At 44.4% G+C, this 144,179-nt stretch overlaps 1 long non-coding RNA gene across 1 annotated transcript; it reads left to right on the top strand.

Annotated features, from left to right (window-relative positions):
• The first annotated feature begins 24,059 nt into the window (after positions 1-24,059).
• On the top strand, positions 24,060-127,932 carry LOC138657666 (uncharacterized). The gene is made up of 3 exons (XR_011317121.1): positions 24,060-24,169; positions 126,645-126,714; positions 127,732-127,932. It is a non-coding gene; the product is annotated as an uncharacterized lncRNA (long non-coding RNA).
• Positions 127,933-144,179: the final 16,247 nt, after the last annotated feature.

Here is a 144,179-nt window from a genome sequence, read left to right as displayed (position 1 = left end):
CAAAAATCTTAAACTTCCTCTGAGCCTCCCCAATATTCTTCTGGACCTCCCACCATAAATTCTCCAACTGCTTTACAGCTAAATCAGCCCCCGGCAACCAGAGTCCAGACGAGAAAACTCCCCAAAGTGTGGATTAAACCCATAATTACAGAATAAAAGGGAGGTACCGGTAGATTGGTTAACACGGTTATTGAACGCAATCTCTGCTAAAGGCAAGGCATCGGACCAATCATCTTGACTGGAAGTGGAAAGACAGCGCAAAATTTGCTCTAATGACTGATTGGTCCATTCGGTCTGACCATTGGACTCCGGATGGTATGCAGACGAAAAGGACAACTCAATACCCAATCTTTTACAAAATGTCCTCCAAAACCTGGACACAAATTGCACACCATGGTCAGACACTACATTCAAGGGTACACCATGCAAACGAACCACATGTTGAATGAACAACCTAGACAAAGTTTCAGCAGTGCCACCAAGAGTGCTGTAACGCCGCTGGGTTTATATCTTTTTCTTTGGCGTTACTTTTGCATGTCTCTGCTTTAACCCTTGCTCCTCTCCCCCTAACTTACAGGGATACTGTAGTCTGTTACCTGTATGGATGCTGCTCAGTTCCCTGTCACCGCTGCGTAGCTGTACATGTGCTGTGATGTCTTTGCTCTGCTGCATGGCCACTCGCATGTGCTGTCCCTGGCTGTCACTGGTGAAGCTAGACACGGCTTGCGAGGTCCTCTGCAGTTGGTGCATGACTTTCCACGTGTGTGCAGGCTAGCAGTCGCTGCCAGGTGCCCTAAGCCACAGTTCCTGAGCTGACTGTGCAGTAATGGTTTCTGTTTGAGCTTAGGGTGCGTCGGCCACACCTACCCTGCTTTTATTAGGGTTTGAGTGTGCACCTGTGTTGCTTCCTCAGCCTATTGCTGAAGAGCAGCTTCTATATAAACTCCCTCTTTCCTATTGGGCGTTGCCAGAGCATTGCATTGTGTTTCTGTGTCTTGCCTTGTGAGGTATCCAGCTCCCGTTCTGTCTGCAGTATGTTCTGGGAGAACTGATACCTGTCTTCCGCCTGTTCTGGGGGCAGAGTACCCAGATCCACCTATCCTGGAGGCTGCATATCCAGATCTGTTTGTGTTTCGTTTTTCCGCCTGTTCTGGGGGCAGTGTACCAAGATCCGCCTATCCTGGAGGCTGCATATCCAGATCCGTTTGTGTTTCGTTTTTCCACCTAATCTGGGGGCAGAGTACCCAGACCTGCCTATCCTGAAGGCTGCATATCCAGTACCTGTTCCTGTCTGAACTGTGTCCGTTGTGCTATGTTCCTGAAGTCCTTTTGTGTCTGACACCCCGCACCCAGTGACTGAACTTTCAGGGCTCATCTTTTAAAGATGGAGTCCAATGTTCTTGCTGAGCTCTTTCTATTCTGTGCTCAGCCTTCCATGCGGTGCTAACCCCGTCTGGCTCAGTTCCAGTCCGGCGGTGCTTGCACCATTACGCTTGAGTTCCTTCCTAGGTCTGATGCCCGGAGCCTGACGGCCGTAGCTAGGAACCTGATGTCCACCGCTACCTGGTTCTGTGCCTTCCGTGTCCCAGCCGATGACCTGGGCTGCCACGCCAGTGTCCCAGATGTCTATCCTGTGTTCCTGATATCCAGCCTGTGTCTGATGTCCTGATGTTCTTCCTGTGTCCGATGACCTGATGCCCTGGGCTGCCACGCTAGTGTCCCAGCCGATGACCTGGGCTGCCACGCCAGTGTCCCAGATATCTATCCGGTATTCCTGTTTCCGATGTTCCGATTCCCTGGGCTGCCACACCAGTGTCCCAGCCGATGACCTGGGCTGCCACGCCAGTGTCCCAGATGTCCTGATGTCCTGCCTGTGTCCGATGTCCTGATGTCCTGCCTGTGTCCGATGTCCTGATGTCCTGCCTGTCTCCGATGTCCTGTTGTCCTGCCTGTCTCTGATGTCCTGCCTGTGTCCGATGTCCTGATGTCCTGCCTGTGTCCGATGTCCTGATGTCCTGCCTGTGTCCGATGTCCTGCCTGTGACCCGATGTTCCACCGGTTCCTTGGGGTCCACCCTGTGATGACGTCTGTCCTGGGTCTGTGTCTGATGTTCTTCTGCTGTGCCTGTGCTGTTCCGGTGGCCTGAGAGAGAGGCTGTCCTAGTAAGCCCGTGCCAGATGTCCCTGGACTGCATCAACCCGTGATGACCATTGCCATTGTCAGAGGTCCGTCTGAGGTCGGTGTCTGATGTTCTCCTGCTGAGCCTGTGCTGAGCCTGAGGCCTGAGAGAGAGGCCGTCCTAGCATGCCCGTGCCAGATAACCCTGGACTTCATCAAACCGTGATGTCCTCCTGCCTTCGTCTGTTACCCTGAGAGGTGTACCCTACTCTGATGTGTGGAATCGGGATCCTGACATCATTATGTTCTGTTATGTACTGTGTTATCATTTAAGTAAACTTTGTTTCTTCATACCTGAAGTTGTGCGGTGTAGTCTAGTTCTGCATATCGTCATCTTGTTCACATGCTCAGCTGCCACAGACCCTGCTCACTGCCCTTCCCTAGTCTGGGTAGGTCCATGTAACTCTATGTGGTCCAGTGGGTCCACATTGCGTTCCTTTTTGGGACGCTCGCCCCACATCGCTATGTCTGGCGATGTGGAGGCGTCGGCTCGGCCGTGTTTGCGGTCGCAGCCGTAATAGGTGCAAAGTGTGCTTGCTTAGTAAACCTGTCCACCACCACACAGATGACAGTATTACCTTTGGAAGAAGGAAGATTGGTGATAAAATCCATGGACAAATGTGTCTATGGTCTATCAGGAACTGGCAAAGGCACCAATTACCCGTCCAGCCGGTTATGAGATCTCTTAGGGATGCCCACCACAAAACTCTCACGATGGCCTCACAAGTAGCCGAAATCCCAGGATGTCCACTCAGCGCCGAATCATGGAGCTCCTGGAGGACTTCAAATCAAAATTGAATAGGAACAAACAGCCTCAGACTGGGCTTCCCGAATCTCCTGTTCCAAGCCTGATGACACCACCCCGGAATGAAGAATGGAGGATGGAGGCTCTGGGGGAGACACTGGATCCAGACTCTGAGAAAAGGCATCGGCTTTCACATTCTTGGATCCCGAACGATAAGTAATCGTGAACTGGAACCAGGAAAAAAGTGACCATCTAGCTTGCCTAGGTGTCAACCTTTATGCAGACTCAATATATGCCAGGTTCTTGTGATCAGTAACTACAGTAATGGGATGAACTGCCCCCTCCAAAAAATGCCTCCATTCTTCAAAGGCCAACTTAACTGCAAGAAGTTCCCGATTACCCACATCATAATTTCTTTCTGCCTTTGGGGAACTTCTTGGAGAAGAAGACGCATGGTCTAAGATTGGTCAAAGTGGTGGGCCCCTGGGGCAACACCGCCCCCATCCTCACCTCTGAGGCATCAACCTCAACCACAAAGGGTTCAGATGGATCTGGTTGAACCAGAACCGGGGCAGTCAGGAAGCATTTTTTCAGGGTTAGAAGCACCGCTACCACTGAGGCAGACCAGTTCTTAACATCAGCCCCCTTCTGCGTCAAGTTGGTGAGGGGTTTGACCACCTGAGAGAACCCTTTAAACCTCTAGTAATAATTGGCGAATCCCAAAAAGTGCCAAAGGCCTTTCAGGTCCCAGGGCTGCACCCAATCCACAATGGCCTGCACCTTTTTGGGATTTATATGAAACCCCTCACTAGAGACACTAGAGACAATGAACCCCAAGAATGGCAGTTCCTGGACAAAAAATGAGCATTTCTCTAGCTTAGCGAAAAGTTGGTTCTCCCTGAGTCTTTGAAGAACCGCCTGAAGGTGACCAATATGTGTCTGCTTATCAAATGAATAAACCAGAATGTCATCTAAGTATATAACCACAAACCGCCCAATAAAATCAGAGAACACATGATTGATGAAGTTTTGGAAGACCGCAGGAGCATTGGTCAAACCAAACGGCTGAACAACCACAAACCGAGTATACGGAAGTATCACTGACACCAAACCCAGGAACTACCAACATTAAATAGCCGCCCCAGATCCAAAGATAGGCAGACAAGAATTAACCCTGACCTGAACATGATGAAGGTGGAACCATCCTGTCAGAGACATGACAATATCATTCTAAAGCTGCCACTACTCTGAAATTGTAGCTATCTGGAGAAAATAAACTGTATTTACTCATAAACTGCATTTAGTCATGCAGTTCATTTTCTTCCCTTCAGTCATTGTTCCAGGGCGTGCTTACAGACACAGCTCGCTGTATACTGAAAAAAACAAAGGCAGAAACATAATGATTAAATAATAATCAAGAGAATGCCAAGAGTGTGCAAAGAAGTCATCACAGCAAAAGGTGGCTACATTGAAGAACCTAGAATATAAGACATAATTTCAGTTGTTTCACACTTTTTTTGTTAAATATATAATTCCACATGTGTTAATTCATAGTTTTGATGCCTTCAGTGTGAATGTACAATTTTCATAGTCATGAAAATACAGAAAAATCTTTAAATGAGAAGGTGTGTCCAAGCTTTTGGTCTGTACTGTGTATTTTTTAAAAATTGCATAGGGATTTATATTTATAGCAGAGATATATAATAGCTAAGTTTAAGTGTAGCACCCCAGGAGTTCGGGTACCACAGTAGTGCTGCCTTCCTCTCGGGGAGGGTAGTGCTATGCCTGGAAACAAGAGGGATCCTTTTGGCAGGTAGTCTCACACACAACACCTTCTAACTCCAGGCCAGGAGGGGGAGCTCTTAACCCTGTTTTAGGTGAACTTCCCTGAATAAAGATCCTGGTCTGGAAGAGGAGTCAGTTGAGTCTAGTTCAGTGTAGTATGGAGAGAGACAGGAAAGGAGCAGAGGAGAGATTAGAAGCTCAGGGAGGCTGCAATAGAGCCTCCTGTGAGCCAGCGTGCAGAAACCAGGCACCGTGAACACGAGGTCTTGAGAGGCTATAAGTCGCACGACAGAACCGGAGGGCAGAGGACTATACGTAAATTGCCCATATTAAGCCTGTAGTACAGCAGAATTCTGGACCCTGGAGTCAGCGTGCAGAGACCCCAGAAGGAACGGCTCAAGCTGCCTACCATATAGGTACTGTCCCAGGACAGGAAAAAACGAGGACCTTGTTGTGATACTTCAGGCAGCAAGGGACTAATAGTGAGCGCAAAGTGGAAGGCTCCCAACCTGACCTGCCAAGGAGACTTCTTGTTTCCGGGCTGCCTGGACTCCTTCTGTACCTGTTGCCTGTGCCCAGGACTGTGGCCTTCTACAACACCAGTAAACCAGGTAAAGAATACAACCCTGAGTCCTCAGTTATTTACCGGCAACACATCATCCCTTCCATATACCTTGGGAGCCAGGGCCAGTGTCAGCACCCGGCGCACCCGAGCAAATGCTGGGGCCCTGAGCAGGCAGGGGGCCCACTCGCCGTCATGGACACTGGTGCGCTATAGTGCCAGCCCCCGTGAGTAGACCCCCCGCCTGCTCCGGGCCCCGGCACTTTTGATACCTTTCCCGGTTCCAGCGCTGCAGTGTCTTCCATCCTCTGACTGTGACGTTCAGGTCAGAGGGCGCCCTCTGCCTGAGCAAAAACAGCACAGAGAGCTGGAAGACGCCGACGCTGAGGAGTCCAGAGCAGAGCAGCGTCAAGCAACGAGAGATGAGTATTTCATTTTTTTAAATATTTGGAGCAATATATGGGGACCATCAGAAGGGGCCCATATATGGAGCAATAGGGGCTACTTCTATATGGAGTATCCTATGGGGCCAATAATATAGGGAGCATTTTATGGGGCCAATTCTATAGGGAGCATTATATGGGTCCAATTTAATATGGAGCCAATTTAATATGGAGCATCTTATGGGGACAATTACATATGGAGAAGTATATGGGGACAATTACATATGGAGCAGTATATGGGGACAATAATATATGAAGCATCTTATGGGACTAATATATGGAGCATTATATGGGGCCCATTATACATGGAGCATCTTATGGGGCCAATTATTTTTGGAGCATTATATGGGACCCATTCTGTAAGGAGTATTATATTGGGCCCATTCTGTATGGAGCATCATATGGGGCCCATTCTGTATGGAGCAATATATGGGACTCAGTATACTGTATGGGGCCGATCATATACTGTATGGAACCATTATATGAGGCCCATTATATATGGAGCAATAGATGGGGCCCATCATATACTATATGGAGAACTATATGGGGCTCACTATACTGTATGGAGCATTATATGGGGTCAATTCCGTATGGAGCAATATATGGGACTCAATATACTGTATGGGGCCAATCATATACTGCATGGATCATTATATGAGGCCCATTCTGTAAGGAGTATTATATGGGGCTCATTCTGTATGGAGCATTATATGGGTCCCATTCTGTATGGAGCATCATATGGGGCCCATTCTGTATGGATCAATATATGGGACTCAGTATACTGTATGGGGCCAATCATATACAGTACTGTATGGAACATTATATGAGGCCCATTATATATGGAGCAATAGATGGGGCCCATCATATTCTGTATAGAGAATTATATGTGGCTCACTATACGGTATGGAGCATTATATGGGGTCAATTCCGTATGGAGCAATATATGCGGCTCATTCTATATGGAGCACTCTGTGGCGCCCATTATACTGTATGGAGCATTATATGAGGCTCATTATTCTGTATGGAGCATAATATTCGGCTCATTATTCTGTTTGGAGCAATATATGGGGCTCATTATTCTGTATAGAGGACTATGTGGCACCAATTATACTGTATGGAGCACTATATGGGGCTCATTATTCTGTTTGGAGCAATATATGGGGCTCATTATTCTGTATAGAGGACTATACTGTCCGGTTTCTGAGCTAATGTAGAATGTACAATAGATATCACTCATGTAATGTAAGTAGTAAGTGAAATCTTTGGCATTGTACTATACCTATATTTCTCTGCCGTATCGGTGCATTATGAATTGTGGTATGTGTTAAAGGGGCCCACTGGGACTCTTTCGTACAGGGCCCATGAAAACCTGGAGCCGGCCCTGTTGAGAGCCCTGGGGACCCCGCTTCATCTGTGGGAAGCGTCACTATCCATCCACCATACCATCACCCCAGAGGACCCCTTTAAGAGGCATCAGTTCCTACCGACCGAGAACCACAGGTGGCATCACGAAAATAGACTTTCACAATACCCCTTAAAAGACCATTCCACTTTAATTGAGTCCCAGGGCCACGGACTGGGTCGCAGCCACTGTGACATCGCCCTGGTGGGTGACTCATTTTTTTGCGTCACGAACAGGATTTTGTGCCCTGGCATTGCAAGGTACTGTGTGCCAGAGACTGTGACAGTTTTGTTTACAAACCACCATTGCCATGCCGTGTAGAGCGCGATGGGAAGAAGGAAGCTTACCTTAGTGGGCGGAGCAGGCCAAAAAGGGCGTGAAGAAGGAAAAACGGGTGCCGCTCTGCGAGAGGAACGCCGCAAGTGAAGCCGGAAGTGGAGAAGCTGTGCAGAGGCCCTGGATGGAGGACCTTGAGAAGCGCCCGACCGCACGCAGAGGAACCACTGCAGACTGCACACTGGAGGAACCGCTACAGACTCCGGAGGAGAGACACTGGCCTCTACCAGGTTAGCACGGGTGAGAAGTCATGTCCGACCCGGGAGGAGAATTGGCAGCGTCGCAGCCACCGGCCCCATGATGCCCCCAAACCCCACGGTAGATGCAGCTGCAGGCTCCAAGGTACCCCCAGGCCCCGCCGTGGACACAGCTGCGGGCTCCATACCACTACCAGGCCCTGCAGTGCCTGCAGCTCCAATAAGCCGGCCGGACCCCGCCGCAGCTACAGCGTCCAAAATGCCGCTGTCCATGCCATATATACCTGGAACAGCCTGACTTCCATAGTATTTCGGGGAGTTCCATACATTAAGGGACTTTAACCCTGCTGTTCTGTTAGGTCAAAAATGACCGTTTTTGAAATTCTATAATGTTATAAAAATTCAGCGTGTGATTCTGAGACTTGAGGCTCCCTGACTTTTCGTTATTAAGGGGGTACTCTCTGTGGTAATTTTTTTTTTTTTTTTTTTGTTTACTTTATTTGATACAATTTTTTTTACACTTGTACTGTTCGGTCAAAAATGACCGATAGGCCTTTATTCAGCTCTCCAGACAATTTTTGACAAAAATAAAGGTGCTATCACCTCATTTTGAACTATATATTGCATCTACTACTATTTATCAATGTATCTGACTACTTTTGGTCAGAAAAGATTTACACATACCAACATTTTCAAGTTGCGATACAGCTGACGGATTCGCTTCCAGTATAGCTATGCGCAATTTATTTCACTGGTTTTTATTTACCCTGCTGTTCATATAGATCTAGTTCCATTCAGTTGTCAACATTTCATATTGTAAATCATGATTTTCTGATTTTCCATGTGTTTGCTGGTTGTACAGTATTACACTGTGCAATGCTGTCCTAAGCAGAATTCACCTAAAGTGTTGTACTGTGAGCTTTTTCCTGCTGCAGGGTGGTGTCTGCTCTGATCTTATCTGTAGACAGATAACATAGCAGTGTAGAGTTTCAGTTCAGCTGGAGACAACACAGAGTGAGCAGAGGTTCAGACGTCAGAGCTCTGAAGTCCCATTTTTACAGGTATGTTACAGATAAATTATTCTTTTATTCTAAAATTATTCAATATTCTCACTGCTGTGATAAAATGGATGATAGGGGGTTAGCATTAGGGTTGTGTAGACTCAATGTCTGCTTATGAGTACATATTCTCACTGCTGTGATAGAATGGATGATAGGGGGTTAGCATTAGGGTTGTGTAGACTCAATGTCTGCTTATGAGTACATATTCTCACTGCTGTGATAGAATGAGTGCATGCCTCATTTTTGTTTGCGACGCTCCAGCACCATAATCACAGGGCATATCTCAATGTGTGACGGGACGTTATTGTGTGTATTGTTGCGAAATTGTTTTGATTTTTTTTTTCATTCATTGTTTATGGATATATTTTATTTTTTCATTCAACAGTGATGCCTTACAGCATGAGAAGAAGACACTTCACCCAAGCTGAATTGGAGGAGTTTATAAACGACTCCGATACAGACGAGGATGTCCCACCTGAAAATGTCTCAGAAGAGGAGGACAACATTAGTGAGGATGAAGATATTGCCGAGAACTCGGATTCTGAGGGTGAATCTGATGTGGAAACCCCGACAACCGGTCTGACGCAAGAAATCAATTCAAAAAACAAAGATGTCGTTTGGAAATTGCAGCCTCCTGCTCCGACTGGTAGAAGGTCTTCATCAAATGTCATCACAGATACTCCAGGTCCCACTAGATATGCAATTGCTAGAATTGATGACATTCAATCGGCATTCCTATTATTCATAAATATAGCCATGCAAAATATACTTATCCAAATGACAAACATTGAGGGAAAAAAGGTTTATGGCGATAAATGGAAGAACTTCGATGTGACGGCTATGAATGCTTACATCGGGTTACTTCTATTAGCTGGAGTATACAAATCATATGCAGAGTCCACTAAAAGTTTGTGGAATTCGGAAACGGGGCGCCATATATTTAGGGCCACCATGTCTTTAGAAAGATTCCACGAAATTTCCAGAGTTCTACGGTTTGATGACAAAACGGATAGATCTGAAAGAAGAAGCACAGATAAACTTGCCCCAATTAGGGATTTGTGGAGTAAATGGGTCGAGATACTCCCAAAATGTTATAATACCGTAGAAAATGTCACTGTTGATGAGCAGCTGGTGTCATTTAGAGGCAGGTGCCCATTCAGGCAATACATTCCAAGTAAACTAGCAAAATACGGTATAAAAATCTGGACTCTGTGTGACAGTAAAACATCATATGCTGCAAATGTTCAAGTATATATTGGAAAAAACCCTCTAGAAAGACCTGAAAAAAACCAAGGCATGAGGGTAGTTTTGGACTTGACCCATGGACTCAAAGGGAGAAACGTTACCTGTGACAATTTCTTCACATCCTACCAATTGGGGCAGATGTTACAAAAAAACAATATAACTATGCTGGGTACTGTACGAAAAAATAAACCTGAACTTCCACAGGGTATCCTCAATAAGAGAGACGTACACAGTTCAATGTTTTATTTTACAAAGGACACTACGGTAGTGTCGTACGTTCCCAAAAAAAATAAACAAGTTATCCTCATGAGCACCATGCACCATGATGCAAAAATAAGTGAGAGAGATGACAGAAAGCCAGACATGATTCTTCACTATAACGCCACTAAAGGTGCTGTTGACACATTAGACCAGCTTGTAGGCACGTATACATGTAAAAGAAAAACAAATAGGTGGCCTATGATTCTCTTTTACAACCTGATCGATGTATCTGCCTATAATGCCTTTGTATTGTGGCGGGAAATAAACCCCAAATGGCAAGAAAAAAAATTACACAAACGACGGCTTTTTATTGAGGAATTGGGGAAGTCTCTCACTAATCCATATGTAAAAACACGGCCACGAAATCCAAGAAATGAGAGTGCAGAAAAAGTGGCCCGACAAATTCGAGAGCATGGTGGAGACGGCGAGCCAACAGCTTCGACCACCACTGATACTGAAACGGCTTCCACCATCGCAACCAGCTGCAAGCGAAAAAGATGCTCATTCTGTCCAACGTCCAGTAACCATAAATCTAATATTATGTGTTGCAAATGTGCAAAATACTTGTGCAAGCGTCATGTAAATTATACATGTGATCAATGCAAGTAATACATTGATCGCATTTATCATTTGTTTTTGACAAAAAAACTTTTTTTTTTTAAAAGTTTGTATATAGTTTAGAATAAAGAAAAGTTTTTATGTGCAATATGAAGCAAATATTGCAAAAAATGTTAATTTATTTGATTCAAAAAATAAAAGTTTTTTATTTAATTTTTCATCTGATTATTGAAAACCATGTTCACATACAGTAAAACAATGCAACAGGTAATCAAATAACACTTGAATTAGGTACAAATCACAACTTTGTTAGGTCCGGTCAAAAATGACCGGGAACAATATAAGTGTATAAAAAACAACGTTTTTTGCCATTTTATAGAGAAAAAAGCTTTTTTTGCCTTTGAAAAAAGTATATCTACATAATGTTTGATATTATTACTTATAGTTAACATTTAGATCAAGATTTTTTTTTTATCTGCAAAAATAATCAATTTTTACAAAAATCGAAAAAATACCATGTTCCCTTTTGGATATAAAAAAATATAAAACAAGCTTTGTATTTATTTTTTTTTCTGGTATTTGAACAACCATCTTCACAAGCAATATAATAGTGCAAAAACTGTTTAAAAAAACCACTTAGATTAGCTAAAAATGATTATTTTATAAGGACGGTCAAAAATTACCGGGAACAGTACAAGTGTATGTGAAATCTAAACAGAACAGCAGGGTTAAGGAAAGACTCTGCAGCCTATTTGAGGTATATTCCCTGACCGAGCATCAAAAGGTCAGCATCTTAACTGGCCAACTGATTGGCACGGCCCTAAGAAAGGTAAAATCCTGGCCAGATACTGAAAAAGGAACTGTGCAGCAGATATTTACCAAACTTAAAATCACCTTTGACACCCGCTCCTCTGTAGAAATCAAAATGAAGTTTTTCGGGTGCAAGCAAGGAACACAGAATAGCATATGGGACTATGCCCTTAATCTGCAAGAGGCACTCCAGGCCATCAAACAGGTTGACCCTAACAGCGTAGAGGACGGGGATAAGCTCTTAAAGGAACAGTTCATTGAAGGGCTCTTGTCCGACACCCACAGGACTCAGCTACACATCCTGGCCTTGCAAAACCCTGACCTGGACTTTGCACAATTTAAGGACAGGGCAATCCGGGTGCTGCATGAACCTCAGCCCAGCTCCACAGTGCCCCCTAGGCATCCAGCCCTCATGTACCACCAAGTGGTGGAACCCTGCCATCAAGACCCTGTTGAGGCCGACACACAGATTCTGGATGATGACCCCTCCACAGGACTGCGCCTCCAGGTGCAGGAACTGACTAAAAGCATAGCTGCACTAGCCCGGACTGTGCAGTCCCTACAGGAATCCCCATAGGAGAAGATTCGAGTGGCTTCCAGACCGGAGGATGTCCCCTAGCGATGACAGAAGGGGATCCCATCAACCAGAGGAAGATACGATGACCGCTATCATCAGGACGGATGACCCATCTACCGCCACTGCAACCAGGCAGAACACATCGCAAGGTACTGTCATTTAAATGAGCGAACCCTGGGGCAGAGGGCCAACCCCCAGGAATAGGATGACCAGGCTCACAAAACTGACGAGCCAAGTACGTCGGAGGACGACCTGTTCTCCCCATTGTGATCGATAGCATCCCGATGAACGCTTTGTTGGACACTGGTTCTCAGGTGACGACTATGCCTTACATTCTCTATAAACATTATTGGGCTGACACAGACATTACTCGTGGCCCAGATAGTGATTTAACAATAGTAGCCAGTAATGGTCAGCCTTTGCCACAGATGGGGTACAAGGAGGTCACCATTAAGGTGGGGCGGATAGAGTTGAAGGCCCAAGGAATGGTGATTGTTGATATTGGCCGATGTGAATGAAACCCCATAATGACCATTGGTACTAATGTCATTGAAAATTGTCTTGCAGAGGTTATTGTCTTATTGCAACAAGTGTCCGAAACTGCTGGTTCCAGTGAGCAGAGAGTCCTGCAAAAAGAAATCAGAGCCCTGGTGCAGAGACAACAGGTAGAATTGTCTGGTGGAGAAATTGGAGGTGTCACAGTGAGTAATCTGATTCCCATTGCAATACCCCCAGGAGTGAAATGTTAATATGGTGTCGGGCAGCAATAGGCCTCAGAGGTAAAGACTACCAGGCCCTGGTAGAACCTGTGTATTCAGATAGTAGGCCCACAATCTTGACAGCCAGAGGGGTGGTTGAAGTCCGCAAGGGGAGGGTACCAGTACGTGTCCTTAACTGTGGAGACAAAGAGGTCCACCTAACCAGATATGCCACACTTGCCAAACTGTTTACTGTTAATAATAATGCAATGCAGGCAACAGAACCCTTGGTCCCGTCCAACCAGTCAGAGGACAATGGCTCTGCGGACAAATGGAGGATTGGTGTCAGAAATTAAACGTGGGCACTGACTCTACCCCATCACACCAAAACAAGGGGCCTACTGGGTGGTCCATGAGTATGAGCGGGTATTCAGCAAGCACCTACTAGATTTTGGGCAGGTAAAAGGGGTTCAGCATCAATATCCACATGGGAAGTCATCCACCAATTAAAGAGAGGTACCGGCCAGTACCACCAGCTCACTACCAGTGTGCCAAAAGTATGTTACGAGAGATGAAGGAGGCTGGGGTGATCAGAGATAGTTGTAGCCCCTGGGCCGCTCCACTAGTCTTCGTCAGGAAAAAGGATGGCACAATGAGAATGTATGTTGATTATAGGCAGATAAACCGCATTACACACAAAGATGCAAACCCGTTGCCCAGGATTGAAGAGTCATAGGCTGCTTTAAAATCTGCTAACTACTTTTCCACCTTGGATCTCACCATTGGGTACTGGCAGATTCCCGTGGCAGAGGCAGATAAAGAAAAGACAGCTTTCACAACACCGATGCGTCTCTCTGAATTCAACTACATGCTGTTCGGACTGTGCAACGCACCCGGAACATTTCAGAGGATGATGGAGTGCTGTCTTGGGCACAATAATTTTGAAACCGTCTTGTTGCACCTGGTCGATGTCATCGTCTTCTCTAAGACATATGAAGACCACCTGAAGCACCTGGCCGAGGTGTTTGAAGCGCTCTCCAGCTTTGGCCTGAAGGCAAAACCTTCCAAATGCCACCTGTTAAAGCCCAAAGTGCAGTACCTGGGCCATGTGGTAAGCGCCCAAGGAGTGGCACCAGACCCTGGCAAGGTCACAATGATCAGGAACTGGCCGAAACCCAGCAACATCCACAGAGTCCGGCAGTTCCTCGGGTTGGTAGGCTACTACCGAAGGTTCATTAAAGACTTCACTAAGATAGCCGCACCACTTCAAGACCTGTTAGTGGGCCAGTCCAAGAAGACCAAGAGTAAGAATACTCTGTTTGAATGGAACGACAGGCTGGAAGGATCCTTCACCCGGTTGAAGTTGGCTCTCACGGGAGATGAGGTACTGGCCTACCCTGAATATGACCAACTGTTTGTGCTCTATACGGACGCCAGCATCATGGGATTGGGAGCAGTGTTGTTCCAGGTGCAGAAAGGCAAAGAAAGATTAATTGCCTACACCAGCAGGAAGCTTCGTCCCACTGAGAGGAACCCCAAAAACTACAGTTCCTTCAAGCTGGAGTTCCTCGCCATAGTCTGGGCGGTAACCGAGCGCTTCAAACACTACCTGGCCTCAGCAAGATTCACAGTTTTCACAGACAACAATCCGCTGACACACCAGGAGACGGCAAAACTAGGTGCCTTGGAGCAGCGATGGATGGCCCGGATGTCCAACTATGAATTCACCATCAAGTACCGTGCAGGGCACAAGAATGCAAATGCCGTCCAGGATGCCCAACTTACCAGAGGTGGGAGAAGATCCGGAAGCATTCGAACAGATTGAGTTACCAGCTTTCCATCGCCCCCATTATGTGAGAAACAAGCGCAATAACAAGCAAAAAGCCAAGCTGAACCCATTGCCCCTCCATGGATGGGCAGAGACGCAGGACAGTGACCCCACAGTCTGTTTGGTCAAAGAGCTGCTGACACAAGCATAATTACACCCTGGTCCAGATGCTCCACACGACACTCATTAGTTGTGGAAGGAGAAGGGCAAATTGTTTATCTACAACGGTAAGCTCTGTCAGAGGAATATCTACCTATGCACTCATGAGTTAGTCTGGCAGATAGTGGTCCCAAGAGAGGATGCGCCAATGGTTCTGGAAGCGTACCATGATGGAGCAGGACACTTCAGATGGAAGAAGTTAGAGATCCTACTCCGCAGAAGGTTCTACTGGATTGGCATGAAAAAAAGCCATTGAAAAGTGGTGCCGAGAATGTGGCCCATGCAACCTGCACAGAAAGGACCGTGACAGCCAGAGGGCTCCCCTACAGCCCATAGTCACCAAACAGCCACTTGAACCGGTGGCCTTAGACCATGTGAGGCTAACTCCAAGCCGGTCAGGCTATGTCTATGCTTTTACCATTGTGGACCATTACTCCAGATTCCTGTTAGTAGTACTTGTCAAGGTCAAGACAGCAAAGATGGCAGCCAAAGCCTTCCAACAACACTTTTGTTGACCACACAGTTATCCTGAGAGGGTACTTACTGGCCAAGGACCAGCCTTTGAAGCGTAAGTGTTCCAGGAGTTCTGCAACCTGTACGGATGTAAGAAGATAAGAACAACACCGTACCACCCACAAACAAATGGTATGCGTGAAAAGATGAATCAAATAGTAATTGACTTACTGAAAACCTTGCCTTTGCACGAAAGAAGCTTGGTAGATCTGTACAATCACATCCCAGTGAATTCCACCAACTGCACTCCAGCATACCTGATGAGAGGAAGATCTAGCAAATTGCCTGTTGATCTTGAAATGGGAGTCCTCACACCAGAAACAACCTCACCAGATGCAGATTGGGATAATGAGCGACAACAGAAATACTGCCAAGTACAAGAGTGTGTAGAAAGAAGCTTGACCCAGGCAAGACAAAAACAAGAGAGAAACTACAATCGACGTGCCCCTGCAATTCCCTTATCACCAGGTGAACAAGTGTTAAAGCGTAAAAGGAGAATGCACAAACTCGATGACCAGTGGGAAGCAGAACCATATACCATTTTACCATCAAACTTTGACAATACAAAAGTGTGCCTTATAAGTAAAGATGGAGGAGAAACTTCAACTGCGGTATCAAGGGATCATGTCAAAGTGTGCCCTGATAAACTGAGAGACAAAGAAAAAGATTCAAGTACTACTCAACCCACGGTAGAAGAAGAAAAGAAAATTCATACTGTTCTTGGAGATTTTCCCCAGTCTTGGACTCAAGTACATCAAGCTATAGTGAAACCTGTCTTGACTATTCCCCAGTTGGAAATACCAATGCAAAATGAGACTCTGGACCAGCAGGCTCAAGCAACAGATGTCACACCAGCAGTGGAACCAGAGAATCCACCCACTGCTATTGGTGAATCTGTCAGACCTATGGTGTATCTAAGAAGTCACAGACAATTACCCAGTTTGCTTACACAATGCAGGCCTACAAGTAGCACAGACACTAGTGGGTACACATCAGTAACAGCAAACATATCAGTCCAGGAACTACGTAGGTCTACTCGTAGCACCAAAGGTCAAGTCCCAGCCCGTAACAGGGACTAAAAATGACAATAATTGGTGTTACCTGATTGAAATGTTTGCATATATTTGTTACAGATTTAAAATGAACAATGGGGTAATGGAAAGTGAATTACTCCAAAACTGTCTTTGTACATAGTTGGCACCCACAAGGTGCACCCTGGTTCTACCCACTTTGGCGGCGTGGGTAGGGCCTTGTTTCTTCAGATCTGAAGCTAAAACTGTCTGGCGTGGCGAACACCGGGTTTGCATGTGCCTTTTAGCCCGCTCAAGCCTACGTTGGTGGTTTCTGACGGGTCCCTCGAATTGGTACTGTTTTATATGAACAAAGACACCCTGGTATAATACCAGTTGTACATTTATAAAATGTTTATTTGCAACATTCAAGCCAAAAGTGCCTCCCGTAAGGGAAGAAAAAGGTCATGTACCTGTCACGCCGCAAGCGGCGTTAAAGGGGCAGGACGGCGTACTGGAACCCGCACCTGTCCCTACCACTAAATGGGGTCCTGGCTTTCCCTTATCTCAGGGGTACTTATGATGGTTAGGAGGCCCGAGCCGCCAGCGTATCCCTGTCTCCTGTGCAGGCCCTAGAAGTGGCCCCTCTCCCCCCAGGGAGGAGGACTGCACCAGTGTATAACACAACAATAAACAGGGTATATAGACAAGGTAACTAAAAGTCTCAAACTCACCAAATACTCACACAACCACAGAGGGTACACATAGAAAGGAAGAGAAGGAGAAAACTAGGAAGGAAAACAGGTTTAACAAGCACCCAAACCGCAGACACCAATCTCTGTAATAAACCTCCAGCTCCAAATATCAATCTCCTTCAACCTCCAAGCCAGGCAGCAGAACTGATCACTGACACTAGCTGAAGTCAGGATTGGGTTTATATAGAGGAGGAGATTACAAAAATCCACTTCAGCTGAGATACCCAGCTCACAGCAACTTAGCAAATAAGGTTAACTCCTGCACTGCTGGAACAAAAGCAGCCAGGTCAAAATACAGGAGAAGAGCTTCTGTTCACTGTGTGTGAACAAGACGCAGAGCTCTGCGGTTCTCTGGAACCTCTCTGTCACGGTAGCCCCGTGACAGTACCCTGTTTAATGTTGTTCAAAATGTTTTTGCACCTTGTAACCTGTTATGTTTATGTTTCCTTTTCCCAGTCCAGGAGTACTGGATTTAACGGTGGGGCACCCCAGGAGTTCGGGTACCACACTAGTGCTGCCTTCCTACCTTGTTAGGATACTGCAGGCAACAAGGAACTAATAGTGAGCGCGAAGTGGAAGGCTCCCAACCTGACCTGCCAAGGGGACTTCTTCTTGTTTCCAGGCTGCCTGGACTCCTTCTGTACCTGTTGTCGGTGCCCTGGACTGTGGCCTGCTACAACACCAGTAAGCCAGATAAAGACTACAACCCTGAGTCCTCAGTTATTTACCGGCAACACATCATCCATGCCATATACCTTGGGAGCCCTGGGGACCCCGCTTCACCTGTGGGAAGCGTCACCATCCAGCCACCACACCATCACCCCAGAGGACCCCTTTATGTGGTGTCAGTTCCTACTGACCGAGAACCACAGGTGGCGTCACGAAATTAGACTTTCACAATACCCCTTAAAAGACCATTCTCCTTTAATTGAGTCCCAGGTCCACAGACCGGGTGGCAGCCACTGTGACATCCCCTTTAAGAGTGACCGGACCCGGTACCGAGTACCCCACTGCCCTGGTGGGTGACTCATAAGCATGAGTATCAAGGCAAGACCAGAAATGAAGTATTCTGGTTTTGACAAATCTTACACAGTAATTGAAAGTTATTTTATCATGTATTGAAAGATGGTACAACAAGCAAGGATATAGTAAAGTGCTAGTGCCTTATCAGATACCAAGTATGATAACCAACAAATTTAAATATGTAGTATATATTCCCTCAATTAAGGTTAACAAGATAAATTAAATAAAATGACAGCTGGTAAAAAAATATTACAATCATTATATTGTAAAAGTACTTAGGCTAGGTTCACATTGTGTTATGTGAACCCGTTAAACGGACTACGTTACACCACAGCATAACACGGTGTAACGTAGTCCGTTAACGCCACCATTGCTTGTAATGGTGAACACATCGCTAGCGCACGCCCACATTGGGCGTGCGCTAGCGATGTGCCGTCATTTGAGTGACGGACCTCGAACGCTGCTTGCAGCGTTCGCGGTCCGTTCCTCACTAGCGCAGATTGGACACCTGCGCTAGCGGGATCGGCATACGCGATTCGTTTTGGGACATTGCGTTAGCGCAGTCCATAGCGCTATGCGCTAAACGGACTGCCCTAACGCAATGTGACACTAGCCTTACATTAGGTAAAGTGCCGCAGCTTTATATACCTCACCGCTGCCATTCGGTAAGTCAGTCTAATAATTATTCATCTAAAAAATATCTCATTACAAAACGATATTAAAGGGAACTTGTTCTATGATTCATGCTGTCTGAATCAACAGGCATCAAGAATCTGAGTCTGACTGCACTTCTCTTTTTAGAGAAAGCATATAGCAGGGACTGTGGCTGTCCATCAAGGTGGGCGATGTTGTTAATATCAGGGCTATACAGTCATTCTGACATGGATTTACACAGTAAATACACCAGGCTCATCAGGTCTAGAAGACCTGTATGCAGTTTGCATTGTGAAGTCTCTTGAGAGATCTACTTCACTGTATAGCAGTAATATGTAGATATTGTATAGCACAGGTATCAGATTACTTTATTTATAAACCTTTTCACGATATTTTGCCATCATTTAAGCATTGTATAGTGGTATTTACACTGGGGAAAAAAGTATTTAGTCAGCCACCAATTGTGCATGTTCTCCCACTTAGAAAGATGAGAGAGGCCTGTAATTGACATCATAGGTAGACCACAACTATGAGAATCAAAATGAGAAAAGAAATCCAGAAAATCACCTTGTCTGATTTGGCAAGATTTATTTTTCAAATTATGGCGGAAAATAAGTATTTAGTCATTAACAAAAGTTTCTCTCAATATTTTGTTATATATCCTTTCTGGAAATGACAGAGGTCAAACGTTTTCTGTAAGTCTTCACAAGGCTAAGGCCACTCCAGGACCTTCACATGCTTCTTATGAAGCCACTCATTTGCTGCCCTGGCGGTGTGCTTGGAATCATTAGCATACTGAAAGACCCATCCATGTTTTATCTTCAATGCCCTTGCTGATGGAAGGAGGTTTGCACTTAAAATCTCACGATACATGGCCCCATTCATTCTTTCATTTACACGGATCAGTCATCCTGGTCCCTTTGCAGGGAAACAGCCCCAAAGCATGATGTTGCCATCCTTATGCTTCACAGTAGGTATAGTGTTCTTTGGATGCAACTCAGCATTCGGTCTCCTCCAAACATGGCAAGTTTTGTTTCTGCCAAACAGTTCTACTTTGGTTTCATCAGACCATATGACAATCTACCAATGCTCTTCTGGATAATCCAAAAACTCTCTAGCAAACTTCAGACGTGCCCAGACAATTACTGTCTTAAGCAGAGGGACACGTCTGGCACTGCAGGATCTGAATTCCTGGTGGTGTAGTGTGTTACTGATGGTAGCCTTTGTTATGGTGGTCCCAGCTCTATGCAGGTCATTCACTAGGTCACCCTGTGTGGTTCTGGGATTTTTGCTCACCGTTCTTGTGATAATTTTGACCCCACGAGGTGAGATCTTGCGTGGAGCCCCAGATTGAGTGAGATTATCAGTGGCCTTCTATGTCTTCCATTTTCTTATTATTGCTCCCACAGTTGATTTCATCACACCAAGCTGCTTGCCTATTCCAGAATCTGTCTTTACAGCCTGATTCAGGGCGATAATTTTGTTTCTGGTGTCCTTTGACAGCGCTTTGGTCTCCACCATAGTGGAGTTTGGAGTGTGACTGTTTGAGGTTGTGGACAGGTGTCTTTTATACTGATAACAAGTTCAAACAGGTGTCATTACTGCAGGTAATGGGTGGAGGACAGAGGAGCCTCTTAAAGAAGTTACAGGCCTGCAAGACCCAGAAATCTTGCATGTTTTTAGGTGACCAAATACTTATTTTCCACCATAAAATGCAAAATAAATCTTGCCAAATCAGACAAGTCATAGTCTATATACAAATCAGACAAGGTTATTTTCCGGATTTGTTTTCTCAGGTTTGACTCTCATAGTTGTGGTCTACCTATGATCTCAATTACAGGCCTCTCTCATTTTTTTAAGTGGGAGAATTGCACAATTGGTGGATGACTAAATACGTTTTTTCCCCACTGTATGAAGGCACAGTATGGCACTACTGCTCATTCAGTGTACTGTTTTTGAAATATATATTTACTACACAGAACTTGTAATTTACACCCTGTATGGTATGCGTATAACAGTACAGAATAATGAGTTTGGGCACCAGCTAATTGCATGACTCAGATCATTAGCCAATAAATCACCAGCCTTGTGTATGAATGTTTCTTGTATCTGTATGTATAACGGCAAATGGCAACTGTACTGCCAAATCTGTTGGAAGCAGAGTCTTAATGTTATCCTAATGGCACATTTAAATGAATGACTATAATCTGTTTTTTGTTGTTGCTGTTTTGCTTTTATGTTCTTTTAGAACTTATATTATAGCTAGATTTTAACATTTCTTACAGTAACCAGAGTAGTCTGGCACTCACATCTGCAGGCAAATCCATGGAGGATCTTCCTATAAATACACTGATTGCTTTCTAAATTATGCTGATAATTTCAGTATATTCTGCTGTGCAAATATTTATTTCCCAGGTGAACCTGCACCTCTTTCCCTGGCAAGTCAATATGATGTGATATTCACTGACAGCTCACATGTACATTGAACCTGAGGGAGGAGAGATCGCCAACCAAGTCATGCACCATCTGCTCATATTCTAAATCTAGACTTCTCGTCAGACAGAAGAGAAGGGACTCATTACGTATAAATTGTACAAAAAGATGCCAAAAAAATGTTTCCATCTGTTAAAGTGTGAGTGCATCTACCTTACCTGATGCCCGTAGAGTGGCTTATCAGGCAAATCTAGTAAGTAAAGCAAGTTACTGTACGTAATAGCAAAGCATTATGAAACCTCTCATCGCAGAAACAGCAGGAGAGCGGAGGACGCAGCAATAGAGATAAAATGAATAATTAAATAAATAAATGGAGCGGTAAGATTGTAAAGGAAGCCGAGTATAATAAACCTGCAACTATTAAATTATTCTGACATTAATCTGAAGTGAATGTGCTCTGGGAAGAATTGTAACTGCTGCAGCCGATGTATGCTTCACCACTGGATAACAGTGCACAGTAAATGTGAATATATTATTTGCCCAAAAGGTTAAAGAAGCTGTCCGCTCTTTCTCATTCCCCACATTTGGCCGCAATAAAATAAAAAAGCTCATACTCACCTCCCATGACAGCGCCGGCACTCGCTCTCCCTAGGGCTCCGTGCTGTTGAGTGACACGTCCACACAGTCTCCCCAGCATTGTGCTCCTGCGCAGGCATAATTCTCTGCCCTGACCAGGGCAGAGTAAACTACTGCAGTGCGCATGTGCCAAGGCGCTTTGACCTTTCCCTGCACATGCGCACTGGAGTATTTTCCTCTGCTCTCAACAGCATAGCAAAGAACTAATTGTTGATTTTGCCAGAGTTCCTTTACAGGATGGACCAGTAAAACATTTAGTTATACTATAGGCTTTAAATTCACATTTTTATGTTTTAAATAAATTGATTAAAATCTACAGTAAGTTTCAGAATTTCCATTTTGAGCACATTGCTGTTCTGATTTAGATCAGCGCTAACTTAAATCTCAACAATAGCTTAGATCCTGACTAAGATGGAATGGTTTACTCTCACTACTGATTTATACTAACGATACCTATCACACTCGCTACAATACAATTCACATGACACGCTACTATATATACAAAAGACGCAAAACATAATACACAATAGTTATGCAATTGGTGTCTTCAGGGGTAGGAACGCGACAGCACAGTCCACCACCCTTACATTAAAATCTGGTCACAATTTGTAGGCCTAATGTTTTGAAGTTTCTACAGTTTATGAAATCAATTTGTCCTCACCACTAGTGTTGAGCATTCCGATACCGCAAGTATCGGGTATCGGCCGATACTTGCGGTATCGGAATTCCGATACCGAGATCCGATACTTTTGTGGTATCGGGTATCGGTATCGGATCCATAGTGAGGTGTAAAATAAAGAATTAAAATAAAAAATATTGATATATTCACCTCTCCGGCGGCCCCTGGACATCACTGCGGGTAACCGGCAGGCTTCTTTGTTTAAAATGAGCACGTTTAGGACCTGAGAATGACGTCGCGGCTTCTGATTGGTCGCGTGCCGCCCATGTGCCCGCCATGCGACCAATCAGAAGCCGTGACGTCATTGTCAGGCACTAAACTCCTCATTCTAGGAATTTAGGACCTGAGGAATGACGTCGCGGCTTCTGATTGGTCGCGTGGCGATCACATGGGTGGCACGCGACCAATCAGAAGCCGCGACGTCATTCTCAGGTCCTAAACGCCCTCATTTTAAACAAAGAAGCCTGCCGCTTACCTGCGGTGATGTCCAGGGGCCGCCGGAGGGGTGAATATATCAATATTTTTTATTTTAATTCTTTATTTTACACATTAATATGGATCCCAGGGCCTGAAGGAGAGTTTCCTCTCCTTCAGACCCTGTGAACCATCAGGATACCTTCCGATACTTGGTGTCCCATTGACTTGTATTGGTATCGGATATCGGTATCGGCGATATCCGATACTTTTCGGGTATCGGCCGATACTATCCGATACCGATACTTTCAAGTATCGGACGGTATCGCTCAACACTACTCACCACACATGACCATTGTAATGCTACTGAAAGCCAAGTGTGGGCACTACATTTCTTGATTTTTATTACAATTAAAATGCTATAGTTTACAGCTGGGTTGTGCAAACTTTTTTCTGTTCTAAGAGCCACATTTTCATATTGACCTACTCTCAAGGGATGCAAAATAAAAAACTGTTGTAAGTATCGAAAGTATATATTCTTACTGTCTAATAGGTGTAGGTTTTACTACTAGAAAGGTCCACATATTGGTTGAGCATGTGAAGGGTTAAACTAAGATCAAAACTAAAGGCTCTATTTTGGGCTTGTGACTCCATCTTGTTGTTTACGAGATAAATTCTGTTACTTAACTAGGCTATAGTTTATGGCTGCTGTGGGGCCAGATTGTTCCAGTGTGAACAAGATAGGAGACCCGGGGGTGTATTGCTGTGTAAGACTCTGACGCATATGCTGTTATATTTTTTTCTATGCCACGTAGACACGGTCATATATGTAGTTTCCGGTTTTCCTGCATTTTTATATGTTAAGTGCTGCAAGGGTGTTTTTATACTATTGGTTGAAGTATAACTTGCTAAATACTACAAAAGAAGTGACATAATAAACGGGGTTAGAGATCTACTTTGATCCTCCCAAACAGAGACACCTCTCCATCTGGTCATTCTCAGTTGCTGGCAACGCCCTGTGGATTAATTTTGAAATCACTTGGTCAACCCTGAAGGGTCACTCCAGATCCTTCCCCAACAGCTTGGCACCCAAATGTGGGGCCCCCAAATAGGGATGCCTCTGCCCCCTGGAGGACAAGACAAAGGAAACTCGGACTGGACACAGGCACTGGAAAATTGGGACTGATCATCCCCCACGACAACCACGGTAAGTTGACAATTATACTGTTCAGACTGACCGTTTGGTGTGGTTTTCCTGTGTTTGTTGCTGCAAAGAGAATCTGAGGTTGTCCACGATGGTGGGGTGATTCTTGGGTGGAATCATATAGAGGTGTAGTTCCGTTGGGGGCCCAGTGTTTGAACCGTACCTAATAAGGGACGGACACACCGGATTGACCAGTGATTGTAACTTTCTTTTTAGTCAAAATATCCTGAAATCCTGATCATTGTTAGAATCAGGCGTGGTGAAGTGATCGAAGATTGGGTAGGATACATAACTCAGTAATATATAGATAGACATATATATATATATATAACCAGAGGTGTCCGGAGGGATAGTCTAAGACACCCTTCTCCTTTCACTAAGTACCGCGTTGGAATTTTGGGTTGTCCCAGCGGGGATAGACCCGGAGGAACAGACTGTACAGCCGCTCCAGTACTGTGCACAACTGAAGTAAGGATATTTAGTTCTAAAAGAGAATCATGTTTCTGTGGAAGAAAAAGAAGAGTTTGAATTTGTGTGATGGATCTGATACTGTTAGCCTTATGGTTCAAAGGCGGGGAAAGAAATCTGTCAGGAATGCAGGGAAAATATTCTCAATCATGGGTTTTCCTAAGGGCGGGAGGCTGCAACCTACATTACGGGACGAAGGAATCAGAAAGAATAAGGGGAGGTTGATTGATGATGGTTTGCTTAAAGACGCTGAAGAATTCCGTAGTTTAGCACATGAATTGTTTGATGAAGGTTATGTAGAAGTAGAAGAGCAAGTGAATTCTGATTGTTTCTGTTATTGTTACGTTGAAAAAGGAAAGTTGTCTACTACTATGACAAAGACTGGATGTTTTGTGGTGCAAGAAGGAACTGAGAAAGTGACTGAGATCAATGTGTCGGGGAAGCAAGTAACTAAAAATGATGATCTGGAACAAGGGATCTCCCTGCTAGATAATTAGGTCCCTCCCCAGGAAATCAAGCCTCTCCTCCTGACTGTAAGCCCTGTGCCCCTCAACCCCAGGGCACCAATATATCCTGGGTTGCCAAAATCCAGTGCGCCCCCACCCTATGATCCTGCTGGGTGGATTTGTGACGTATGCGGAGTTACTAATCCTCAGTGGAGAGAGGTCTGTTGCAATTTTGGAGCAAGGAGACCCGGAGTCGTAGCCCCCACCTTTCCCTTGCTAAACGCTGACGGCACTTATTATCAGCCACCGCCAGCACCAGTCCCAGCCTCTGTTCCTAAGAATGCAGTGAGTGAAGGACCTTCGATGACATCACGATCACGTGAGCGGTCAGGTGAGCGGTCACCTGACCACGACGTCATCGAAGGTCCTTCACTCACTGCATTCTTAGGAACAGAGGCAGACGCTTGCAGCGGTGACTGTTATGATCAGGTGGCCTTGGAGCAGCATGAAAACTTTCACTGGAGTAGGTGGTAACTATACTGACCGCAAATCCTGATCTTAACACCACAACTAGAAGTAGCCGTGGGGTGTACCTAACAAACCCTAGATACCTCATCACAGCCGGAGGACTAAATACCCCTATAGATGGAAATAGGAATACTATCTTGCCTCAGAGCAGAACCCCAAAGGATAGGCAGCCCCCCACAAATATTGACTGTGAGTAGTAGAGGAAAAGACACACGCAGGCAGAAAACAGGATTTAGCAAATGAGGCCTGTAAGACTCATGCTGGTGTGGTAGTTGGAGGCAGGTATATCTCGCCCAGGTGTTTGTCCTATGTGAATTAGGCCACTCAGTATCTTCAGGGTGCTAATGGGTTAATGATTGCAGGAATAAAAGATGACCAGCTGGGGGTTTCCAGTGTCTGCCTGGGGCACACAGATTGCCTGTCTGTGTGAGACAAACGTGAGTGAGAGCTCTGCTCAAGAATTGTGTGATGTTAGCTGGGTGGGAGAAGCCCCCCCAGTTGTTAAGTGAGCAACGTGTTTGTTTAGTTAGTGCCGGACAGGCTAGGATTTATTTTTATGTTTGGTTTTTCTGTGTTGCTTTCACTTTAATAAATCTGACCTGAGGTCAGCCTACTTGGAAACCTGCTGTACGCCTCAGAAATTCAATGCACAAACCACGTGACCTTTGACCCCAGCAAAGGCGATCTCGGAGTGTTTTGTCACATTGTGGTGGAGAACGCGGGCATACCGTGGCACAGGCGACAGCATGGAAGACGTGGTGAAAGCCTTAGTACAGTCCACTGCCGTACAGCAGCAGGCCACTGCCGCACAGCATGAAGCTAATCGCTTGATGACCGCACAGCTGAAGGAGTTAGTGGACATGACGGTTGCAGACCGCCAACTTCTCCAACAGGTGGCGCAGTGCCTGGTGAGCATGCCTGACGCTGACCCGGAAGCAGAGTCCAGAAGGATCCATGTGAGTCGATACTGGCAAAAGCTGACTGCAGAAGATGACGTCGAGGCATACCTGACAACGTTTGAGCGGACGGCATTGAGAGAGAAGTGGCCGAAGGCACGATGGGCCGATTTGATTGCCCCGTTTCTCTCCGGCGAGGCCCAAAAAGCTTACCATGATTTGGACCCGGAGGTCGCTCAGGACTTTGAGAAACTGAAAGCTGAGATCCTGGCCCGGCTGGGTGTGACGACGGCTGTTCGGGCACAGAGGGTACATCAGTGGACATACCAGCAAGATAAACCGGCGCGGTCTCAGATGTTCGACCTGATCTACTTAACAAAGAAATGGCTGCAACCCGAGGTACTGACAATACCCGAAATAATCCAGCAGGTTGTCCTGGACAAGTACCTGAGAGTACTACCCCCAGCGCTGAAAAGGTGGGTAAGCCAAGGAAATCCCACGACAGCGGATCAACTTGTGGAGTTGGTCGAGCGTTATTCCGTGGCAGAAGGACTTCCCGACGACACCGCCAACCCCCGGTCTGTGCCTCCTCCTCGTGGAACCGGTAAGACTGTTCCAGGGACCACGGGTGAAGGAAAATCGCTTAAAACTGTGGGGGAGGAGTCCGGGACTGCTCGCACTCCGAGACCAAGAGTATTGGACGGTGGTCTCAGTAGGGGACCTGTTAGGTGTTTCCGCTGCCATGAGAAGGGTCATGTTTCTGCGAACTGTCCTGTTACCGCTGAACCCATGCAGTGCAATGTTATAGACTCTAGAAAACGCATGTCTTTGGTTACACAGCTAGTGAGTGTGAATGCGGGTCAAAATGATACAGCGAAACACCTGTGTGAATTATCTGTTGATGGGAAAAATGTTGTGGCATTACTAGACTCTGGAAGTGTGGTGACTCTGGTGAAAGCTAGTCTGGTGGCACTTCCGTCTGGTCCGTCTGACAAGTTTTCTGTGACGTGTGTGCATGGTGACACCCGCTCGTACTTAACAGCGGTCATATGGATTTCTACTCCCTATGGGTCAGTGCAGCACAAAGTGGGACTCGTTCCCGCATTGTTACAGGATGTAATCCTGGGCAGGGATTTTCCCTATTTCTGGCAGTTGTGGGAGAATCAGTTGCTCCTTCACGGTAGCTGTACCCGTGAATCTTCTCCCATGCCATCTGGAGGTCCCGAGTCCCTAGAGAAGACCCCACAGGAAGATGTTGCTGGGGAGGTTAGTGAATCTAACTTTCAGTACCCCTTCTCGGTCATGGCAGGGGAAACAGAGGGAACTGAGGAACCTCAGCGAGAGGCGGAGGCAGACAGCCATCCGGCACCCTGCCTGCCAGATTTGGGAGTCCAGGTGGATGACTTCCACAGCGAGCAAATGAAAGACCCTACCCTGACTCCGGCTAGGAAAAATGTAAAAATGATAGATGGGGTACCCGTAGAACCTGACACTAGGCTAGCGTACCCGTATATGGTTCTTGAAAATGATTTGCTCTACCAGGTAGAAAAAAAAGGGGAAGATACAGTGCAACGGTTAGTGGTACCCAAACCTTATCGGCGGAAGGTACTGGATTTGGCCCACGGACATATAATGGGGGGACATCTGGGGGTACAGAAAACCACAGAAAGGATATTGCATTGTTTTGTGTGGCCTGGAATACATTATGATGTGCGTAACTATTGTGAGTCCTGTCCAGAGTGCCAAATCGCGGCCCCTAAATCTCAGTTCCGTAGCCCTTTGGTACCCCTTCCTATCATTGGGGTCCCTTTTGAGAGAATTGGGATGGATTTGGTTGGGCCACTTCCCCGATCCGCACGTGGGCACCAACATATCCTCGTCATCGTGGACTATGCCACTCGTTACCCGGAAGCCGTCCCTTTGCGTAACACAGCTACCAAGACAATCGCCAAGGAATTGGTACAAGTGTTTAGTCGGGTGGGAATTCCAAAACAGATACTCACCGACCAGGGGACTCCCTTTATGTCGAGGGTAATGAAGGAGCTCTGCAGGCTCTTACAAATAGACCCGTTGCGTACGTCTGTCTATCACCCTCAAACAGATGGCCTGGTTGAGCGCTTCAACAAAACCTTAAAACAGATGCTCCGGAAGGCGATAGACAAAGGTGGGAAGAACTGGGATTACTTGTTACCCTATTTGCTGTTTGCCATTAGGGAAGTTCCCCAGTTTCCACAGGGTTTTCGCCTTTCGAACTGTTGTACGCCCGTCGTCCCCGGGGACTGCTGGACGTCGCAAAAGAAACCTGGGAAGGTCAAGTCACTCCCTTTAAAACGGTGATCGACCATGTAACACAAATGCAGGATCGTATTGCCGCTGTCATGCCCATTGTTAGGGACCATATGTTTCAGGCCCAGGGAGCTCAGAGGCAAAGTTATGATAGAGGCGCTAAGGTCCGTACATTTGCACCCGGCGATAGGGTGTTGGTCCTAATCCCTACGGTGGATAGTAAATTCCTGGCGAAATGGCAGGGCCCATTTGAGGTCCGAGAAAGAGTTGGTGAAGTGAACTATAAAGTGTACCAGCCGGGTAAGAGAAAACCGGAACAGATTTATCATGTGAATCTGATAAAATCCTGGAAAGACCACTCTGCCCTAACGGCGGATCTGCCCCGTCCGGTTTGTTCACCTACTGTACCGGAGGTGCAGGTTGCCGAGACTCTCTCAGAACGACAGAGATCTGAGGTTAAGCAATTTGTGTTACAGAACCGACAGTTTTTCTCCGAAAAACCTGGCCGGACTAAGTTGGTGAAACATGAGATTGTCACAGAGCCTGGCGTCACTGTTCATGTGAAGCCCTACCGGATTCCGGAAGCCCGCCATGAAGCCGTCTCCCGGGAAGTGATGGCAATGTTGGACTTAGGAGTCATTGAAGAGTCGCACAGCGCCTGGTCCAGTCCAATTGTGTTGATACCTAAACCGGATGGCTCCATCCGGTTTTGTAATGACTTTAGGAAACTGAATGCAGTTTCTAAATTTGATGCGTACCCTATGCCCCGGGTCGATGAGTTGATCGACCGGCTTGGTAAAGCCCGATACATTACGACCCTGGATTTAACAAAGGGGTACTGGCAGATTCCTCTGGCCGAGGCGGCCAGAGAGAAGACGGCATTTGCTACACCGGAAGGTCTGTTCCAGTATGTCTATATGCCGTTTGGACTTCATGGAGCTCCCGCAACGTTCCAGAGATTGATGGATCGAGTCTTGAGGCCTCACAGACAGTACGCTTCTGCCTACCTGGATGACATCGTAATTTACAGCATGGACTGGGAAACTCATCTCCAGAAGGTACAAGCGGTGATTGATGACCTGCGAGATGCAGGTTTCACGGCAAACCCCAAGAAATGCCACATCAGGCTTGAAGAAGCCCGATACTTGGGCTACGTGATTGGCCGAGGAGTGGTTAAACCCCAGATCGACAAAAATACAGGCAATTCAGGGCTGGCCACAACCAGTGGACAAAAAACAAGTACAGGCTTTCCTGGGGATTGCCAGCTATTATCACCGGTTCATACCCAATTTTGCAGCCATGGCTACTCCCTTGACGGATCTTACTAGGGGGAAGGGTTCCGTCATGGTAAAATGGACCTCAGCTGCTGAAGAGGCCTTCCACAGCCTGAAACGGGCTTTGTGCTCTCAGCCCGTACTAGTGACTCCAGATTTCAGCAGCGAGTTTGTGGTACAAACTGATGCCTCTGATACTGGTGTCGGAGCTGTACTTTCCCAGGTGAGGGACGGAGTCGAACACCCGGTCCTCTATCTCAGTCGGAAACTGAATGTACATGAGCAGAGGTATGCGGTGGTTGAAAAAGAGTGCCTAGCCATTAAATGGACTCTCGACTCCCTCAAGTATTACCTGGCCGGTAGGAAGTTTAGGCTGGTCACAGACCATGCCCCTCTCAAGTGGATGCACCTCCACAAAGACCGTAATAGTCGGGTAACCCGGTGGTTCCTTGCCCTGCAGGCTTACTCTTTTACGGTGGAGCACCGACCTGGGGTGCAGATGGGGAACGCCGATGCCCTATCCCGAGTGCACTGTTTCAAGAGTGTTCTTGCTCGACCGGAGTGGTCTGAGCAAGGGGGGGGGATATATAAGACTCATGCTGGTGTGGTAGTTGGAGGCAGGTATATCTCGCCCAGGTGTTTGTCCTATGTGAATTAGGCCACTCAGTATCTTCAGGGTGCTAATGGGTTAATGATTGCAGGAATAAAAGATGACCAGCTGGGGGTTTCCAGTGTCTGCCTGGGGCACACAGATTGCCTGTCTGTGTGAGACAAACGTGAGTGAGAGCTCTGCTCAAGAATTGTGTGATGTTAGCTGGGTGGGAGAAGCCCCCCCAGATGTTAAGTTAGCAACGTGTTTGTTTAGTTAGTGCCGGACAGGCTAGGATTTATTTTTATGTTTTGTTTTTCTGTGTTGCTTTCACTTTAATAAATCTGACCTGAGGTCAGCCTACTTGGAAACCTGCTGTACGCCTCAGAAATTCAATGCACAAACCACGTGACCTTTGACCCCAGCAAAGGCGATCCCGGAGTGTTTTGTCACAGGCCACACTAGCTAAACAGGAAAGGATAGGACAGGATACTAAGCGGTCAGTATTAAAAATCCTTCCAAAAATATCCACAGCAGAAAATACGAAAACTCCACCATCTAACTAAAGATGTGGAGCATATATCTGCAACTCCAGAGAATCCAACAAGACTGAGAAAACACTGACACAGTCTAAGCTGGACAAGAGAAAAACAAATCAATTGCACAGAATATAAGCACACTGCATGTGTGCCACAGAAAAAGAAACAGACACTTATCTGTGCTGAATTGGTAGCTAAGCAGGAGATGCCAGAAAGAAACATTGACAACTGGCAAGGACTAAAGAATCCTGCACACCTAAATATCCCAGTCAGAACTGCAATCAGCAGATACACCTGGCCAGGACTGCGACTCAGAGACAACTGCATTCCCACCTACAACCACTGGAGGGAACCCAAAAGCAGAATTCACAACAGGTGACAGCCAGGGTCCTTCGGAAGGGTGAGTATATCCATATTTTTTATTTTTATTCTTTATTTTTTACATGAATATGGATCCCAGGGCCTGAAGGAGAGTCTCCTCTCCTCCAGACCCTGGGAACCATCCAGGATCGCTCCGTGCAGCCGTACCCGGCGTATAAGACGACCCCTGACTTTTGGGACAATTTTTAGGGGTTAAAAAGTCGTCTTATACGCTGGAAAATACGGTACTTACCGATGCCGTCCAGAGCGCAATCATGTATGCCTCCTCTGTCCCCCCGGTACGATGTCTCAACGTACAATGGCCATACCATTAATCTCTGCCGGTATCTTTCAATATGCCAGAAAGGATACCGCCATGGTCATAGTATCAGCAATAGAGCGTTGTATACAGGAAAACCCCATAAAATTGGAGGAGGTCTGATTTGTTCGACAGCCGCCTAACAGCCCATCAGGCAATCTCTAACTGTAACAGAGCCTTCTGCCCAGCTTCCGCAGCAGATGCCTCTTGTGCCCATACTACCACCACCTCCTCCCGCCCCGAGTCAGTAATATCCGAATTTGAAGAGGATGATGTGGAAACTACTCCTGACAGGCCAAAGTATACCCCCTTTTCCCCATCTCAAATAAACACCCTTTGCAACCAGTTACCCGATCCAGAATCCTCCCCCATGGTCTTCTATAGGCAAATGGCAGCGAATCAAGAAATTTTTTCCACTCACCGAAGAGATCTATTACACTTACTTTGAGTAAAAGCTGGGGAGGGGTATTTTCCAATTATTGAGGGTGGCATAACATATAATGTGAACCTGGATCGGGGAACCTATGAGAGTTGTGTTGATTTCTGCAATGCTTTAAAGGTTTGAGCACAAGATAGACTAGCGGACCAAGCTACCTCTCTCACAGATGTCACACAGGACAAGGGGGAGACTGCCGAGAAGTTCTATGGGCGTCTTATTGTAGTATTTAAAGATCTGGGATTCTGATTGTATAATAAAGCCCATTCACACCTTTTTGTGGCAGCTTTGATGTCCGGCGTTAAACCTGAATTGAAAGAGGCAATAATGTCAGTTAGACCTGATATTGAGAATTCCACTCCGGACAATGCATTAAAAGTAATAAAAAGTTTTCAGAAGAATTTAGCCCGCTCTGCATCAGCAGGGAAATCAAAGAGTAAATCAGCAGCTGCAGCAGTTCCAACTCCTTCTCCAACCCCAGCCCCCACCTCGTCTGCAATGCTGGCGCTGCGGCCGACCCGGTTACTTTCAGAGAGATTGTCACACCCCTGCTGACAGATGCTACCTTCAAGTTCCCTCTTCCACTCGTAACCCGAATGCTGGGAACCCTTGGGGATACACTGGTTATGGACAACCTCAAAATCCTGATAACCGCCCATACTGAAGGGGTGGCCAACCAGGGTCTGCCATCACAATGTCCTCCCCCAAACCCGAGGCATGCTCATCTGTCACGCTTCCTATCGGGGACACCCTTGTTAAGTTCATGGTAGACACTGGGGTGGCCAATTCCATAATCAGATAATCAGGTGCACAGATATCCCTATTCAATTCTCAGACCAAGAGCTTGTTTTAATCGGAGTAGATGGCAGACCCAATAAACATACTCTTACAAAACCCATCCCTGTGGGACCTTTCCCTGAAGTTACTGCTCAGTTCGTAATCTCTCCCAAATGTCTAATAAATTTACTGGGGGCAGATTTATTATCACAGTTCCTCTCCAGAATACAATTCCAAGATGATGGTCAGATGGTTCTTTCGTTACATAACCCTTATGCAGATGAGGACAGCGAGGAAATCTGTATTCTACATGCCCTTCCTACAGTTATGATGGCCCTGAAAGGCTTAGACCCTCCCCCGATGGTGCCTGAGGATCAACGACTTGTCCCATATCTCTCAGAGATACCATCTAAACTTTGGTCAAAGGGGCCAGATGATATAGGGAAAATGCCTGTAGAACCAGTAAAAGTGTTTCTAAAACCTGGTGCCCCTTTTCCCAAAGTCCATCAATTACCTTTGAAACATGATTAGGAGCGGGGCCTAAAGCGGCAAATACAAACGTTACTCGATAAAGGTGCTCTGGTACCCTGTGTTTCCACATGTAACACGCCCTTGTTTCCCGTTAAGAAAAAGACCCCACCCAGCCAACCCCGTGTACAGGCTGGTACAAGATCTACGGGTAGTTAATGCAACTACTGTTTTGGAAACTCCGTTGGTGCCTAATCCACATACTTTTTTGTCCCAGATACAGTGGGGCAAAAAAGTATTTAGTCAGTCAGCAATAGTGCAAGTTCCACCACTTAAAAAGATGAGAGGCGTCTGTAATTTACATCATAGGTAGACCTCAACTATGGGAGACAAACTGAGAAAAAAAAATCCAGAAAATCACATTGTCTGTTTTTTTAACATTTTATTTGCATATTATGGTGGAAAATAAGTATTTGGTCAGAAACAAACAATCAAGATTTCTGGCTCTCACAGACCTGTAACTTCTTCTTTAAGAGTCTTCTCTTTCCTCCACTCATTACCTGTAGTAATGGCACCTGTTTAAACTTGTTATCAGTATAAAAAGACACCTGTGCACACCCTCAAACAGTCTGACTCCAAACTCCACTATGCTGAAGACCAAAGAGCTGTCAAAGGACACCAGAAACAAAATTGTAGCCCTGCACCAGGCTGGGAAGACTGAATCTGCAATAGCCAACCAGCTTGGAGTGAAGAAATCAACAGTGGGAGCAATAATTAGAAAATGGAAGACATACAAGACCACTGATAATCTCCCTCGATCTGAGGCTCCATGCAAAATCCCACCCCGTGGGGTCAGAATGATCACAAGAAAGGTGAGCAAAAATCCCAGAACCACGCGGGGGGACCTAGTGAATGAACTGCAGAGAGCTGGGATCAATGTAACAAGGCCTACCATAAGTAACACACTACGCCACCATGGACTCAGATCCTGCAGTGCCAGACGTGTCCCACTGCTTAAGCCAGTACATGTCCGGGCCCGTCTGAAGTTTGCTAGAGAGCATTTGGATGATCCAGAGGAGTTTTGGGAGAATGTTCTATGGTCTGATGAAACCAAACTGGAACTGTTTGGTAGAAACACAACTTGTCGTGTTTGGAGGAAAAAGAATACTGAGTTGCATCCATCAAACACCATACCTACTGTAAAGCATGGTGGTGGAAACATCATGCTTTGGGGCTGTTTCTCTGCAAAGGGGCCAGGACGACTGATCCAGGTACATGAAAGAATGAATGGGGCCATGTATCGTGAGATTTTGAGTGCAAACCTCCTTCCATCAGCAAGGGCATTGAAGATGAAACGTGGCTTGGTCTTTCAACATGACAATGGTCCAAAGCACACCGCCAGGGCAACGAAGGAGTGGCTTCGTAAGAAGCATTTCAAGGTCCTGGAGTGGCCTAGCCAGTCTCCAGATCTCAACCCTATAGAAAACCTTTGGAGGGAGTTGAAAGTCCGTGTTGCCAAGCGAAAAGCCAAAAACATCACTTCTCTAGAGGAGATCTGCATGGAGGAATGGGCCAACATACCAACAACAGTGTGTCGCAACCTTGTGAAGACTTACAGAAAACGTTTGACCTCTGTCATTGCCAACAAAGGATATATTACAAAGTATTGAGATGAAATTTTGTTTCTGACCAAATACTTATTTTCCACCATAATATGCAAATAAATTGTTAAAAAAACAGACAATGTGATTTTCTGGATTTTTTTTTCTCAGTTTGTCTCCCATAGTTGAGGTCTACCTATGATGTAAATTACAGACGCCTCTCATCTTTTTAAGTGGTGGAACTTGCACTATTGCTGACTGACTAAATACTTTTTTGCCCCACTGTACCTCAGGATGCTGCTTGGTTCACAGTCATTGACCTTGCCAATGCCTTCTTCAGCATTCCATTACACCCAGATTGCCAGTTTCTGTTTGCATTCACTTATCAGGAATGACAATTAACATGGACAGTTATGCCACAAGGGGCCCAAAACAGTCCCAATCAGTTTGCAAAAAATATGGCGAGTGTCTTTTACCCTGGCAATTGGACCACCCCCATGTCACGCTGCTCCTGTATGTGGATGATCTTTTGTTGTGTGTACGGACAGAGCAGGAAGCCATTGCTGCCACTGTTAGTCTCCTCAAGTACCTGGCAGATCTGAACTGTCGGGTTTCAGCCTCAAAACTTCAGTTCTGCCTTGGTCAAGTGATTATCAGGATCCGGTTAGCACCAGCGGGCTGCCACGGCTGAGCAGGGTGACTCACCCACACTGCGGGAGAGCCCGGGGTCAGATGCCATGGGGAAAGCTCAGGCAGACGGGTCCTGAGCAGCATGCTGAAGATAGCAGAAAACAGAAGGACCTACAATCATGTGACCACAGGGGGCGGGGCTTAGCGTCCTGCTACTGGAGATAAGTGCAGGATTCTACAGGCACCCTGAAGTAGAGGAGAGGAAAACTCAAGTCGTACAAACGGGGGTCATACACGGAGAGGGAGGCGCGATACAGAAGGGGCAAGCAGAGAATAGTCAGAGCGTAGGCAAGGAGTCATACACGGAGACAGCAGCGCAGTACAAAAGGGACAGACCGAACTCTAAACGGGGACAGAACCAGATCAGAACCAGACAAGCATAAAGTAGCACAGGCACAAAGCATAGGCACGAAGCACAGGCACAACAGGGTCACACACACTCGGCCAAGGGTCAAAGTATAAACGACAGAGAATGGCCCCACAATGGGGCTATAAGAAGCCTCCCAGAATCCCACAGTGAGGCCATCCAGGTTCTATTGTGAGAACCTAAAAGCTGATAACATGCTGCACGAACCACAGGCAGCATGTATCAAATATTGGCTGCATTATTTCAGCCATATGCAGTCGTAGTGAAATGTGTTGGCACAGTTGAAATTGTTGCAGCAAATGAAATATTTATCCCAGAGAAGTATTGCAATTAGACATGTTTTGTTATACACATGATTATTTCATTTGTGTGTAAAAAACATAAAGATAAAAGGCAATTTGGGCATAATTTCACACAAAACCCCAAAAATGGCCAGGATAAAATTGTTGGCCACTTCAGAACTTTCCAGTGCTTTGTTTCCATCCATTTCTGGGTGTTTCTTGAAGTATGTTTGGCTTCATTGTCCTGCTTGGAAGGCCATGACCGAGGACACAAACTCAGTGTCATGACTCTGGGCTAGATGATCCAGGCTCCTTCCTGGTCAGGTCAGGGTTAACATTAGCTGCCTCTCTCGGGTTCTGGGGTTGCTATTTAAAGCTGATGGTTCCTGGATCAGGTGTCGGTGATACTTCCGTGTACTCAGTTAGTGGTTGCTGACCCAGGTTACTCATCTGTAAGCATTGTGCCTCTGTGCGTGTGAGCTTTGCTGTGTATGACCCAGTTCTGTCCCCTGACTTCTGCCTCTTTTTTCTGCTCGGTACTTATCTGTCTTTCCTGGTACTCTGACCCCTTGGCTCATCTTGGTTTACTCTTCTGTCTTGTCCCTGGCAACTCGCTCTCATCCTGCTCTTGACCCTCGGCTCCCCACTGACTATTTTATTGTTCTCTGCCCTGTGCTTTGCGCTCTTGGCTTATTCCCTGCCCTCTCGTGTGGTGGCTCCACCCCTCTGCAATCATGTGACTGTCTAGTCTCAGGGCCTGTGCATACTGCATGTCTTAGTCTCAGGTCAAGTACGCACTGCGTGTCCTGCTCCTTTCACACCCAGCTCTCAGTCCCATGATCCCTGCTTGAGCCATCTACGCTTTCCACAGTGACACTCTCAGTGTAATTATACCCACCTTTCTGACACTGGGCACTACATTGTGAGTGTGACTCAAAACTATTTGATAATCTTCAGATTTCATGATGCCTGGCACACAGTCAAGGAACCCTGTACCAGAAGCAGTAAAACAACCCCAAAACATATTTGAACTTCCACCATATTTGACTGTATGTACTGTTCTTTTCTTTGTAGGCCTCATTCCGTTTTCGGCAAACAGTAGAATGATGTGATTTACTAAAATTCTCTATCTTGGTCTCATCTGTCCTCAAGACCAGGGATGTCAAACTGCATTCCTCGATGGCCGCATACCATGCGTGTTTTCAAGATTTCCTTAGCTTTGCACAAGGTGCTGTAATCATTATGTGTGTAGGTGATTAAATTATCACATGTGCAGTACAAGGAAATCATGAAAACATGACCTGTTTGCAGCCCTTGAGGAATGCAGTTTGACACTCCTGCTCAAGACGCTTTCCCAGAAGTATTTTGGCTTAGGATGGTTTCACATTTGCATCTCTGTTCTTATCATCTGCACAGATCCACATGCGTCATGCATACCTATCTTTAACATGGCATACGCAGGGAAATGAGTCGTTTCTCGGTGTGTGGCTGGGTCCGGCGAATGCAACATGTTGCATTTTTTGAAGCGTCAATAATCCATAAAATATGCGATAAGTGCGCTAAAAAACGCATTACTGTCTATGAGAACGCATTCATTCGATGCGTTTGCTTACTTCGGAATGCGTATGTCCAGGAACTGATTGAGACACGCCCATTGAGACACACCCTCAGTGGAAATATCCTCCTGGAAATATCGAATGCAGGCTCATAAACAATGCAAACGTGGGCAAAAATCGCATACAAAAGCATGCTCTGGGGTGATATTATGGCAGCTAGATGGTATAACTACCCACAGGTAAAGTATATTCCCAGGGCTCCCGGTGTGTAGATGGAAGATGGTGAATGGCGCAGTAAAGAATGAGGGCACAGGTTTGCAGTCTCTTTACCTGGTTTACTGAAGACTTCAGGCAGCCACAGTACAGGGTACTAGATTACAGGATAGGCAGAGTCCAGCCGGCTTGGAAGCGAATCCAGAGTCTCCTTTACCAGGTGGAGTTAAAAGCCTTCCTCAAAGTGCAGTGGTGTTGTAGTCCCTTACTGCCTATGGCTTCTGATAAGGTCCTCACAGTTCTTCTCTCTGTCCCTCATGTAGTATAGAACAATACCTGAATGACAGGTAACTCGAGCCTTTTTACAGGGAATCTATCACGAGCCGGGCTCTATGTGTTACTGTGTCTTCAGGTGTGTGTGGCGGACAGGTAACTTGCAGTTCAGATGTCCTGCCGGTCTCTGCTGTAAGTCTTACAACCTTGGTGTTCCGGCTACCGGTTATCTGCGCTTCAGAGTGAGGCAGCTTGCTCGCAGCTGGTCTCCCCTGATATCACTCTCCCGTGCTTCGCTCTCCATCACGCTCACTGAACGATGTCCTTTCCTTCTTTATCTCTGTCCAGGATTCTTCCTGCCTCAGACTGCTCCAGTCTGCTTCCTGGCACTTTCTGACTAACTTTTCCTCCAAACCACAATATATATATAGGGGTGTCACCTAAAAATAGGATCAAGAGCTCCCCTTGTGACCTGGAATGTGAACATGTTGTGTGTATTGTGATTACCTGATAAAAGATATCCTTCATTGCTTCCAAACGTAACATCACTCTCCCCATGAGGAAAGCAATGCCACTGTGACAACCAGGACCCTGAGACACCACACTCCCCCCTGTTAAATCCAGTACTCCCGGACTGGGAAAAGAAGAACAACAATTTTTTCAAGCAGAAGATTGAGAACATCAGAGACAGTTTTGGTCAACAACCCCCAGAGCCCTTCCTCCTGACTTCCCAGCCCTCCGCCTCCAAAACCAACTTCTCCACCATTACAGAAGATCAACTCTCCACTCTACTCTCAAGATCGCATCTCACCACCTGTGCACTTGACCGGCTCCCATCCCACTTCATCCCAAACCTCACCACAGTCTTCATTCCAACCCTAACCCATCTCTTCAACCTATCACTAACAACTGGTGCTTTCCCCTCAAGCTTTAAACATGCCTCCATCACACCTATCCTCAAAAAGCCTTCTCTTGGCCCAACCTCTGTATCTAGCTATCGCCCTATATCACTTCTCCCCTATGCCTCCAATCTACTGGAACAACACATCTACCTTGAACTGTCCTCCCATCTCTCTTCTTGCTCCCACTTTGACCGCTTACAATCTGGCTTCTGGTCACACCATTCCACTGAAACTGCCCTAACTAAGGTCACCAATGACCTGTTAGCCGCCAAAAGCAAGCGACACTACTCTGTCCTCTTCCTCCTAGACCTGTCGGCTGCCTTTGACACAGTGGACCATTCCCTATTATTTCAGACCCTCTCATCCCTTGGCATCACAGACTTGGCCCTATCCTGGATCTCATCATACCTAACAGACCGGACATTCAGCATCTCCTACTCGCACACCACCTCCTCACCTCGCCCACAATCTGGCGGAGTCCCACAAGGTTCAGCCCTAGGGCCCCTCCTCTTCTCCATTTACACCTTTGGCCTCGGACAGCTCATAGAATCTCATGGCTTTCAGTATCACCTCTATGCTGATGACACACAGATCTACATCTCTGGACCAGATATCACCTCCCTACTAACCAGAATCCCTCAATGTCTGTCCACTATTTCATCCTTCTTCTCCGCTAGATTTTTGAAACTTAACATGGACAAAACAGAATTCATCATCTTCCCCCATCTCACGCGACCCCCCCAATGAACCTATCCATTACAGTAAATGGCTGCCCACTCTCCCCAGTCCCACAAGCTCGCTGCCTCGGGGTAATCCTTGACGCTGATCTCTCCTTCAAACCACATATCCAAGCCCTTTCCACTTCCTGCCGACTTCAACTCAAAAACATTTCACGAATCCGTACATTCCTCAACCAAGAATCTTCAAAAACCCTAGTGCATGCCCTCATCATCTCTCGCCTTGACTACTGCAACCTCCTGCTCTGTGGCCTCCCCTCTAACACTCTCGCACCCCTCCAATCTATTCTAAACTCTGCTGCCTGACTAATCCACCTGTCCCCCCGCTATTCCCCGGCCTCTCCCCTCTGTCAATCCCTTCACTGGCTCCCCATTGCCCAGAGACTCCAGTACAAAACCCTAACCATGACGTACAACGCCATCCACAACCTGTCTCCTCCATACATCTGTGACCTCGTCTCCCGGTACTTACCTACATGCAACCTCCGATCCTCACAAGATCTCCTTCTCTACTCCCCTCTTATCTCCTCTTCCCACAATCGTATACAAGATTTCTCTCGCGTATCACCCCTACTCTGGAACCCTCTACCACAACACATCAGACTCTCGCCTACCATCGAAACCTTCAAAAAGAGCCTGAAGACCCACCTCTTCCGACAAGCCTACAACCTGCAGTAACCACCGATCGACCAAACTGCTGCATGACCAGCTCTATCCTCGCCTACTGTATTTTCGTCCATCCCTTGTAGATTGTGAGCCTTCGCGGGCAGGGTCCTCTCTCCTCCTGTACCAGTTATGACTTGTATTGTTTAAGACTATTGTGCTTGTTTTTATTATGTATACCCCTCTTCACATGTAAAGCGCCATGAAATAAATGGCGCTATAACAATAAATAATAATAATAACAATACATATTAGCAAAAAGCTTGAAGACACAAAAGAGTACAGTGAGGTCAAAAATACTCTGTTGTAAAAAAATCATAGTAATAAACAAGTGCTAGTCAAAAGATGGAAAAAAACAGGGTACCGTATATACTCGAGTATAAGCCGAGATTTTCAGCCCAAAATTTTTGGCTGAAAGTGCCCCTCTCAGCTTATACTCGAGTCACGGTAGCGGTGGGGTCGGCGGGTGAGGGGGAGAGGGCGCTGAGGTATACTTACCTAGTCCCAGCGATCCTGACGCTCCCCCTGCCGTCCCACGGTCTTCTGTGCTGCAGCTTCTTCCCCTCTTCAGCGGTCACGTGGGACCGCTCATTAGAAAAATGAATAGGCGGCTCCACCTCCCATAGGGGTGGAGCCGCCTATTCATTTCTCTAATCAGCGGTAATGGTGACCGCTGATAGAGAAAGAGGCTGCGGCACCGAAGACCAGCTGTGACAGGCAGAGGGAGCGTCAGGATCGCTGGGACCAGGTAAGTATGTAATATTCACCTGTCCACGTTCCAGCCACCGGGCGTCGCTCCATCTTCCCGGCGTCGCTCCGCTCTGACTGTTCAGGTCAGAGGGCGTGATGACGCATATAGTGTGCGCGGCGCCCTCTGCCTGATCAGTCAGTGCGCAGAGACGCCGGGACCGGACGCAGAGGAGCTGCAAGCAAGAAATGTGAGTGGCGTTTTTTTTTTATTGCAGCAGCAGCAGCAATGGCAGAGCTTTCTATGGCACAGCTATGGGGCAGTACTGAACGGCACACAGCAGTATATGGCAGCTATGGGGCAGTACTGAATGGCACACAGCACTATATGGCAGCTATGGGGCAGTACTGAACGGCACACAGCAGTATATGGCAGCTATGGGGCAGTACTGAACGGCACACAGCACTATATGGCAGCTATGGGGCAGTACTGAACGGCACACAGCACTATATGGCAGCTATGGGGCAGTACTGAACGGCACACAGCACTATATGGCAGCTATGGGGCAGTACTGAACGGCACACAGCACTATATGGCAGCTATGGGGCAGTACTGAACGGCACACAGCACTATATGGCAGCTATGGGGCAGTACTGAACGGCACACAGCACTATATGGGAGCTATGGGGCAGTACTGAACGGCACACAGCACTACATGGCAGCTATGGGGCAGTACTGAACGGCACACAGCACTATATTGCAGCTATGGGGCAATAATGAACGGTGCAGAGCACTATATGGCAGAGCTTTCTATGGCACATCTATGGGGCAATAATGAACAGTATGGAGCATTATATACGGCACAGCTTTATATGGCGCATCTTATGGGGCAATAATGAACGGTATAGAGCATCTATTTTTATTTTTGAAATTTACCAGTAGCTGCTGCATTTCCTACCCTAGGCTTATACTCGAGTCAATAAGTTTTCCCAGTTTTTTGTGGCAAAATTAGGGGGGTCGGCTTATACTCGGGTCAGCTTATACTCGAGTATATACGGTATTTAGTTGATACTTTTTTTGCAAAAAAATGTATACTAAGCTGCTCCACCAATCGTCAAGGTATACCCATATAGAGCAGTCCTAACTAATGTATATAATCCCTATCTGATGTATTTAAAAACCTGATCATCTGTATAGTACCTGTATAAGCAGGGTTCAGAGAGGGAATATCCATGTGGACCTGCTAGATGGAACAGCTTTAGTGCAAATGACCCACAAAGGAGTGGTGGACTCCCCAGTCTTGTAGAAACAAGAGAACAATTATAGAACCAGAAACACATGGGCTACTTGCACATTGAACAAGTCTGTAGGAACATGTTCACACCACCAAGAAACTTGAAGGCACAAAAGAGCACAGTGAGGTCAAAAATATTCTGTTGTAAAAAAATCATAGTAATAAGCAAGTGCTAGTCAAAAGATGGAAAAACAGGGTATTTAGTTGATACTTTTTTTGCAAAAAAAATTATACTAAGCTGCTCCACCAATCGTCAAGGTATACCCATATAGAGCAGCTCACTGTGCTCTTTTGTGTCTTCAAGTTTCTTGGTGGTGTGAACATGTTCCTACAGACTTGTTCAATGTGCAAGTAGCCCATGTGTTTCTGGTTCTATAATTGTTCTCTTGTTTCTACAAGACTTTGGAGTCCACCACTCCTTTGTGGGTCATTTGCACTAAAGCTGTTCCATCTAGCAGGTCCACATGGATATTCCCTCTCTGAACCCTGCTTATACAGGTACTATACAGATGATCAGGTTTTTAAATACATCAGATAGGGATTATATACATTAGTGAGGACTGCTCTATATGGGTATACCTTGACGATTGGTGGAGCAGCTTAGTATACATTTTTTTGTAAAAAAAACGTATTAACTAAATACCCTGTTTTTTTTCCATCTTTTGACTAGCACTTGTTTATTACTATGATTTTTTTTTACAACAGACTATTTTTGACCTCACTGTGCTCGTTTGTGTCTTCAAGCTTTTTGCTAATATGTATTGTTATTATTATTATTTATTGTTATAGCACCATTTATTCCATGGCGCTTTACATGTAAGGAGGGGTATACATAATAAAAACAAGTACAATAGTCTTAAACAATACAAGTCATAACTGGTACAGGAGGAGAGAGGACCCCCCCCCCCCGCGAAGGCTCACAATCTACAAGGGATGGGTGAAAATACAGTAGGCGAGGATAGAGCTGGCCATGCAGCGGATTGGTCGATCGGTGGTTACTGCAGGTACACAGAACACTATCTGGCATATAACATACAGTTCTAACTAGCTTCTTTGACAATATCAAATACTATCATTTTATTAAAGTGCAGCAAATCAACATTCCCTTTTAAGGGTGCAAACGTTTTTCAAGTCTTTCAGTACAGAGGTAGTGCAATTAATTGTGTAATTAATACTCAAGTCAATTACTAACTTTATAACAGCTGCGACAATGCGAGGGACCCGTCATGAACCCTCAACGTAGGGTTTGGGTGGGCTTCAAGTGTCCTCCCTGTCCAGCTTCACTACTCTTAGGATTTCCCCTGCCCACGTAGTAAGCTGCCACATGTTAGAGCCACCTGCGTTCCTGTGCTGCTGTAATATTCCAGTACTCAGGCTCTGGACGGCTGGACTCTTATCTTGTGAAAGTTGTGGGGTCACTGTGCTGTCCCGGATTCCCCTACAGGACTGTCCAGGCTCCCTGCCCCTACTGGGCTCTCTGGCTCTACTGGCCTATCTGGGCCCTCTGACCCTACTGAACTCCAACAACGAAATACTCCTATCTTAACCACAGTAGACACCTCCTACGTAAACTATGTACGCTGATGTACCCCCATCTAGTGTCCACCTTGAGGTACTGCACTTACCCTAAACTACAACATAATATCATACAATACACTATATGCACTTATATATATTGCACATTAATACAGAGGGGTGGGGTACACGTCAGTCTTGGTGCACCCCTTACATTATCAAAGTATGAAAGCAGCGCCAGAAGACAAAGGCTCAATAATAATAATCTTTATTTTTATATAGCGTAAACATATTCCCCAGTTCTTTACAGTTTGCACACATTATTATCGCTGTCCCCGATGGGGCTCACAATCTAGATTCCCTATCAGTATGTCTTTTGAATGTGGGAGGAAACCGGAGAACCCGAAGGAAACCCAGGGGGAACATGCAAACTCCTTGCAGATATTGTCATTGGTGGGATTTGAACCCAGGACTACAGAGCTGCAAGGCTTCAGTGCTAAGCACTGAGCCACCGTGCTGCCCTCAATCTATTAGGAAGGGAACTATAGCAGTGTACAATCCAATAATTGTCAGCTGACAGGGCGAAGTATGTCTTTTTTTCATTGGTGGCTGACTACCTCTAGGTGTTGGTTGACCATCAGGACCTATATTACTATGTTTTGATAGATTAGTATTAATTCATGCCACCCATCAGGAAAAGTGTGAACGATCTCCGTCCAGACAAGCTGATGACAAAAGATAATATCTGATTAATTAGTTTGTAGTACTACGAAGGTCTGTAGTAGGTACATACAGTAGGATCTACCACTAGGGAGAACTATATCCAGGAGGTCCATTAGACATAATATTATAAAGGCATAAATCTAAAAAAGCTCAAAAACATTAAAATTATGCCTCACTGTTGGCTGGCGGTCTTAATTAAAACAACAGAAATAAAACCGCAGTCTTCTCTTATTTATATATATTTTGACAATGCGTTTTTACTTCACAGCAAAAGGTTTATTGTGTTTCTTTGTGTATTACACCAGAATAATATTTTTACTCATTTTAGCATAGAGAACTCTAGAAAACATAGAAGAGCATTGTAATGATAGGTAGGATGACAACTGTCTACACGATAACATGGTGAGTTTAAGAGATTATTCAGTAATACATATTTTTTCTCCACATATCTTCTATCTGATCATATTATCAATTAATCTTATCTGTAAACTAAATTTATGGAGTTTGCATTCAGTTCTAGTTACCTTTCCAAACCAATAAATATTACTGGTGTCTTGAAGAATTGATCTGTTAGCAAGGAATGAGCCGCACTGTCATATTTAGGTTCATATTCCTATAGCACTAATCAATGAATATTCGTAAATCTGCTCACTACATTTTAGGCACATAAAATATATAGCGGTGCTAGTAAATATTGAAGGGTGAGCAAGTCAGCATTTCTGAACCTTTTCAAGTAGATCAATTAATACTGTTCACTGCTTTCATTGGTGGCTGTGCAGAAAGCCTAGGAAGCATAAAAGACTAAAGCAAAATGAATAGACCCCAGATCAAAGCCAACACTAGCATGGTTGCTCAAAGCTGAAGTATGCTTTTTTGACTATTGAGGAGGCTCTGAATTTTGGCATATGCGGTATTCTCTAACAGCAGGTGGTTGAGGGTGGACTATGATGGATAAAGGGTTTCCTATTTCCATTGTAAATTGGGGAACAGGCAGGTAAAGCTTTAGCCCCTTAACAACCGCTGATATGCCTTTTAACGACGTAGTTAAGGGTACTTAAACCACAGCGCCATTAATTAATTAATGGAAAAAGTGTATAGCACCCCCCAGAGTCGGATTTTCTCCGGGGTCTCGACTGCCGGGGGGTAGTCGAGACCCCAGAGAACATGATTCGGGTCGGTTTTTACCGACCCCGGTTTTGTGATTGCAAAGAAAAAAAAGTCTGATGTGCCATTTAATGTCTCTCTTCTCTTATGTGATCACACATCATAGGAGAGAGAAATAGGGTCCCCCAATCCCCCCCGGTACCTCCTGGTGCTCCTCGGAGCTCCTGCCTCCCCCCCATGGGCGCACCCATCTTTGCCAGAAAAAAATGGTGGGTGCATGCGTAGTGCGCCTGCCGAGATCTACCGGCTTTTACCTGGCAGATCTTGGGGTCTTGGGTATGTTTTTACCGACCCCGGATTTGTGATCGCTGCTACTAACTGTGTAGCGGCAGCTGCAAAAAAAAAGTCAGATGTGCCATTTCATTTCCTTCTCCTCTGATGTGATCCCACATCAGAGGAGAGAGAAATAGGGTCCCCAATCTCCCCCCGATACTTACCAGTGTCTACCGGTGCTCCTCGGCCCTCCTGCTTCTTCCGGTGGGTTCCGCTATCTGCATCCGGGAAAAAAAAGGCTGGCACCCGGCAACAATAGGAAGATTTTTCCTATTGGTTCATTTTGGTCACTGTGATAAACCCTATCACTGTGATCAAAATGAAAAAATTGTAAATAAGCCCCCCCTTTATCACCCACTTAGTTAGGGAAAAATGATAAACTAAAGAAAATGTATTTATTTCCATTTTCCAATTAGGGATAGAGTTCGGCTAAAGTTACGGTTAGGGTTGGGGCTAAAATTAGGATTAGGGTTGGGGCTAAAATTAGGGTTAGGGCTAGGGTTGGGGTAAAGCTTCTTTTACACTTACCATAGTTTTGCGGCCTGTTTTTGCGGTCCCAATAGATTTCTATGGGGTCGCAAAAATGGGCGGCAATAATTCCATGGAGCGCCGTACACCATATGGCCGTGAGGGTCGTATTTACAGCTATGAAAAAATATCGACCCTGCTCGATATTTTTCACGGCTTACAGGTACGGCCCCCTTTTGTAATTTAATGTGGCCACAAAAACAATGGAAGGTTTTTTTTGTGGTGCACCGTGACTTCCGATTTTGCGGACAGCCATTTTTTTCCAATACTTTTGCCATAGTATTGCAAATCCAAAAAACTGTGATCTGCAAGTTTTTTTGGGCAGACCGTGAAAATTGCGGCAATGCAGCCTGCAAAAATGGCCCGTAATAACGGGCAGTAAAAAACTCGGTAAGTGTTAAAGAAGCCTTAGGTTTGGGATTAGGGTTAGGTTTGGGATTAGGGTTATGGTTAGGGATGGGGTTAGGGTTAGGGTTGGGGTTAGGACTAGGGTTTGGATTAGGATTAGATTTGGGATTAGGGTTAGGTTTGGGATTAGGGTTATGGTTAGGGTTGGGATTAGGGTTATGGGTGTGTTGGGATTAGGGTTAGGTTTGTGGTTAGGGTTATGGTTAGGGTTGGGATTAGGGTTAGGGGTGTGTTGGGGTTAGGGTTGTGATTAGGGTTAGTGTTGGGATTAGGATTAGGGGTGTGTTGGGGTTAGGGTTGTGATTAGGATTATGGTTAGGGTTGGGATTAGGGTTAGGGGTGTTTTGGGGTTAGGGTTGGAGTTAGAATTGGGGGTTTCCACTGTTTAGGTACATCAGGGGGTCTCCAAACGCGACATGGCTCCACCATTGATTTCAGACAATTTTGCGTTGAAAAAGTCAAATGGTGCTCCCTACCTTCTGGGCTCTGCCCTGCACCCAAACAGTAGTTTACCCCCACATATGGGGCTTCAGCGCACTCAGGACAAATTGAACAACAACTTTTGGGGTCCAGTTTCACCTGCTACCCTTGGGAAAATAAAAAAATTGGGGGCTAAATAATCATTTTGTGGAAAAAAATATATATTTTTTGCGGCTCTGCGTTATAAACTTCTGTGAAGCACTTGGGCGTTCAAAGTGCTCACCACACATCTAGATAAGCTTCTTGTGGGGTCTAGTTTCCAAAATGGGGTCCCTTGTGGGGGTTTTCTACTGTTTAGGCACATCAGGGGCTCTGCAAATGCAACATGACACCTGCAGACCATTCTATCAAAGTGTGCATTCCAAAACGGTGCTCCTTCCCTTCCGAGCTCTGCCATGCGCCCAAACAGTGGTCTCCCCCACATATGGGGTATCAACGTACTCAGGACAAATTGCACAACAACTTTTATGGTCCAATTTCTCCTGTTACCATTGTGAAAGTAAAAATTTGGTGGTGAAAAAATCATTTTTGTGGAAAAAATATGATTTGTTATTTTCACGGCTCTACGTTATAAACTTCTGTGAAGCACTTGGGGGTTCATAGTGCTCACCACACATCTAGATAAGATCCTTGTGGGGTCTAGTTTCCAAAATGGGGTCACTTGTGGGGGGTTTCCATTGTTTAGGTACATCAGGGGCTCTCCAAACACAACATGGCGTCCGATCCCAATTCCAGCCAATTCTGCGTTGAAAAATTAAAACGCACTCCTTCTCTTCCAAGCTCTGACGTGTGCCCAAATAGTAGTTTACCCCCACATGTGGGGTATCGGCGTACTCAGAAAAAATTGCACAACATCTTTGGTGGTCTAATTTCTCCTATTACAATTGTGAAAAAAACATTTGGGGCGAAAAGTTCATTTTTGTGGAAATGATACCATTTTTTATTTTCATGGCTCTACGTTATAAAGTTCTGTGAAGCACTTGGGGGTTCAAAGTGCTCACCACTCATCTATTTAAGTTCCTTAAGGGGTCTAGTTTCCAAAATAGTGTCACTTGTGGGGGGTTTTCACTGGTTAGGCACATCAGGGGCTCTCTAAGCACAGCATGGCGTCCAATCTCAATTCCAGCCAATTCTGCATTGAAAAAGTCAAACGGCGCTCCTTCTCTTCCAAGCTCTGCCGTGTGCCCAAACAGTGGTTTACCCCCACATATGGGGTATCGTCATATTCAGGAGAAATTGCACAACAAATTTTGTGGTTCATTTTCTTTTTTAAGACTTGAGAAAATAAAAAAAATTGGTTCTGAACTAAAATGTTTGTAAAAAAAATTAAATGTTAATTTTTTCCTTCCACATTGCTTCACTTCCTGCGAAGCACGTAAAGGGTTAATAAAATTCTTGCATGTGGTTTTGAGCACCTTGAGGGGTGTAGTTTTTAGAATGGTGTCACTTTTGGGTATTTTCTGTCATGAACACCCCTCAAAGTGACTTTAAATGTGAGATGGTCCCTAAAAAAAATGATTTTGTTGTAGAAATGAGAAATCGTTGGACAACTTTTAACTCTTATAACTTCCTAACATAAAAAAAAATTGTTTCCAAAATTGTGCTGATGTAAAATAGGCCTGTGGAAAATGTTATTTATTAGCTATTTTGTATGAATTTTTATGCCCTTAAATCAGAGAGATATGTCAAAGTTTGAAAATTGCAAAATTTTCATAAATAAACGCAAGTAATATCAAAGAAATTTTACCACTAACATGAAGTACAATATGTCACAAAAACACAGTCTGAGAATCAGCAAGATTTGTTAAAGCGTTGCAGAGTTATAACCTCATAAAGTGACACTGGTCAGGATTGTAAAAATTGGCTTGGTAATTAAGTACCAAATTGACTGATATGAGCTGTGATATACAGTGGTTGGTAATAAAGGATAGGGTTGACTGGAATGTGGCATGACTGGGATGGTATGTATGGCAATATAATTTTTGGAGCAACTAAAACCTATCATTAACTTTTAGTCCAGAATTGAGAGCAGCCCAGGAGTGGGGATAGTAACTGTGGCAGCAGGATTACACTGTTATGGTTCTGGGATGGTGAGTTTACATTGAGAAGGTGAAGAGGATCATGACATACCAAAACCAAATATGTCCAAATGGCAAAATCTGCAGGGATGATTTATGGCTGGAAAAAAAATCATGGTGATCTGGACTGCATGGAGACACGGAAGAAAAAGAACACCCACAAGCATAGAAGACTGCATGAAATTGTTGTGCACAGATTGTTCTCCTGTATGGTCTTTAGTACTGAGTTTCATTTAAAAATGTCTCCATATAGAGATACAGGAAAGATATATATCTTGGTACCGTGTTAGCCAGTGGATAGAAAAATATTTAGAAATGAGAGTTCTCAGTGGTTGATACCTTTTAATGGCTAACTGAAAAGATGGTAACAAATTGCAAGCTTTCGAGAATTTGTATTAGTCTATGCCTAATGAAGAGACCTGAGTAGTCACGAAAGCTTGCAATTTGTTACCATCTTTTCAGTCCTCCATATAGGGACATTTTCTTAGCGCTAAGCTCTACTACAATTCTGTCCATAATTACACTATTTCTTCCATGGTCCTGTCAGAATTGGGTACTAAGACCCTCCCAAACTGCAATAGACGTTCTCCACCTTTTTGACGTTCACACCCCTGCTTTAAAAGGTCAGTCTGGTACTAAAGTACTTTGCTTGAATTACTTATTGGTGCTGATCGGAAGGCATTGGAGAGTATTGAAGGAGAAATAGATACAGTAAAAAATAAGTTCCAGGATGCACTGACAACAGAAGAGTGTGCTGGTTTTGACAAGGAATTAGACTCAGACCTAATCAAGTGGGAAAAGGAAATACAGGCGACTAAGGTCCGCAAATTTCAGCGTGACCTGCAAGACTATTCATCTAACAAGATCTATAGGTGGCAATATAAAAAACAGGACCCTAAAACAGTGTCACGTTCTTCATCAGTTGCGTCATCAGTGTCTGAAGAATCATGTGGAGAACCTTTTTTAGGAAAACGGAGTGGTGTAGGAGAGGGAAGCAATATAGATCAACTATCCCACAGGTCCATGACTCCTCTCCCTCCAGTACGCACACGCAACTATTACAAAAAGATGAACAAACAGATACGCTAAATCTTAAGGTAATTAACTTGTCAAATATTCCTTTAACCCAGACACATTAAAGTGTTGGAAAAGGGTCTTACTTTCTCCCCCTCAGCTAAATTTGATTATTTTACTGTGGTTAAGGATATTGAGCTGGTTGATAGGAAGTTGACGTTTAAAAAATTCTTTGTCAATCAATCTAGAAATGAATTTCCTACGAATGTTGAACAACAGGCCCTGGCGGATCTTGAGGCATTATTGGCTGAACAGGCTGCAACGGATGATGATTGGTTCCCAACACATCTACATGACAGGTCACAACATTTCCCCCCTTCAGGTATTTGCAGCAACGTTTAAATATTTACTAAATTAATTAAACGTGATCTATCTAAGCTGCCTGAAGATAAAGCCTCATTTAACTTAACGTATGCTGAGAATAAAGCCATTCAAGAACTTCGAAATATGAAACAGGTGGTTATTAAACCAGCTGATAAGGGGGAAATGTTGTGATCTGGCCGTGTGATATGTACGAAAGAGAGGCACTGTTACAGAAAATTGGAGACTAATCCACTTGCAGCGTTTAAATTTAAATTGGATTTTATGTTGCAAGGAGCCTGGGATCAGGGGTTAATCACAAATAGAATGTTGGAAGGCCTAACTAATCAATTTCCAGTGATCCCAACATTCAATTTGACACCAAAAATTCACAAAGACATGAACAACCCACCGGGTCGCCCCATTGTGTCTGGAATTGATGGATTGAATGAACAAATATGTAGATTTATTGACTTCTATTTGCAACGTTGTGTAGAAACCCTGCCATCTTTTATTAAGGACACAACCGATATTTTGACTAGACTTAACAATATCCAGTTGGAACAGGATATGTTCCTGGTTACCTGTGACGTCGAGTCACTTTATACATCGATCTGTCATGACCATGGGATCACGGCATCTAGATTCTTTCTACAGATGACAGATTTGGATGATGAATTTATACAACTTATCATCGATCTTTTGAAATTTATATTAACTCAATTTTTTTTTACTTTTAAAGACAGATTTTTCCTACAGCTCCAGGGAACAGCGATGGGGGCGACTTGTGCACCCCCATACGCAAATCTGTTCCTGGGGCTGTGGGAGAGGGAAGTCGTTTATAATTTGGAAAGTTTCTCTGCCGTGATCTCATGGTCCAGATATATCGATGATATATTATTTATTTGGCAGGGTGATGAAACATCACTAAACTCTTTTATTAACCAATTAAATAGTAATCAATTGAATATTAGGTTAACGTACAAATACAGTAAAGAAAAGATTGAGTTCCTTGATGTTTTGATTGAGGTGGATGGGAGTCAGTTTGTTACAACTGATGTTTATTGGAAAAGTACAGCAACCAATTCACTCCTTCATGCCACATAGGCACACCACCCACAGACAATTGGGGCGATACTGGTGGGTCAGTTCTTGGGGATGAAGCGCATCTGTTCGGATAACATCAAATTTGATAAACAACTGACAAATAACTTGCAGCAGAGAGGCTATAATCATAAGTCCATCAGGGAGGGGTACAGAAGAGCGGTAGCCACTCCTAGAAGTCAGTTACTATGTCAGAAGAACAAAAAGTTACAAGAGCATAAACAACCAGTGAGATTGATCACAACCTTCAATTCAAGATGGACAGAAATTATGGACATCTTGAGGAAATATTGGCCTATCCTACATGCTGATGAGGATTTGTGCAGATTTCTGCCTACAAACCCTTCTGTCACATGGAGGCGCTCCAAAAATCTGAAGGACTTGCTGACACGCAGTCACTATGTGGCACCTCATAGGTCGCCTTTCTCTGATAGAGCAGGCCCGAGGTGGGGTAGTTTCCAATGTGGCGATTGCTCTGCATGTCAGTGCATTGAGAGAGCGTTCACCTTTGATAACAGTGATGCTACTCGTACGTATACGATTACACATCACATCTCATGTACAACGGACATTTACTATGCGTATTGTCCTTGTAAACTTATTTACATAGGCATGACGACTCGGCAATTAAAAGTGAGGATCCTGGAACATATGCGGGACATCAGGAACGCAGCCTCAGTCTATGTATGACACCACAATACTTAAAACAATCCTGAAGCACTTTAGAAGCCTTCATGGCAGTAATCCCAAATGGCTTAAGGTCAGAGGGATAGATAGGGTGCAGTCAGGCATACGAGGAGGGGACTATAAGAAGGAACTCCTTAAAAGAGAGGCTAGGTGGATAGTCTCCCTCAATACAATTACTCCCAAGGGCCTAAATGAGTCATTGAGCTTCAAATCCTTTTTATAGTTTAGCACAAATTTTATTCATTGTATTATATGTTTTTTATTTTTAGTTGTCTTGTTTATGCATGTTTTTGTCTCAATCTTATAGCCTCTCAGTGCTTGACCTGTGTGGGGGTGTATTAATTTGGTATGCCGTCTGTATAACATATATATTTATTTTAGTTCTGTTGCAACAGAATTACCATCTGCGACTAAGATCATGAAAGTCTGATGACTTTTTCTGATATGAAACATCCCCAAGAAAAGGCATATGATACGGAGATTGATCTCCTACAACATCTTCTTCGAAAAATCGCAAGGTGTATATAAAGCCTGAAGAATGGATATCATTTATAAATGAAGACTCTCTATTATATTGACACTTTGGAAACCGCAGGGTTATATATTGTGTAGTCTAATTATATGTCCATGTGTATAACGGAGCAAAATATGCTATCGTATGCTATTGTATATGTACACTATGTAATTGGGGACCCTGTTGGACCAATGGGACTATGCATACTGTATATTTGCTATTAGACATGTACCTTTATTTTGTGATCTAGGCTGCGTTAAAAAAGGTAGTCATTTTGGGGACTCTCTGTAATATGCCGCTTGGGGTTATGTTTTCCAGGAGGGATATGTGCATATATAGAGAGTTTTGGGTCACGCAACTGATCTTGGATCACTACTTTGTGTTATTTACAGACACCCAGACTGTGTATCTAGTGTTAGAGGCTGGAGAGTGCACCACGCATGCGCTGCCTCTCGGTGAGATGGGCGGATGCTCTACATGGTGTGGCGTTGGAATGGATACGGATCCGGTCATGTGACCGGGTCACGTGCCCATGTGACGTGCTCCTTGAGCGCCGCCCCCCTCCCCGCGACGCAACATGGCAGAGGCGCGCCGTTCACAGCTGATTTGGAGACATTTGTATATGGGAATGGTATATATAGCTGGACAATTAGGTCATCCATTACCTCCTGACGAAACTGCGGGGGCAGTGAAACGCGCGTCGAGGTGCGCAACGGGACCACTATCCAGGGTTACTGTTGTGAATTCAGCTTTTGGGCTCCCTCCGGTGGTTGTAGAGGGTAATGCAGTTGTGCCTGGATTGCAGGAGTGGACATGTGTATCTACTAATTGCAGGACTGACTGGGGTATATAGCTTTGCAGGATCCTTTAGTCAGTGCCAGTTGTCCATTGTTCTTGAAGGATTCACTTCCCTGCTGGTCTCTCCAGTTTGCTGTGTTTTTCTACAAAGATAAGTCCTGGCTTTGTTTTTGCTGTCCACCTACAGTGGACCTTATAGTTCTGTGCATTTTCATGTTTTTGTCTTGTCCAGCTTGGTCTGTGAAGGATTTTTTGCAGCCTAGCTATTTCTCTGGAGATGCAGATATACCCCCCATGTCTTTAGTCAGATGTGGTGATCCGTATTTTCTGCGGTGGATATTTTCTAGTGTTTTTATACTAACCGCATAGTACTCTGTTCTATTCTTTCTTTTTAGCTAGTATGTCCTCCTATGCTAAAATCTGATTTCATATCTACGTATGTTATTTCCCTCTCCTCTCACAGTCAATATTTGTGGGGGGCTATCTATCCTTTGGGGATTTTCTCTGAGGCAAGATAGGTTTCCTGTTTCTGTATTTAGGGGTAGTTAGATCTTAGGCTGTGCCGAGGGGTCTAGGGAGTGTTAGGTACCCCCCACGGCTACTTTTAGTTGCGCTGCTAGGTTCAGGGTTTGCGGTCAGTACATTGACCACCTTCTCCAGAGTACGTCTCATGCTGCTCCAAGGCCACCAAATCATAACAGTACAACTGGCCAACAATGAGTTAATTGCATCTCAGAAGAAGGGTGGAAAGATTTTGAGACATTTTTTTTTCCTTAGCCTGTTTGGTCTGTTCCTCCCTCTTTACCTCTGGGTGGCTACGGAGTCTAGTATTAACATGAATGTTCAGGAGTTAGTTTCTCGGGTGGATCAGCTTGCTGCTAGGGTACAGGGGATTTCAGATTTCATTGTTCAAACTCCTGCCTTAGAACCTAAGATTCCCACTCCTGATTTATTCTTTGGTGACAGATCCAAACTTTTGAGTTTCAAAAATAACTGTAAACTGTTTTTTGCATTAAGACCCCGGTCTTCTGGTGATCCTATTCAGCAGGTTAAAATCATCATATCTCTGCTGCATGGTGACCCACAGGATTGGGCATTTTCCCTGGAATCTGGCAATCCTGCTTTGCTTAATGTTGATTCGTTCTTTCAGGCATTGGGGTTGTTGTATGATGAACCTAATTTTGTGGATCAGGCTGAGAAAATCTTGTTAGCCCTGTGTCAAGGTCAAGAAGCGGCAGAATTGTATTGCCAGAAATTTAGAAAATGGTCTGTACTGACTAAATGGAATGAGGATGCCTTGGCGGCAATTTTCAGAAAGGGTCTTTCTGAATCCATTAAAGATGTTATGGTGGGGTTCCCCACGCCTGCTGGTATGAGTGATTCTATGTCTCTGGCCATTCAGATTGATCGGCGCTTGCGCGAGCGCAGAATTGTGCACACTGTGGCGTTGTCCTCTGAGCGGAGCCCTGAGCCTATGCAGTGTGATAGGATTTTTTCTAGAGCTGAACGTCAAACATTCAGGCGTCAGAATAGGTTGTATTTTTACTGCGGCGATCCTGCTCATGTTATTTCTGATTGCCCTAAGCGTACCAAGAGAATCGCTAGTTCTGTTGCCATCAGTACTATACAACCTAAATTTCTGTTATCTGTGACCTTGATCTGCTCATTATCATCATTTTCTGTTATGGCATTTGTGGATTCAGGCGCCGCTCTGAACTTAATGGACTTAGAATTTGCCAGACGTTGTGGTTTTCCCTTGCAGCCTTTGCAGAACCCTATTCCTTTGAGGGGCATTGATGCTACACCGTTGGCTAAAAATAAACCTCAGTTTTGGACACAGCTGACCATGCGCATGGCGCCAGCCCATCAGGAAGATTGTCATTTTCTGGTGTTGCATAATTTGCATGATGATATTGTGCTGGGTTTTCCATGGTTGCAGCTACATAATCCGGTGTTAGATTGGAAATCCATGTCTGTGACTAGTTGGGGTTGTCAGGGGGTTCATAGTCACGTTCCTTTGATGTCAATCTCCTCTTCCCCTTCTTCTGAAGTTCCTGAGTTTTTGTCTGACTTCCAGGATGTATTCGATGAGCCCAAATCCAGTTCCCTTTCACCGCATAGGGACTGTGATTGTGCTATTGATTTGATTCCAGGTTGAAAGTTCCCTAAGGGCCGACTTTTCAACCTGTCTGTGCCTGAACATACCGCCATGTGGAGCTATATTAAGGAGTCTTTGGAGAAAGGGCATATTCGGCCATCCTCTTCACCGTTGGGAACGGGGTTCTTTTTTGTTGCCAAGAAGGATGGCTCCTTGAGACCCTGTATTGATTATCGCCTCTTGAATAAGATCACGGTCAAATTTCAATATCCCTTGCCTTTGCTTACTGATTTGTTTGCTAGGATTAAGGGGGCTAGCTGGTTTACTAAGATTGACCTTCGAGGGGCATATAATCTTATTCGTATCAAGCAGGGTGACGAATGGAAAACTGCATTTAATATGCCTGAAGGCCATTTTGAATACCTTGTAATGCCATTCGGACTCTCTAATGCCCCATCTGTGTTCCAATCCTTCATGCATGATATCTTTCGGAGTTATCTTGATAAATTCATGGTTGTATATTTGGATGATATTTTGATTTTTTCCAATGATTGGGAGTCTCATGTGAAACAGGTCAGGATGGTATTTCAGATCCTCCGTAATAATGCTTTATTTGTGAAGGGGTCAAAGTGCCTCTTTGGAGTGCAGAAGGTTTCTTTTTTGGGTTTCATTTTTTCTCCCTCATCTGTAGAAATGGATCCGGTTAAGGTTCAGGCCATTCATGATTGGATTCAGCCCACATCTGTGAAGAGCCTTCAGAAATTCTTGGGCTTTGCTAATTTATCGTCGTTTCATTGCCAACTTCTCCAGTGTGGTTAAACCTCTGACCGATTTGACCAAGAAAGCCGCTGATGTGATGAATTGGTCCTCCGCGGCAGTTTCTGCCTTTCAGGAGCTTAAACGCCAATTTACTTCTGCCCCTGTGTTGCGTCAGCCAGATGTTTCTCTTCCATTTCAGGTTGAGGTTGACGCGTCTGAGATTGGGGCAGGGGCCGTTTTGTCTCAGAGGAATTCTGATGGTTCCTTGATGAAACCGTGTGCCTTCTTTTCTCTGAAGTTTTCGCCTGCGGAACGCAATTATGATGTTGGCAATCGGGAGTTGTTGGCTATGAAGTGGGCATTTGAGGAGTGGCGACATTGGCTTGAGGGGGCCAAGCACTGTATTGTGGTCCTGACCGATCATAAGAATCTGATTTACCTCGAGTCTGCCAAACGGCTGAATCCTAGACAGGCTCGATGGTCCCTGTTTTTCTCCCATTTTGATTTTGTGGTCTCGTACATTCCTGGTACTAAGAATGTTAAGGCGGATGCCCTCTCTAGGAGTTTTTTTCCTGATTCCCCTGGGGTTCTTGAGCCGGTCGGCATTTTGAAGGAAGGGGTGATTCTTTCTGCCATCTCCCCTGATTTGCGATGGGTTCTTCAGGAATTTCAGGCTGATAAGCCTGACCGCTGTCCTGTGGGGAAACTGTTTGTTCCTGATAGATGGACTACTAAAGTGATTTCTGAGGTTCATTGTTCTGTGTTGGCTGGCCATCCTGGGATTTTTGGTACCAGAGATTTGGTTCGTAGGTCCTTTTGGTGGCCTTCTTTGTCGCGGGATGTGCGTTCTTTTGTGTAGTCCTGTGGGATTTGTGCGCGTGCTAAGCCTTGCTGTTCCCGCGCTTGTGGGTTGCTTTTGCCATTATCGGTCCCCGAGAGGCCCTGGACACATATTTCTATGGATTTTATTTCCGATCTTCCTGTTTCCCAAAGAATGTCGGTTATCTGGGTTGTCTGTGACCGATTTTCTATGATGGTTCATTTGGTGCCTTTGCCTAAATTGCCTTCTTCTTCTGATTTGGTTCCGGTGTTTTTTCAGCATGTGGTGCGTTTGCATGGTATTACGGAGAATATTGTGTCCGACAGAGGTTCCCAATTTGTTTCTAGGTTTTGGCGGGCCTTTTGTGCCAAGCTGGGCATTGATTTGTCTTTTTCTTCTGCATTTCATCCTCAGACAAATGGCCAGACTGAGCGAACTAATCAGACCTTGGAGACCTATTTGAGATGCTTTGTGTCTGCTGATCAGGATGATTGGGTGGCTTTTTTTGCCATTGGCCGAGTTTGCCCTTAATAATCGGGCTAGTTCGGCTACTTTGGTTTCGCCTTTTTTTTTGTAATTTTGGTTTTCATCCTCGTTTTTCTTCTAAGCAGGTTGAACCTTCTGACCTTCCTGGTGTGGATTCTGTGGTCGACAGGTTGCAGCAGATTTGGGCTTATGTGGTGGACAATTTGGTGCTGTCTCAGGAGGAGGCTCAGCATTTTGCTAATCGTCATCGGTGTGTTGGTTCCCGCTTCAGATTGGGGATCTGGTTTGGTTATCTTCCCGTCATGTTCCTATGAAGGTTTCTTGCCCTAAGTTTAAGCCTCGATTTATTGGTCCTTATAGGATTTCTGAGATTATTAATCCGGTGTCCTTTCGCCTGGCGCTTCCGGCCTCGTTTGCTATTCATAATGTCTTCCATAAATCTTTGTTGTGGAAATATGTGGAGCCCGTTGTTCCCTCTGTTGATCCTCCAGCCCCTGTATTCTTCAATGGGGAGTTGGAATATGTTGTTGAGAAGATTTTGGATTCTCGTTTTTCGATGCGGAAGCTTCAGTACCTTGTCAAGTGGAAGGGTTATGGCCAGGAGGATAATTCTTGGGTTTCTGCCTCTGATGTCCATGCCGTTGATTTGGTTTGTGCCTTTCATCGGGCTCATTCTGATCGGCCTGGGGGCTCTGGTGAGGGTTCGGTGACCCCTCCTCAAGGGGGGGTACTGTTGTGAATTCAGCTTTTGGGCTCCCTCCGGTGGTTGTAGAGGGTAATGCAGTTGTGCCTGGATTGCAGGAGTGGACATGTGTATCTACTAATTGCAGGACTGACTGGGGTATATAGCTTTGCAGGATCCTTTAGTCAGTGCCAGTTGTCCATTGTTCTTGAAGGATTCACTTCCCTGCTGGTCTCTCCAGTTTGCTGTGTTTTTCTACAAAGATAAGTCCTGGCTTTGTTTTTGCTGTCCACCTACAGTGGACCTTATAGTTCTGTGCATTTTCATGTTTTTGTCTTGTCCAGCTTGGTCTGTGAAGGATTTTTTGCAGCCTAGCTATTTCTCTGGAGATGCAGATATACCCCCCATGTCTTTAGTCAGATGTGGTGATCCGTATTTTCTGCGGTGGATATTTTCTAGTGTTTTTATACTAACCGCATAGTACTCTGTTCTATTCTTTCTTTTTAGCTAGTATGGCCTCCTATGCTAAAATCTGATTTCATATCTACGTATGTTATTTCCCTCTCCTCTCACAGTCAATATTTGTGGGGGGCTATCTATCCTTTGGGGATTTTCTCTGAGGCAAGATAGGTTTCCTGTTTCTATCTTTAGGGGTAGTTAGATCTTAGGCTGTGCCAAGGGGTCTAGAGAGTGTTAGGTACCCCCCACGGCTACTTTTTAGTTGCGCTGCTAGGTTCAGGGTTTGCGGTCAGTACAGGGACCACCTTCCCCAGAGTACGTCTCATGCTGCTCCAAGGCCACCAAATCATAACAGGTTACACCATGACTGCAGGTAATATATAAGCCCTCTATTATAGTGTGCTTTACTTTTAGATTGAATCACTATTTTTAGGGCACAAAGTACCAGCATAATTACCAGCGTGGTTACAACTTAGGCTCGGCATCCCTCAGGGACTTAGATACCACTACAATTCTGATTCGCCTCACCAGTCTATCCACATTTACATCTATTTTCTTATGGTCTATGGTTTGTTTCAGATCTGATTAGGAACCGTGTTAACTATATCTGGTAACCGATTGATATTGGTGGATTGTGTTATTTATAAATAATATGATATATAGTCCAGAGTGGGTATAATGGAAAATTGTTATTCATATGCCGTATTCCTAGTCATGGTGTTAGATACCCTGGTTGTGCAGTGGGCCCTATAGATTTTTCTCTGATATACAGCCTATATTATTCTCCCCCTGTTTTTAGGGTATTGACATGCAATTGTGTATATATTTATATTCCTTGCTATTCAGTGTTTGTATGTATCGATATACGTTTGTTTAATAAATTTATACTTTTTACATATTTATACCTTCCTTGTTCTCTATTGGGTTCATGGTATTAAAGTAGAACTGATGTAAGCATAGCTCTACCAACATTGACTTTATGTTTCTGAAGATCTCTTCTATTGAACAGCACTTAAAAGGTGCAAAATAATATATTACTAACAGATGGATAAAAACATTTACAATGCTAAAAACTGTATCGTAAAAAGTTGTACCTTCAGGGCAGACCTTTGTATTCTGACCAAGTAGTGGACATGGACATTACCCTCTCAATACCTATATTTCCTCCATGTAAAAGTATAACAGCTATATTCATCTCCATTGTGGGCACCTGCTCTCCAGAGAATCGCTTGACATTGCTATAACACTGTTATAATTTCATGTAAGCCCCAAGAGAGCTGGTGCCAAGATTCCTGGGATGGTGAGCAGTGGACAACTTCTATAAGGCTGATTTGATCTACGCTCATTAAAATGAACTGGCATCAATGTAAATTCATGATAGTATTGAATCTTCTAGGATGAGAGCCACTGTCTGCTGGAAAGTAGAGCTGGTGAATTAACACAGCAAAAAATTGCCCAGGTCTCAGAACTAATGCACTCTCAGGATGCAGCAAATCCATATATTAAAGATGGCAGAAACACAGGTGCAAAATACCGATGAAGGGGGTGATTGCTTAGTATTAACCCTTTTTGTGACCTCAGACGGAATAGTACGTCCGAGGTCAGTACTCCCGCTTTGATGAGGGATCCGACGGTGAGCCCGCATCAAAGCTGGGACATGTCAGCTGTTTTGAACAGCTGACATGTGCCCGCAATAGGCACAGGCAGAATCGCGATCCGCCCACATTAATAAACTATGACAGCAGCATTTAACAAGCGCTTCCGGCGATCCGGCCTGAAATGCGCGCACCGGTGACCCCGTCACGTGATCGGGGGTCATTGGTGCCTTGACATGACAACCAGAGGACTCCTGAAGACCTCTATAGTTGTTGATGCCAGACTGCTATGAGCACCACCCTGTGGTTGGCGCTCATAGCAATGCTGCAATTCTACTACATAGGGGCGATGTGAGCATCGCCTCTATGTAGCATAGGCAATCGAGTTGTGGCAGCTTCTAGCCTCTCATGGAGGCTATTGAAGCATGCCAAAAAAAAAGTTTAACAAAATATGAAAAGATTAAAAAAATGAAAAAATTTAAATCACCCCCCTTTCGCCCCATTCAAAATCAAACAATAAAAAAAATCAATTCTAGACATATTTGGTATTGCCGAGTTCAGAATTGCCTAATCTAGCAATAAAAAAAAAGGATTAACCTGATCGCTAAACGGCGTGGCGAGAAAAAAAAAGTCAAAACGCCAGAATTACGATTTTTTTTATCGCCGCAACAGTGCGTTAAAATGCAATAACGGGCGATCAAAAGAACATATCTGAACCAAAACGGTATCATTAAAAATATTAGCTCGGTGCGCAAAAAATAAGCCCTCACCCAACACCAGATCACGAAAAATGGTGGCGCTACTGGTAACGGAAAATTGCACAATTTTATTTTTGCTTAGCAAAGTTTGGAAATTTTTTTTCACCACTTAGATAAAAAAAGAACCTAGATATATTTGGTGTCTATGAACTTGTAATGACCTGGAGAATCATAATGGCAGGTCAGTTTTAACATTTAGGTAACTTAGCAAAAAAGCCAAACAAAAAACAAGTTGGGGATTGTACTTTTTTGCAATTTCACCGCACTTGTTCAAAAGTATAACTTGTCCCGCAAAAAATAACCCCTCACATGGACATATTGACAGAAAAACTAAAAAGTAATAGCTCTGGGAAGGGGGAGAGCAAAAAATGAAAACGCAAAACTGAAAAAAGCTCTGGGGTTAAGGGGTGAAAATTGCACAAAAAAATCTTGTATAGGGTACTGGTCGCTCACAGGTAATGCACAGCGTCTGACTTATAGCCTAATAGTGATACCCATACTAATTGGTAGGTTGTGAGTGATTGTCTCATCAGTATTTTGTACCTATGTTGCCACCATCTTTATTATATGGGATTGTTGCATCCTGCACTAGTTCTGAGACCTGGGCAGGCAAATACTGCTGCCCTTTTTTGCTGTGTTAATTTTTTAGTTTTTAGAGGATTTTTTATTCCTTTTATGTGGCTTTTGATTTTAATTCAAGTAGAGTTGGTGCTAATCAATTTGCATATCCCATTTCATTGGTGATGACAGTGGTCTTTTGCTGCTGCACCAAACCTGTAGTACTTCTTACCTGACTTTATTTTGATTAGCCATCCTTGTGTGACATCATCATTGCAGTTGTCACAACACAGCTGTTGGGTGACCCGGGACCAAGGGCTCCTTTTCTAGCCCTAACACAAGGGGGGTGCCTTAGCTCTCCCTGTTCCCTGGGATACTTCAGATGGCGAAGACAATGGGACCTCTGCCCTTGCCTAATCTCCTAAAATAGCCCTCTGTCTGTTCTCTTCCCCACCCAGGGAGAAGGGGGCACTACTGTGCACCGTAGTACATCAACCCGACAAACAAGGCAACACAAAAAAGGGTTAACAGAAAACTGCAGGCGTGGAGGTAGAAGAAAAAACTAAAATAGAGAAAGATAGGGAATCACCACACATACAAACCAAGCAACAGTCACAGATTACTTCTCCAACTCTCCTTCTCATATGAACTCCTCTCCCTCCGTTAGCCGTGCAACAAATGCTAGCTCTGACAAGGATTTGTAACAATGCTCAGATTATAAAGGAGTGGCTAACTGAGCTCAGCTGTGAGCACAGTGATCTCCAACATGGCTGATTAACCCCTGTTCTGCCAGAATAAATAAACACATTTAAAATGAAGGAGAATGCTTCTTCTCAGCGCCGGAGTAGGGGCAATCAGGCGCTGTGGTCTTCTGGCTCCACACTGTCTCAGTAACACCGTGACAGCAGTGTGACGCACATGTAACATCATACCAAGCCAGATAATGAAAGGAAGAGCCATGGCTGCTGGCAGGTAGAAGGTGGTAGCCCAAGGACATGCCAATAAATGTCAACTCTTCTAGTTAGTAAAGAGTGAGACTGGTTAGAGGAGAAGGAAACTTGAAAGAAAGAGAAATGATGTGTGTGGACTAATCAAGTGGATAAAAATGATAATCCAGAACAAACTAGAATACCAACATCGATCACCCCCAGACACAGGGCCACAAGTCACTCGGTACCGGTCCCTTCTCCTTCGGTTCTGCGGTTGTCACGGTGGCTGGACCCGGTCGTGACCCTGCTAAGGGGCATCCAATGAAGGTGGTAGTACAGTCTGTCAGGAGTTCGTGACGCCGCCTGTGGTGTTCGGTCAGGGTGACCGATGCTGCTGTGGGGTCCGCTGGGGTGATGGAATGGCAGCTGGATGGTGTACCTTCCCACAGGTGAAGTATATCCCCAGGGCTTCCCAGTAAGGTGGATGGTGATGGTGTGAGGTGCAGGCAATAACGAGGACACAAGGTTGCAGTCTCTTTACCTTTTTACTGAAGGCTTCAATATACTCAGTCCAGAGCACGTTCAACCAGGTTATCAGAGACCGGCCAGTCCGATGGGCACATCCAGAGTTTCCCTCGCAGATGGAAATCATTGCCTACCAATAGCGCCTGTGTGTTGTAGTCCTACCCTGCTGAGCATTCGGAATAGTCCTCACAACTGCTGTTCTCCTTCGTTCGTTCTCTACAGCTTTCTCTCTCTCTCTCGTTCTTTGGTTCCAGATGTTGCTAGTTTCTAACGTCCCCCAGGTATATTTTGGCTAGGACGCCACCCGTTTCACGGGAAGGCTTGGAGGTCTTCCGGGACCCTAGAGATGCCCCTCTCCCAATGTTGCCCCCTATGTCTTCTTAGGTGTAGAAGGTAGACAGCCAACCTATAATCAACTGTCCAGCGGAATTTGAAGTAAGGCCTGAAGTCAGTTACTCCTACGGTGATCGACTATGCGCCTCAGTAAGATGTTGCCTTCCTCTCTCGGCACGACTCTTACTGGCTCTCCTTTGTGCTGATCTCGTTTACACTGTTCCACAATATTCTTCCCTTCTTGTCTCTCTCTCTTAGGATACCGCCGCAAGGTGTGCAGGTGCGGTTCCGTTACATTCTGTTCTGTTCACTAGGCACCTGCCAGGTTCCCACGCCTGACAGGGGCCCCCCTGTGCCTTCTCCCTGCAACACCCCCTGCCACGGGATGTTGCCTGGTTCCAACCCAGTCAGCTTCTGACTAACTTCCTCCCCAGCCCCTAGTTTTACCAGTGTGAGGAGTGGCCCAATAAACAAAGCCTTTTTCTCCCCTAGTGGCCGGAGTGTGAAGTGTAGTGTGTTCTAGTGATACCTGGTCAGGAGAACTCCTTAGTGCCATCAGACGTACCGCTGCTCCCCTTAGCGGCAGAGCGCTATACTGCAATGACCAGGTCTCTGGGGCGCTGCAAACATATAAATGAAAAGATGGCAAATTCAGAATTTCCTTTAATATAATCTTTGAAGACTCGGGTCTGCCTATTACTTGTGTGATTAGGAAAGTATTAGCTATGGCAAGTCTAAATGATTATTAAAAAATGATGAAGAGAAAAAGTGTGAAGGTAATGAGGGAGTATGATATATCTTATCTTCACAATAATTGCAGTCTGGGTACTGTATTACCATACGGAGCAGGTCTGTAAATGATGATATAGACTTGATTTAAAGAGATAGATCATATATCATTGACCTATAAGCATTAGAAGACTTTCGTAGATCACAGTGTAAAAGTCTTTAACATCTGTGCACCCAATCATAAAGAAATTTATATCTTACTCATAGTAATTAGTCCTTGAGCAGTACATTTTCCATAATTACTGTAACATTAAGACTGTGCTTTCTACAAGATTGGAGTTTCAATAACACATACCCTCGGGCGCTTATTAAACTTTAATGTGGCAACTGAGCAAGAGAACCATTGTTACATCTACACAAAACAGTTAGGGTTTCACATAAACTATATAAAACATGTCTTTCAAAAACAAGTCATTTTGGTTTTGCTTGGTATATTACTAATCCACAGGGAGAGTTGTAAATTCTGAATTGCTGTACAGATGGCATTTAAGTGATTATTAGATGTGTAAGAGTTTTATAATGGAACCGAAGATACAAGACAAATGGATTCACACATAAAGGCTAAATAATATCAATATACGGTAGTTTACTGAAATGTAACGAAAAGTACACGCAAAAGATACACCTGTATATAGAGGTACATAGTGTAGAAGATAAGAAAACATGTATACAAGACAATACAAAACATTCTAAAAGAAGCATATCATCATACAAGACAATACCAAACTTAAACTTATATTAAACTCAGCGTTGACATCTGAGGGAGCCTCTCTGCCTAGAATGGACACATGAGTAGACTTTCCATGTTGCTGTTTCAGTTGGTCTTTGTCTAAGACCTCATTCACACATCAGTTATAAATTGTAAAGCGCTGCGGAATGTGTTGGCGCTATATAAATAAAATTATTATTATTATTATTTTTATCGTAAGCAAATAGTTTTAGTTTCATCATTGCTTTTGAGTGTCAGCGTCATGCTGCAATTTTGCATCTTTTCAAAATGCTTTATGAAACTGGCATAAACACTTTGAGGAATTGGGGCCTCAATGTTTCATTCTTTTTTCATATTCATGCAACCGTAAAGTGTATTTATTTAAACCTTACTTTTAATCATGATGGAATAAACATTAAGCCTGATGAAATCATCTCTGTATTGCTGGACGTTTTCTAAATTTGGCTTTGAAAAATCTGTGGATCCAGGCAAATGTGCAAGCTTCGAGTCCTCAACAGAAAGTGGTGAGCTAATTTTTGGTGCATGTTCATGAAGTACAAACTATTAGAATCTAATTCACTTTGTTAATTTTTGTTTTCATTTATACCTGCAGTTAAGGGAAAAACGTTTACATACACATGGGCAAAAGATAATCAAGGGCGGGAAAAAAATTGACATGCACTTGAGCTAAAGATATTCAAGGGGATGTTTTTTTCAATTGAGACCTATAGATTGCATATCCCAAAATATGATTTATGCAAGTATACAGTTGTGGCCAAAAGTATTGACACCCCTGCAATTCTGTCAGATAATACTCAGTTTCTTCCTGAAAATGATTGCAAACACAAATTCTTTGTTATTATTATCTTCATTTAATTTGTCTTAAATGAAAAAACACAAAAAGAATTGTCCTAAAGCCAAATTGGATATAATTCCACACCAAACATAAAAAAGGGGGTGGACATAAGTATTGGCACTGTTCGAAAAATCATGTGATGCTTCTCTAATTTGTGTAATTAAAAGCACCTGTAACTTACCTGTGGCATCTAACAGGTGTTGGCAATAACTAAATCACACTTGCAGCCACACTTGGACATGGATTAAACTTGACTCAACCTCTGTCCTGTGTCCTTGTGTGTACCACATTGAGCATGGAGAAAAGAAAGAAGACCAAAGAACTGTCTAAGGACTTGAGAAACCAAATTCTCCAAAGACCTGAATGTTCCTGTGTCTACCGTGCGCAGTGTCATCAAGAAGTTTAAAGCCCATGGCACTGTGGCTAACCTCCCTAGATGTGGACGGAAATGAAAAATTGACAAGAGATTTCAACGCAAGATTGTGCAGATGTTGGATAAAGAACCTCGACTAACATCCAAACAAGTTCAAGCTGCCCTGCAGTCAGAGGGTACAACAGTGTCAACCCGTACTATCTGTCAGCGTCTGAATGAAAATGGACTGTATGGTAGGAGACCCAGGAAGACCCCACTTCTTCCCCCGAGACACAAAAAAAAGCCAGGCTGGAGTTTGCCAAAACTTACCTGAAAAAGCCTAAAACGTTTTGGAAGAATGTTCTCTGGTCAGATGAGACAAAAGTAGAGCTTTTTGGGCAAATGCATCAACGTACAGTTTACAAGAGAAAAAAAGAGGCATTCAAAGAAAAGAACTCGGTCCCTACAGTCAAACATGGCGGAGGTTCCCTGATGTTTTGGGGTTGCTTTGCTGCCTGTGGCACTGGACTGCTTGACTGTGTGCATGGCGTTATGAAGTCTGAAGACTACCAACAAATTTTGCAGCATAATGTAGGGCCCAGTGTGAGAAAGCTGGGTCTCCCTCAGAGGTCATGGGTCTTCCAGCAGGACAATGACCCAAAACACACTTCAAAAAGCACTAGAAAATGGTTTGAGAGAAAGCACTGGGGACTTCTAAGGTGGCCAGCAATGAGTCCAGACCTGAATCCCATAGAACACCTGTGGAAAGATCTAGATGTTTGGAGAAGGCACCCTTCAAATATTAGGGACCTGGAGCAGTTTGCGAAAGAAGAATGGTCTAAAATTCCAGCAGAGCATTGTAAGAAACTCATTGATGGTTACCGGAAGTGGTTGGTCGCAGTTATTTTGGCTAAAGGTTGTGCAACAAAGTATTAGGCTGAGGGTGCCAATACTTTTCTCTGGCCCATTTTTGGAGTTTTGTGTGAAATGATCAATGTTTTGCTTTTTGCTTCATTCTCTTTTGTGTTTTTTTCATTTAAGACAAATTAAATGAAGATAATAATACCAAAGAATTTGTGATTGCAATCATTTTCAGGAAGAAACTGAGTATTATCTGACAGAATTGCAGGAGTGTCAATACTTTTGGCCACAACTGTAGATCACTAGATTCCCCTATTCGCCGTAGTAAGTTTAGTTCTTAGACATGTTATGAGCAGAGATAGCTAAATCATACACGTGACCCTTACCTTTGGATGTTTTTAAGTTCAGTCCACAAATTTATAGGATTCAGATCACCATTCTGTATGATAGCCACTCCGTACTTTCATTTAAAATCTCAAAACCTAACATTTAAAAACCTTCAAGACCTGTAAGGCAAGCAAAATAATATACATTTTCTTGCTTCAATACTAATAAAAGGTTTTAAGCCTTGTTATTACAAACTAGATGGTGGCCCGATTCTAACGCATCGGGTATTCTAGAATATGTATGTATGTATGTATGTATGTATGTATGTACGTCGCGCTGTGAGTGGGGGTTAAATTCCGAGCCAATATCGCTGATTGGTCAAGCCCGGCTGGCCGATCAGCGAAGCGTGGTTTAAACCCGGCGCCAATTCGCGGCCGGACTGCGCCTGTCGCTGATTGGTCGCGGCCAGCCGGGCACGATCAATGACTGAAGCGGTGTTTAAATACAGCACCAATATCGCTGATTGGTCGCGGCCGGCCGGGCATGATCAATGACTGAAGCGGTGTTTAAATACCGCACCAATATTGCTGGCCGGGCGCAACCAATCAGCGAAGCGTGGTGTAAATCCCGAGTCAATTCGCGGCTGGACTGCATCTGTCGCTGATTGGTCACAGGATGTCGGGGGTTCGGGGTGCAGGATATAGTACAGCCACGTAGTATATAACACAGCCACATAGTATGTAGCACAGCCACATAGTATATAGTACAGCCAAGTAGTATATAGCAGCCATGTAGTATACAGCACAGCCAGTAGTATATAGCACAGCCACGTAGTATATAGCACAGCCACATAGTATATAGCACAGCCACATAGTATATAGCACAGCCACATAGTATATAGCACAGCCACATAGTATATAGCACAGCCACATAGTATATAGCACAGCCACGTAGTATATAGCAGCCACGTAGTATATAGCTCAGCCATGTAGCATATAGCACAGCCACGTAGTATATAGCACAGCCACGTAGTATATAACACAGCCCACATACTATGTAACACAGACAGCCATGTAGTATATAGCAGAGCCACGTAGTATATAGCACAGCTGCGTAGTATATAACACAGCCCACGTACTATATAACACAGACAGCCATGTAGTATATAGCAGAGCCACGTAGTATATAGCACAGCCAAGTAGTATATATTGCAGCCACATAATATGTAGCAGCCACATAGTATATAGCAGCCACATAGTATATAACACAGCTCACATAGTATAAAGCAGTGTGGGCACCAAATCTCGGCTAAAAAAAAGAATTAAAATAAAAATAGTTATATACTCACCCTCCGGCGTCCACCGAAGTTTTCCCGATGCGTGCGAGGCTGCCGCCAGCTTCTGGTCCCAGTGATGCATTGCAAATTTACCCAGATGACTTAGTGGTCTCGCGAGACCGCTAAGTCATCTGGGTAATTTCGCAATGCATCATTGTGAAGGGAAGCTGGCGGCAGCCTCACCGCTCACGCGCATCGGTGGACAGCGGAAGGTGAGAATAGCACTATTTTTTTTTTCAATTATTTTTTAACATTATATCTTTTTACTATTGATGCTGCATAGGCAGCATCAATAGTAAGAACTTTGTCACACAGTGTTAATAGCAACGTTAACAGACTGCGTTACACCGCGTTATGCCACGGTGTAATGCAATCGGTTTAACGGACTGCTTAAACGCTATGTGGGCGGCGGGCGCTGACTGGGGGAGAGTATGGAGGGGGCACTGACTGCAGGGTAGTAGGTAGCGGCCATTTCGTGGCCGGACTGTGCCTGTCGCTGATTGGTCACGGCCGGCTGGCTGCGACCAATCAGCGACTTGGGATTTCCGTGACAGACAGATAAACAGACACACAAACAGACGGAAGTGCCCCTTAGACAATTATATATAGATGCTGCCTGAGAGCTGACTATGCAGTGTTGATCATTGGGGGCCAGGTAAGTATAATGTGGGTGGAGTGGGCATGTAAAGGAATGAGAAGTTATTAAACATCATCCCTGAAGATGTTTATTGTGTATCTATAAAATATATTATGGTTAAGTACTGTTTTATACTGAACTGAATGAAATGTCTCCCAGGAGAACTGTTGTAGATTAGACAGATTGGAAAGGAAGAGCTATCAGTTAGACAGGCCTGCAGATGCGAGTTACTTCCAGGTTAGTGGAGTCAGCAATTAGTAGTGATTAGTGAAGCCAGTCACAGGGAGCCTGACAGACTAGGCTTCATAGTAAGAAGTGTGTGAAAGGAAGAAGGAGAAGAGAGACAGCAAGATACTGTAACTGAATCCCTTGGAAGAGTAAAGGTACCGTCACACTAAGCGACGCTGCAGCGATACCGACAATGATCCGGATCGCTGCAGCGTCGCTGTTTGGTCGCTGGAGAGCTGTCACACAGACAGCTCTCCAGCGACCAACGATCCCGAGGTCCCCGGTAACAGGGGTAGCAGGGCCGCGCTTAGTAACCCGATGTTTACCCTGGTTACCATCGTTAAAGTAAAAAAAACAACCACTACATACTTACCTACCGCTGTCTGTCCCCGGCGCTGTGCTTCTCTGCTCTGGCTGTGAGCGCCGGGCAGCCGGAAAGCAGAGCGGTGACGTCACCGCTCTGCTTTCCGGCCGCTGTGCTCACAGCCAGAGCAGAGAAGCAAAGCGCCGGGGACAGACAGCGGTAGGTAAGTATGTAGTGGTTGTTTTTTTTACTTTAACGATGGTAACCAGGGTAAACATCGGGTTACTAAGCGCGGCCCTGCGCTTAGTAACCCGATGTTTACCCTGGTTACCAGCGAAGACATCGCTGAATTGGTGTCACACACGCCGATTCAGCGATGTCAGCGGGGACTCCAGCGACGAAACAAAGTTCTGGACTTTCTTCCCCGACCAGCGACATCACAGCAGGGGCCTGATCGCTGCTGCCTGTCACACTGGACGATATCGCTAGCGAGGACTCTGCAACGTCACGGATCGCTAGCGATATCGTCTAGTGTGACGGTACCTTAATACGACCAGTGCTCCCTGGTCGTTGTGTGATAAAATAGATTAGAGACATAAGGAGAGCTTAGCTACAGTTGGTTACAGCCTGTAGACCAAAGGAGCTGTGGGTAATCCTGATACAGCATAGGTGAAGTGGGGCTGAAGAGAAGGCAACTTGTAAGTCAGATCTAGGACTTATAGTGAATAAATACTGAACTTTCGAGGCTTCGACAAGGGTATCGCTGAAAAAGGGTGTAATCAGTGAAGGATAGGCATAAGGAATTGAGAATTCAGGTCAGACAAGCCATATTGATAAAATGTCATTTACAAGTCAAGTGCCTCCATGTGTAAATGAAATGTCTGTGCCTCTGTCTAACAGAGATGAAGATGTGAACACTAAGTTTTGTGCCTGCTATTTCTTGTACATACATTATACCAGTTTTATAGGTAAAAACTGTTTTATTTTTATAAAATGGACTAATTTCCACCTCACAATTGAAATACACTAGGGGATCCTATACCATCTGGAGGTATCTGACCTGCATGCAGAACATCTGAATGTACTAACAGTACACACACTCAGATGAACGCGTTTCACTGGTGCCTGGAGTTGCATCATTATACCATGTGACCCTTACACCATAAATGTCATAGTCATCAGGATTAGGAAGGCTTGCAGAGAATGTAAGTGACATGTGGCACAGTAAAAATAGCCCCTGACAATATGTGCTCAAAGATGGCGAAGTGTTTTGCAGTTAGAATTAGAAAGATGGCTCATCGTGAGTGGAGATGGTACACAGCAGAGCAAAGAGTAGCCCATCCCACTGAAGTGACAGCAGAGTAAGGCTCAGTACTGAACAAAAATCCCCACCCATCATAGGAGGAGAAGGCAAATGAAAAGTACATAGTGGGGAAGCGTCCTACTTACTGGGAAGTGGAGGAAGAGAACTAGCAGTGCGAATTTGGATGAAAGTTAGTGAATGTCCAGTCGGACAGCATGTGGGAGGTTGTGCACAAGTGGAGAGTGTGATGGAAGACACAGGCCTGCCCACTGGAAGGTGAAGAGAAAATGAGAAGATCAATCAGAGAGGAAGAGCCAAAGTTGCAAAAGTGCTGTCATAGGAAGATTAGCACCATTGCTCTGTGAGTCGGCAAAGAGGAAGCAGCGGAGGAAGACAGTGAGAGCTATGTACTATTCAACAATAGACCTAATGGCTGATTATGTAGCGATAGGAGAAATGGTGGAGAGAAAGACTGCATGGGAGAAGAAGAAAAGTGTTGTGGATGTGTGACTGTCCAGCAGCAAGGAGTAATAGCCAACATTCCCTGCAGAGGCCTAGTAAGTCATCGGGTCTATTGATGCTGTTTCACCCAAGCAATTTGCCACATTGCACACACTTGGATATCCCACCATGCAGTCTCATGATAAAGGTTTGGTCATTGTATCGAAGAAACAGGTGACCAATGGGGACTCCAGACTGTAGTGTGCGATGCAGAATCTGAGATAGAAGTAGACAATGATGTACAGGGAAATTGTTGGCAAGACAAGCTTGTCAAGGTGATGGCCTCAGAGCAGAGGTGGGAATTGCAAGAACCAGACATTGTCGAAAGAAATCCTCTGCAGTAAAGGTTGTGAAGCCTGTCATCTGTTAGCTGGACTTTTTAAGAGGAGGATGTCGGTGTTGTTAACCCCTGAAGCTATAAACAGGCCTATAAATGGTGAAATGTCCCTGCCAGGCAGGGTCTTAGACTGTACAGCCAGATAGCTAGACTTTTGATTTTTGCTTTGTTGCACCAGTTACACTCTCAGATGCTCTAATAAAAATATGACAACTAGTCTCCTGCAACATGTTGTGGGCCCTCCAAACTTCCCTTCTTCCTCCTTTCATTCAGGGCACTACAAAAAAATCCTCATCCTCTTATGTATATAAGTGCCATGGTAAATATCAATTTGCAGAAGATAGGCTTTCTTGCAGAATTTCAGGAGTAACTCAGTGAGTATGGGGATACTGCTTGGCTTGTTATTCTTTCTAAGACTTGCAGTATTATGACACATAACTATTCAGTTGACTGGATACATAGAATAATAGATTGTCTTCAATTTATAGCTATGTAACGCCATTTTTCCAGTTTTGACCATCACATAAATACAGTTTTACAAAGACAGAAATGTAAGCTGACTTCTTCTAATCAGCAGAAATATATTTTTAAGCCTCTTTATCATCATAATATATTCTCCAGTGAATTGTTCCTGATGTCACCTTGTTATTCTACATTACGTTGTGTCATTATCATATTTCTCTTTAGGAAAATAATTGGAGACATTGATTTATAATGTGTTCTCTCTGTAAATTCTGAATATCTAATTAATCATAATTATTGAATGTAATTTCTTGATAGCAAAGAAACAAGGTATATTTATTCTACTGTTTTGCTGCTTTGCATTATTATATGCTTTTGGCATGATTCATATTTTTATGAATGTAATCATAACCACCTTGGTAATGTTTTGCAACCTATTTTACGTAGAATGCTTACTATATACTTATTTGCTTGTGCCTAATCATGGCCCAGAGTTTACAGCGTATACTTCATGAAGTTTACTACTGAATTTTATAGTTGTCATTGATGATCATTGTCGGACTGGGTGCCAATGGTAACATTGACTTTAGGGGGCCCACCTTTCACCTGCATGCAAATATTACACTTCCCTTGTACACAAATTTAGCTATGCTTCTATATAACAGTAAACTGGGTAGTTTGGTTAACAAGTGAAGATATGCTGCTTTTTTTGAACAGAGTAAATCAAGTGAATTCTGTCAAGTAACGCCCATGCAGTGGGGTTGGGGGCCAGTGTCTGCACAGAGGCCCACCGGGGAGATTCCCCTATTGGCCAGTCCGAGCCTGTTGATGTTTCTTATGTCCTGAATTCCCCTGGAAAGATCAAAGGTCTGAAAGTAAAATATGCCTAGTACTTTGTAACAGGAAAGAGACAAATGTGATTAGTAAAATTTAGAAATAAAAAAGAAAATGTTGCATTTTCTGTAAATTAAAGTTTTATTAACTTTCTCTTTGATCTGGTGTTTTAATGAAGAAGATTCTTATTCTTGGCCTGGTGTAGAGCATCAGTCAACTTAAAAATAATTGCCACTCTGGTTAAAAGCCCTCTGGTTTTCACCCTTTCACGCATATAAAAATAAAATAAAATTTGGCTTTGACTGTGAGGCACCCGGATACGTCTGCTGTAACTGTCGCCAGTGAAGAGACTTGGAATAAGAGTCCGTACTAGAGAGAATCATACACCAGGGGATAGCTGGGACCAAGTACAGGAGGTCAGATAGAGACAGGGTGGAAGAGAAAACTAACAGTTGAGGATCAAATCCAAAAAGATATCCAGTGGTATATCAGCAGGTAGTCATAGTACAGGATCTGCGTTAATCCAATTTTAAGCAGGAGCAGTATAAATACAATGCAATAACTGGTTGGGAACCGGTATCACCTAGGGGTAAAATAAAGGTACCATCACACATAACGATATCGTTAACGATATCGTTGCTTTTTGTGACGTAGCAATGATATAGTTAACGAAATCGTTATGTGTGACAGCGACCAACGATCAGGCCCCTGCTCGGAGATCGTTGGTCGCTGGGGAAAGTCCAGGACTTTATTTCGTCGCTGGATCTCCCGCTGACATCGCTGAATCAGCGTGTGTGACGCCGATTCAGCGATGTCTTCACTGGTAACCAGGGTAAACATCGGGTTACTAAGCGCAGGGCCGCGCTTAGTAACCTGATGTTTACCCTGGTTACCAATGTAAAAGTAAAAAAAAAAACAAAACACTACATACTTACATTCCTGTCACGTTCCTCAGCATCAGCACTCAACACAAAAGAAAAGAATATGCACAGAGTGGGATCAACCTCCTATAATAAATTTAAATTTTATTATAACATCTCACTACACATAAAGGCAAAACAGGAAGGAACAAACATTTAAAAACATCTAAAAAAACTAAACAGACCTACCCTCAACCCCCCCACATATGAACGCTAGGATCTGTATATAAACATACAATGCATCTACAGATACCGCAGAGGGCATAACATATACATTGGCAAATAAAGAAACAGTACATATATATAGCTTTAATATCTAATATGGCCAGTTAGCATAATGCCCCTGCACAGACAAATACATTAATAGAACCCTAGACAATAGCAATGTCTCCCAGTCCTGTCACAGGCCTGTGGCCAAAACAGAATACCACTATCCAGGTAAATACCTGGTATAGCCACAGCCTGTCCTAAGTAAAACACCCCAACCATATATTACCCAGCTCGGTATGATGTATCCTGCCACCGGGCAGAAGAAGTATCAGAGTCCAAACAATGCTTGTGGGGCAGGAACGCAACAAGCTGGTGAAGGTATGTATACCTAGATGCGGTTGGGATAGATGAAAAAATCCAGGAGCGGATCCAGAGCCAAATAGAAAAGGGGGGGGCAAGGAGGATGAAGGCCCCACGCGTATCGACGCTACTAGAGCGTCTTCGTCAGGGGAAGGTAGTGAAGGAAATCCCCCTGACCCGCCTTTTATGTGCAAACGAAATGAAAGCTAATTATCGTCACCTCCAGTAGTGGAGCGCCGGGGCGCCGGGAGTGCAGTTCCGGACCTGCGCAGACTCCACCCGCAGTTAGACACAAATGTGTTGGCCAATCAGTTCCCCTGTATCAAAATCCATTCAGCAAGAACGGACCCGATTGGTCCAGGGGTCACATGGAGTTCCGTGCAGGAGTACATTGAGTCAAAGCACAGGGATCTTTCATGTCTCAATGTCGCATTACACCGGGTGATCATAGGGAGCGTCTACATGTGCAAAATGTGCACGGGTTGCACAGCAAAAGCCGTGCATCCGCGCACCAATTATAATAAACAGTAGCATGCGTCAGCTTCCCTGCGCCCCCAGTGTCAGCGCCGGCCGGCCGTAAAGCAGAGCACAGCGGTGACGTCACCGCTCTGCTTTCCGACCAGCGCTTACACAGAGCAGGGAAGCTGAGGCCGGGGGACGCGACACGAATGTAAGTATGTAGTGTTTTTTTTTTTACTTTTACAATGGTAACCAGGGTAAACATCGGGTTACTAAGCGCGGCCCTGCGCTTAGTAACCCGATGTTTACCCTGGTTACCCGGGGACTTCGGGATCGTTGGTCGCTGGAGAGCTGTCTGTCTGACAGCTCTCCAACAACCAAACAGTGATGCTGCAGTGATCGACATCGTTGTCTAGATCGCTGCAGCGTCGCTTAATGTGACGGTACCTTTAGTCAATGGGCGTCCCTATTGGCAGCAAATCCATGGCAGCTACCCAACATTCATTGTGCACAGTGGGGCCTAAACGTTTGTTCAGGGGCACTGTGGTAACTTAATTTATTTTCACACATACATATAGTAAGCAGCCATGTTGCTGAAATAGTTTGGAGGTACAGCAATGTGCAGTGTAAAACAACAGTCAACACGTTTGCCAAACAGCGATCGTTTAATAACCTGCTTACACAGGCCGACCCAGCTTCAGATTCACAATGAGCAATCTGTAATAGATCGTTATATGAGCATAGGCTACCATTGTTCTCAACAGCCCAGATCCTGTTGACACATGATGAGGTGCGGTCAAGAATTATGTTTTTGTGCAGACTAGATTACGAATGAGAATTTTGCTCATTCATTAGGTAATCAGCAGCCTTTTTAATCATGCAGTATAAATGGACCTTAACTTGGTTAAATCTGTAGAAAGAATACAGTGCCTTGAAAAGCATTCATACCCTGTGAACTTTTCCCCTTTTTTTCACATTACACCCACAAATGTAAGTGTAAGTAATTGTGAAGTTTGAAGGAAATGATACGTGCTTTTCTAATTATTTTAAAGAAAAAAAATCTGAAAAGTATGCCATGCTTTTCATTACCTCCCTGAGTCAATAATTTGAAGGACCACCTTTCACTGCAATTACTGCTTTGAATCTTTTGAGTTATGTCTCTACCAGCTTTACACATGTAGAGGCCCAAATATGTCCCATTCTTCTTTGCAAATTAGCTGTAGCTCAGTCAGATTGAATGCAGAGGGTCTGTGAACAGCAATTTTAAAGTCTTGCTACAGAATCTTTATGGGATGTAGGTCTGGGCTTTCACTGGGCCATTCAAACACATGAATATGCTTTGATCTAAACCAGGGAACAGGAATCTGTTTGCTGCTAAGGGCCATTTGTATATTTATACCATCCTTTAGAGGCCGTACAAATCGTGCGCTAACTCCAACCACAAACTACGTCCTAGCGCTGGTATATGTGTCAGGACGTAATGTTTCACTGCACACGCCTCAGCGTTCAGTAGTGCACAGTGCATGTGCGTGCTCACAGAGCAAAAAGAAATGAATGGACCAGCGGCCGTCAGAATACAGTTGTCGTCTCAAGCACTGTGGTCTCTGGAAATCTGCGTGGGGGCCGGATAAAAGGTAATTAAAGGCTGTAAGGACCCCATGGGCCTGAGGTGTCCTACCTTGATTTAAACCATCCCATTGTAGCTCTGGCAGTATGTTTAGGGTCCTTGTCCTGCTGGAAGGTGAACCAGTCTCAAGTATCTTGCATCCTCTTACAGGTTTTCCTCCTGGATTGCCCTGGATTTAGCTACATCCATCTTACCATTAACTCTGGCTTTCTTCTTCCCACTGTTCCAGAAAGGCAACATTTGTGGAGTATGCAACTAATAGTTGTATTGTGGACAGATTCTGCCACCTGAACTGTGGATCTCTGCAGCTCCACTAGAGTGACTATAGACCTCTTAGCTGCTTCTCTAATTAGTGCTCCCTTTGCTTGGAATGTCAGTTTAGATGGACATCTATGTCTTGGTAGGCTCGCAGTTGTGAGATACTCCTTCTATTGTTTGGATGATTGAGTGAACAGGGCTATTTTTTGTATTACCTAACCCTACTTTACTCTTCTGCACAACTTTATTCCTGACCTGTTTGGTGTGTTCCTTGGTTTTCATGATGCTGTTTGATCCCAAATGTTCTCAAACAAACCTCTGAACCCTTCACAGAACAGCTGTGGTTATACTGAGAATAAATTACACACAGGTGAACTCAATTTACTAATTATGTGATTTCTGGAGGCAATTTGTCACTCAGAATTGTATTTAGGGTTGTTGTCAGACTAAGGAGGCTGAATACAAATGCAAGTAAAAATGTTCTGATTTAATTTTTAAAATAATTAGAAAACCATGGATCATTTCCTTTACACTTCACAAATACTTGCTACTTTGTATTGGTAAACTACATAAAATCCCAATAAAATACATTTAAGTTTGTGGGTGTAAGGTACTGTACATGTGTTTGTTTGTGGCATTTCCCCATACGGTTAACGAGCTGCAGAAATTTGAATGCAAGGCTTGTTATATTGCTTTAAAAGGTTTAAGGTGAAGATGAAGCTCCAGTAATTGACTGTAGACACAGATAAAATGTGCGCACATTTCAGAATGAAATGGTTTCCATGGCAACCGGTTTTCACATTTTCTTTAACAAAAGACCAAACGTAAATGTAGAATTGTATTTCTGATAACCATGACTTTCAGGAAAAAAAAATTATTATCCTTCGAAGCTAGCAAACATCCATAGGAAGAGTAGTTTATTATTTTATAGAATATTCTTTTACTATATTGAATATCTGTAGCCATTAACTGGCAAAATAGTTGTATATGTGCCATATGATAATGTAACTTCTTCTCTTTGTACATGTATTGTGTATATTTCAATGCTGCATGGATAAAATCAATATCAAGTAAAGTCACGATTCTTTTGATAGTGTATTGTTGGATTTATCATCCAGATTTGAAAAGTGGAAGGTCAACATGCGAAGGTGGTGCTAATATTAACATAGGAGAGAAAAGAACAGGCGCTCACTTGAGTAGCATTGTTTGATGCAAAGAACATACACAGTGTACGTGATGTCTATATGCTCACCTTGTAAGCTAGGCATACAGAGACGGATTAAGAGTAGCCAGGACCCCAGGCAGATTACAAGGCATGTCACATGATTTCCTTTGATAGATCATGACGAGATCGGTCATGTGAGTAACACACAGGTGCTCTGGTGCACATCTGCAGATGTAAAACGACAGAGATAACAGTGTGCGTAGTGGACCACTCAAATTTTTTCTTTGTACAGCACTATAGATAACATAGCACTATACAAAATAGAGCAGGGGTGGGAGATCAATTTTCCCAAGGGGCCATATGACAAACCGTGACTGTTGTGGAGGCCGAAACAATAGGCTGAAATTAATTTTGCTCAATATTAATATCAGCAACATGTTAATAATTAATTAATATGCTGACATCCCCTATATATATTATTAGCCCCCAAATACAATATCAGCCCCCACATAGCAACCACAATCAACAGCCAAAGCGATCAACCTATCGGGCCCTTGTACATGTAAACCATAACAAAGAAAAACTTAAAAATTCTCTTTATTTCGTTCTGGGACTGTTGGACTCTGTAAAGTTTGGTGACTCTAATCAGGACTGCACTGCCCCACCAGTTAATCCCTAACAAGTTTTTGGGCATCTGCTGCATACAAGGAGACACCAAGGACTACCCTGTAGCCTGCGTAACCATAGTAATGGACTGTGGTGATAAGTCCCATGAGGTTGGGGTGGTAAAAAACTTAAAGCCATCCTGTCATACTGGGGCGGGATTTTGCTTGGTTTTGGAACTTGTGTCAAAAGGGGGCTGTACAGAATGCCCCATTCAAAAGCCAGACTCCTCTGAAGGTGACTCCATGAAAATCAGAGGTAAAAGAGTTTCCCCTATGTGTACTCACTGAGAGAAGGATGAGACAGTAACAGAGGAGCCCAGCTTCCCTAACTTAGAGGTGCCCGAAGAGAACTTTGGGACTGCTCACCTTCTGGACCTTACATTGAAAGTGGCATTTGAGAATGTGACTGTATGTAATGGGGTTGCTCAAAAGCCAGGAGCTGACACCAGGTTCCTGCATTTTGCAGTGCATGGCAAGTTATTGTATCTGGTGACCAAACTGAGGGGAGGAAAAATAGTAGAGCAGTTGTTAGTTCCAGGATCCTACTGGTGGAGGGTTTTAGACATGGCTCATTTGCATGTTTTGGGTGGACACCTGGAAGTGGAGAAAACTCAGCAGATAGTGTTACATAGGTTATATTGGTCAGGGTATTACCGAGAGATCCTGAAGTATTGTAAGTCCGGACACACCTGTCAGATAACTGCTCCCATCTCTCACTTCTGGAGTTCCTTAGTGCCCTTACCTGTGATTGAAATCCTCTTGAATTGGATTGCTATGGACCTGGTAGGTCCCCTCGTTAAATCAGCATGCGGCCATCAGTACATCTTAGTGGTCATGGACTATGCGACCTGGTCCCCAGAAGCAGTGCTATTGAGGAACACCTCAGCTGAGAGTATATCCCAGGAGCTTGTCAATATGTTTGCCGGAACTGGTTTGCCCAAAGAGATTTTGGTGGACCAGGGGACCCCGTTTATAAGCACAGTGAGGTGGGAGCTGTGTAGAGTCCTCCATATCCCAGCTATGAACCTCTGTTTACAATCTGCAGACCGATGGGCTAGTGGAACGCTTCAACAAGTCCTTGAAGGACATGCTCAAGAGTGTCATTGAGAAGTACATCTGGGACTTGGGCTATCTGCTCCCGTTCTTACTCTTTTCTATCAGAGAAGTCCCACAGGCTTCCACTGGCTTCTCGCTGTTCGAGCTCCTGTAGTGCCGACATCCACGAAAGCTCCTGAACATCGCCAAGGAAACCTGAGAAGCCGAGGTCACACCGCATCGGAGTGTCATTGAGCATGTTGCCCAGCTGCAAGAAAGGATGGCACACGTAATGCCTATTTTAAGGGAACATCTTCTCCAGGCACAGGAGGCCCAAGCGAGGAAATACAATTGATCAGTGAGGTTAAGTCAATTCCAGCCCGAGGACCGTGTGCTAGTACTTATATCTATGGTGGAGAGCAAATTCTTGGCAAGGTCAGAAGGCCCATATGAGATAGTGGAAAAAATCAGGGACGTGAATTACAAGGTACACCAGCCCGGTTGCAGGAAGCCGCACCAGGTATACCATGTGAACCTGCTCAAACCTTGGCATGACCATGAACTGCTGGAAGATCCTTGCCTGGAGGCCCATCCCGAAGCAAATAATGAGGAGGTCATGATCACTGAGATGATAACACTGGACCAGAAGCAACAATGTCATGAACTGCTGCAGCAGAGCCATGACCTGTTCTCGGAGTTGCCAGGGTTCACACAGGTCGTGGAACAGGATGTGCTAACGGAACTGCATGTAAGGTTAAGCCTCAAACCCTACAAAATCCCCAAAGCACACCGGAAGATAATTTCCAAGGAGGTGAAGAGAATACTGGACCTCGGGGTGATAGAGGAATCCAGAAGTGGCTGGTCAAGTCCCATCATCCTCGTACCGAAGCCCAATGGCGATTGGCGGTTTTGTAATGATTACCACAAGCTCAATGAGGTGTCCCGTTTTGAGGTCATTGAGCAACTGGGACCTGCAAGGTACATCACAACCCTCAACCTAACAAATGGATACTGGCAGATCCCCATGTCCCATAGCTCCAAGGAGAAGACAGCCTTCTCTACTTCCGATGGCTTATATTCAGTACACCAGGATACCCTTCGGACTGCAGTGGGCTCCAGCCACCATCCAGAGGGCAATGCATAGAATCTTGGCTCCACATAAGGAATATGCCGCAGCCTACTTGGATGACATTGCCATCTTTAGCTGTGACTGTAGTTTGCACCTGCATAATGTACATGTGATCCTCGGTGCATTGAGGAAAGCATGATTCACCATGAATCCCAAGAAGTGTGCCATAGGGAAGGAAGAGGCCAGGTATTTACATACCTGGTCAAAATTGTTGGTACCCCTCGTTTAATGACAGAAAAACCCACATTGGTCACAGAAATAACTTGAATCTGACAAAAGTAATAATAAATAAAAGATCTATGAAAATGAACAAATGAAAGTCAGACATTATTTTTCAACCATGCTTCCACAGAATAAAAAAAAAATAAAGCTCATGAAATAGACCTGTACAGAAATGATGGTACTCCTGAAAATAATGTGACAAAAGGGACATGTTAAATCAAGGTGTGTCCACTAATTAGCTTCACAGGTGTCTATAATCTTGGAATCAGTGAGTGGGCCTGTATATAGGGCTACAGATACTCACTGTGCTGTTTGGTGACATGGTGTGTATCACACTCAACATGGACCAGAGGAAGCGAAGGAAAGAGTTGTCTCAGGAGATTAGAAAAAAAATAGACAAAAATGTTAAAGGTAAAAGTTATAAGACCATCTCCAAGCAGCTTGATGTCCCTGTGACTACAGTTGCACATATTATTCAGAAATGTAAGATCCATGGGAATGTAGCCAACCTCCCTTTACGTGGCCGCAAGAGGAAAATTGATGACTAATCAAAGCCAGACTTCTATTTGCCAATCTACATGTTCACAAACCACAAAGCTTCTGGATGAATGTCCTATGGACAGATGAGTCAAAATGGAACTTTTTGGCAAGGCAAATCAGCTCTATGTTCACAGATGGAAAAATGAAGCATGTCAAGAAAAGAACACTGTCCCTACTGTTAAAGATGGAGGAGGCTCTGTTATGTTCTTGGGCTGCGTTGATGCATCTGGCACCAGGTGTCTAGAATCTGTGCAGGGTACAATGAAATCTCAAGTTTATCAAGGGATTCTAGAGAGAAATGTGCTGCCCAGTGTCAGAAAGCTTGGTCTCAGTCGCAGGTCATGGGTCTTGCAACAGAATAATGACCCAAAACACACAGCTAAAAACACCCAAGAATGGCTAAAAGGAAAACATTGGACTATTCTGAAGTGGCCTTCTATGAGCCCTGACCTAAATCCTATTGAGCATCTTTGGAAAGATGTGAAACATGCCGTCTGGTAAAGCCAACCTTCAAACATGAGACAACTGGAGCAGTTTGCTCTTGAGTAGTGGGCCAAAATACCTGTCGATAGGAGCAGAAGTCTCATTGACAGTTACAGGAATCGTTTGATTGCAGTGATTGCCCCAAAAGGTTGTGCAACAAAATATTAAGTTAAGGGTACCATCATTTATGTTCAGGCCTATTTAATGAGTTTTATTTTATTTTTTTAATTCTGTAGAAGCATGGTTGAAAAGCAATGTTTGACTTTCATTTGTTAATTTTCATAGATTTTTGACTCATCTGTCCATAGGACATTCTCCCAGCAGCTTTGTGGCATGTCAACGTGTAGTTTGGCAAATTCCAGTCTGGCTTTTTATGATTTTTTTTCAGCAATGGTGTCCTCCTTCATCTTGCCGGAATGTTTTGGTTTGTCATTATGATTTAAAAGGAGAAAACACAGCAGTTTGACAATAAATGGCTTCACCCAACCACTAACCATGAGTGGAGAAAAAGTTTTGGTGTCATCATTCATATTCTCTGAAAAAAGGCCAAGAAAGCAAAAATTCTGCCGGGTATGTAAACTTTTGAGCACATCTGTACATAGAACACTAACTTTTGTCTTTTATTGACAGAAACAAGCCTTTCAAGAAATGTTTTATTGGAGTTGTGACAATGGGTTGATGTACCTGTATAAAAAAACAGCATAGTTCACTGTGTGTAATGGCACTGCGCATCCCTGCAAAGTAATACAATAATCTTTATTGTTAGTTCTGTCGGCTTTCAGTTATACAGGTGTGTACGAAGTGAGTACTGTTGCCACTCTCAGCTGCTGTACGCACACCCTAGTACTTTGACAGCTCCCGATGCAGAGCATCATTACAAGGGGCCTTTTATTGTTGTGTATAAAATGGTGGGGATGGGAGTACACTGAAACGACATAAGGCAAATGCCCTTGCACACTATGTGCCTCTCCACATTGGAAATTTTGTTGGCATCATACATATAAATGCATGGGGCAAGCAAAATTTCCAAGGTGGAGGGGCATATAGTGTGCAAGGGCATTTGCCCTATGTCGTTTCAGTGCACTCCCATCCCCCACATTTTATACACATTTAAAAAATGAAAATAATGGTCCCCAGCACTTTCATACAGAGCTGCCTGTCTGCCAAATTATACATACTTTATATAATGGCAGATTCAGTGCAGCCAGCAGCTTTTTAGGTGCAAAGCGAGTTCTTGAGGAGAATGACCAGGCAAACAGGCGCGGCAGCATGTCTGTCAGTCTTCTGGCGTGCGTGCAAGCTGGCAGAGCCACAAGCTGAAGCTCCTCTTTGATGGGCGTGGCTTCAGCAGATGCGCCTGCGCTCTGTATGCTGCGTATGTCCTGCCGGATAAAGGGAATCTAGATTGTGAGCCCCAATGGGGACAGTGATGATAATGTCTATGAACCACTGTGAAATATGATGTTGCTATATAAATAAGCATAATAATAATAATATTAAGCACATAAAAGACCTGCAGAGTGGCTTATCATAAAGGGATGAAAGTATTATCCAGTTGAAAATAATATTAAAAACTGAAATCTAAACTACATTATGTTTACATGTGTTCTTTTTTTGCACATTATAAAAATGTTGTGTTCTTTGTATTCACCTTTCCAGTATCGTAGCCAGTGGTATAACCTGAGTCTGATGGGCCCTGGTGTAAAATTTGAAACGACCCCCTCACCCCCATATACAGTGGGGCAAAAAAGTATTTAGTCAGTCAGCAATAGTGCAAGTTCCACCACTTAAAAAGATGAGAGGCGTCTGTAATTTACATCATAGTTAGACCTCAACTATGGGAGACAAACTGAGAAAAAAAAATCCAGAAAATCACATTGTCTGTTTTTTTAACATTTTATTTGCATATTATGGTGGAAAATAAGTATTTGGTCAGAAACAAAATTTCATCTCAATACTTTGTAATATATCCTTTGTTGGCAATGACAGAGGTCAAACGTTTTCTGTAAGTCTTCACAAGGTTGCCACACACTGTTGTTGGTATGTTGGCCCATTCCTCCATGCAGATCTCCTCTAGAGCAGTGATGTTTTTGGCTTTTCGCTTGGCAACACGGACTTTCAACTAACTCCAAAGGTTTTCTATAGGGTTGAGATCTGGAGACTGGCTAGGCCACTCCAGGACCTTGAAATGCTTCTTACGAAGCCACTCCTTCGTTGCCCTGGCGGTGTGCTTTGGATCATTGTCATGTTGAAAGACCCAGCCACGTTTCATCTTCAATGCCCTTGCTGATGGAAGGAGGTTTGCACTCAAAATCTCACGATACATGGCCCCATTCATTCTTTCATGTACCCGGATCAGTTGTCCTGGCCCCTTTGCAGAGAAACAGCCCCAAAGCATGATGTTTCCACCACCATGCTTTGCAGTAGGTATGGTGTTTGATGGATGCAACTCAGTATTCTTTTTCCTCCAAACACGACAAGTTGTGTTTCTACCAAACAGTTCCAGTTTGGTTTCATCAGACCATAGGACATTCTCCCAAAACTCCTCTGGATCATCCAAATGCTCTCTAGCAAACTTCAGACGGGCCTGGACATGTACTGGCTTAAGCAGTGGGACACGTCTGGCACTGCAGGATCTGAGTCCATGGTGGCGTAGTGTGTTACTTATGGTAGGCCTTGTTACATTGGTCCCAGCTCTCTGCAGTTCATTCACTAGGTCCCCCCGCGTGGTTCTGGGATTTTTGCTCACCGTTCTTGTGATCATTCTGACCCCACGGGGTGGGATTTTGCGTGGAGCCCCAGATCGAGGGAGATTATCAGTGGTCTTGTATGTCTTCCATTTTCTAATTATTGCTCCCACTGTTGATTTCTTCACTCCAAGCTGGTTGGCTATTGCAGATTCAGTCTTCCCAGCCTGGTGCAGGGCTACAATTTTGTTTCTGGTGTCCTTTGACAGCTCTTTGGTCTTCACCATAGTGGAGTTTGGAGTCAGACTGTTTGAGGGTGTGCACAGGTGTCTTTTTATACTGATAACAAGTTTAAACAGGTGCCATTACTACAGGTAATGAGTGGAGGAAAGAGGAGACTCTTAAAGAAGAAGTTACAGGTCTGTGAGAGCCAGAAATCTGGATTGTTTGTTTCTGACCAAATACTTATTTTCCACCATAATATGCAAAAAAAATGATAAAAAAACAGACAATGTGATTTTCTGGATTTTTTTTTCTCAGTTTGTCTCCCATAGTTGAGGTCTACCTATGATGTAAATTACAGACGCCTCTCATCTTTTTAAGTGGTGGAACTTGCACTATTGCTGACTGACTAAATACTTTTTTGCCCCACTGTATATATGCCTTCCATACTTGCATATGTTGCTTATTCTGGGCCCCATCCTGGTATATATATCCCCCTTTCTGTCACTGTTCTTTAATGTATAGAAAAAAAGCAAACTATTATTCTCCCCATAGCAGAATTATAATCCGCTCCCCATAGTCCTCCATATAGTATAATGCATAGCCCATAGTCCTCCATGTAGTATAAGGCATTCCCCATAGTCCTCCATATACTATAATGCACCCCATGGTCCTCCAAATATTATAATGCACCACACAGTATAATACGTCCCCATATTCCTCCATACAGCTTAATGCACAGCCCATAGTCATCCATGTAGTATAATGCCCAGCCCATAGTCCTCCATATATACGAGTATAATGTACTACCCATCCTGGTATATGTCACCCCCATACTGGCTTATGTCACCCCAATTCTGGTAAATGGACCTCATCACCTGGGTATATGTCCCCATCCTGGTATATGGCCTCCACTCTGGTTGTTACACCCCAGATTATAGCTCATAGTTACCTAATGGATGCAAAGATATTGGGAGTACAAGGATTGCAGCTGAGAACGGAAGTCCTTAGTGCTGGCTGACAGGTCACCTATTGCCGATATATAAAGCTAAAGCGATAAGGGAAAAACATTTACAACTTGAGTGAAGGAAAGTCTAGCTATACTTCTGCCACTTTGCTGCACTTTTTACATGGTAGATACAGGGATCCGTTATAGTAAGAGGAGAAACATGTTGGTATTATTATTATTATTATTATTATTATACATTTTTATAGCGCCATTTATTCCATGGCGCTTTACATGTGAATACGGGGCAAATATAGACAAATACATTAAACATGAGCAGATAACAAGGCACACGAGTACATAAGGAGGGAGGACCCTGACCGCGAGGGCTCACAGTCTGCAGGGGGTGGGTGAGGATACACTAGGAGAGGGAAGAGCTGGCTGTACGGCTGTTCAGTAGGTTGAGGATCACTGCAGGCTGTAGGCTTGTCGGAAGAGATGAGTCTTCAGGTTCTTTTTGAAGGTTTCTATGGTAGGCGCAAGTCTGATGTGTTGGGGTAGAGAGTTCCAGAGTATGGGGGAAGCACGGGAGAAGTCTTGGATGCGGTTATGGGAAGAAGAGATGAGAGGGGAGTAGAGAAGGAGGTCTTGGGAGGATCGGAGGTCGCGTGTAGGTAGGTACCGGGAGACCATGTCACAGATGTATGGAGGAGACAGGTTGTGGATGGCTTTGTATGTCAGTGTGAGGGTTTTGAACTGGAGTCTCTGGGCGATAGGAAGCCAGTGAAGGGCTTGACACAGGGGAGAGGCTGGGGAATAGCGGGGGGACAGGTGGATTAGTCGGGCAGCAGAGTGTAGGATGGATTGGAGTGGTGCCAGAGTGCTAGAGGGGAGTCCAGAGAGTAGGAGGTTGCAGTAGTTGAGGCGGGAGATGATAAGGGCATGCACTAGCGTTTTTGCAGTGTTGCGGTCAAGGAAAGCACGGATCCGGGAAATATTTTTGAGTTTGAGACGACAGGAGGAGGCAAGGGCTTGGATATGTGGCTTGAAAGAGAGGGCAGAGTCGAGGATCACCCCGAGGCACCGGGCGTGTGGGACTGGGGATAGTGAGCAGCCATTGACATTGATGGATAGGTCTGGTGGAGGGGTAGAGTGAGATGGGGGAAAGATGATGAATTCTGTTTTGTCCATGTTCAGTTGTAGAAAGCGAGCAGAAAAGAAGGCTGAAATGGCAGACAGACAGTGCGGGATTTTGGTAAGCAAGGAGGAGAGGTCAGGTCCGGAGAGGTAGATCTGCGTGTCGTCAGCGTAGAGATGGTACTGCATACCATGGGATTCTATGAGCTGTCCCAGGCCGAAAGTGTAGATGGAGAAGAGTAGGGGTCCTAGAACAGAGCCTTGAGGAACACCGACTGACAAGGGGCGAAGTGAGGAGGTGGTGTGGGGGAGGGAGACACTGAATGTTCGGTCTGTCAGATATGACGAGATCCAGGAAAGGGCCAAGTCTGTGATGCCAAGGGATGAGAGGATTTGTAGCAAAAGGGAGTGGTCTACAGTGTCAAAGGCAGAAGACAAGTCCAGGAGAAGGAGGACAGAGTAGTGTCGCTTGCTCTTGGCAGTTAGTAGGTCATTGGTGACTTTAGTTAGGGCAGTTTCAGTTGAGTGATGGGAACGGAAGCCTGATTGTAACCGATCAAAGAGGGAGCAGGAGGAGAAGTGGGAGGACAGTTCAAGATGGACGTGTTGCTCCAGCAATTTGGAGGCATAAGGGAGAAGAGATATTGGGCGATAGCTAGACACAGAGGATGGGTCGAGGGAGGGCTTTTTGAGGATGGGTGTGATCTTGGCATGCTTGAAGGATGAGGGAAAGACACCTGTTGTGAGTGAGAGGTTGAAGAGGTGCGTTAGGGTTGGGATGAAGACCGTGGAAAGGTTAGGGATGAGGTGGGATGGGAGCGGGTCAAGCGTGCAGGTGGTGAGGTGTGATCTTGACAGGAGGGTGGAGAGCTGATCTTCTGTCATGGTGGAGAAGCTGGTTTTGGAGGAGCAGGGTTGAGCAGCTAAGAGGGGCAGTGGGCGCTGTGGGCCAAAGCTTTCTCTGATTGTATCGATCTTCTGTTTAAAGAAAGAGGCGAAGTCATCAGCAGAAATGAGGGGGGAGGGAGGAGGTGCGGGGGGACGGAGTAGAGAATTGAAAGTGTTGAAAAGCTGTTTAGGGTTGTGGGACAGGGAGGATATGAGGGATGAGAAATAAGTTTGTTTTGCGGCAGTGAGCGCAGACTTGAAGCTGGCGAGGGACTGCTTGTATGCAGTGAAGTGGTCGGCAGAGTGGGATCGCTTCCATCTCCGCTCAGCAATCCTGGAAGCCCGTCTCAATTCTTTGGTCAGGCTGGTCAGCCAGGGCTGCCTGTTAATTGTACGAGTTTTACTATGCATGAGTGGGGCGGCCGAATCGAGTGTTGTTGTTATTGTGGTGTTATAAAAAGTGGCAGCAGCATCTGCGTCATGAAGGGAGGCTATGTCTGTGAGAGGGAGAAGGGACTCAGAGAGTGATTGTAAGTTGAGATGTTTGAGATTTCTGCGAGGGTGAGTGAGTTTGTGGAGTGGGGGTTGCACACTAGGAGAGGAGAGGGACGAGAATGTCAGTAGGTTGTGGTCAGACAGGGGGAGGGGTGTGTTAGTGAGGTTAGTAAGGGAGCAGAGGCGGGTGAAGATGAGGTCCAGCGTGTGGCCATCTTTGTGAGTGGCCTCAGAGGACCATTGAGTGAGGCCAAAGGAGGCAGTCAGTGATAAAAGTTTAGAGGTAGCTGAGGTGAAAGTGTCAATGGGGACATTGAAATCACCCATGATGATAGTGGGGATGTCAACAGAGAGGAAATGAAGTAGCCAGGTGGTGAAGTGGTCGAGAAAGGTGGAGATGGCTAGTTCTGGGGGGCGGTAGATGACAGCCAGCTGGAGGTTGGAGGGGGAATAGATGCGGACAGAGTGCACCTCAAACGAGGGAAGAGTAGCGGAGGGTGGTAGCGGGATTGGAGTAAAGGAGCAGGTGTCGGACAGGAGCAAGCCAACTCCTCCACCGCGTTTGTTGCTGGGGCGAGGGGTGTGAGAGAGGTGGAATCCGCCATAGGAGAGCGCAGCTGGAGAGGCCGAGTCAGAGGGGGTGAGCCAGGTTTCAGTGAGGCCGAGGAAGGAGAGTTTGTTGGTGATGAAGAGGTCATGGATAAATGGCAGTTTGTTGCAGATGGAGCGTGCGTTCCATAGTGCTCCAAGTAGGGGGAGCGGGGGAGTGGGGGCTGGATGAATGGGTATGAGGTTGTCGTGGTTGGGAAAACGTGCGGAGGATCGTGGCAGGGGGTTAGAAACGAGTGTGGGGATGAATTGGGGAGGGCCGGGATTTGGGGATATGTCACCAGCAATGAGGAGTAACAGACAGATCATTAGAAGGTGGGAGCAGGATAGGACATGATGTGGCCGTGTGTGTCTGGAGAAAAAGGATTGTATGTGGAGGAACAGTTCTGAGGAGAAGGTGAGATGGCTGGGGAGTATGGAGGAAGAAATGACTAGTTCCTTACTAGGAGGAGGGATTGCAGGAGATTGTAAGAAGGAAAGTAGTATGGGGGTGAAAGAGAAAAGAAACCGAAACATTGTAGTGGTTAGTGTTCTGTTACCTTCCAGTCAATTCCAGTCCAATTCAGTCTAATTCAGAATCATAATTAAAAAGATGTAATTCAGTCTAATTCAGAATCATAATTAAAAAGATGTAATTCAGTCTAATTCAGAATCATAATTAAAAAGATGTAATTTAAAAGATGGAAGTTAAAAGATGATTTGCAGCAGACTGAGTCTATAGCAGACTCCTGCATGTGAATATATCCCCAGTTAAGGGCAATCAGGTGTGAATGAGGGGGTGGCTGGGTATGGGAGACCAGATGTAGAGAGTTAAGCAAAGGTCATAAAGTGAGGGAGGGGTAAGACTGACCACTCAAAGAGATGCCAGGATCACACAATGAGAGACATGAAAACAGGTCGTGGAAACAAGCTCATAGGTGAGAAAGCATACTAAAAGGATTATATGTGCTGCACCAAGACACTCAGATCCAGGGGAAGCATAGAAAAGCCAGTGCAGTATACAGAGACATTCAGAAGCCAGGGAGAGCTGGGTAAAGTCAGTGCATACCATGGAAAATCAATGCAGTATACAGAGATATTCTGGAGCCAGGGAGAGCTGGGTAAAGTCAGTGCATACCATGGAAAATCAATGCAGTATACAGAGATATTCTGGAGCCAGGGAGAGCTGGGTAAAGTCAGTGCATACCATGGAAAATCAATGCAGTATACAGAGATATTCTGGAGCCAGGGAGAGCTGGGTAAAGTCAGTGCATACCATGGAAAATCAATGCAGTATACAGAGATATTCTGGAGCCAGGGAGAGCTGGGTAAAGTCAGTGCATACCATGGAAAATCAATGCAGTATACAGAGATATTCTGGAGCCAGGGAGAGCTGGGTAAAGTCAGTGCATACCATGGAAAATCAATGCAGTATACAGAGATATTCTGGAGCCAGGGAGAGCTGGGTAAAGTCAGTGCATACCTGTGGGAAGAGGTATGAGTGCTTCTTTAAATATTACTAATTTATCTGTATTTTAAATTCTGCAGGATTTCTGCTATCTCCTGTCACTGTTCCTCCTTAACTAATGTTGCCATTTACCTCCTAATGCACTTGCACTGATTTCCCTGCACAGAACATAGTCAGTTGAAGCACATTTATAGTAAAGGCTCACTTGTACCATAATCACACTGCTTCTACTGTGCATAAGCCAGACAGAGGATTTGTGAGCCATAATAACAAAGTATGGGAGCATGCAGAGAGTGGACATCTGAAATTTGTTAAAAATACATTTGACGATAAATCATAAATAAATAAATAAATTTGACAATAAGGTCTTCACCCAACCACTAACCATGAGTGGAGAAAAAGTTTTGGTGTTATCATTCATATTCTCTGAAAAAAAGGCCAAGAAAGTAAAAATTTTGCCAGGGTATGTAAACTTTTGAGCACAACTATATAATTCTAAGAATATATCCACTTTGCCATGTAGTTTTCGTGCAAGGCTCATTGTCTGCGGTGTGTACTTTTGTGATGCCAAAGGAAACAACCCAATGCCAATATTTATCTTCTTAAACTAGAACTTTTCAAGCATGTGATGTTTGATGAAAGACTGGTTTAAGTACAGATTAAAGACCTAGTTCCCCAAGAGAAACAAGCTATACATGAACACATATGGCGATATATATAAACTGGATAATAATTCCTTCACAGTGGACCGAATATTTAAACTTATTACAGAGTGTGGGTATCATCCATCTTAGATAGTTCTAGCCGGATAGACTCTATTCTTTGCACGGGCTAACACACCAATCATGTGTCCCTGCTGTCATAATCCGGTCTCCGTACCAAGCCTCAACAGCATGGCTGAAATTCCCACATAGAGCAATATACTAAAGCCACAGATACTCATCTGTACCACTGTGCTTCACCAATCGCCATCTAAAGTACACGCCTCAAGGCGTTTCGCCTGTGTAGGCTCATCAGGAGGCCAGATGAAGTGATAAGTTGTGTCACATAAGATAGTGGATAGCTGAATGCCAAATGCCAGATCACTTACTTTTATATTTGCTGCCGTAATAATCCAGCCCAAGCACCTCCTCTCCGCTACCTGTGGCGTCCCTTGGAGCCTACAGCACATGTCCGCACCACCGTGCGCAGAGAGAACACAGAAACCAGAGGAGTTTAGAGCATTTATGGGACACCTTAATGTGAATAATGTGGGCCTAAAATTTACATTGGAGATCAGTGAAGTGGAATTGGCGTTCCTAGACTTGAAAATTGTTAAGGAGACACATGGGGGAGTGACGACAAGTATATATAGAAAACCTACTAACACTAACAGTCTGCTGCATTGGGATAGCCATCACCCGACTTCCCTTAAAAGGGGGATCCCCAAGGGGCAGTTCCTCAGATTGAGGAGGAACTGTTCCAGGAGTGATACATTCAAAAGTCAGGCGGGCGATATGTTCGACAGGTTTAGGGAAAAGGGGTATCCGAGACCGATTCTGAATAGGGCTTTTGAGTCTGCGATAAAGACCGATAGTCAGGGTCTGCTACAGAAGCAAGCTAAGTCTGAGGGCTGCGATACCGTAAGGATTGTTGGTACCTATGATGCACAGCACCAGGATATCAGGAGGGTGTTTGCTAAACATTGGGATGTTCTCAAGTTTGATCCCGACCTGATGGATGTAGTAAGTGAACGCCCTATTATTACATTCAGGAAGGGCAGATCCATCAGAGACTTGCTTGTGCACAGCCAGTGTCAGCGCCCTAAGCCCGATGGGACATGGCTGGATAGGAGGCCATGTGGCTTCTTCAAATGCGGCGACTGTAGCCTCTGTAAATGGATGAGACCGTGTAAACGATTCCAGAGCTCCACCACGGGTAAAATCTTTTACCAACGGGATTTTTCAAATTGCAAGACAACAGGTGTGGTGTATGTAGCCTCCTGCCCCTGCCCTAAAGACTACATAGGGAAAACCAAGAGGGAGTTTAGGAGGAGAGTGGGGGAGCATATGGGTGATATTCGCAATAACAGGGATACCCCACTGGCAAAACATATGCACACTTACCACAGGGAGGATCCAACAGAAGTAAGATTCACTGTCATAGAGGTGGTCAGGGTGAACCCGAGAGGGGGTAATCTTGATAAGATGATCCTCAGACGTGAATGTGAATGGATCTTCAGGATGGAGTCGCTTGAACCAAAGGGAATTAACGAGCAAGTATCGTATGCATGCTTTTTGTAGGCATCTAATAACAGTCTGGGACACTCCAGATATGTATATATTCTATATTTTAGTCTAGCATATTTGATTATGGGTCCGCAGGGTGATATGATCATACCAATTGTTCGATGGGGTCCTCTCTTTGAGGTCTCACATGGATTGTCATGGAAATTTAGTTGTTCATCATACGTAGCATTTTATCTATCTTTTATTATTTGCCGCTCTATATGCTTTCCATGATCGTTAAAGGCTTCTGTGATGTATGCACATACTATAACTGGACGAAGTAGAGATATAGACAGCTACATGGGTGTGTGTTTTGAGTACCTTCAGTGTCCCATTTGTGTACATCGTTATAGAGGTTATCCTCTTTTCATCTTCCACAGATGGTTAAGTGTATTATGAATACACTTGTGACTTTTGCCTGGGGACCTTTATGGTGACAGTACTTCATGTATATTCCACACCCTAATTGTGTATGGAAGTTACGGTGATTCCAAGCTTGCACACCTATTATGTGTCTATGATCTCTCTACTTGTGTGTAACCTATATGACATGGGGGATCACACATGAAAAACGACACAGTGGAGGGATTAGTCAGAGTTTCAGCATCTAAGAATGGTGGATATGTGATGTGGCGGTGCGGTATTGCCTTCCGATACCCCTTAAGTTGGGGAGATGAGATATAGGGCTAGCACCGAGAAAGGCATAGTTTAGAGTGCTATGCCTTATGTTATGGAGGTGCGGGAGGAAAAGAGGCTGTTTGTCCATGTCATAGTATTACCATTGACAAATATCAAAAGGGGCGTCACTTATTTGCACCGTTCGGGGCTTGAGATGCAGAGTTATGGTATTGCCCGACTCTGGGTAGGTACAATCCACCGGTAGGCGGGCCATAGTGGACAAGCCCATCCTCTTGCAAATGTTTTCAGGGGCTGCAGCTAGCGGTCACTGAAGGGGGCGGAGCTAACATGAATGCGCCTCCCTCCAGGGGTTTACACCAGCTACGTCACTTACACTCACCGACATCAGTAGGAGCTTCCCTCTGTGCGTCCCATATTGGGCATGCGCTGAGGAGCTACAAAAGGGCCCGGTCTCGGGCATGCGCAGTAGCACCTTGTGCTTTAGGTATGTTATGCACAGGAGCCTGGTATCTGTGTTCTCTCTGCGCACGGTGGTGCGGACATGCGCTGTAGGCTCTAAGGGATGCCACAGGAAGCGGAGAGGAGGTGCTTGGGCTGGAGTATACCGGCGGCAAATATAAAAGTAAGTGATCTGGCATTCAGCTATCCACTATCTTATGTGACACAAGTTATCACTTCATCTGGCCTCCTGATGAGCCTACACAGGCGAAACGCATTGAGGCGTGTACTTTAGATGGCGATTGGTGAAGCACAGTGGTACAGATGTGTATCTATGGCTTTAGTATATTGCTCTATGTGGGAATTTCAGCCATGCTGTTGAGACTTGGTACGGAGTCTGGATTATGACAGCAGGGACACATGATTGGTGTGTTAGCCCATGCAAAGAATAGAGTCTATCCGGCTAGAACTATCTAAGATGGATGATACCCACACTCTGTAATAAGTTTAAATATTCGGTCCACTGTGAAGGAATTATTATCCAGTTTATATATATCGCCATATGTGTTCATGTATAGCTTGTTTCTCTTGGGGAACTAGGTCATCCCTAGCATAGTAGCTATTTGTATAGTGATAGAGGATCCTCTAGTGTTTGGGTAGGGGCTCTCACTAGCGGCTGCAGGGCACATCAGGGCCCTCAGGGAGACAGTCATCATGGAGCGGGGGCGCCACAACATTCCCCCCTAGGGCGTCTACCTCCGCAGCCAGGCATGGGCAGCACAGGTGCCTCAACTAGGGTGGTATAGATTTCCCCATTAGTTTCATTTATATTGGTTTGAGCACATTTTTGTTTATTTGGTTTTGTTTTTCTGTTGATCACTGTAGGTGGGGTCGGTTGCCTTGTTTTTAATTAATAAAAAGTGATTTTAATATTGAGGTTTTTTCATATGATTTTGATGATAAACACCTCGTGCCAATTTGAATCTTAGTGAGATTTATTAAGTACAGATTAAAGAGCCTGTCTTGTGTTATATGAAAACATAATAATTAAAAAATAAAACTTTATGAGACTTTTTCTCATAGCTTGCTTCTTAATTCAATATCTTTTTAAGACTCCTGTTTGAGGTAGGTGAATTGAGGCATTCTTATTCTTGCTGTAAAAAGTTATTTGATTTAATTGATAGTGGGTTAAATCTTCCTCTATTTAAATGCTTATTTATTCTTTTTATGAAAGTGAACTAGAACAAAAGGAGCAGATCAGATTGATCTACATTTTTTATGTGAAAAATTTCAGCAAACTTTCCATTTTTTTTCATTGAAACCCTGGTGTTTGCATGTATATTATAAGTCCAGTGGACCATTCTGTTCAGTGATTGACAGTCTTTCCTGTATGATAGTGGAGAGATAGCTGCCAGTCACTGAGTAGGACCCCCCACTAGACTCACATACATGCAAACGCCAAGGATTTCAATGAATAAAACACTGAATCTTTTTTTAACAAATCTATATGTAACATTTTGCTTAGCTTCTGCTTCTCTGTACCATTGTACACAGATCAGACTACATGTGCTATATGATGGGCTCCCTTTAAGACTTGCTATACAGGTTCTGTAGAAGCCCTTCTTGAAAAAAGTAGAAGATTCCTACCACTTATTGATTAAATGAGGGATACAGCCACTTAGTTCTGATGTTCGACAAGGGTCACTTTGGTCAGACCACACCCAATTGGATCTATAATTTGCATCTCTATTTTCTGCGTATTATGAGTTTCTGGTGCTTCTGATTATGGCGCTGATGCAAATGTAATGAAGTTTCCTATGGTGAAGAAGAAATAAACAAAAGTTAAAGAGGTTTTCTGGACTGAATATAAATTTCTGAAGTCACTCGGCACTCAATCTGTCAAGATTCTCCTCTATTACTAGCTCGAGCATGATGACACATGACCACTAGTATTTGATTTGCATAGTTGCAGTCAGATGCCTACCCACTTGACATTTGCTTCTTCCAATAGAACTGTCAAGATTCCCCTATTTTTCCAGTTCGAGCGGGCAATCAAATAGCAGGCATGCTATTTTGTAGAAGGCAAAAGCTAGTTGGCATGTGACCACAACTATGCAATCGAGCAATGAAAGCAGAGGATGTTAGGCTGTATGTGACTGTAAGTATGCAAATTGCATAAACGAGATCATGTAACTACATGATCCAGCTGAAAATAGAAGGGATCTGTGCACATTGCACACTGTCATAAGTCGGCAAACATCAGTCACATACATTGGGTACAGAAAGTATTCCGACCCCTTTAAATTTTGCACTCTTTGATTCATTGCAGCCATTTGGTAAATTAAAAAAAGTTCATAATTTTCTCATTACTGTACACTCTGCACTCCATCTTGACTGAAAAAAAAAACAGAAATATAGTAATTTTTGCAATTTAAAAAAAAAAAGAAAAACTGAAATATCACATGGTCATAAGTATTCAGACTCTTTGCTCGGTATTGAGTAGAAGCACCCTTTTGAGCTACTACAGCCATGAGTCTTCTTTGGGGATCCTCTGCCATTCACAAGCGGTGGATGCCGCTTCGGAGAGCACTGCAGCTCCAGGAATCTTCCAATTTGCTCATAGCAGGTTTGCCTACAACAATCACGCTGAACTAATTTTGATATATGATCGTGCAGCGATTATAATTCCCGTTACCGGCTTTTATTTAATAACCTCCTGTAACTGATGAAGGTCACAATTGACCGAAACGTTTTCCTGTATTTACTACAATACATTTTTCCTGCTGCATCTTACCTAAAGTTGAGTGCTAGATCTCTTACTATTAATCTATATGGTTTGGGAACCTGTCCTTAGCACCCCTTCTCTAGTAGTGCTCACGGTTAAATTTTCCACATGTCACTCATCTTAAGCTGTCAAGAAGAAATCCATTTACCTGAGCTGGACTCTCGGAGGATCTGACATCGGAACCGCAAGCTCCAACTCACTTTTCCCACAGCTCAGCAATGCTTCCTTCTTCCTCTTCAGACCCCAGGGAGAAGACTACTTAATCTGCACGACCCCTCTGCAAGATGTCAGGAGGAAGGAGCCTCCAGTGAACAAAACAGCTAACATGCCGGCTTCAGACACAGCAGGGAGCACAGTAAATATGCCAAGGTGGTCAGAGCACTGCAAATTTTGTTTCTGCTACAGTTTTTTGCTGTGGGAGTCCCCCAAGTCCTCTCCATCTCGCCCCTCATTATCAGGGATCACTCCCAATGACATCCCCCTGTCCCCCAAAACCTGCAAAATGAGGCACGTTCTACAATCACCTCCCCTAGGTCAAACAATTCTCAGAGTCAGGATTTGACCCCAAGTGACTTTAAACTTCCATGCTCTATCCAATCTTCTAGTTGTGCCTCCAACAGGAAAGGAGATACTAATAGGGGTTAAAAAATTCCATCATCTATGGGAAAATCCACTAAAGGGGATATTGGTGCTCCTGCTCACCTCAAATAATAATAATAATAATAATAATAAACTTTATTTTTATATAGCGCTAACATATTCCGCAGTGCTTTACATTTTGCACACATTATCATCACTGTCCCTGATGGGGCTCACAATCTAAATTCCCTATCACTATGTCTTTGGAATGTGGGAGGAAACCGGAGAACCCAGAGGAAACCCACACAAACACGGAGAGAACATACAAACTTTTTACAGATGTTGTCCTTGGTGGGGTTTGAACCCAGGACTCCAGCGCTGCAAGGCTGCAGTGCTAACCACTACGTCACCGTGCCGCCCAAATCTGATAAGGGCAAATTACAGTCTCTTCCTAACAATCCCCAGGCTCAAAAAGAAATTACTTATAAAAACTCCCCCAATTCTGACAGTTTAACCAAAGCAAAGTCTTCTGAAGACTTGATTAAATCCTTTATGACAGATGACAGAAGCTCAAACCTTATAAGGAAAGATTGGGCAGAGAAGAATAAAAATAACAAATTCATCTGTATCAGAGGCTTGAGAAGAGGAGAAGAGGATTTGTCAGACTCTTCTTCAGACCTGTCTCCCCATAAACAAAAACCCAGGTTGGACTCACATACCTCATCACTTTGCCCCCAAACTGTTACTCAAGATCAAAATTCACAGATGGAATTCCAGAATACTCATTCCCGGGACCCTTCTCCTCCCCCAATTTATCTTCCTCAGAATTTTACATTTGTGAATATTTTACATCAATGATCTCTCAACTAGATTCTAACATAAATAAAAGATTAAATTAATCTCTTTGGAAAATATTAATAAAAAAAGTATAACCTTAGAAAAAAAGAGTGGATGACATCTTTGCCAAACAACTTAATCTTAAAGAATCAAACACTATTAAAATTAGAAAGAAATCTGCTTTAAACAAAAATTACAGATCAAGAGGATAAAAACCTCCGGAATAATCAAAAATTTCGGGGATCTCAGAACACATCCCCATAAAGGTTTTCCCTGATGTCTCTAAGGAGACACTGAAATGAAGGAAATCCGTCTCAGACATCACTTCTTTCTAAAGTCGTAACACCATACAATACAAATAAGGATTCCCTGTAAATCTTTTCATCTTCTTCAATGAGAATGCTCAAATCCAGGCGAAAGTTGGGACTTTTTGAAGAACTTCAATCTCTTCGGTGACGAAGAAGATGCAACTTAATTCTTCCTATGTGTTCAGAATATCTTCAGGAAGGCTCCGATATTTTATAATCAGTATATTCACTTAATTACATCTCTGTTCTCCAAGCTTCAACTGTAGTTCATTGCCGAACTTCTTTTTACCTACCATATTTGAGGATAAGGTTTTGAGAGCTTCTATCTCTCCCTATCCTCTCCGTCTCTCTGAGAAATATCAACGCCTGAGATTTTTATTTTATTGTTCTTTATTTTCTGTGTTTTTTTTGCAGATCTAAAATGATATTTTCTTTCTATTTAATATGGCACTGTATCATTGTTATTATGTTAGCCTATAATCATAATTATCCTAATGTTTAACTGGCATCAAAACAAATGTTTTTTTATATTTACTATGTTTGTAAAATTTCTGTTAATAAATGTAAAGTGACTTAACAGTCCCTTGAAAAGGTTCTCTGCTTGGAGGGAAGCTGTTCTGTCTAAAGCTGACATCATAGCCTTTCAAGAAACTAAATTTAAAGAAAAAAAAAACTACATTTACACATAAATCGTTTCCCTACACCTATAGATCATCCTCATCTGAAAAAAAATAGCTGGGGTACTAACGTCCATTAGAGACTACATTTCATTTCAATTTTTAAAGGAAATTATCTTCCCAAAAGGTAGATTTCATATCCTGATCTTCGAACTAGAGTCAGTTGTACATACTATTGTTAGCGTCTATGCTCCAAATTCTGGTCAAATTTGCTTCTTACACAGTTTAATGAAAAAGTAAAGAAACATCAGAGAGGATATCTTATAATTCTAGGAGACTTTAATTCCATCCTAGACAAAAGCTACAATACAACAGCTTCCTCCAGAGGTAATAATGTGACTCTAAATATTGGTTATAGCGTGAACAACTGTTTGATTTATTCCATTGTCTCAGTGTCCTTTCTAAAGAATTCACCTTCTACTAGAATTCTCATAAGTCTTTCTGAAGAATAGATTTGATTCTCATAGACACATCATCTATACAAAAATTCACTGAAGCTTCTATTTGTTATATCACATGGTCGGACCACACTCCCATTTTATGTATAATTGAGCTGTCAGTTCCCAAATACAATTTCAGAGAATGGAAAGGTAGTTCTTTCATTCTAAACTGCCCACTGTTAGGACTAGCGGAACGCACCGAGTATAGATAGGTAGCTACAAGGTGCGTTCGCAGCCCGGGGTCCACCGTGCAGAGATATCTGCTGCAAAGTAACGGCGGATAACCTTTGAAAACACACGTGAGTTAAGGTTCACCCCTTGTGAACTGGAAGCAATCTCTGTTGACTCACAGAGTCGCGCTGTACACAAACTATTACCCTAACTAAGGGTTGTGCTTGCTCTGGAACTCTTCTGTGCTAACCACACACATGAAGGAACCAGATACTAAACCAAGGCTAATTGCCCCCACTGATGCTAGCTGCCTGCCTTAGTGTACAGTCCCAAAGCTACAGCCTCACACCACACAAGTATAGAATGGTATTGTATCCACTGGCATAAGCCAAACATATTTGATACTAGCGCATGGCTGTGAGGCCATGCAAACCTTTTATAGTTGCAGCTCTACAGGACCCTCCTGGTGGACCAACAGGAGCTGCAACAGGGCCTGAGCGTGTGACCCCCGACCTCCAATGAGAGGTCCTCCAGTTGGGTATGCTCAGTGCGTGAAAAGCAGAACTTAGTCCCAGAAAAGCCTGCTCGCCGCTGACCAGTGCTGGCTACAAGGGCAGAGCCTGGAAAGGTAACAGTAACCATTCGCACAGTATCAGGCTGAGCCAGACGCTGGGACCGACGTCTCCGTTGAGCAGGTTCCACTGTGGCTGGAGGAGAATTGGACAATAAGCCTCTCAGAAGGGACAATAAGCCGAGGCTCTTCCTCCTCCTCTTCCTCTGATGACACTATGTAGCGGGAGAGAGCATGGGAACGAATGTTCTTCTCCCCGGAGAGAAAATGGAGGGTGAAATGGAACTGGGAGAAGAACAGGGACCATTTGACCTGGGGAGAATTTAGCCGCTGGGTTGTCTGTAAGTACACCAAATTTTTGTCGTCTGTAAAAACCTGGAAGGGAATGTGAGCCCCCTCCAGGAGGTGTCTCCACTCTGAGAAAGCCAACTTCATAGCTAGCAACTCCCTGTCCCCGATGGAATAATTCCTCTCCGCTGGTGAGAAGGTCTTGGAATAGAAGAAGCAAGGATGCTTCCGACCTTGAGCATCCTTTTGGAAGAGGACTGCACCAGCACCAATGGATGAGGCATCCACGTCTATTATAAACAGCTTATCTACGTCGGGGCGATGTAGGATGGGAGCGCTAGTGAAGTGTGACTTAATAGCGAGAAAGGTCTTGGAGACCTCCTCCGACCATAATTTGGGATTTGTTCCCTTCTTGGTGAGGGCAACCAAGGGAACTACCAAAGTTGAGAAGTGGGGAATGAACTGGCGATAGTAATTAATGAACCCCATAAAGGGGTGCACCGCTTTAAGAGAATGAGGTTCCTCCCATGGGCATGCTCATTGCGTGAAATGCAGGACTTAGTCCCAGAAAAGCCTGCTCGCCGCTGACCAGTGCTGGTTACAAGGGAAGGACCTGGAAAGGCAACAGTAACCATTCGCACAGTATCAGGCTGAGCCAGACTCTGGGACTGACGTCTCCGCTGAGCAGGTTCCACTGCAGCTGGAGGAGAATGGGAGACCGCAGCAGATATGGTTCAAGATTCCCCCTGTGCAGCGGTGGGAACTCGACACCTAACACCCACCATATAAACAAAAGATAGAAGAAGCCATAGTCCAATACTTTAATGAAAACTCCACTTCTGAAATTTCCCCCTCATGTTTATGGAATGCCCACAAAGCTGTTATTCGTGGCATTCTCATCCAACTAAATGCTACTCACCAAAGTAAAACCAGGGAGAAAATAACATAATTTTTTTTTTAAATTAGCTCTGAAGAAAAACTCAACAAAAAACCCATCTCCCCTTACTCATTCACATCTCCTGAAACTTAGAGCATTAAAAAATCTTTTACTCACAGACTATGATAAATTGATCAAATCTTCCAAACAAAAAATGTATTCCTTGGACAATAAAATGTCCAAGCTAACAGCAAATTCAGTCAAAGGGTCTTGTTTGAAAACCAGAGTGAAATTAATCAAAGCATCTGACTCAATTTTCTTACTCCACCAAGTCATTGCAAACCAATTCGACAAATGTTACTCTAATCTTTATAATCTAGAAACAAACCCATTCTGCTCTAACCAAAACTTGAAGGACATTAATAAGTTCCTTTCTAATGTTAACCTTAAGCAATTAATCTCAAATCGACTCCTTAAATTCGCCTTTTGAAAAAGAAGAGGTCATTTCGGTAATCAAAAAATTAAAAGATTAAAAAGCCCCGGGTTCAGACGGCTCTGCCAAGGAGTACTATAAAAATTTCCATTTTCTCCTAACCCCATCATTAACAGACTCCTTTAATTTCTAGGCAACTTGTAGTTCATTTCTTAAAGAGTCTTTACATTAATTGCTTGCCCGAGGAGGTGGTGATTGCGAACTCAGTCGAGGGGTTCAAGAGAGGCCTGGATGTCTTCCTGGAGCAGAACAATATTGTATCATACAATTATTAGGTTCTGTAGAAGGACGTAGATCTGGGGATTTATTATGATGGAATATAGGCTGAACTGGATGGACAAATGTCTTTTTTCGGCTTTAGTAACTATGTTACTATATTACTTACTAACTATGTTACTATGCTACACGCAAACATTATAGTAATTCCAAAACCAGACAGTAATCCAGAACTGATTAAAAATGATTGCCCCATTTCTCTTCTTAATTGCGATGTAAAAATTTATGCCAAAATTATTGCAGAAAGAATGAAGAATATTATTCCCACACTAATTCACTCCGACCAAATTGGATTTGTTAAAAAGAGACAGCCATCGGATGGTACCAGAAAAATAGTCAATCTCCTTTTCACAATCGAAAAAGAGAAGTTCCCGTCCATACTCCTTTCTTTAGACACATAAAAGGCCTTTGTCCACATCAACTGGAACTTTATGTTTGCAACCCTCAAAAAAATTGGATTCAAAGGCCAAATTTTTAATTCCATTTGCGCATGATATTCTTCATCCACGGCAACAATCTCAGTTAATAACCACTTCTCAACCCCCTTTAAATTAAACTAGTCAGGGCTACCCACTTTCTCCAATTCTTTTTATCCTGACTATGGAACCCTTTGTAGAACTAATTAGATGCAACTAATCTATCAAGGGAATCTCAGCTGGTCTGAGAAAACATAAATTAGGGCTTTTCCCAGATGTTATCTTGATTACCATCTCCGACACAAACTTTCTTCGTGAACTGTCTGTGATAATTAAAAAATTCTCTTTGGTTTCCTATTATAAATAAATGAGAAATGAAAAAATGAGAAAAAAAATAAAAAATTCTTGGTTTTAATTTAGACTCAAAGCTCAAAAAAGGTTTAGAGGGTGAATTCTCTTACTCATGGGAATACTCTAAAATCGTATTCTTAGGAATAAAGTACACAAATGCCTTAAGCAAAATGATGGATACTAACCTAGTGGATATCTTCACAGAAACTCAAACGCTTCTAGACAAATACCATAAAGCCAACACATCTTGGATGGGCAGAATAATTGTATATAAGATGTTAATTCTACCAAGAATACTTTATATTTTTAGTACTATGCGTCTTTTGATTCCAGCTTTCTGGTTGTAAAAAAATTCATAAGCAACTTTCTAAATATATATGGATACATAACCCCCCTTCCCCTAATCAGTAAATACCTACTTTTTAAAAACAAACTCAATGGGGGCATGGCACACCCTAACATACAAGCTTACTGTGATGCAAGTTTAACCCTACAATGCAAAAATTGGCTCTATTCAAATCCTAAAAAAATTGGGTCATCCTAGAAGAAGAACAAAGTGATAATCATCCGTTACCATCTCTTATTCTGATTCACTCACTGGCTCCTATTTAATATAACACTTCATAATCTCTCTCCTTTCCCACTGAAGAATATTTCACTCACCATTTTTAAATCAATATATCCAAAATTTCCATTTAAAGCATGGCCTAATCCGCATATTAAAGACTGCTCCTGTTTATTTCTAGGTCCCAATAAAGAAATCATAATTAACTATCAAGCTTTAAAATATTCATATGGCCTTCCTTAATAGCTCTTAGAAAATACATCAGAAATAAAACTACTACTTCTTGGGTCCTCCCAAGAGGTATTTCTATTTTATTAAATAACTTCCAATCAGATCCTATCTGGACCACAAAAAACCTCTACACCCTATTTAATTCCGACACAGATTTTGTCAAACCTAAACCCCTTATAAAAGGGGAACAGGACTTAAACAAAACATTTTCTCCAAGAAATTGGCAACTTGCTCTCAAACTGATGCATAAAAACAGCATGGGCGCTAACATTCATGAAAATTTCTCCAAAATAACTTACCGTTGGTATCTGACCCCCATAAGACTCAAACTAGCACTCCCTTCATGTTCATATGCATGTTGTGTGTAACATGTTGTCCCTTTAAAACAATATATATTTTATTAGAGATAATCTAAAAAATACCACTTCCCAGTGAAAACAGAAAAAAGTAATATATAAACGAATCTACTAGTGCACCTTTCCTCATAAATTACCCTACGCTCACCTGCTATCCCTTCCTAACAGTGGAGGTTGGCACCCTGATAGATGTTTTGGCGCCCCCACTCCGCAACGGCTGACACCTGCTAACCCTGTTAATATAACTAGCCAACTATAGGAGGGAAAACAATAAGCAATAAAAAGAGATGAAGGAAAGTGTAGGGTAGAGAAAACTAAGGTGCACAAAAAACATATGCCGTCCTTCTTTATTGACATCCCATGTAGGGCCAAGAAACACTAAAAAAATATTGTTAGAGCCAAAAAAGATAATATGCTCATAGCGCTTCAGTGTACCGGTCCTACTGCACACCTCAAAGGGATACAGCTATGTGCATAAATAACGAGATGACAGTGGAAGGACAGATATAAAATAACAAATGACCTGGTTTAGTCTAGGATAGACAAGGTGCATGACAGCACCCCCCTGGTATAGCAATAGTTAAAATCAGTATATTCCAGAATGTAAAACAATGTAACACATCTCAGTATAGCTACCAGTGTCTATAAGCACACAGTAATGTCATGATGCCATACTGATCCAGAACAAATGATAATAAAGGAATACACTTAGCTACACACTGGATGAAATAAGCGATAACCAGTGGGCTCTAATAACCAGTAGTAGGTGCCTATACATATGCACAGTCAGATAGACAAAAATAGGTGGTTTCAGCAGCAGCCAGTGAGAAGAGTATTAACCCCAAAAGCAGACACTTAGCTGTTAGCTGTTAGTGTCTGTTAGCTAAGTGTCTGCTTTTGGGGTTAATACCCTTCTCACTGGCTGCTGCTGAAACCACCTATTTTTGTCTATCTGACTGTGCATATGTATAGGCACCTACTACTGGTTATGCTGTGTGCTGTGTGACTGTGAAATCGATCTTCCAGCATTGTTTTTGTGCTATTACTGAGGTCCACAGACAAAGAAAGCAGGGCACATTTTATAGAAGTGTGTTGTGCACTGCTCCTTTTGTGCTACATGTACGAGTAGACATTTCTAAATCTTAATTTTTCAGTTGCCAATTGTGATACAGCAAGGCATATGTCACCTTGTCATTTAGTGGTGGTGACATTGTTCTGTGATTTGAGATGCTTTTTTTGGCAGTTGCTACCATGATTTATCATGCCATATCTCACCTTGTCATTTAGTGTTTGCGTGGGTTTCCTTCAGGTTTTCCTGTTTCTTTCCACACTCCAAATACATACCAATAGGGAATGTAGATTGTGATCCACTATGGGGACAGTGATGATAATGTTTTTAAAGCGCTGTGGAACTAATGGCACTATATATATGCAAAAGCATAATAACAATTACAGTACTAGCAGCAATAATAATCTGCAAGCCAGACAATGTGCACTACACAAAACAGTTTGATTGGCAACCTGTACAAGCCTTATCTATGTACACTAATAATACTATCAACGGAAGCTGGGGAGCAAAAAAGTGCATTAGGGTCTTAACCAGTAGCAACCCCGAATGGGGTTGTGTAGCCAACAATTTCAAAGCTTTGGTAGACCACCCTCTGCAGAACCATGGGTCGCAAACCAGGAAAGTAATATAGAGGAAAATTACAGTATTTTGTCAGACTATAAGATGCATTAGACCATAAGACGCACCTAGGTTTTGGAGGATGAAATTAGGGAAAAAAAAATTGAAGCAAAAAATGTTGTCAATTCTGTACTTAATATCCCCTATTCTAGTATATATGGTCCCATTATCCCATCCTGATACACATGACCCCCTCATCCCTACCCTGGTATGCTTGGCCCCCTTAACCCTATCTTGGTATGCATGGATCGCTCATCCCTATCCCGGTGTGCATGGCCCCCTCATCCCTATTCTGGTAAGAATGTTCCCCCTCATCCCTATCCTGGCAGGAATGATCACTCTCATCCTTATTCTAGTATGCAGGGCCCTCCTCTCATACTAGCATGAATGGACCCATCCCTATCATGGTATGCAGGGCCCCATATAATCCTAGTATGCATGGCCCCATCGTTATCATGGTGTGCATGGCCACCATGTCATCCTAGTATGCATTGCCCCATCCCTATCCTGGTATGCATGGCCCATCTCTATTCTGGTATAATTGGCCCCCATCCCGGTCCTGGTATACATGGTCCCATCCTTATCCTGGCATGATTGGCCACCAATCCCATCCTGGTATGCATAGCCCCATCAGAAAACATTTGAAAAAGCAAACCATTACACTTACCTTCCCGGCGCTCCCTTGCAGCATCTTGCTCCGGTGCAAGCAGCTGCTGTATGCTGTAAACAGCGCATGGGACATCATGCGCTGCTCACAAGCAGAGCACAGCTGCCGGAATACTAACTGCTCTGCACGCTGGGACTGTGCACACAGAGAGCAGTGAGTATTCATTGCTCTACAGTAGCGTGCACGGTGTGATGGGAGCCAATCATACCAGAATAAGGATAGAGCCATGCATACCAGGACTGGGATAAGGGCCAATCAGACCATTATGCTAAAGAGAAATGAATAATCATTTCTCTCCACACCAATGGGCATGGAATGCAGTGAATATTAAATTTCTCTTTAACAGCGGGCATAGGAGTTAGCAGCAGCCGCCAGCTCCAGCCTCCTGTGACACGCTGCTCCGCCGATGCCGTACCTCCTCCTCTCCACCACAGCCAGAGAAGGTACATCCAGACTACAACTTACATCCCCCCATTTTCCTCCACATTTTTGGAGGAAAAAAGTGCGTCTTATAGTCCAAAAATTACCGTAAGTGGTTTTTCTAGATAGCTGGTGGAGTCCCACATGAAGGATCCAGGACACACAAGGGTTGAAGCAACATGGTTTTACTATAAAAAAAAGTTGACGTTATTAAACTGCTTGCGCAGTATACAACCACAATGATCTCATTTGTAATACTCCATAAAAGAGTAGTTGCTTTATCAGCATTTTGCACCTGTGCTGCATTTGCATTTATCATTGGGGTCTGTTGCATCCTGCAGTGCATTAATGTTGTGTCTTGGTATTGGTAATTATGGTGGCCTTTTTTCTGTGATATTTTTCTAAGGAATTTCCAGTAAAATATATTTTCTTATGTAAAATTATTTATTGTAAACCAGGTGCTATAGTACAATGTACAAGGCTAGTTTAATTGCTTGCATTACCTTCCCCAGTTGATTAATCACAATTGTTGCTATTAGAAACAGTAGAAATCATTGATGCATGAGGCATCCATTGAGTATAGTCCAACAGCATTATAGGAAACATAAAACACATGATAGACACAATGGACCTGCTGATAACAGCCAGTGTACAACTAATTATCACATTGGAGAAACTGTGGTACAGGACATTTATATTGCAACAAAGGAGCAGCAGCAATAAGAATCTAATGGAGATCTTTTACTTGGAACTCACTCCAGCCCTGGCCATACACATCGAATGGATGCTGATTTATGGTTGAAAAAGCAATTAACAAATGATCATCTAGTGAACAATCGTTTTGTCTACACAACCGTATATATTTAATTCATACTGGTCATTGCAGTTGTCACACTGGTAGTGTTGAGCATTCCGATACCGCAAGTATCGGGTATCGGCCGATATTTGCGGTATCGGAATTCCGATACTGAGATCCGATATTTTTGTGATATCGGGTATCGGTATCGAATCAATAGGGATGTGGAAAATAAAGAATTAAAATAAAAAATATTGATATGCTCACCTCTCCGGCGGCCCCTGGACTTCACGCTGCTATCCGGGAGGCTTCTTTGTTTAAAAAGCGCGCCTTTCAGACCGGTGAATGACGTCCCGGATTCTGATTGGTCGCGTGCCGCCCATGTGACCGGCACGCAACCAATCAGAGGCCGCGACGTCATTCGCAGGTCCTCAATTCCTAGAATTAGCAGTTTTGTGAATGAGAATGACGTCGCGGCTTCTGATTGGCCGCGTGCTGCCCATGTGACCGGCACGCGGCCAATCAGAAGCCGCGACGTCATTCTCATTCACAAAACTGCTAATTCTAGGAATTGAGGACCTGCGAATGACGTCGTGGCCTCTGATTGGTCGCGTGCCGGTCACATGGGCGGCACGCGACCAATCAGAAGCCGGGACGTCATTCACAGGTCCGAAAGGCGCGCTTTTTAAACAAAGAAGCCTCCCGGTTAGCAGTGTGAAGTCCAGGGGCCGCCGGAGAGGTGAGCATATCAATATTTTTTATTTTAATTCTTTATTTTACACATCCCTATGGATCCCAGGGCCTGAAGGAGAGTTTCCTCTCCTTCAGACCCTGGGAACCATGAGAATACCTTCCGATACTTGATGTCCCATTGACTTGTATTGGTATCGGATATCGGTATCGGCGATATCCGATATTTTTCGGGTATCGGCCGATACTATCCGATACCGATACTTTCAAGTATCGGACGGTATCGCTCAACACTACACACTGGCCATACATGTTTATTAACACAGAAAGATGGCAGAATGATGTTTCCGGGGGAATTCATCCATGGAAAAAATATCTTTCATACAACAAAAGACATTTCGTCCAGATAAAAACAAATACAGCCAATATTGTGAAGGAACAAATTAAGAAAGATTCTACAATTTGTGTTTTTGACTCCATTTTCTTGTTGCTTAAAGATAAATTCTGTTATTTAATTAGGTAAAAGCTTATAGATGCTATGAAGTAACTTTATCTTGTTGTTCACTAGTCTGTTATTCAACTAGGCTATATAATTGGTATAAAGACCTTGAGTGTTCTCTTGAACCAGATAATGAGGCATCTGTTGGTATGCTTTTTCTATGCCAAGAAGACACGACCATATCTGTAGTTTCTGTTTTGTCTGTATCCTCATGTGTTAAGTTTTTTCTGTATTCTTATAGGTCAAGAACCGTGAGCGTGTTCTTGTGCTGATTGGTTGAAGTATCATTTCTATGATTTTAAAAAGCGATACACAATAAATGGGGGCTCAGAGATCTGCTTGATCCCCCATATAGAGACACACGTCTCCGTCTGGTCATTTTCAGTTGCCGGCAACGCCCTGTAGATTAATTTGGAAGTCACTGAGTCAACCGTGAAGGATCAATTTAGATCCTCCCTCAACAATATTGGTCCAGATGATGATATGGTGATTAGTGATGAGATAGTGTGCTCGTAACTCGTGTTCTCAGAGTATTTTGGGCGTGCTCGTAGATTATGTTTTTGTCTCCGTTGCTGCATAATTTGCGGCTGCTAGACAGCCTGAATACATGTGGGGATTCCCTAGCAAACAGGCAATCCCTGCATGTGTTCAGGCTGTCTAGCAGCCGCAAATCATGCAGCTGCATCACATCATGTAGCTGCTGAGACAAAAACAATCTAAGAGCACGCCCAAAATATTCAGAGAACACCCCAGCATGCTTGGAAAACTCGAGTAACGAGCACACTTGCTCATCACTAATGGTGATACAAATTGTCGAACCAATCATCAAATGCTGAACTTCAGCCAATGAATATTTATTATTTTCCTCTCCTAGCCAAATGTGTATGAGCATCTGTAGTCATCCATCTTAGAGGACTTGCAGTGCAAGATTTGCCTTCTGTGTCCGACCATTTCTTAAACATCTATTAATAATTTAATGTGCCTGATTTTACCATACTCCCATTCAATTTGTTGAGCTATTGAGCTAAACCTGTATGAGTGTATACTGTATGTGGTGTGGTGTAGGCATATTAATATCATCACTGATCACTTTCTTCTCCAAAGTCCAGCATCACTCTGGTCCTCTCCTGAGTCACATTACTGAAGTTCCGACTCTGTGGATCACACTAGCATCTATGTGTGAGCTGATAGTCGCTTTTATCAAGTATAAGCCTATGGAGCATCAGAACGGAGGTCCCATAGGCTTACATTGTAACAGAGTGTGAGCCGACAAGTCAGAATAGTTGTAACGTGACTCAGAAAAGGACCGGAGCGTCACTGAACACAGGGAAAGATGGCGATCAGTGAATATAATAATACACATACACTACATCTCATATAGATTTACAAAGGTTTAGCTCACAAATATGTTAATATAAGTGCTTCTTTAAGCTGGCTTATTTTAGATTTCTTTCAGTACTGCATTTTTATTGTTTTGCTATGAGTTTTTCAATTGTATGTTTTCTTCAAAAATAACATTTGATCATCATGTATGTAATTTTCAATCCAACATTCAAAATGGGAAATGCAAAAACCTGTTGTTAGGGCTAGCGGAACGCACCAAATAATGAGACAGATAGAGTATGGTGCGTTCGCAGCCTGGGGTCCACCGTGCAGAGATGGAACCTGCTGCCAAGTAATGACGGACTATATGGCGGTACTCATAAGTATACACACGTGGGTTAGACTTCACCCAGCGTGAAGGAAGCGATCCTGTTGCGTCACAGGATCGCGGTACCGCACATAGAGCGCGAGCAAGTAGTCAGTGAACTCAACCCCAACTAGGATTGAAGTCCGATTAGACCCTTGCTGGCACAACACCGCAACTGGGTGTGTAAGGAAGCTAAATAGCAATATTAGGGCACAAGAGTGCATGCGGTGCCGCACTGACGAACGCCACTAACCACCCAGGCTTGGGTAAGCAAAGCACAGAGGAAGTGTACGGCGCCGTACTGGCGGTCACAGCAACTGGACGCTGTAATGTGTGATTTGTGCTGTAGGATAAGTCGGGCGCTAGATAGCAACCATACACCTTCCGCGAACAGTCATTCAATAGGGAAGGGGTATCCAAGGACGACTTGCACTCACAACAAACACACATATGCAAATGTACACTAGCGCATGGCCGTGCGGTCATGCGCAGTTTATATAGTTGCAGCACAGGAAGTGGCCACAGAAACTTTGCCCTTCCAAGACCTGCCAAGAGGACCAATGGAATGTGCTGCAGAGCCTGAGCACATGAGCCTCGATCTCCAACGGGAGATCTTGCCCTGGGCATGCTCAGTGTGTGCAGACAAGGACTTAGTCCAAGAGAAGTCCGCTCGCTGCTGACCAGCACTGGCTTTAATGGCAGAAGCTGAAGAAGCAGCAGTAACTCTGTACAGAGTGAGGCCGGCGTCACACTTGCGAGTTTTACGGACGTAAGAGCGCAGAATCTACGTCCGTAAAACTCGCAAAAAATACGGCACAATTATTCTCTATGCCTCTGCTCCTATTTGCCGTATTTTACTGATCAGTATTATACGGCTTTCTACGGCCGTACAAAATCGCAGCATGCTGCGTTTGTCACCGTACTGCGCAAGAAATACGCCAATGAAAGTCTATGGAAGCGTGAAAAATACGGATTACACACGGACAAGCAGTGTGACTTGCGAGAAATACGCAGCGCTGTTAGAGAGAAAAGCCGGCAATTCAGTGCGGTGTACAGTAAAATCACACTGACAGCTTACAGTCCAATAGGTAGAATAAATGTGTACACATAGAATAGGTATATATATATATATATATATATGTCAGTGAGACACATATATGTATATATATTAATATTTATTCCAGCGCTATACAGCTTGAAAGCCGGTAATTCCAATACCGGCTTTTTCTTTCTCCTTCCTAAAACCCGACATGATTTGAGACATGGTTTACATACAGTAAACCATGTCTTCTCCATTTTTTTTGCAGATTCCACACTACTAATGTCAGTAGTGTGTATCTGCAAAATTTGGCCGTTCTAGCTCTTAAAATAAAGGGTTAAATGGCGGAAAAAATTGGCGTGGGCTCCCGCGCAATTTTCTCCGCCAGAGTAGTAAAGCCAGTGACTGAGGGCAGATATTAATAGCCTGGAGAGGGTCCACGGTTATTGGCCCCCCCCTGGCTAAAAATATCTGCCCCCAGCCACCCCAGAAAAGGCACATCTGGAAGATGCGCCTATTCTGGCACTTGGCCACTCTCTTCCCATTCCCGTGTAGCGGTGGGATATGGGGTAATGAAGGGTTAATGCCACCTTGCTATTGTAAGGTGACATTAAGCCTAATTAATAATGGAGAGGCGTCAATTATGACACCTATCCATTATTAATCCAATTGTAGTGAAGGGTTAAATAAAACACAAACACATTATTTAAAATTATTTTAATGAAATAAAAACAATGGTTGTTGCAGTATTTTATTCAACGCCCAATCCAGTCACTGAAGACCCTCGTTCTGTGAGTAAAAAAACATAATAAACCAACAATATACTTACCCTCCGCAGATCTGTAACGTCCAACGATGTAAATCCTTCTGAAGGGGTTAAAACATTTTGCAGCAAGGAGCTGTGCTAATGCAGGCTGCTCCTCGCTGCAAAACCCCAGGGAATGAGGCTAAAAATAGATCAATGATCTATATTTAGCTTTATTTGCGGTGAGGCGCCCTCTGCTGGCTGTTCATAGATCGTGGGAAATTACCTAGAAAGCCAGGGAGCTTTCTAGGTAATTTCCCACGATCTATGAACAGCCAGCAGAGGGCGCCTCACCGCAAATAAAGCTAAATATAGATCATTGATCTATTTTTAGCCTCATTCCCTGGGGTTTTGCAGCGAGGAGCAGCCTGCATTAGCACAGCTCCTTGCTGCAAAATGTTTTAACCCCTTCAGAAGGATTTACATCGTTGGACGTTACAGATCTGCGGAGGGTAAGTATATTGTTGGTTTATTATGTTTTTTTACTCACAGAACGAGGGTCTTCAGTGACTGGATTGGGCGTTGAATAAAATACTGCAACAACCATTGTTTTTATTTCATTAAAATAATTTTAAATAATGTGTTTGTGTTTTATTTAACCCTTCACTACAATTGGATTAATAATGGATAGGTGTCATAATTGACGCCTCTCCATTATTAATTAGGCTTAATGTCACCTTACAATAGCAAGGTGGCATTAACCCTTCATTACCCCATATCCCACCGCTACACGGGAATGGGAAGAGAGTGGCCAAGTGCCAGAATAGGCGCATCTTCCAGATGTGCCTTTTCTGGGGTGGCTGGGGGCAGATATTTTTAGCCAGGGGGGGGCCAATAACCGTGGACCCTCTCCAGGCTATTAATATCTGCCCTCAGTCACTGGCTTTACTACTCTGGCGGAGAAAATTGCGCGGGAGCCCACGCCAATTTTTTCCGCCATTTAACCCTTTATTTTAAGAGCTAGAACGGCCAAATTTTGCAGATACACACTACTGACATTAGTAGTGTGGAATCTGCAAAAAAAATGGAGAGAAGACATGGTTTACTGTATGTAAACCATGTCTCAAATCATGTCGGGTTTTAGGAAGGAGAAAGAAAAAGCCGGTATTGGAATTACCGGCTTTCAAGCTGTATAGCGCTGGAAAAAATATTAATATATATACATATATGTGTCTCACTGACATATATATATATATATATATATATATATATATATATATATATATATATATATATATATATATATATATATATATATATATATATATATATATATATATATATATACCTATTCTACGTGCACACATTTATTCTACCTATTCTACTGTAAGCTGTCAGTGTGATTTTACTGTACACCGCACTGAATTACCGGCTTTTCTCTCTAATATATGTGTCTACTGATATATATATATATATATATATATATATATATATATATATATAGACAGTATATATATATTTTCTTTTCTTTTTGGGACACATGGATCACTTCTATAGCGGTATGTTGGTTTTGCTAGCCTGCGAGAAAACCACGCAGTACGGATGCCATACGGATTACATACGGAGGATGCCATGCGCAAAAAACGCTGACACACCCTGCCTACGGAGGAGCTACGGACCACTTTTTTCGGGACTTTTCAGTGTATTACGGCCGTAATATACGGACCGTATTGTTTTACGCTGTGTGTGACGCCGGCCTGAGACTGAGCAAGACGCTGGGACCGACGTCCCTGCTGAGCAGACTCTACTGCGGCTGGATAAGAATGGGAGACCGCAGCGGAGATGGCTCGAGATTCCCCCTGTGCAGAAGTGGGAACTCGAGACCTAACACCTGTGTCTTTAGGAAAGCTGATTTCAACAAATGAAGAGAAGAGCTTAATCAAGTAGACTGGGACCATGTCATAGTACCTGGGGATACCGAACATAAATGGGGCTTGTTTAAGGACATACTACTAGAATCCTGTGGAAAACCTATATCCTCTGGTAATAAAATGTCAATAAATTAAAAAGAAACCAATATGGATAAATAAGAAAGTACAAAGTTCAATTATACCAAAACAAAGGACATTCAAAATCCTGAAGGCTGAAAATACAGAAAAAGCATTTCAGGAGCAGGGTTGAGCGAAACGGATCGGACACATTCAAAAATCACCGACTTTCGGCAAAGTCGGGTTTCGTGAAACCCGACCCAATCCTAGTGTGGGATTGGCCAAGAGGTCAGCAATCTTTGCACCAAAGTCGCGTTTCGTATGACGCTTTCAGCGCCATTTTTCAGCCAATGAAGGAGGACGCAGAGTGTGGGCAGCGTAATGACATAGGTCTCGGTCCCCACCATCTTAGAGAAGGGCATGACAGTAATTGGCTTGCTTTCTGCGGCGTCACAGGGGCTATAAAGGGGCGTGCACGACTGCCATATTACTTCTGCTGATCGTAGCATAGGGAGAGGTTGCTGCAGCTGCATCAGAAGAAGGGATATAGTTAGGGAGGGAAGATTAAGCCCCACTGCTTGTGCTGTAGCGATTTCCACTGTCCAACACCACCTTTTCTTTGCAGGGACAGTGGAGTTTATATTTTTGTGCATCAGCTCTGTAGCTTATTAGGCTGCCTTATAAGGCTCCCTAATAGCTGCATTGCTGTTTGTACGCCGCTGTGCAAACCAACTGCTTTTTTATAAGCAAAAATCCTGTTGCTCCTTTCTGCACAGTTATCTTGTTTATTTGTCTACAATTTTGTGTGCAGCAGTCCTTTTTATTGCTGCCATACTTGTACTGAGATCATTGTAGGGAGATTGAAATTGTACTACAGTCCTTGTATTTCTTGATATATTTTCCAGCCACTTTCTGCCACTTACATTGTGTAGTGTAATATACTGGGCCTGAGTTTTGGTGCAGTCTCCCCCCCCCCCAAAAAAAAAGGGAGATTTAAATAGTCACAAAGTGGATCTACGTCAGTTCTGTTAGTTTGTCGTATATCTTCCAGTCACGTTCTGCCACTTACATTGTGTAGTGTTATACACTAAGCCTGAGTTTTGGTGCAGTCTCCCCCAAAAACAGGGAGATTCAAATTGTCACAAAGTGGATCAACGTCAGTTCTGTTAGTTTGTCGTATATCTTCCAGACACGTTCTGCCACTTACATTGTGTAGTGTTATACACTGTGCAGTCTCCCCCCCAAAAAAGGTAGATTCAAATTGTCACAAAGTGGATCTACGTCAGTTCTGTTAGTTTGTCGTGTATCTTCCAGCCACGTTATGCCACTTACAATGTGTAGTGTTATACACTGTGCCTGAGTTTTGGTGCAGTCTCCTCCCAAAAAAAGGGGATTTAAATTGTCACAAAATGGATCTACGTCAGTTCTGTTAATTTGTCGTATATCTTCCAGCCACGTTCTGCCACTTACATTGTGTAGTGTTATACACCGGGCCTAAGTTTTGGTTCAGTCTCCTCAAAAAGAAAGGGAGATTTAAATTCTCAACAAGTTTATATACACCTTCTTCCTTGTTTTACAGTACCATATAACGGTTGTTATTTTGGTTAGATTTTCCCAAAAATGAGGAAGTCTGGCGGAAGAGGCCATGGGCGATCGTTGCCAGCTGGTAATGATGGTGGTGGTGGAGCATCTGGTGGTAGTGGGAAAAGTAAAATAGCACCAAAGGCCCGATGTGTTGAGCCAGCGTCATCATCGGGCTACACAAGGCCTCGAAGGCTCCCTTATCTGGGAGTAGGAAAACAGCTTTTAAAGAAAGAGCAGCAGGAAAAAGTTTTGGCTTTCCTTGCTGACTCAGCCTCTAGCTCTTTCGCCTCCTCTTCAGAAAGTTCCAAATATAAAAGCATCGAGTCATCAGTGGATGCTCCCGGTCAGGAACAAGTCGCTTCCTTCTGTCCGTCACCCAAACCAAAAGTGAAGGATGTGGCAGGCGACACTACAGTTTACTCCATGGAGCTCTTTACACAACTGTGCCTGGGTTAGAAAGGGAAATAGTTAACAGCCCATTACAAGAAGAATCGGACCTGGAGTGTACTGATGCACAGCCACAGCTAGATTATTATGCTGTTCCATTGACTCAGATCACTACATTGCTCTCGCAGTGTACTGAGCCAGAATCTGACCCTGTTGAGACTATGGTGCCCCGTCCCGAACGCCATAGAACCTTAAACGGTGACACAGAGGAAGGTGCACATGACATTGAAGAGGAGGTGATAGATGACCCAGTTGTTGACCCAGATTTGCAGCCATTGGGGGAAGAGGGTGCCGCTGCCAGTAGCTCAGAAGCGGAGGAGGATGATCTGCAGCAGCCATCTACATCGCAACAGCTTTCATCTGGCAGGCCCGTATCAGGCCAAAAACTTTTGTCAAAAACAAAAACAGTTTTAGGACAGCATGGCCATCCGGTGAATGTAGCACAGCGTGCAATGCCTGAAAAGGTATCCCATAGTAGGAAGAGTGTAGTGTGGCAATTTTTTAACCAAGATCCGAATGATCATTCAAAAGTTATCTGTAAGAAATGCTCAAAGACCTTTAGCAGAGGGAAGAATCTCCAAAATTTAAATACAACGTGCATGCTTAGACATTTAACTAGCATGCACTTGCAAGCCTGGACTAATTAACGAACGTCCCGTATCATTGGTGCACCTGCTCAGAATGAAGGTAGTGAGCAACGCTACATTGCTTCCCTCACTGTAAACCCACCGGTTAGGAGACCACCAGCAGCAACTGTGGAGGTATCGTCGCAAGGCCAAAGCAGTCGGGGAATCACAACGTTCTTGGTAGGAAACACTGTATGTAGGCCAACATCAAGAATACCATCCCCAACCCTCTCTCAATCTGCCATGTCCACCACCACCCCCGCTAGTTCCACCATATGCAGCTCTCCAGTCCAGCTCACCCTACAAGAGACTCTCGTTAGGAAAAGAAAGTACTCATCCTCTCATCCGCGTACACAGGGTTTGAATGCCCACATTGCTAGACTAATCTCGTTAGAGATGGTGCCCTACCGGTTGGTTGAAAGCGAAGCTTTCAAAGCCCTGATGGCCTACGCAGTACCACGTTATGTCCTAAACAGTCGACACTTCTTTGCGAGAAAAGCCATCCCAGCCCTCCACCAGCATGTCAAAGACCGCATTGTCCATGCGCTGAGGCAATTAGTCAGTAGAGCGGTGCACATCACAATAGATGCATGGACCAGTAGGCATGGCCAGGGACGTTACGTGTCCATCACGGCACACTGGGTTAATGTGGTGGATGCAGGGTCCATAGGGGACAGCCATAGTGGGACAGTTCTGCCTAGCCAATGGTCTAGGAAACAGTTGGCTGTAGGAGTTCGCCACCCCTCCTCCTCCTCCTCTAAGTGGCAGAAAGTGGCTGGCTGATATACGACAAACTAACAGGACAGAAGTATATCCACTTTGTGAGAATTTGAATCTCCCTTTTTTTGGGGAGACTGAACCAAAACTCAGGCACAGTGTAAAAAGCAACACAATGAAAGTGGCTGGAAGATATATGAAAAAATACAAGGACTGTAGTACAATTTCAATATCCCTACAATTATCTCAGGAAAAGTATGGCAGCAATAAAAAGGACTGCTGCACACAAAAGTGTGGACAAATAAACAAGATAACTGTGCAGAAAGGAGCAACAGGATTTTTGCTTTTAAAAAAGCAGTTGGTTTGCACAGCAGCATGCAAACAGCAATGCAGCTATCAGGGAGCCTTATAAGGCAGCCTAATAAGCTACAGAGCTGATGCACAAAAATATAGCCTCCACTGTCCCTGTAAACAAATGGTGGTGTTGGACAGTGGAAATCGCTACAGCACAAGCAGTTTGGGGCTTAATCTTCCCTCCCTAACTATATCCCTTCTTCTGATGAAGCTGCGGCAACCTCTCCCTATGCTATGATCGGCAGAAGTAAGATGGCGGTCGGCGTGTATGCCCCCTGTGATGCTGCAGAAAGCAAGCCAATGACTGTGCTGCCCTTCTCTAAGATGGTGGGGACCGAGACCTATGTCATCACGGTGCACACACTATGCGTCCTCCTTCATTAGCTGAAAAATGGTGCTGAAAGCGTCATACGAAACGCGACTTTTTGGCGCGAAGATTGCCGACCTCATGGCCGATCCTACACTAGGATCGGGTCGGGTTTAATGAAACCCGACTTTGCCGAAAGTCGGCAATTTTTGAATTTGTCCGATCCGTTTCGCTGAACCTTAATATTCAGTACATGGTCAGACACAAACAATTTTTAAAATGAACTTTTGTTCATGGGAAAACCCCTTTAAAAAGCAAATATCAACGCCAACATGGCTCCTCATAAAAAGTACGCCAATGACAATGAAAGGAAAGCAGCAAAGTCACAACGTCGAAGACAACAAAGGGCAAATGAGACTCTTGAAGAGCAACAGCATCACTGGAACAAAAACAATGCATATAAGCGTAAGCATCAAGCACATGAGTCCCCTGATGCAAAAGTCATTAACAGCACCGCATACCTGCCCCCATCGTGACATTGCAATAGCATCGGGCCTGCACCTAGTATAGAATAAAATCAAAGTAAAAAACAAACAAACCAAAAAGCATAGCTTGAATCATATCCTTTTCCCCCCATTAAAACAAAGATATCTAATATATAAAGCTGAATGTGTGTATGTATGTATGTCCGGGATTGGCATCTGCACCGTCGCAGCTACAGCCACAAAATTTTGCACAGTCACACGTCTGGACCCCGAGAGCGTCACAGGCTATATTGTGAGGTGAAATTTTAACCCCGCGCGTTCCACTTCACCAAACAATTTTGCCCCTATCTACATAATGGGGAAAAAAGTGAAAGGAAAAGTGTTGGAGGCGTTGAATCTACAGCCACAAAATTTTGCACAGTCACACGTCTGGACCCTGAGAGCGTCATAGGCTACGTTGTGAGGTGAAATTTTAACCCCGCGCTTTCCAATTCACCAAACTATTTTGCCCCTATCTACATAATGGGGAAAAAATGAAAGGAAAAGTGTTGGAGGCAAATTGACAGCTGCCAGATGTGAACAAGGGGGATGTAAAGAGTGAGAGCGATGGCGCCAAAGAGTATATACCGTACAGTTGCTAAGGTGGGGCCCCGACATGGGATACTCACCACACCCAGGGATATGAACACACACACAAAATGCGCCACACACTACCACGTGCTTGAACACATATCACCCTCAGCACACATTTCACCACACATTCTCCAACCTCGCCACATTAAAGTCGAAACACAAAAGTCGCCGCTCAAAACTCGCCACGCGCAGAACTCGCCACGTGCAAAAACTAGGCTCTTGCAAAACTCGCCACAAGTGCAAAAGTCAGCTCATGGAAAACTCGCCACACGCAAAACTTGCACACGTGGAAAAATTGCCACATGCACAAAAGTTGCAACACATGCAAAATTTGCCTCACACAAAACTTGCACATACTCAAAAGGCACCACACAAAACTCGGCACGCGCAAAACTCGCCATGCGCAAAACTTGCTCCACACAAGTTGCTACACTAACCTGTCACATGCAACTCGACACACAAAAAGTTGCTACACGCATGTTGCCACACAAAACTCATCTCACAAAAGTCGCTACATGCATGTCGCCACACGCAACTCAACACACACAACTTGACAAACGAAACTCGCCCTAAAACACACTGGTCTTATCCTTCAAAAATAAAAATCTGATTAATAAGCAGACAAACTACAACAAATGTACCATATAGGAAATACGGCAGCTGTCAGTCACATGACCTGTCTATTATGTGTATGTGTGAGCTAATATATACTGCCAGGGGGAGGGCTTCCTGTTGGCTGGGGCTTTATCAGGCTGCCAATTTAGCTTACAAATACTGAGGTAAAAATACTGAGCAAATAACGTGTGAACAAGGTCTAATACAGGAGGAGATGACACACAGGTATATACTATATACAGGGGAGATGACACACAGATATATACTATATACAGGAGAGATGACACACAGGTATATACTATATAGAGGAGGAGATGACATACAGGTATATACTATATACAGGAGGAGATGACACAGGTATATACTATATACAGGAGCAGATGACCTACAGGTATATACTATATACAGGAGGAGATGACATACAGGTATACGCTATATATAGAAGATGACATGCAGGTATATACTATATACAGGAGGAGATGACACACAGATATATACTATATACAAGGGAGATGACACACAGGTATATACTATATACAGGAGGAGATGACATACAGGTATATACTATATATAGAAGGAGATGACATTCAGGTATATACTATATATAGGGGAGATGACACACAGCAGGTATATAATATATACAGGGGAGATGACATACAGGTATATACTATATACAGGAGATGACATACAGATGTATACGTATACTATATATAAGGGAGATGACAAACATGTATATACTGAGGTGATGAGGTAAAAATGAGAGGTGTGAGGTGAAAATGAAAAGGTGTGAGTGCAAAATGAGAGGAGTGAGGAAAAATAATGGAGTGATCAGAAAATGACAGATGTGAGGTTGAAATGACAAGTGTTAGGGGGGAATGAGAGGAGTGAGGAAGAAAATGAGAGGTGTGAGGGAGAAAATGAGAGGCGTGATGGGAAAATAAGAGAAGTGAGGTGCTATAACTAACCACAGATATTTACTATGCCCAGGCAACGCCGGGCTCTTCAGCTAGTTAAAAAATAAAAGTAAAATGCCATAAAGAAAAAACTAAACATCAAAATTACGGAATGGCCTTTTTTTAATTGCTAAATCGTCATGTCACGCAAAAATTAAGCCCTCATATAGCTCTGTAGGTGGAACAATAAAAAGTTAGAGCTATCAGAAAATGGAGATACAAACCAAATTCTCTTTCTTTCTTTCTTTCTTGCAAACTTTTGCATTTTTTCACCATTAAATCCAAAACTCTGAAAGTTTAGTAGGAAACATAAACTATACTGAACTGAGTAATTATGTTACCCGGTCATTTTGGCTGTATAATAAACACTGTGAAAACAATGCTCAAAAAAAAACAATGGCAAAAAAGATGTTTTTTTTTTTTGCCATTTCACCACAACTGGAATTTTTCCTGTTTTCTTGTACAATGTATGGTTATATGAATGGTTTCATTCAAAACTACAACTCATTCTGTAAAAACAAACCCTCATATGGCTATGCGAATAGAAAAATAAAAAAGTTATAGCTCTTGGAACAAGGGAAAGAAAAGATGAAAACACAGAAACAAAAAGTGTCTAAGGCAGAAAAGGGGCTAAAGTGTCATGCATTTGCAAAAATGCATTTGCAGAAAAAAAAAAAAACACCATCCTCCTCAGAACTAGGTGGTCTATTCCATAATATGTAAACAGAAAACACAACACTTCTGTAATTACGGTGGTGCACAAGTAGGACAACCAAATCTGTCAACTGTAACGTAGAGACACTTGGCACTCACAGGTGTATTCAAAAGAAATTTATTGAATGTAGAAAATTGAGAAAAAATAAGTGAAAAAAATATGGATAGAGAAAAAAAAACATGTGAAGTCGCCCTATGTGATGGGCTTTGTTGTCCACCTCTGAGACTGGAGAGCGCCAACAGTCTCAGCGGTGAACACCGCAGACCTTCCCATAGCGCTACTTCACATGTTTTTTTCTCTATCCAGATGACTGATGAAGGTCATTTGTTGACCGAAATGTCCCTTATTTTCTGTTGATTTTCTACATTCAATACATTTCTTTTGAACACACCTGTATGAGTGCCAAGTGTCTATGTTATATTCCATAATATATGCAGATTATATCATTAGATCTGGTGATAGATCCTTTTTAAAGGGAACCTGTCAGCAGGATTGTGCACAGTAACCTACAGACAGTGTCAGGTTGGCGCCGTTACACTGATTACAATGATACCTTGCTTGATTAAATACGTCTTGTGGTTGTTGTTTAATATTTACTTTCACTTTTGAGTTAATGATATGCTCGTGCTCCGGGGCGGCCTGTGGAGGGGAGAGTCTTCATCTTGTGCTCTGATTTAGCTTTCATAATGCAGACTGCTGACAGGTCACTGCTCCCTCACTGACCTGCCCCCTAGTTTGCATAATGAACATCTGTCCATACTGAAGAAAAAAAAAACCTTCTGCAGGCAAGTGCTGGCCGCGGCACCCCGGCTGCAGCATAATCACATGTTTAATCACATTTATTATTGGGACATTAAACATGCGTTTATGCTGCAGCACAGGTGCCATGGCCGGCACTTGCCTGCAGAAAGTTTTTTCTCTCTTTTTCAGTATGTACATATATTCATTATTCAAACTAGGGGGCAGGTCAGTGAGGGAGCAGTGACCTGTCAGCAGTCTGCATTATGAATACCTAATCAGAGCACCACATGACGACCCCTCACAGGCCGCTGAAAATAAAGATAAAACAACAAGCACAAAATGAATTTCATCAAACAAGGTATCATTTTATTCAGTATAACGGTGCCGACCTGGCCCTGTCTGTAGGTTACTGTGCACAATCCTGCTGACAGGTTCCCTTTAAGAACATTTGTGTGTCTTATACACTGGTGTAACTTGTACCACAGCAATAAATAGAACTGGCAGATGAGAGTTGAAACAGGAACGTGGCAAGTGGCAACTACTGCAGATTTACTTTTGATCTATTTTTTATTTAGGGTCATAACTCCATACAATGGCTCCTATCTCTTTTTCCATCTAAACCCATCAGGAGTTTCATCTCTTTTCACATGGAGAAAGTGATAAATCTGCTGTAGCAGGATGGGATTGTTTTTTCAGTGCAGCACGGCTAGAGAGCTATCTTACATTATAAATTGTTGTGGGCTGATAGGAAAATAAATAGTAGTAGGGTCATTCAAGAAAATTATGTACTATAGTATAATCTGCATGTGAACTAGTTTAATTCTATTTTAAAGCGCGCCAATTGAGCATTGTCAATGACATGTATTTAAATCATAGTCATCTAGGGAGTTGTGCCTGTAATATAAATAGACAGGGTTCCCCCTACTGGCAGAAAGAGTCTTTTGGGAAACAATTCATCAACTGGTAGCTGCAAGTGACTGCGGCTGCCCAAATATAACTTGCATTGGGTAAGGAAGCCAAACTACGATGAGTAAATGGATATACAGCTGGTTCTTTTTTTTATTCGATGGGAGCATCATGATTGTCATTGCTTATATGGCACCCCAGGAGTTCGGTTGCCACAGTGACATTGCATCCCTCACAGGGGGTGATGTCATGCCTGGGAGAAAAGAGAGGTCCCCTTACCAGGTAACTTCAGCATACAACACCTTTCCAGACTCCAGGCAAGAAGGGGGGAGCCCTAACACTTGCTTTAGGGGAGCTTCCCTATAAACTCTGGCCTGGAGGCGGGGTTAGAGGAGTCAGAGTCCGTGTGAGTCTGGGGAGCAGACAGTGAAGGAGGAAGAGGCAAGTGAGGAGAATCTGGAGGATTGGAGCTGCGACTGAGCTCACCACAGGATTGAGCGCCACACACCGGACACTGGAATCTGTGGTTGTGTGGGAACTGCAGGCCCAGCAACTAGACCTGGAGGGCAGGAGATTGCAAGTCTCCTGGCCCCAGCTGACACCCTGAGGCACAGCAGCATACAAGAGCCCGGAGTCACCACTAGGGAGTGACACCTGGAACCGGCTCAAGCTGCCTGCTATGCAGGGAAATGTTTCATTTCATGGACAGATTGTAACAGGGACTTGTGGGGAGCTTAAGGCACCAAGGACCTAGGGAGCAGCGCAGAGGAAATCCACCTGGCTTGGTAGACCCTAAAATGGTTCCAGACTGCTCAGATTTCCATGACCACCTGTCACTAGTGCATCTGCCGTTAAAGGTAAAAGAAACTACAGTCTTTGTGTCCTCAAGTCCTTTTCCCACACCCTCAGATCTGCACCAAAAAACGTCCACGATACTTGATAGACTGTACTCGTAGCACTGGAGCCTTGATCCACCTGTGGGGAGCAGAACAATCTCAGCTGCGACACCATCGGCCCCAGCGGTTCCCTTAAGCAGTGTCGGCTACATATTGCTGAATGCTACAGGTGGTGTCACGGGAAATCCCCTGCAAACATTCCCTCATCACTTTTATTGCGTGACCAGGGCCACGGACCGGGTCACTGCTGCTGTGACAACCCCTTTAAGAATCGTCTGACCCGGTTCCGAGTACCCCACGGCCCTAGCGGGCGTTGCACTTACATATGTGTCTATTGTGACAGACAGTGTGTATATAGGAATTTGGCTAACATAGCACAGGAAATATGCACTTGGAAGTATACATGGGGAATCTTTGGATGGCCCTATAGAGAAGGTACTGTACTGGGCACTATTTACGACACTGGATGGCTTTGTGCTTATTGAGGGTATTGACATCAATTTTGGCTCTGTGGGTGACACTTATATCTCTTTACGGCTCTATATAAGGATCCTCTGTACTGTTATATTGACACAGAATTATTATAACTATTAAAGAGAACCTGTCATTAGATTTTTGCTGCCCGAACCACAGGCAGCAAGAATCAGAGCCTGTATACAATTGCAGCCATGCATGTTTTACTATTTTAGGGTAACCATAGTTTGAAAAGTTGGGTGATGGCTTTAGGGAGAGACCTGACTAGTCTGATTTATCCTTGGCTGACTTATCCCTGCCTCCCTCCAGATGACTGACAGGTCTCTCCCTCTGTACCCTATGACTGACCTAACGTTCCACTGCACTTATGTAGCTATCCCTGTTTTGTCCATACAAAATTTTCTTCAAAATCATGACCCTCGTAACATCAGTTCACCCCCCCATGCACTTAATAGCCCTCTGTCACGGTGCCGTACACAAAATGGCTGGGGATCGGTTCATGCAGCGTTATGTGCATACCCTAGTTAGTATATTATGTCTGCATTGTACGATATAACAACATTTTACCATTTGTCTTTTTTGTCTTCCCTATGTCCACAGAGTGTAAGCTTGTGAGCAGGGTTCCCACTCTTTTTCGGAGAGACGACAATGGAAGTGAGACAACGAATAAGTAAGCACAAGAGCACGACACGCACTAATTTAAACGACTTACCAATCCCCAAGCACTTCAGTGAGTGTAGACATTCTATTAACCAGCTGCGCTTTAGAGTAATTGATGGGGTCCCGGCCCTGAGGAGAGGGGGTGACAGGAATCTCAAATTGAAACAAAGAACTAAGAACTAAGGTGGATCTCAATATTGGGAACACTGCAGCCCAAGGGGCTCAATATAGATTATAATCTGCAGATTTGTATGACATAATTGTGTCAACGATATTTGAGTCTGATGGGCTATGGTTAATAGAGTATCAGTATTTATGGATATTGTGACCTTCCCTACTCACTCAGTGAGCGTGTTCCCCCTTGTGTATTTGTATTGCTATGTTGTGTTTTTCGTTATTTTTGTTTATATGTACTTGTTTTTATAATTTTTTCCTCTTTTTCTTTTTTCTTTTTATTGTATTTGACATCCGAGGAACAGATGGAGGATCTCTATTTGCTATTTCGTTTGTTTCTTGTTCTATATATAGTTTGTATTCTGTATTATTTGGTGCTGTGTTCCTCCCTGTGTTCCTTGCCTGTCAAATCTTTGTTTTTTGGCAGGGGTGGTTGCCATGGAGATGGCTGTGTCTGCGTCCTCTCTCGAGCGCAGGCTCAGTGCGGCGTGTGGGCGGGCTGGATACCATAGCGTATACTCGCTGTGGTCTCCGGTCCGGTCATGTGACCTGTCGCTGGGTCTTGTGTCTCTGGCGTTGGCGCTCGTCCTGGGACGCCTGGCGCGTGCGCGCCTGGTTGCATTATGGGGCGGTCAGGTGATCGTCGCTGTGGTGCGCCTTGTGCGCATGCGCCGGCGCTCTATGGCGTCCGGGACGTCTGGCGCGTGCGCGCTTGGTTGCACTGTGGGGCGGTCAGGTGATCGTCGCTGTGGTGCGCCTTGCGCGCATGCGCCGGCGTTCTGTGGCGTCCGGACATATCCCTGCATGCTTTGGTAGGATTGGTTGGATTCACTTTGTGCGCTCTTTTTCCCAGCATACGGCGATTGGAGGATAAAGGGGACTGGCTCGTGGACATCATGTGATTGGTGGAGGTGTCACCATAGCAACTAGGCAACAAACACAACCATTGGACTGTGAACCTGTGTTATGCCCGTTTATATATGTGGTTTTAAGTGTTATGTCCTTCTGTGTGTATAGTTTTATGCAGTATGGATAGTGGGGATGATGTTTAGCTGCAATTGGATTTGTACATATATAGTAGTAGATATTTAAGCATATTAGATTTGATGTATATGTAATAAAGGCCGCCCCTAGATGGTGATTGGTGCTCATGTGGGCTCCACACTATTTAAGATGGCCACTTTTGATACTGTGCATACTTGACAAAGGCCAACCCGGCCGAAACGTTGTATTTTATTATGGCAGAATAAAGACTTTTTTTTGGATATTCATCACCTGGTACGGATGCTGCTCTTCCTTTTCGTATAGGTTTCCTTTGATAGTCTCAGGGTAAGGCTGGAGTCACACTATACATATGAAAACTCCTCGTCCTAGTCTCCCAGCGGAAAGTCGAACGAGTGTTCTCCGTATGGTAATCCATGTATAATGCATTTGCAATGCGATTCATGCGATTTTTTTCTCGGCTATTTATCCATATGACATCCGTTTGGCATCCGTATGGCTTTACATTTCTCACTGATTTTCCCTATGTACTGTCCCATTTAATTAACTAGCTCAATGGTCTGAAATGAATAAAAACCTAATCAAGAAGGCCACACATTGGCTCCACACGTTAACTCCTCAAATCTTTCAAATAGAGGTCCTGCTGGTGTCTTGTTTTTGCTGGTTTGTGTCAAACATGTGTGACAGGCTAACATAAAAACACAACTGAGCAGGTTCTTTTCCATTGGGTCTTGTCTCAACATTTTGGGGAGCCTTACCCAGAGATTGTTGATCTGAGGAGGCGGAGACGGATGTGGGTACATCAACTTTTAAGGCGATGGCTCACAAAAGGACATTTCCACCGACTGTATGGTTCTCTACGCAGCCATCCTGACAAGTTCTATCAGTACTGTCGAATGAGCATTACTACATTTGACCTTCTTTTGGAGGCTGTGCGACCTGGGCTAACCTTCAAGGACACAAAGATGTGCAAATGTATTTTGGCAGAGGAGCGTCTTTTACTTCGAGTACAGTATATATTTATCCTCTATTTGTGAGCTATTAAATGTAATCATCCTTTTGAATCCCGCTCCGGCCATATGTTTTTGGAAATAATGTGTGAATGTTTATGGCATCTTTACTTCAATTACCTAACAACTTTTTGCCATTATCACTCCCTGATGTTCTACCAAATTTACTGTTCCTTAGCATGTAATAGTGATGTCTATTGTTGACCGAGGGCTTAGTTTGCTACGTTGCTTACTTTTATGATTGACTACACTGTTAATATTATGCATGGAGATGTCTTTCTGATTTATTGTTAGCTTATTGTTAATTTTAGATTTCTATCCACCTGTCTCTCCTATGCGGCACTTCATCTGGAATTTCTGATTGGGAAATCAACCATCTCAGCCATTGTATGTTCCACTTGTACAGAAATCTGGTCCTGCCTTTATAATTCTGTTATGCCTGAGCCAAAACAAGAAGACTAGATGTGGATAGCCTGTGGCTTTGAGCAAACATGCCAGTTCCCCAACTGCATAGTATCCCTGGATGGTAAGCACATCTGTTATCATAAGCCGCCAAACTGAGGGTTCCAATATTACAATTATAAGCAATTTTTTCTGTAGTGCTGTTGGCCCTGGTTGACAGCTAGTGATGAGCGAGTGTACTCGTTGCTCGGGTTTTCCCGATGATGCTCAGGTGACCTCCGAGTATTTATGACTGCTTGGAGATTTAGTTTTCATCGTGGTAGCTGAATGATTTACAGCTACTAGCCTGCTTGATTACATGTGGGGATTCCCTAGCAACCAGGCAACCCCCACATGTACTCAGCCTGGCTAGTAGCTGTAAATCATTCAGCTGAGGCGATGAAAACTAAATCTCCGAGCATTAACAAATACTCGGAAAACCCGAGCAATGAGTACACTCGCTCATCACTACTGACAGCACATACAGGTTTATAATTGTCAATATTGGGGTCTGTGGAAGAACTGGAGACTCAAGAGTCTTCAATTCTTCCATAATTAGTCAGCGGATGCAAAATAATCATTTGGAAATCCCACCCCCACGTGTTCTACCGGGTTCATGTTTGGAAGCGGTTCCTTATGTAATGGTTGCTGATGAGGCATTTCACTTGACCCGCATTGTAATGAGGCCATATCCACGTTGAGGCCTGGACCACCAGTGGCAAATTTTTAATTATTGGTTACCCCACGCAAGACGATTGGTTGAGTGCGCCTTTGGAATCCTACGTGCAAAATGGAGGGTCCTGATGTCAGCCATACAATTAGGTGAAGCTAATGTGAATGGTGTGATTAAGGCCAGCATCATCCGACACAATTTCAGGAGGATCAATGAATGTAAACAAAAATTAAACAAAAATGTATACACAGAGCAAATACATGTGTTTACACGCACTATAGAAGATTTATGAGTCTGTGTTCTCTTGTCCAGTTTTTCTACACTCCCACAGGGATACAGGACCTTTGGTCACATGACTGATGTGTACAAAGGTCCTGCTGCACTTTTAACATTGGAAACTGCACTGTTAATGTAGGATTGGTATTATCAGTGCAGTTTCTACTTGTTTATGGGAATTTGGAGCTGCGAGCAATTGTCATAATGCCAAAATCTTAATGCTGGCTCTGATTGATGCCTTTTCATAAGTCCACAAAAAAAACCCCTGGGACATGTCATACTTTAATCTGTCTGGCTCATCAAACTCTCCAATGAAAGTTAAGAAGTATGTCAAAATATAAAGATAGCAGAAAGATGTCATCTGTGTGCGATCTTTATTGTACTGTTTAATGGGTAGGAAAAGCTGAGATTTTTTTCATATGAGAAAAACAGATAGAAAAAAAAATGGCTTCAGCACACTGAAAACTAACATTAAAATAATTTATTTGTGAGAATAAAAGGATGTGTGAGGTCGGTCTAACTGGACGTAAAAAAAAAAAAAAAAAAAAATTGAACTTCTATAAGCCCAGTTCATATTAATAAGACCGTCTTAGAAATGAGTGTAACAAATCTGATGCATATACGTAAATCATGGCTGCCAACTATCTTTACAAATTCTATATATGGAAGAATTGAACAAAGTGTGAGGACAGTGTCAATTGAAAGAGAAGTGAGAATTGTCTCTCACTCATTGTGTGGCTCCTTTACAATGTGCTGCTATTATCTCAGCAGCCTTATGCAAATTATGAAACAAACAGCAATCCGTAAAGTTTTACATAAAGATAACATCCTATTTTTACTATTAAAAGTTACCCATATTACACACTATGATGCATATTTATTCATCATGCAATGCCACCGATCCGACAATGCTGCAAATGTCTGGGTATACCCAGCAACAGGCAGACCACCTTAGTATGCAGTACATCAGCACACTGTGGGCACAGATATATTGTGCTCATTAATAAACTCTCTTTCTCCACAGTCTCTCATGAACTTTATTAACAGCACGGCAAAGAGCATTAGACTTTGAGTTATTGTGAGCCCTTTCCTCCTGCGTGCTCACCACACACACTGCTAAACCTGCCCTGAAGGGTAATAGTCAGTCACGGCCTGCGGGATGTACATGAGCACATGATGGAAGCCACTCTATAACTACAGAGGTTTTGCCAATCTACTTACAGCCACAACCACACAGACACGATTCCTCTGAGAGAACTTTAATCATGCACTTTATGTGTAATTTTAATTTTGTTTGTTTACAATCATATACGGTACTTAATATGTTAATATTATCACATGTCCACTTGCTGTAAGTCCACCGAATTGCCTGCTTAAAGGGATGTCTAGAGATTTTCTCATTGTGCTTCATTATACTGTATATTGTGAGATAGCGCTCACTAGCATATTGGAGAATACTCGCTTGGCAGCAGGATAAACATAGACAGGCACTTTTTTTCTTCTAAAAAGTTCAACTGGGTTTATTACTCCATAAACCCAGGTGGCAGAAAACACAAAACAACAACCTTCATAGCAAGGGAAAATATGGTAACAATGTTCACAGCGTGACTCTGTTCCATCAGGACTGTGACCATACACTCTTGGTCGAGTCCAATCTTCAGACTCGCTCTGGAGCCAAACACACAGGACCTCCCAACACCAAGAGTACTCGGGATTACATAGGTGGCCTGTCCGGGTACAATCCATGACATCCAACCCCAGCTGGGTCCGTCCAATACCCAGGTCACCAGAAGCAAAGTCCCACCACATGCTCTTCAGGGCTTAGCACACCCAACACCGAGGTATCTGCCAGGGCCTTGCACATAGACCATTCAGGTCCACACTCAGAGAGCATACAGGAACCTACAGGTGCATGTGACCCACACCATGGTCACATTATGTACCTGTAACCACTCCCACAGGTGATGTATGGATCACATGGGCTGGTCACGTGATCCTGACATTATTGCAGGTCCTCAAACACCCGCACTGCCGAATAGGAAAAAGGGGTACAGTGAGCACCCTCACCCAGTGGTGAGGTATGTGGGTAGCCAGACCCTCCCATCTCTCATAGCTACCCGCAACCTGGACCCAGATTCACTAAACAGCTTAGTGCTCATGTGCACCAAAGACCAAATACTCCGGGTTGCATTGTAGGGAGCATCTCTCCATATCAAGGGAAACTTACAGCGCAGAAGACCTCCTCCTCTGCGACACATACCGGCCTTTAACCACAATGCCAGACACTGTCTCACTATCCCCATTATGCCTCCATGCATGTCCTGGGGAGCACAACACAGCGCCCCTTAGCTATAACAGAGGTCACTGCATCACATATCCTCCCTTCTGGTCCTTATACCTCAGGTTGAGGGTGGCCGCCATCTCATGTTCTGCATCTGTTTACTAACTTGCAGTCTCATGTCTTAGCTGCTCTACCTCTCTTAGGTATGCGATGCTATATTCCAGGTGCACGCGGATATTTTCAAGACTCTCTCTGGATCCAACAACAAGGAATGGAACCATCCCATCTTCACCCATGACCTGGACCTCGTCATCAGCCGGTATCCTCAGTCTCTTCACACCGGATTTATCCACCATCTCCTGCATCACTCTCCCAAGTCTTCCAATGACTTTTGCCACCAGAACTTTGGGTACTTGGACTGTGTCTTCCACCAAGCCAAGCCGTCTTTGAGTTTTCCTTTCACGCTCCAAACATCGAGCGTCTTCATTATTCCTCAATGTGATCCTCTGTTTTGTACGGAGGCAGTGTAGGTGCATATCCCTCAGGACAGCCACCCGCTTCACTGTGACTTCCTTAGTCGACAGTATGACCAATTGCTGAGTCTCAGGCGCCCAGTGCACACTACACGCCTCTATTGCCTTTTTAAAGACCTCATGCACACCCTTACTGGCACACACTTCTCGCATGTCTTCGGGTACTTCTATTATGCTCTTGAAAAGCAGGGTCTCTCTTCAAGGACCGATGGATCCAGCTTTGCCATGGCCCTTTTCATCAATACCTCTGCCACCACCGGGTGACCGTCTTGTTCTGCTTTTAGCGCACACTCTTCTTCAGCTTTACCCTCTTCCAGACCCCTGGTCAAAATGGGCATTAGCAGCTTCACCTCATTACCAATCTGGTACCGGCACGGTAAGTCTGCGACCACCACCTCTTTCTCTTGTAGAGGGCCTTTTAGTGCTCCTCTGAGCACTTCCAAGTCTTCCTTGAGGACCTTGGTCACAATTTGCCACTTTGACAGGTGACCTCTGAGCTCTGCCACCTCTTTCTCCAAGGCACCCACAAGGCACTCAGCAGCCTGTCTCCGAAGCTCCTCTTGCTTCAACCAGGTATCCTTTTCAGGCCCCACTCCTCCACTCCTGGTGGCCTCCTCCACTTCTGCACCCTCTGACTCAGCACTGTCAGCATCAGCCCTCTCTTGGGTGTCTGAGTACCCCAGCTCTTCTGCCTCAGGTACTAGGGAGCCTTCACCATACTCCGCTATTTCATCCCTCTCTGTCACCTCAGACGTGGGTGTACCACAGGTCAGTTCCTCCTGGCCTCTGTGGATTTTCACTCCATCAGCACTATCAACTGACCGGTCATCCAACTTTAACCTAGCGGTTGTTGGGGGCAACGACATGACCCTTTCCTTCATGATCTCTTCAGCCAGAGTCACTTGAACAACTACTTTGTGGTTTTTGTTCCTCAGGCGACTGGAGGACTTGTCCTTCTTGTGGGGCTCTTTAATGTACCCCCTTACTATTTCAGAGTCACAGTCCCCCCTGGAGTCTGTGTCACACCCCATAGCATGGTGAACCCCCAAGTCACACACTATCTGGGTGTCGGCTCCACTGTGTTTAATAACCACATCCCTCTTGGTCTCATTGGAGTACCCCTCAGATGACGTCAGGTCAATAAGTTGGATAGGCGTAACCCTTTCTCCGGTCACCCTTACGTCTGACCCGTCAATTTTGGGAGGTATTATCGCCTTAGTGCATGCAACCCCACCAGCCGAGAGCCCTCCATTCTCCTGTTGTAAAGAAGCTCCCTTCTCCCACAAGTCTGTGAACAACCCAGAGTCCCGGCCAATTATCACTGGGCAGGGCAAGGTTGAGACTATGGCCACATCATGGATTGCACTGTCCTTGGCCATCTCGAGGACCACCCTGGCCACTGGATAGCCCTTAGTGTGCCCATGGATGCAGGTGACCCTGACCTTCCTACCGGGTATTTCGAATCCCTCTGGTGCAACCCTCACTAGAGTCACCGGGCCCCCAGAATCGACCAGTCCGTACATTTCCAACTCATGCATCCGCACGGCACCCCCCGTAAACTTTCACCAGGTGGATAGTTCACACAGCATACCGGACACACATAACTTACACGCCCTGGGCACGAATTTGTCTGCGGTACTTCTCCTCCCTTTTGGGAAACCACCATTTCCCGAGATTCCACCTCTTTTTGGGCTCCTACCCCTCTTCGGGTTACCGCCCCTTTTTGGGACTCCGCCCCCTTTTGGGCAACAATTCACATTTGGTTCCGCCCACTTCTAGGGACACCCCCCTTCCCTGGGGTACACCCTGTGGACTTCCCCACGGCACTCAGGCCCCAGTTCGCACAGTACACACTATATCCCTGTGTTTGCACTGGCCCTTTAAGAATCTGCGCGGAAATTTTTTTTTTTTACACATATATATACCAGCTCCTGCTGGTTCTGCCACAGCTCTCGCTGCAGTCACACACAACCGGTATCTCAGGCTGCCATCCACAAGCCACTGCCAGTGCCAGTGCAGCTTTGCTCCACAAGGTTCTGCACAGCTCCTCCGCAAACTTCGTGGACCCGCCGATCCACAGCAAGCTGCTTGTCACCTTCGTGGACCCGCCGATCCACAGCAAGATGCTTGTCAGCATCGTAACCCCACCGAGTTACAGCTAGACGCAATCTTTATGGCCACGCCGAGCCACAGCAATTAACTCGACACGTGCCTCCTGGACCATTGCCCACGGTCTAGCACCATATGTGAGATAGCGCTCACTAGCGTATTGGGGAATACTCGCTTGGCAGCAGGATAATCATAGACAGGCATGGTTTTTTTCTTCTAAAAAGTGCAACTGGGTTTATTACTCCATAAACCCCAGTGGCAGAAAACACAAAACAACAACCTTCATAGCATGGCAAAATACGGTAACAATGTTCACAGTGTGACTCTGTTCCATCAGGACTGTGACCATACACTCTTGGTCGAGTCCAATGTTCAGGCTTGCTCTGGAGCCAAACACACAGTCTGGTATTACCTGCTTGTCAGTGCTGCAGGCTTTCCACTGGCAGTACAATACAGGACCTGTTTCTGGCTCTGCAGATCCCTGTCCTCACCTCGTGCTGTTCAGGGATCCAGTCCTCCTCCCAGGACCTCCCAACACCCAGGTTACTTGGGATCACACAGGTGGCCTGTCTGGGTACAATCCAGGACGTCCAACCTCAGCTAAGTCCGTCCAATAGCCAGGTCACCAGAAGCAAAGTCCCACCACGTGCTCTTCAGGGCTTAGCACACCCAACACCGAGGTATCTGCCAGGGCCTTGCACATAGATCATTCAGGTCCACACTCAGAGAGCATACAGGGGCATGTGACCCACACCCTGGTCACATTATGTACCTGTAACCACTCCCACAGGTGATGTATGGATCACATGGGCTGGTCACGTGATCCTGACATCATTGCAGGTCCTCAAACACCCGCACTGCCGAATAGGAAAAAGGGGTACAGTGAGCACCCTCACCCAGTGGTGAGGTATGTGGGTAGCCAGACCCTCCCATCTCTCATAGCTACCCGCAACCCGGACCCAGATTCACTAAACAACATCTTAGTGCTCATGTGTACCAAAGACCAAATACTCCGGGTTGCATTGTAGGGAGCATCTCCCCATATCAAGGGAGACTTACAGCGCAGAAGACCTCCTCCTCTGCGACCCATACCGGCCTTTCACCACAATGCCAGACACTGTCTCATACTGTGTCCCCATTACGCCTCCATGCATGTCCTGGGGAGCACATACAGCGCCCCCTAGCTATAACAGGGGTCACTGCATCACAATATAAATTTCCTCACTATGGGTAGGTGCACACGGTCAGTAAACACTGCAGGGTGGACTTTGCGTACTTGCGCAGTGTCCAACCCTCAGCATCCAGATGTTACAGCATAGTGGATGGGTTTTGAAGAAATCCCATGTCCACTATGCGTACAGAGACACCCACGGCTCACCTGCGGAGATGCCCATGTGGTGCGTCTTTCCAGACCACAGCATGTCTATTTATCTTGCGGAGACACGAGTCTCGCAAGATAAATTTCAGTCATAGAATTTATTGGACACGGTGAATCCACACGGTTCAGTGAACACATGAGGATTCACCTGCATTCAATAGACGGCAGCGCTTTGGACGTAGCGGACACGTACTGCGCACAAAGCGCGACCAATTATTGAACGTGTGCACCTACCCTTACATATGTATTTTGTAGGTTATTGTAGACTTACATTTACTATGGCCTTTGGAATATATACCCATTATTGCATTTTTTTGCAATGACTGTTGATATATTTTTTGTTCAGGATACCTTGCATTTCCTATTAGCACTATACAATCTAAACACGTGGAAGCTATTATTATTATGCTTTGCTTACATAGCACCATCATATTCCACAGTGCATTGCAGATATCATCATCAGGGCTCATACTCATATGTGTGAAAAATAAAGTTCTAATATCAGGACCGAAAAAACAGATGAGTGTCATGCGAGTGTCAAGTGAGTACAACCCGATTTTTCACAGCTAACATCCGATTTAGGCTGGAGTCACAATAGCGATTCAAAATTGGTCCACTTTTGATCCAGGCAAGTCAGATGAGTGTAATGCAAGTGTCATGCGAGTGCAGGGGCGGCGTGAGCACCCGGCGCACCCGGGCAAGTGTCGGGGCCCTGAGCAGGAGGGGGGGGGGGCCCATTTCCATTTTGACAAGTGTGTGACCAACTTTTTACTATTGATGCTGCCTATGCAGCATCAATAGTAAAAAGATATAATGTTAAATGTAATAAAATAAATAAAAAATCATGCTATATTCACCTTTTGGCGTCCCCTGCAGCCTTCCCGATGCTCGCGATGCTGCCGGCAGCTAGCGTTCTCAGTAATGCCTTGCAAAATGACCCGATGATGTAGCAGTCTCGTGAGACCACTACGTCATCACAGGTCATTGCCTCGCAAGGCATTACTGGGAACGGGAGCTGCCGGGAGCATAGCTAAGGCCTGGGCTGAATCCGGGGCCGCCAGAAGGTGAGTATATAACATAGTAACATAGTAACATAGTAACATAGTTAGTAAGGCCGAAAAAAGACATTTGTCCATCCAGTTCAGCCTATATTCCATCATAATAAATCCCCAGATCTACGTCCTTCTACAGAACCTAATAATTGTATGATACAATATTGTTCTGCTCCAGGAAGACATCCAGGCCTCTCTTGAACCCCTCAACTGAGTTCGCCATCACCACCTCCTCAGGCAAGCAATTCCAGATTCTCACTGCCCTAACAGTAAAGAATCCTCTTCTATGTTGGTGGAAAAACCTTCTCTCCTCCAGACGCAAAGAATGCCCCCTTGTGCCCGTCACCTTCCTTGGTATAAACAGATCCTCAGCGAGATATTTGTATTGTCCCCTTATATACTTATACATGGTTATTAGATCGCCCCTCAGTCGTCTTTTTTCTAGACTAAATAATCCTAATTTCGCTAATCTATCTGGGTATTGTAGTTCTCCCATCCCCTTTATTAATTTTGTTGCCCTCCTTTGTACTCTCTCTTTTATTTTAATTTTTTTTTTAACAGGGATATGGTGCCCACACTGCTATATGCTACGTGGCTGTGTTATATGCTACGTGGGCTGTGCTATATACTAGGTGGGCTCAGCTGTGCTATATGCTACGTGGGCTGTGTTACATGCTACTTGGGCTGTCTTGTACACTACGTGGCTGTGCTGTATGCTATGTGGTAGTGCTATATGCTACGTGGCAGTGCTATATACTACATGGCTGTGCTATATTCTGTGTGGGCTGTGTTATATACTATGTGGCTGTGCTATATACTACGTGGGCTGTGTTATATACTATGTGGGCTGTGCTATATACTATGTGGCTGTGCTATATGCTACGTGGCCTGTGTTATATACTATGTGGGCAGTGTTATATGCTACATGGCTGTGCTATATACTACATGGCTGTGTTATATACTATATAGCTGTGCTATTTGCTACGTGGGCTGTGTTATATACTATGTGGGCTGTGTTATATACTATGTGGCTGTGCAATATGCTAATTGAGCTGTGTTATATACTACGTGGGCTGTGTTATTACTATGTGGCTATGTTATATACTACGTGGGCTGTGTTAAATGCTACATGGCTGTGCTATATACTATGTAGCTGTGCTATATGCTATGTGGGCTGTGCTATATGCTATGTAACTGTGCTATATACTACATGGCTGTGTTATATACTACGTGGGCTGTGCTATATACTATGCGGCTGTGCTATATGCTTCACATTTTGCACTTTTGCAAATGTTCTACGTTAATACTTTCTAATGTTTACTTTAAAAAGTTTTCCATAAAAAAATTGTCATATTCAATGTACGCAGTTTTTTTTTTGCAGCAAGTTTAGCTAACAGTAAAAGGCCTTCTGGTAACTGAGGAAGAGGGAGTAGGTCACGAAAATTGACATATAAGGGGTTGACTTATAAAAAGCCACTCTGCTGTATGGTATTGTTGAATTTACAATAGCTATCACTCATGTAAGAAGTGAAATCAGGCATTGTACTATGCCTATATTTCTCTGCAGTATCTGTGCATCATGAATCGTGGTATGTATCAAGGGGGGGGGGCACTGAGACTCTTTAGCCTGGGGCACTCAAAAACCTGGAGGCAGCCCTGTGCTCCTTCAGGCCCTGGGATCCATATTAATTTGTAAAATAAAGAATTAAAATAAAAAATATTGATATGCTTACCTCTCCGGAGGCCCCTGGACATCACCGCTGGTAACCGGCAGCCTTTTTTGCTTAAAATGAGCGCGTTTAGGGCCTTCCATGACGTCACGGCTTCTGATTGGTCGCGTGCCGCTCATGTGACCGCCACGCGACCAATCACAAGCCGCGACGTCATTCTCAGGTCCTAAATTCCTAGAATGACGAGTTTAGGACCTGAGAATGACGATAGCACCCTACACGCAGCAAATACACCCCTCCCACCCACGCGCACACATATAGACAGCAAAGCCCCACACTAAATACATCACCCCCAATAAACACCACCTAGTAAATACCCCTCCTCCTATCTTCGGTGTTTTCAGCTCTATTAACGTGGAGCACTTACCACCCATCTGCGCCTCTGCAACACGGGCGAGTGACGCCAGCAACGTGATCACATAACATGATCATACTGCTGGTGTCGCTCTGACCCTGTGGTCAGAGCTTCAATTGTACTCGCATCTGCATCGGCGCGCAGCAGTTTCTCTGTGCTGGCTTACAGCTTGACAGCAGGCTTAGAGAACTGCTGACTCCCAGTCCAGATTTCATTTGTCTGATTTATTCATAAGAGGGAGCGAGCCCTAATTTTAGGACCACTTGGAAAGTGTTCATTGCTGAAAACATTATCCACATGCAAAGATCCTGACAACTTTTAATAGTAGGGATAACTTTAAAGGGAGTCTGTCAGCACAAAATGACAGGTGCTCAGTGCACCCTTGGTGTGGCCGAACATGTAAGTGCAGTTTTCCACCTACTTGTTTCCGCTTATCTCCACCCCTTCTTTCTTGATTGACAGGTCTGGCCTTATAAGGGTCTGTGCACACATTGCGGATTTGACGCTGCAGATTCGCACCAGTTTTCATGCGTTGTACAGTACCATGTAAACCTATGGAAAACCAAATCCGCAGTGCACATGCTCTGGAAAATACCACATGGAAATGCTGTGGTTTATTTTCTGCAGCATGTCAATTCGTTATGCGGATTCCACAGAGTTTTACACCTGTTCCATAATTGGAATCCACAGGTGTGAAAATGCATGTGAAATCTGCACAAAATCCGCAGATAATTTTTCAGATTCTGCGCGGAAAAATCCGCACACGAATCCGCAACGTGTGCACATACCCTAAAGCTAGAGAAGGGTGGAGCTAGATGAAAAAAGGTTGAAGGGAAGGGGCACTTAAATGTTTGGTCACACTAAGGCTATGTGCACACGTTGCAGAATGTTATGCTGATTTTTATGCACTGATTTTCGGCACTGCGGATTTACCACGGATTTACCACGTTTTTTTTACGGATTCCACCTGCGGTTTTACACCTGCGGACTCCTATTGAGGAGCAGGTGAAAACTGCTGCGGAATCCGCACCAAAAATTGACATTCTGCGGAATAAACAACGCAGCGTTTCCGCGCGGTTTTTTCCACAACAGGTGCACTGTGGATTTTGTTTTCCATAGGTTTACATGACACTGTAAACTCTTGGAAAACTGATATGAATCCGCAGCAAAATCCGCAATGTGTGCAAATACCCTAAAGGTGCACTGAGCACCTGGTGTTGGTTTGAACAGCCATTCTGTGCTGACAGACTCCCTTTATTATCTGTGAAAATCAGGCTACCTTTTCAGATTTTGGGACCTTCTGACCCACTTCTCTATTAAGTCAGTGAAAGGAACACATTGCAGGATGTCAACAACGAGAACAATATTGCTTGCTGCAAACACGGTGTACATACATTGCAGCTGATGTATTTGTCTATATCTGACTACTCTTTGGGATTTTAGCTTTTTACCAATAATACATGAGGATATTATTACATTGATAACACTGATTAAATGAATTTTCTTTGGATGTAATTCATCCATTTTACACCATATTAATTACTGTTCCCAATCATCATTTCCATTTGGATCACTCATTTGCGCTACGTATATTCGTCTGTGTATAAATTGTGGCTGTTGTCCGTGCATTGCGCTGCAGGAGATTATTTCTTCTTTCTCATTATACAGAAACTGAAAGTGTGTCACTCATTATAAAGCCGATGCTAAGGAGATCCGCTCACAGCAAACAGCCGTCATCCTGGATGTTTAAATTTTCAGAGTCTGTTGCCATGACAACTAGACCTGACTACCATACCCCGCTGTGTTAAACATGAATTATTCCAAATCGCAGCATACAGAAAGAGGATTCTACATTTAAAAGAGAAGCTCAGTCTTCGCCAAAATGCATGACAACAAAATTCAAGCAGTTCCTGTTGAAATGAAAGCAAAACTTAATTAGATTTTCACTAGGAGAAATTAAAATGCTTGCGGCTCAACACCCAGCGCTTTGATTTCTGGTGTAACAACATTATTGAATGAATAAATAAATAAATTCATTACTGTTTTTTTTTTTCATCCAACTTTTATTAAGAATCTGACTTGAATAACATTAGCAAAACAAAGACCATCGACATGTAATCTATGGTGAGTAGTGTTGAGCATTCCGATACTACAAGTATCGGGTATCAGCCGATACTTGCTGTATCGGAATTCCGATACCGAGTTCCGATATTTTTGTGATATCGGAAATCGGTATCGGAGTGTGCGGTGCGTATAGATCCAAGGGTCTGGAGGAGATGAAACTCTCCTTCAGGCCCTGGGATCCATATTAATGTAAAAAATAAAGAATAAAAATAAAAAATATGGCTATACTCACCCCTCCGAAGAACCCTGGCTGTCACCGCTGCAAGCGTCCGCCTCCGTTCCTGAGAATGTAGTGAGTGAAGGACCTTTGATGACGTCGTGATCTTGTGATTGGTCCGTGACCGCTCATGTGACCGGTCACCTGACCGCGACGTCATCGAAGGTCCTTCACTCTCAGTGAGGACGGACTAGGCCGCAGGCCTTTGAGGGAGGACGACATGACAGGGTGGAATGGGCCTATAGGGGGTGAGCGGAAAGGTGGGGGCGATAATATGGAGTGATGTGAGGGGAATATTTGAATTGGGGATTACGGATTGGCTGAGGGCAAGGTAGGCAAGAAGGTGGGGGCGATAAGGGGGGATTGACTATAAAAGGGGGCACCCATCTTAGAGGAGCAACCATTTTGGTGCCCCTCTGATTAGATAGCAAACTCTGTGGGATGAGATAATGGAAGTTGAGGCAATTCTTCAGCATCTCCGTGATGCAGCTAGAACCAGGGGCGCAGGCTGGCTGCAGGCATCACTGCAGGGCCTGCTTCCTGAAGGGGGATCCGGGTCAGCTAATTTATTGACTGAGGGCCGCCGGCCTCGGAGGTCTCGGCCTCCGGAGCGCCTGAGCCCCGAGGTCACCCCCAGGGCCCGATGCCGTATGAGGAGCCCCTCAGGGGACCCTCCGATTCCAGCAGCAGACCGCGGCTCTAGCGGGCGCTGCCAGGGAGCCGGGAGGAATCCCACCAGTCGGCGGGGCCTGCAGCGGGGGGAGGTGTCGGCCTCCCCTTCATCAGACAGATCATCAGCGCTGCCGGAGCCAGGGAGAGGAGCGGCCGGTGCCCAGCCTGGAACGGGCCCGGCTCAGCGGTGGCAAGTATCGCAGAGGAGTGGGCGGGGGCCTGTACGGCGGGTGCCTCAAACGGCGGCGCGGCGCGGGAGGCCAGCATACTCACCGGTAACGGCCGGTGGGCAGGAGCCAGGCGCAGGAGCGGCGGCGAGCCCATCCATCCGGGCCGCCGCTCAGCGCGACATGAGGGACGATCAGGCGGCAGCAGCACAGGCCCCTGAGCGCAGAGCAGTCAGTGATGGGCGCCGGTTTAGCCCCGCCCACTCGCTGACTGCTGCTGCTAGTAACCGTTTCAGTGCTGGAGGCACTGCAGATAATGTAAATGCATGGGATTATAACCAGAGGGGGGTTCAGACAGGAGCTATGGAGGGGCCGGGGGCATTAGTATATGGGGGGGCTGTGGCAGCTAGCGGGGGCAGGTTGGCGGAGCCTCCCGCTGCGCGCATGGATTCATCGCGGGCAGCATCCGTGGATCGGGACCACCCTGTGGGTCCTATCACCGCAGCGACATCTCAGGACTGGCCTATGGAAGTTCGTGGATCATCAAGCCCGCACGGACATGGAGGGGCGCGGACTGTAGGAGCGCATCTGGACCCAGGATCAGCGGCTGCTGGGATCACAGCGCCCAGGCAGCCAGGTGAGAGTGCCGTTTTATCTTCTTTATTGCCATCACTAGCTCCTAGTGTTGATTTATGTAGAGGGGAGGTTTCTGTAGGGGGGATTAGTGTTGGCGCGGGTATTTTAATGCAAGGGTTAAAAGATTTGTTTCAAATGTGGGAGACAAGGGGTAGGCAGATTGAACCATCACCGTTATCAGCGTGGTTGGGGAATGTTCGGGAGAGGGGGGTCCTGGGGGCGGAAGGAATTGGCGACTCTGGCAGGCCAGGATCCAGTATTTCGCAGGGGGCTCCATTGGCACCTGGGTTAACATCAGTTGGTAGTTGCGAGGTAGTTCAGCAGGGAGGCTCGACGACAGCGGAAAGTGGGACTAAAGAAAAGGATGAATCGGTCCGGGTTGATGATTCGGCTAGGGGGGAAGTGTACGTGTGTTTTGAGGGGCCTTTGGGGGCGCATTTGAAACCTGAGGTGAAAGAGAGAATTTGGAAAGGGGAGTATGTTGAAATATTTTCACTGCTCCCTTTAGAGCGCTTCAATTTAGATAAAGCCTGTAGGGATGATTCCAAAAAAGAGGACGAGGAGAGGAGAAGGTGTAGATTAATCCCTTGTACCTTTTCTAACTGGTTACAGGCTTTTGCGATTTTTGCTAGTGTCATAGGGGAG

This window comes from Ranitomeya imitator, chromosome 1 (genome assembly GCF_032444005.1).
Source record: "Ranitomeya imitator isolate aRanImi1 chromosome 1, aRanImi1.pri, whole genome shotgun sequence".
Lineage (NCBI taxonomy): Eukaryota > Metazoa > Chordata > Amphibia > Anura > Dendrobatidae > Ranitomeya > Ranitomeya imitator.
The sequence above is the reverse complement of the archived record's forward strand: the minus strand, read 5'-3'. Positions and strand labels throughout refer to the sequence as shown.